The sequence below is a fragment of the Vigna angularis genome, chromosome 4, assembly GCF_016808095.1.
Source record: "Vigna angularis cultivar LongXiaoDou No.4 chromosome 4, ASM1680809v1, whole genome shotgun sequence".
NCBI lineage: Eukaryota > Viridiplantae > Streptophyta > Magnoliopsida > Fabales > Fabaceae > Vigna > Vigna angularis.
The window spans coordinates 30,867,872-31,012,050 of record NC_068973.1 but is presented as its reverse complement, the minus strand read 5'-3'; the positions used below and the strand labels follow the sequence as shown (position 1 = coordinate 31,012,050).

The 144,179-nt window shown below is 34.1% G+C and overlaps 11 protein-coding genes, 1 long non-coding RNA gene and 2 pseudogenes across 35 annotated transcripts; 7 read left to right on the top strand and 7 right to left on the bottom strand.

Moving 5' to 3' along the window:
• Positions 1-8,175: 8,175 nt before the first annotated feature.
• LOC108329899 (uncharacterized) lies at positions 8,176-10,535 on the top strand. The gene is made up of 3 exons (XM_017564275.2): positions 8,176-9,274; positions 9,842-10,070; positions 10,187-10,535. The coding sequence occupies exons 1-3, from the start codon at positions 8,364-8,366 to the stop codon at positions 10,349-10,351; spliced, it is 1,305 nt and encodes a 434-aa protein (XP_017419764.1). The 5' UTR covers positions 8,176-8,363; the 3' UTR covers positions 10,352-10,535.
• Positions 10,536-32,945: 22,410 nt separating this feature from the next.
• Positions 32,946-35,882, top strand: LOC108330917 (E3 ubiquitin-protein ligase RZF1). Of its 6 annotated transcripts, none has more exons than XM_017565518.2 (4): positions 32,946-34,206; positions 34,975-35,010; positions 35,199-35,318; positions 35,676-35,882. In XM_017565518.2, the coding sequence occupies exons 1-3, from the start codon at positions 33,339-33,341 to the stop codon at positions 35,228-35,230; spliced, it is 936 nt and encodes a 311-aa protein (XP_017421007.1). In that variant the 5' UTR covers positions 32,946-33,338; the 3' UTR covers positions 35,231-35,318; positions 35,676-35,882. The 6 variants fall into 6 exon arrangements, with proteins under 6 accessions (XP_017421007.1, XP_017421006.1, XP_017421003.1 ...); XM_017565517.2 differs by having other exon boundaries at positions 35,196-35,318; XM_017565514.2 differs by having other exon boundaries at positions 32,946-34,326.
• Positions 35,883-36,747: 865 nt separating this feature from the next.
• On the bottom strand, positions 36,748-41,354 carry LOC108330001 (uncharacterized). Its single transcript, XM_017564436.2, has 12 exons — positions 41,197-41,354; positions 41,043-41,102; positions 40,896-40,949; positions 40,721-40,781; positions 40,555-40,631; positions 39,839-39,888; positions 39,264-39,346; positions 38,823-38,893; positions 38,578-38,734; positions 37,295-37,440; positions 37,125-37,223; positions 36,748-37,023 (listed from the first exon to the last, which is right to left on the bottom strand). Exons 1-12 carry the CDS (start codon positions 41,233-41,235, stop codon positions 36,952-36,954), a joined length of 969 nt encoding a protein of 322 aa, XP_017419925.1. The 5' UTR covers positions 41,236-41,354; the 3' UTR covers positions 36,748-36,951.
• A 1,663-nt stretch (positions 41,355-43,017) lies between these two features.
• Positions 43,018-48,701, bottom strand: LOC108332126 (uncharacterized). 9 transcript variants are annotated; one of them, XM_017567254.2, is made up of 11 exons: positions 48,593-48,701; positions 48,402-48,476; positions 48,111-48,292; positions 47,958-48,017; positions 46,963-47,015; positions 45,605-45,875; positions 45,457-45,518; positions 44,681-44,879; positions 44,506-44,602; positions 43,667-43,749; positions 43,018-43,324 (listed from the first exon to the last, which is right to left on the bottom strand). In XM_017567254.2, exons 5-11 carry the CDS (start codon positions 47,008-47,010, stop codon positions 43,317-43,319), a joined length of 768 nt encoding a protein of 255 aa, XP_017422743.1. In that variant the 5' UTR covers positions 47,011-47,015; positions 47,958-48,017; positions 48,111-48,292; positions 48,402-48,476; positions 48,593-48,701; the 3' UTR covers positions 43,018-43,316. The 9 variants fall into 9 exon arrangements, with proteins under 9 accessions (XP_017422743.1, XP_017422744.1, XP_017422745.1 ...); XM_017567255.2 differs by having other exon boundaries at positions 48,111-48,282; XM_017567256.2 differs by having other exon boundaries at positions 48,111-48,226.
• Positions 48,702-53,411: 4,710 nt separating this feature from the next.
• On the bottom strand, positions 53,412-55,549 carry LOC108330694 (transmembrane emp24 domain-containing protein p24delta3). The gene is made up of 4 exons (XM_017565203.2): positions 55,243-55,549; positions 54,771-54,986; positions 54,296-54,372; positions 53,412-54,078 (listed from the first exon to the last, which is right to left on the bottom strand). The coding sequence occupies exons 1-4, from the start codon at positions 55,468-55,470 to the stop codon at positions 53,934-53,936; spliced, it is 666 nt and encodes a 221-aa protein (XP_017420692.1). The 5' UTR covers positions 55,471-55,549; the 3' UTR covers positions 53,412-53,933.
• Positions 55,550-70,157: 14,608 nt separating this feature from the next.
• On the top strand, positions 70,158-71,829 carry LOC108331120 (ethylene-responsive transcription factor ERF014). The gene has a single exon (XM_017565749.2). It carries the CDS (start codon positions 70,384-70,386, stop codon positions 71,089-71,091), a length of 708 nt encoding a protein of 235 aa, XP_017421238.1. The 5' UTR covers positions 70,158-70,383; the 3' UTR covers positions 71,092-71,829.
• Positions 71,830-74,981: 3,152 nt separating this feature from the next.
• Positions 74,982-77,614, top strand: LOC108330870 (uncharacterized). 2 transcript variants are annotated; one of them, XM_017565455.2, is made up of 3 exons: positions 74,982-75,242; positions 75,328-75,417; positions 77,474-77,614. In XM_017565455.2, the coding sequence occupies exons 1-3, from the start codon at positions 75,000-75,002 to the stop codon at positions 77,552-77,554; spliced, it is 414 nt and encodes a 137-aa protein (XP_017420944.1). In that variant the 5' UTR covers positions 74,982-74,999; the 3' UTR covers positions 77,555-77,614. The 2 variants fall into 2 exon arrangements, with proteins under 2 accessions (XP_017420944.1, XP_052733038.1); XM_052877078.1 differs by lacking the exon at positions 77,474-77,614 and adding an exon at positions 75,702-75,844.
• Positions 77,615-79,627: 2,013 nt separating this feature from the next.
• Positions 79,628-91,409, top strand: LOC108331585 (pentatricopeptide repeat-containing protein At1g06710, mitochondrial). 4 transcript variants are annotated; one of them, XM_052875943.1, is made up of 5 exons: positions 79,628-82,595; positions 82,849-82,979; positions 90,457-90,919; positions 90,999-91,120; positions 91,206-91,409. In XM_052875943.1, the coding sequence occupies exons 1-2, from the start codon at positions 79,725-79,727 to the stop codon at positions 82,888-82,890; spliced, it is 2,913 nt and encodes a 970-aa protein (XP_052731903.1). In that variant the 5' UTR covers positions 79,628-79,724; the 3' UTR covers positions 82,891-82,979; positions 90,457-90,919; positions 90,999-91,120; positions 91,206-91,409. The 4 variants fall into 4 exon arrangements, with proteins under 4 accessions (XP_052731903.1, XP_052731902.1, XP_017421862.2 ...); XM_052875942.1 differs by having other exon boundaries at positions 91,267-91,293; XM_017566373.2 differs by having other exon boundaries at positions 82,849-82,953; positions 90,999-91,409.
• A 9,116-nt stretch (positions 91,410-100,525) lies between these two features.
• On the bottom strand, positions 100,526-104,688 carry LOC108331770 (pentatricopeptide repeat-containing protein At1g05670, mitochondrial-like; annotated as a pseudogene).
• A 4,856-nt stretch (positions 104,689-109,544) lies between these two features.
• Positions 109,545-110,332, bottom strand: LOC108331771 (uncharacterized). The gene is made up of 3 exons (XR_001832433.2): positions 110,191-110,332; positions 109,693-109,728; positions 109,545-109,608 (listed from the first exon to the last, which is right to left on the bottom strand). It is a non-coding gene; the product is annotated as an uncharacterized LOC108331771 (long non-coding RNA).
• Positions 110,333-111,320: 988 nt separating this feature from the next.
• On the bottom strand, positions 111,321-113,798 carry LOC128196271 (pentatricopeptide repeat-containing protein At1g05670, mitochondrial-like). Its single transcript, XM_052876524.1, has 5 exons — positions 113,622-113,798; positions 111,991-112,212; positions 111,750-111,897; positions 111,577-111,686; positions 111,321-111,494 (listed from the first exon to the last, which is right to left on the bottom strand). The coding sequence occupies exons 1-5, from the start codon at positions 113,796-113,798 to the stop codon at positions 111,321-111,323; spliced, it is 831 nt and encodes a 276-aa protein (XP_052732484.1).
• An 833-nt stretch (positions 113,799-114,631) lies between these two features.
• Positions 114,632-115,545, bottom strand: LOC108330455 (uncharacterized mitochondrial protein AtMg00810-like; annotated as a pseudogene).
• A 6,530-nt stretch (positions 115,546-122,075) lies between these two features.
• Positions 122,076-126,141, top strand: LOC108330105 (uncharacterized). Of its 7 annotated transcripts, none has more exons than XM_052876575.1 (10): positions 122,144-122,226; positions 122,585-122,637; positions 123,153-123,255; positions 123,387-123,488; positions 123,572-123,842; positions 123,929-123,990; positions 124,529-124,727; positions 124,806-124,902; positions 125,427-125,509; positions 125,851-126,141. In XM_052876575.1, exons 4-10 carry the CDS (start codon positions 123,486-123,488, stop codon positions 125,856-125,858), a joined length of 723 nt encoding a protein of 240 aa, XP_052732535.1. In that variant the 5' UTR covers positions 122,144-122,226; positions 122,585-122,637; positions 123,153-123,255; positions 123,387-123,485; the 3' UTR covers positions 125,859-126,141. The 7 variants fall into 7 exon arrangements, with proteins under 7 accessions (XP_017420086.1, XP_052732532.1, XP_052732535.1 ...); XM_017564599.2 differs by having other exon boundaries at positions 123,153-123,283; XM_052876573.1 differs by lacking the exon at positions 123,153-123,255 and having other exon boundaries at positions 122,149-122,226.
• Positions 126,142-134,075: 7,934 nt separating this feature from the next.
• On the top strand, positions 134,076-136,331 carry LOC108330453 (uncharacterized). Its single transcript, XM_017564935.1, has 2 exons — positions 134,076-134,149; positions 135,572-136,331. The coding sequence occupies exons 1-2, from the start codon at positions 134,076-134,078 to the stop codon at positions 136,329-136,331; spliced, it is 834 nt and encodes a 277-aa protein (XP_017420424.1).
• The last annotated feature ends 7,848 nt before the right edge of the window (positions 136,332-144,179 follow it).

Below are 144,179 nucleotides of genomic sequence, written 5' to 3'. Positions count from 1 at the left end.
TTGAAAAAAAAGTTTCAAAATTTTGTTTTTTTAGTATTAACTACCTTAGATCTAAAACAAAAGAAAAAAAGCTTTATATTTCTTTTAATATTAATTGTTTTAAATCTTTAAAAAAATCTAAAAAAATGTCTCATTTTTAAATTTATTTTAGACCTTTTGAACTGACAATAATGTATGGTCCTCCTCTCATTCATCCGAGAATATTCATGATCTAGATTAAATACAACATGTTGTATCAATTTGTAAAATTTAAAATTTAGCTGTAATGTCTAAGAAACATAGTTTGAGATCCAAAGGGTGACAAAAAAGGAAGTATTACAAGATTACTGGTAGAGTAAGCAAGGCTATATGTAAACAGTATGTAGCTGGTATGAATCAAGTATGAATTATTTGTACTCTGTAACGGAAGACAGGATAAGCATATTTGATAGTTACAACTTACAAACTTGTATCGCAGTATTATTGCACCCTTTTACAGCCACAAATTTTTCGTTTTTCTTTATCCTTTCCTCGTGGCATTCATTACATTACAAAAATTGTATTGATATTTCCTTCTTCTTTTTTCATTTTATTCTTTCATAAAATAACTGAATTTTTGTGTTACTTCACCAATTATTAGTTATTCTCACGGATGTGTTGAGTGGTTATTTGTTTTCCATTTGTTATTTATTAATTTACTACAAATATTATTATATACTTTTTATAATCTAGGAATATCTTAAGTCAAAGTTGCTTTTCTTTTCTTTTATTTTTACACAATCAAATTTAAACATATTTCCAACTTAATTTATTCAATATCTTTGTTTCAAATTCAAGGAGATAAAAATAAAACATATCTTCAATCATATATTACTATACAAACGAACTTCACACTCCATAAGGTTTGCTGTTATAATCACTTCCTAATCGAGGTTTGATCTACAATTATGTATAGTTAGTTAATATTATATAATCTATCAAAATATGAATATATTATCATGTTTGTATTAACATATTAATTTTAATTAAACAAACATTATCTGTAAAAGATAATTTCTTTCTAATTGAAGGTATCTCATAATTTCTTTATCTATACTAACATACACACATAACGCTACATTTTTAAATATCTATAAATTATTTAAATTTTAAAAGTAGAAATTAAAACGATAAAATTGAAAAAAAAAGTATATATAATTATAGATAAAATGAATTTTATGTATTGAAATAAAAGTATTATAAATAATATTGTGTTAATATTTTTTTATTATGAGTAATTATTTAAATTTGAAAAAGTAATTGATAAAAGAGTAAATAATTTTTTTTTGTAATGAGTAAATTATTTGAATTAAAAAATAGTTACAAAAATGATAAAACTAAACAATAGTTTTTTTTATTATGAATTATTATCTAAATTAAAAAAAAAGCAATTATGTGAATAAAATTGAAAAAAGAAAGAACACCAAAATTATACACAAATATATAATTATATTTTTTTATATAGTTATGGATAATAATATATAATTGGAAACTATAAACAAATCATTTATTTATTTATATCTTTAAATATATTTGAAAGCTACAACATCTTGACTCTGATAACAAACTTTCTTATATAAATTATTATCTCAATTATACACAAGAGAGAAAACGACCACCTCATAAATACTCCTTTTAATACAAAAAAAAAAACTCACGTTAAAAAATAACTACCAGTTAACAAAATTTAAATAAATCAAAAGTGAAAAAAAGAGAGAAGGAAATATGTTGAATAATAGTAATGGAAAAATAATGAAGAGAAATTGCAATATCTACCAAAAAGCAACACTGAACATTCTATTTGAAGAAAAATTAGACTCTAAATATATTTTCTTCTAAAAGAATACATAAATGTTAAAGTTTATGTCAGAATAAAAAACATGGAAATATGAAAGGGTAGTATTTATTAATTTGTGAAGTGGAACTTTTATTGAACTAATTAAAATTGTTAAAATTGTTTGTATAATAGAAAGTATTGAGAAAAAGGTTTTGAAGTATTTGATCTGTCAGAAAGGGCCCAACATGCACACATTCTTCATTCGCAAGGGACTTTCACATGGACTCATCAATCATCTTTGTTTCTTCATCATTCCAACCATCCACTTGGATGCAACTTGTTATCATCATGGATAACTACATTCAATTAATTAATCAGTATGATATATTACATATATTATGTTGACCAAATTTCTTAAAACATTCATTTCTGAATATTTTTAACTTAGAGTTTTTTTCCATTCCTTTCAAATGTAAACTTTAGTTCACTCGTATTTGACTTGACCAGAATTCAGAAGCCGAAAAACTTCATCACTGATGTGGAAAGCTACAATGAACTTACAACAGAGTAGAAAAGAGTGAGTAAAAGAACCTCCCAACTATAGGAGTCAGAAATAAATCAGTGATGTTCAATGCACCAAAGCATATGTTGTGATCTTCTACCTTTACCTTCACCTTCGTTTAACACTACAGTGGAAAAGAGAAGATTTCAAATTTGAAAACATAGCACGTATCAAAAGTAGAACTATAAATTACGAATAAAAGTAAAGTGTACATTTCAAATGTGTATACATGTGACATAGCCTCAATGCATTTAAGTTGGTATCTTCTGCTTTATATCTTCTATTACGTCCTTACTTTGGAAAATGCTCAGCTTACGTGCTTATTTTTTGTGCCAATGAAAATTACAGTAGAAGAAACGAAAAAGCTTCATCAGAATGAAAAACCAAAGAAGGGTAAACACTAAGCAACTTTGGTTTTCTCTTTCACTTATTCCATCCATTGCCACTAATGAGAAAAAGGAAAGATAATATTCATGTAGTACCTTGCAAACTCGACTTAATGTAATACTAAAACAAACTTCAAAATAAGATATTTTTATTTACTAATAAAATAATTTATATTAAAATGTATCATAATTTTTTTAAAATTTGTTTTTTGAGTATTTTGTGATGTAAAATTATCATAATTTATTTATTTTAACATTTTTTCAACATATAATAAGATTGTTCTATTTAATTTTTGTTATTGTTGATATTAAATAAATTTTTATTATTTTTAACTTTTAAGAGATACTTGAATTGTTAGCATTATTCTATAAGTTATATATGTATTTTAAAAAAATTATGTAATTAAGAATGTTAAATATTGAATTATTATCACAATTTCCTTTAAGATATTTAATTATGAAAATAAATTCAGTATATTGATTTGTTAGAGAATAAAACTAACTAACTAATCCCTTTTTCCTAAACAAAATTATTATTTATTGAAAAAATTTGTTAGTTTATTAAATATGGTTTTTAAAATTAATAAAAATTAACAATCCCTCATAATATTTTAATTAATTTTTATTCTTAAATATAATTTTACAATTAATTTAATAAAAATATATTAATATTAAAAATAATTGGAGACTTTTTTAAGGAATCTAAAATAAGGATTTTAGATACTTGGATCTTAATTATATGAGATACTATTTAAATGTGGATAGGTGAGAGTCATGAACAAACTAAACAAAATAAATAAATAAATAATGAATAATGGATAGTTCTATTTAAAATTGAACCTAAATTACTCAATATTATTCTTCAATTTACTATAATTTTGCCTCCTAATTACTTTATGTTGTATAACACTAATACACAGATTAAAATGAGTGCATGCATATTAATTCCATCCAGTAAGTAAATATATGAATTTTAAGATCCATTTACTATCTGTAAATCTAAAGCCTACATTAAATTTCAATCATTAATTTTGTTAAATAATGGCTTTTGCTTATGTAATTAACGAGTCAATTAGGTGAACACAAAAATAATATAATATGAAGGAGAACAATCTTAACACGCTTATGTAAATTTAATAAAAGTTAAATTTTATGAATCTTTAGATTCTGTGTAAAAAAATATAAGCTTCTTTCTCTCCCTCTATTTATATATATATATATATATATATATATATATATATATATATATATATATATATATATATATATATATATATATATTAGTGGGAAAGCCTATACGTTACAAAAGGAGAAGAAGAAATAACAGTTGTTAAGTGAAAATAGGAGAGATTTATAATGTATCATTTGAATAGTTAAACGTTCATGTATCCTTTAATGATTTATTTAAGGGTTAATTATAGTTTTGATTTCTTAACATTATATAAAAATTTAAATTAATTTTTCTCAAAATTTTGGACTAATTTAGTTCTTTATTTTTAGAACAACATGAATTTAGTCATTTTAATTAAATTTTGTTAAGTTTATTTAAAATTTAAAATTTTATTAAGTTTATTTAAAATTTCAAACATGAAACATGTTTCTTGTAACATCCCAAAAATACAGTATAAACCATGTACAAGAATAATCACATATTAATAATATGACAGATCAGTCTTACAAAAGATCGGAAACACAGTTATGGAAACACAGTTATGGTAGAACGACCTTACAAAATAATACAGAATTTAAAACTGTACAATGACAACAACTAGACCGAACGGTTTACAAAATAAACTTATAACGAACGGTCCTACAAAAGAAGAGGCCAACAACTAACCAAATGTTCCTAAGGTTCGACCTTCACTTCCACCTCTTCCAGTGCTTCTTCCAGCAACTCTTCTCCTTCTGCTCACATCCACACGGATGATCATTGCAACAGGACAAACAACCGAACGTACAACATAGACAATATAATAAATAGGGTAAACTTATGTAATTTAATTAATCCAATAAAACATACAATTTTCGTGATTAAATCAAACAACAACCAAATCATAATTCGTACATCATGGCATGCAAAGACCGACCACTTGACTCTGACTGTCCGGACTGTATGAATCCTATGTAGCTACGACGTTTGTGCACCCGGGTGATGTACTAACTGGGATACCCTCAACAACTGCCACCCGAGGTTAATCCGTTCCGTCCAAGTTAACCTTATGGACTAGGACCTTCTGTCATTCCCACACATGACTTACTCCTCTCTACGTGAGAATGAGTAATCACAGAATATTAGGATAAACGCCCGCTAAGCTTTGCCCACATTCATACTTTACCATTCAATAACCATTTTCTGAGATATTCCTCCCTGGAATACTCTTTCATAACCAAACTATTTCATTCGCATCACATTTCAAATTCTCTTATACTTCATCATCAATATATTCAACTGAAATAAGATCACACTTTCTCATCATAGCACAAGTCCGAATGGAATAACACTTCTTAGAAACTAATCATGACCGAGCGCTATTTAAGAATTTATCCGCTTCAATGAACTGACCCTTAAGAGTTCAAACCGGGCGCCACGAAGCCTAGGCCGAGTACTAAGACTCTAGGCCAAACACCTTTTAAAGACCAAAACTGTTTGACACCAAATACTAATAACTGATGAGATACTATGAAGAAACGAACGCTATTGAGTTTGGCCGAAGACTCTTATTTAAAAAAAAAACAGTAATAATATATTACTGAAACGAGACCGAGCGCTTGGTTTAAGACCGAGCCCTGTAGAAACCGAACACTATTGAACGAGCCCTGGTCCAAGACCAAGCACTTATCAAGAACGAGCGCTACTGAGACCGAACGCTTGGTACAAGATCGAGCACTACTAAACTTACATAAAACGAATGAATATATATACAATTGCGCCACACTTATTTTTAATGAAAAATAACGATAACATCTACGACTTTAAGTAGTATAGAATACATTAACTAAACTGTTTAGGAAACCTAAAGGAGAACTACACTTAGGCCGAACGCTCATTTATATATATCTAATATTATAAAACGATCTTCATGAACGAAATTCTCTACAGAAGAAGAATTTAGTTTAGACGGACGCTCAAAGAAAAACTAAACGGTCAATACTGGCTCTCGGTTATAGTTTACAAAATTCTGTAGAGTATTACAGATTGACTCTTAGACAATATCCCTAAAGCATGAGAATTCAGTTAAGACCATACACTTCCATGAAGAATCAAACGATCACGAATGACGCTCGACCACAATTACAGAGTTTACTCACAATACTACAGTTTGAATATCAAACCCTATTTCAACTCAGTTCACACCATTTATCAATCATCCATCCACACATCCAAACATGCAGTAACACGCATATTTCATACTCCTCAAATAATCAAACAAAGTATCATACAAACATACAACCATTCAAAACAAGAATCTTAATCAAATTATATAAGCTTCCCTTACCTCTAAACGTAATTGAACGCTCATAGATGCAGAATATAGCTCACCACTACCAAAGACCTTAACGTTCGACAGTCACGCTTTAAGAAACTAAACCAAACAAAAGACCAGAAATACTCAGAATAAGATGATCCGCTCAGGCAACCAGAAATCTGGGTTTGCATGCGAAAAGAAACGAACGTGCTAAGGAGAAAGTAACTCATCGGCTTAGAACCACAACTCGATCGGTTTAAACGAAAGCCCTTGACGCCGGGAGAGTTCAAACGGTGCCTGAGAGGTGATCGGAAGAAGAAAAGATGAGATTTTCTTAGAGAGAAGGTGGAGATGGTAGAGAGAAGGAGGAGATTCAGAAGGTTGAAGATGAATGATGCATGCAGAGAAGTGGCACGAAATTTCAAAGTTTCAGTTTTACTCCTACCGTCAAAATCGTTCGTCCAATCTGCATCACACACATGTCTTCCACTTTCTGAATTTCAGACACCCCTTTCGCTTACACATGTACTCCACTAAGTTGGGATTTTTATGGGTATGACATTTCTCAATTAATATTATAAAAGAAATATATTAAATAGGGTAAACAATTCAAACAATATAAACAAATGTGTTTAAAATATCAATTAAATTTAATAATTTTTTATTAAAAGAAGAAAAATTACTAATTTTTAAAATTGAAGAATTAAATTGTATCAAAGTTTTAAAAGAAACTAATGTCAAATTTTAGAAAAAATTAAAAGACCAAAAACATTTTTAATTCTTTATTTAATAAATATATTTCCAATTTTACCTATTCACAATATCAATAATTAATGGTTTTTATTCAAATATTTTTTTATGATAAAAGGATAAAGGGACTTTTTTTAAGAGAGGAACACCATCAATTATAAATATTTGTCATCGAGTATTGTTTTCTTAATGTATACGTTTTTAATTAAATTAGTAAAATGAAAATTATTTATGAAAAAACTAATTTGATTTAATCTAATATTTTAGAGTGTATCTTATTTGGATTTGTTTAAAAAAGTTAATTTTACTTTTACTCTTGTTCCAAAAGTCAAATTTATTTATATTTGACCTCTAAAGTGATGTAGAATTTATATTTTAAAAAGAAATTTTTGAAATTTCGTTTGGAGATCATAATCTTTTTAATAAATATTTTTGGGCTTAAATAAAAACTGACCTACATAAAAAAAAGTTAGAAAGTAAATTCTGAATAATATTTGCCTGTAATCAATAGATTTCTTCCAACATAACAGATATAAGTAATTAATATTACTAGCTGTATTTATAAGTATTTGCCTGCAATGTTGATCTGATGAGCACATATGACAGAACAGAAAGAATGTTAATTACATATACTATTTAGTACTTTTTAATGGTGAAAAAAATATAGTTTTATTAAGCTTAAATTAATAAAATAAAATGTAGAAAGAAAGTGGAGAAAGTCTCCATCACATTACTCTTTCAAACTTCTCAAAGAATTCCAGGTAAAGGAAAACAGGAATTTGAATTCTTTTTCTTTTAGCTGAAAAAGAACCTAAAACAGAATATTGACTAATTATTTAACATTTTTTGTAGGGTATGCATGGTAGACCAAACAGAGCGCGAAGCATGGGATATAATCCTCAGATATAAAGTGAAAAACCCGAAACCATGATGTGAAACGAAGGGTGATCAAGGGAGGGCCAAAATTAACCTGAAGAGAACGAGTCAGATGGAAAAAAAATTAAATAAATTGTGGCGGCACGTGCCGGCCAGGTACAGTAAAGCGAAAAAGGCACGACCTCGAATCAATCCCGATCCGACGACCATATCTACCCGTCAAGACCGCTATCCCAACCCATCCAACGGCCATAAATGGACTTCTACAATCTCAACATCCAACGGCCAATGTGAAATCTAACTCCTCTTTGCCAATACCCCATAAATACACCAAACCCGGCACCCACTCCACGCTCCCTTCATTTTTACCCTCCGAGCAACAACTCACTACTTTTCCTTCTCTCTTTCAAGAAACTTCCGCGCAGTGCCGTAACGTAACGTGTCGTTTTTCTCCACACTCTAATCCAATGGTTCCCGTATATGTCGCCGGCGGGGACAGTATCCCGGCACCGGAAACGTCGATCTGAATGAAGACAGCGAACATGGAAAATCAGAAGAGTGGGAGCAAGCTTACCAGAACCCACTCATCGCTCCTTAGTTGTTCTTCTCCTGCAATCCGATCCTCCATCCACAGCCTCTCTTCCATCGTCACCAAAGAGGAACACGAATTGCAGGAACAGGAAAAGCTACTCCTCGATGTTGACGACGACAAGAACAACAAGCCCAAGAAACCCCAAGCCCGAACGCGACCTCGAGCCCAAGCCCACAGGTCATCCGCCTATTCCGCCCTTGCGGTCTTTTTCCTCGGCGCGTGTTCGCTCTTGTTCTACTTCTTCTACCTCGAGGTGTCCTCCTCGGAGAACGTTTTACTGGCGCTGATTTTCGTGGCCGTGGCGCTCTACTTTGTGTCCAAGAACAAGGGTCTGATTCAGAGATCCTTTTCCGCGGCGAAGCATTCGTGGGAGGAGAATGTGAAGCGGTTGGGGTTTTCGAAGGCGGTGGCGGCGAGGCCGGTGCAGTGGTTCATCGGAGAGCCGGCTGGGGCGGGAAGGAAGGCGGCGAAGATAGTGAGGGAAGGGGTCGAGTTTTACAGCAATGGGGATTTTTACGAGGGCGAGTTTCACAAGGGGAGGAGCAACGGGAGTGGGGTGTACCATTACTTCGTGAATGGGAGGTACGAAGGGGATTGGGTGGATGGAAGGTACGATGGGTACGGAATTGAAAGCTGGGCGAGGGGGAGTCGCTATAGGGGTCAATATAGACAGGGATTGAGACACGGTTATGGTGTTTATAGGTTCTACACGGGGGACTCTTATTCCGGGGAATGGTGTAACGGTCAGAGCCATGGCGTTGGGCTTCAGACTTGCTCCGATGCTAGCTGTTATATTGGTCAGTTTAAGTATGGGGTCAAGCACGGTCTTGGCTGTTATCATTTTAGGTCAGTTTCTTGCTTTTGATGTTTTTAATGTCTTCTACTCAATTGTGTTAATTGTGTCATTGATTTCTTGTATTTGATCATGGTGTGATTCAATCTTTGCTTTGCTCTGGTCATTGGCTTTCTTTAAAGATCCGGATTTTCAGGCTAGTTTTGTTTCCTTTAGATGTGTGATTAAGGGTTGGTTGGGATGACTTGGTCTGTTCTCCCCCCCTTTAGTTGTTGATTTCTTGGTTCCACTACTACTTTATGAGCTTTCTGTTTTCTTCTTGCATGCCTATGTGGAACTTAAACTACCAAGTTCCAGTTATTTTCTTTTTGAAGTTATTCCCGTGTATTGTTTCTAATGCCTTGGTTGTTGGATAAATGATTGATTGGTTTCTGTTGATGATTTATGTGGCTTGTTCGATGATGATGATGCATGATTTTGTCTACTAATGGCTGGCATTGCAAAGTTCTTTTCTTCAATTAGCATTCATTGTTTCTTGGGAGTTAGAGTAGACAATAGCACCTGAGCTTTCGGATGTTGTTTTTCAAAAATCTTATTTTGGAGGAATTGTTGTGTTGTAGAAATGGTGATAGGTATGCTGGAGAGTATTTTGGAGACAAGATACATGGATTTGGAGTCTACCACTTCGCCAACGGCCACTGTTATGAGGGAGCATGGCACGAGGGTCGTAGGCAAGGTATTGGCTCATACACTTTTCGAAACGGTGACAGAAGATGTGGTGAATGGGATGCTGGCAACCTCAAGCAACCTTTACCACCATTATCCGATGTTGTTCTTCGAGCAGTTCAGGTACTTGTCTTGTACATTTAATTATTGTTGACTATAATGGTTGCCTTATTTTGTAATCCGTTTACAAATGTTGCTTTCTTTTTTCCTCATACCCTTTGATGTGTTATGAATTTCAGGCTGCTAGGAAAACAGCAGAGAGTGCTATGAACCTTAAACGAGTGGATGACCAGGTTAACAAAGCGGTAATTGCTGCAAGCAAGGCTGCCACAGCTGCTAGAGTTGCTGCTGTGAAAGCTGTTCAGAACAGGATGGATGGAAAATTTTGCGTTACTGAAGTCTGATAATTAGTTAGATGCTAGTTTTTTTCTGGAATTGTAATTGTAAATTTTACTAATTTTTAGTCCTTGGAAGATGTCACCCCGGTGAGCAAAAGCTTATTGGAGGTTGAAGAGAGAGTATGTTTATTTCACCACACTGTAATTTGTATATAAGCCATGTATATCAATGAAAGATGAATTTGCCCAAGTTATTTCTTGTTGATCAGTTATTTTTAATTTTACACGCCACTGGGATTTTAAGTAGCTTCACTGTAAGGAGTGGGGGCACAAGTTAAACTTGAACATTGGGATGCTTAATACGGCCAGAAAAGGCTATTTATCCTATCGTCTCTTTTTGGTCTTTCAGAATATTTGTTTATCGGCTGAGGTGACATTCTAAAATTGATTAACTCGAGAGGATTGGTTCAACTTTTTGGCAATTATACGGCGTTCACTAAGATCCTTGTTTAGGAGACAGCCCCCAAGGGTTACAACGTTAAAGATTTGTGTTTAACGTTTTCAGTGTTAATCAAACAGGAAACTAAGATTATGTAAAAAAACAGTAGATGGTGGTCTTATGCACAGAATAATGGTTTATATCTCATACCCATATTACAGCGAACAGGTGATGTTGATAAGTCTCAGTTGAGAGTCTAGAATTAGGCCAGCAACTCTCCCGCGAAGGGTCAAAGCCAGGCATCACCGAAAATTCTGTCTGCTTGTTTTAATGTCAAGCTGGTTGCATGTTGTTGACGATATTAATATTATTATCTTCATCAGAAACGCCATTACTTAGATTAAGATACTATTATTTTGAGAAGCAGCCATTGCCTAGAAGGAATAAAATTTCAAGAGAAGGAAACAAATAGATGACACTATAATAGTATCATATTTTTGTAATAAGAATCCATGTGACACTCTCCTATGTAGGACAATGACAGGAATTCTCTTTCCATTATTATTATTATTATCACTATTATTTTGTTTAAACTGTGGGCACATGATATGGTGGTGGGTAAGATCTTTATCACTTTTTTACAAAAATATAAAAGGGAAAAGAGTGTGACTTTTCTAGCATGCTGGATCTACAATCTTAAGTTCTTCCTTCTAAAAAAAGAATTCTTTTCTGTCAATAAAAAAAAACATACATCTTACCTTTTTCAATTTCTTTTAGTTTTTCGACTACTTTTCGTTCATTTCTATTTCATATGTTTCAAAAATTAAAATAAAATTAACAATTGATAATTTTGAATAATGAAATACATTTATAACAAAATATAAAAATGATCTCAATGTGAATAGTTAAATGACTATCGTATATTTTTTATCTTGTAAAATGCACTCTTCTCACTTTAAAAAGGCAAATCTTTTCATGTTACTAGTTCCTCTTAGTATTTTATCTAACCCTGGATTCAAATATCTCCTTCTTTAAGCTTTCTTGTTCAACCACTCACATGCATCTCGAAAAAATCCAACCAGGAAAGGGTAGATACACAGTACAGGGCATTAACACCATACTGAGGTGAACTTTAATATCACTTGACTTGCCAAATAACGAGGAAAAAAAAAACTTACCAACTACGAGGGAAAAATAAATAACTTTCCATGGGTAAAGTTTGATAATTTTAAATTTTATTTTATTTGAGAGGATAACAATGTAAAATTGTAATTATTAATTAAAAATAATAAAATAAATTCGAATGATTTCACGATTTACTTTATGTGTAAATATATATTTTGTTATAATTAATCTACTCCGCTAACTTTCTATCAAAAACTAAAATATATTGTTTTAATTAACATTGTATATTTAGATTTTATTCTTTTTAAAGTACAGCTTTACTTTAGTAGGTGCTGGTGAAAGTATCTTAACATGCACCCAAGTGAGTATGAGTCGCAAGTAAAATGAGTGGAGAGTTTCAAAAAGAATATACCATCATGTTCAAACCCAACAATTTATAATGTGAAACTGATTATTATGTTGAAGACTCTGCAATGTAACTTTTACCATTGTCCAGTAATCCAACATCTCATTTAAAAAACGGAAACACGAAATCAGCATACGAATAGTCTATGAACAAATATTATTATTTTATTAAAAATATCAAATGAAAAGTTAAATATAAGAAATGTCTGTTCTTGATTTAATGGTTAAGAAAAGTGTTGTGTGAAAACAATTATTAAGAGAATGTCTTAATGAAATTCAGAATTATATTACCATTTAGGAGCATGATTAGAGGTATATTGGGTATCATAATTTGATGGAATCTGGTTTAAATAAGTAGTTTTATTGGTTTGGTCACCTAAGGCAGGGTCAATTTCTGAGCAGTGGCCAACTGCTTGAATTAATAAGATTTTGGAGGGTTTTTGATTACTTGGGTGTTCATGAACCTTTTGTAGCGGTCAAAGTTTCTTGAAGAATCCCCATAAAATATATCTGCCAAGAACATGCGGCGCTGCAGTATCATCAGAGCAGGCAAATGAAAATTAATCAATGGAAGCGCATTTAATGCTACGATTCTTCTTCTTTAATTACTTTTAAACAAATTATAAACTAAATTAACCCTTGACATGCATTTAGAGGGAAAATCTGAATTTGCTTTTGTATATATTTTGAATTGGAACTTGTCATAAAATCATTTTTGTCATTGGAACTTGGCAATGAAAGTAATCACTGGACATGGAAGCTCCATTACTTGAAATACTTTTTTAGATAAAAATACTTATTTTTTTTTCATATTTGAGATTCGGTCAATATTTTCTTAGTTTTAAGAAAGTTTTTATAAGTGATAATATTACTAATAATAGTATTATCGATTTCAAATCTATTAATATAATATTAGTATTGAATGAAAGTTTGTATTTGTGACTTTACATACCATATTAATGTTCTAATCTCAATTTTATTAAGATAACATTCTTAAAACTAATTATTACATTTAAAGTATTATTTATTTTTAAGTTTAAAATTTGTCATGATTTTGTTTTTATAAAAGTATTTTAAAATATTACAAAGAGAATATATATTTAAATTTCTCTTATTATTGACTCTTAAATAATTTGATATTATGGACTATGACAATAGGATGTTCAAACATTCATTTTACAAAATAAATAAATTTGAGAGGGTTTGCAAAATTTATTGAAAAATATGAAAACAACAAATTGTAAATCTTATATGAAAGAGAGAGAAAGATGTTCCAAGTGAATTTGAAATAATGTTTCCAAAAATTTAATACATATTGATATATTTTACATTAATGTACATGTCTCAATACACTTTTTCCTATTGATCAAAATTTATTAAAAAATTTAAATTTTAGAAGGTTTTATCTCTTATTTAATATTTTTCTTCCACATGGTATTGTTTTCTATAAATTATAATCAAATGTGAGAAAATACATATTAAAAAAAAATAAAAGAATTAAATGTAATTTTAGTTTCTTAATATATGAAATTTGAATTTATTTATATTTGAAATTTTGATGTATTTTTATTTTTAAACTTTAAAAGTAGATGAATATAATGTTTTTTAAATGTTGTTTTATGTGACATACATTTTTTTAATTAATATTAGAGTAAGAACATGTTGTAAATCACTCAAATGTTAGCATAAAAGATATTTGACATGTAAAAGAACGTAACATAATTGGATTAAAATGATTATATCCTTCCATTTTTAAAGTTTGACTATCAATATGCATCAAAGTTTCATACATGAAAGAATTTTAATTTTGCGTCAAACTTTATAGATTAAAAATATATTTAAAAAAAAATTGGAATTAAGTTTTTTTTCCTACAAAGTTGTAACCGTTTCTTACCTATTACGAAGATGGTAAATCCTAGTGACGTTGTTTGATTTAGTACATCTCTCAAATTATGACAAAAATGACTAATTATTAAGATTTTCTATCCAAATAATTTTTTTAGGAAAGAAATTTTCAAATTAGAGATATATTGATTTCTTTTATATTGGAGATGGAGAGATATAAAACAATTATTACTTCAATAGAAAATATAAAATATTTGTCTACAATTACTTGATTAGGGATGTCAATGTTGGTCAACCCAACCCATTTAGACCCATCTTACACTTGGTCCTCAAAATGCGGGTCGAACATGCCCGCCCCATTTTAAAAATATGGGATCTACAATTTTGCCCATCCTGCATAGATCCTGACTCGCGAGCTCATGGGTCAATCCAATTTTTTTTTGGATAATCCTAATATTCATAATGACATTATTTTATTTTATTTTTTATATTTTCTCAATTATTTGTGCTCAATTATTATTAACATTGTCAACTAATATTAGGATCATTAGTCATTATCCCAACACAAACTATTGCAATAATTTTTTGGGATAACAGTGGTACATTTAGAGTATTTAGGAGTTGTTTAGGATATTATAGAAATTAAAGTTATTAAAGTTTGGTGTTTAACATGGTTGCTTGTTATTAAATAAAAGAAAAAAGTAGGAAAAGGTGGTATGAATGAGTTGTAGGGAGGGTCACACACATAGGTCTTCACACTAGTAAGATATTTTCCGCTTTGAGCCAAACCTTCATGAATTTGCTTTTAGTACCGATCCAAAAAGCCTCTTACCAATTGAGGTATCTTATGTGTATATAAACTCATGTCCATCTCTTATTTTTATACAATGTGAGATTTTGTTTGTATCCTAACAATCCTCCCCTTAAACAAATGACTATGGTTCTCCATCTCCCCTAGAGTAGAAGTCTTTTTTTATCCACGAGTACACATGGTTTGCAGACCCATAGTCACAACATTAAGTGTCTCTTTCTCTCCACCATTCATCATGTACTCTTCTAAGTCGATCACCAAGACTAACCATCAACTCTGATACCAATTTGGGTCTATAAAAAAGGAGGTTCAGTGGTAAAATACAACACCAATGAGAACTGAGCTCAACCACATAAGGGATTGACACCACTCTCTATCCAAAACCTTAAGACAACTGGTTAATGGGTCTTCACCTTTATATGATGCTCTACTTTCTCATTTTTATCCAATGTGGGACTTAGACTTACACTTGAAATTCTAACAATCTCCTTCATAAAGGGTGAGCCCCTTCCACATTGCTACATTCCCCCTCCAGCGGAAGCATTCCCAACCACAAGTATCCCTTTTTGTATTGTCATGCATCTTAAGGGACACACTTACTTATAATTCTTGCTAGGAAGACTTTCGATCAGGGACCATGGTATCCCAACAATTGGTATCAGAGCCAAGTTAGGCTTAGATGAGTACAATGGTTCCTGCATCGAAAGTTTTCCTGCCAAAGGCTTCCAAATAAGTGTGTCCTGCATTTTTTTCTAGCCTTATGGATCAACCCACCTTGCTTTGTCATCTCTAACTTTGACATAAGTGATACATGTCTTGCAAAAAAGGTATTTTGCTTCATACTCATGAAAGTGCTTTCATAGTCAAATAGTATAAAAGAAAAAATAAACACTAGTGAAAAATGATTTTTACAGTGACTTTTTACACAGGTTGTAATTCACTTGGCATAAAAAGTGGTTTAGTGATGTAATTATAAATATTGTGATGACATTTTTTGTAATAAAACAAAAAACTTTATATGCTGGTTCTAGTTATAACTGGTGTACAAAGTAGACATAATAACATTTTTTTAATAAATAAGAAAACTTTTTATACTGGTTCTAATTATAACATGTATAGATAGTAGTCGCGATGACATTTTTTTAATAAATAAGAAAACTTTATATATAGAAAGTGCATTTTTATAATAAATAAGAAGTTTTGTGACATAATTTAGCTCCATCCGCAAATACCACAATCTAGCTCCACAAACAAACATTGGAAAAAAAGTGCCGATGTTCTTCACATTATTCACCACCATTGAATAGTTACTCCTTCATGGCTACTTCATTCTCCTTCTTCATTCTCCCACAACCATAACCACATCCAAATTCATAAGCTTCACTATGGTCGTCGCGGCCACCACTATCACCGTCCCTCCTACCAAAGCGACTCACCATCATCATTGTCGACACCGAAAGAGTGGGGAGGGCTTTGCAAGACATGGGCACTGTCGAATACCTCCTCGTTCACCAAAGGGAGTTTGTACCACTTGATTTTGAAGGCCCAAAATTTGTGTGCATGAAGAACGATGATATCAAGTTTTTGCTTCAATTGATACCACCTTCTAGATGGAAATGTGAGTTCTTTTATTATGATTAGTCATTGGATTGGAGAATGTTGTTGATGATTTATTGATGGTGGCGCACATTTGGTGTTTTTCCAAAACGGAATGATGGAAGCATGGTTTGAGAAGAAAGGGTTGAAAGATGTACACCAAGTGTTTGCTTATTTTGTTATGTCAAAAATTGGAGAAGTCCCTATTGATGAAAGGACTGATATAGTTTTTGGACTATTATGCATACAAGATGAACCAAATAATCGAGTTAAATGTCAATGCATAAAGGTTGTTTGAAAGATTGGGAAAGAAGGGTTTCACTATTTTAAATATTTTCTTTATACCAGTTGTGTGTTTAACCAATATAAAAAGTAGACTCTTTATATCGGTTCTGAAATCGATATAAAAGTTGAATACTTTCTATATTCCCTACTTCTATACCAATTTTAGAACTGATATAAAAAACTTTTTTAACCGATATAAACAGACTTTTTTGGTATAGTGAAACCAAAGTAATAATACACATGTTTTTCCATCTTGACCTTATTAAGAAAAAAAAATCACCAATATAACAAGTGTTAGTGGAGGCTAGATGCAAAATGCAAAAAATGTGATTAGTTGGAACTTATGAAAAATATATGTAAACCTCAATACCTCAAGAAAATGTCAAGATTATAAGGAATGAATCAAAGGAGGGACTACTTATTGCAACATTATATGTTATACTTATTGCAACATTATATGTTATAATCAACAAATTTACAAAAAGTTTGACTTATATATAGATAATGATTGTACAAATCATTAACACACGATCAATTTTTTTTTCAAAAGGCTCAACAAATCAAATATTTCAAAAGTAAGAATTGGGAATTGAGGACAACTTGTTGAGCAAAGTGTATGAACAATTGCAAATAAAACTCACTTAGGTGTCAAATTAATTTTTTATGCATGATATGTTCTTAAGATTACTCAAAATTTGGTAAGTGTTAGTCAACTCCTACAAAAAAGTTACAGTCAAAGTGTCTTTTGAAAAACAAATTGTGTGTGATTAAAATGCAAACAACTAAGATATATTCAAAATTCATATGAAAGACATAAGTTTTACTTTAAATTTGATAAAGAGAAGTTGGTTACAAATGAAAAAAAAAATATAAATGAATGATCAAGATCAAAAGAAGATAAATATTTCTTAAAAAAGATTAATGTCAAAGTAAAGAAAGTAGTTAAAGATTCACATTCTAACAATAAACAAAGAAAATAGTATTAAGAAGAAGAAATATATTGAAGAATGTCAAATTGAATAAAGATGTGATCCAGAAAAGAAAGAGAAACACAAGAATTATAAAAAAAAGAAAGAAATCAAATAAAAAAAAAGGAGAATTAAATTTGAAATTTGAAATTCAAACAAACATATAAAAATTATTTACTTAATATTTTGTTATTTAAATTAGTTTTTAAGAAAATTTTCAATTTTAAACACATATTTCATATAAAAGAATATATATTTAATTATTATTTAAATTTAGAAAATCATGAAAATATTATCGATATTTAATATTTTATCATATTTTATTTACATGAATAAAATAAAATAATTTTCTTTTTATATAATATATCTCTTATATTTGTCATATATCCAAAATCCTAAAATCAATTATTATTATTATTGTAATTAAATATATTATCAATTTTATGCATGATTTATCTTCATACAAAATTATGGAGCATTTCATTATATTGTTTATTTAAATTATTATTATTTCTTTACAATATTCAAACCTAAATGGAATATTTAAACAGTCGAACTTAATTCCACTCACACCAACAATTTATGAATTAAAAATGAATAAGTATTTGTTTTTGTTTTGCAATTTCTCCTGTGTTTTCCACTTCTTTTTTTAGAGGGGTTGTTAGTTCAAATTTCTAGGAGAAAAGTTAACGAATTTTTTCTTATTTAATTTCACATGTGGTGGTTTGATCTATTTGACTATACAGAAATAATGTAAGTTTCAACGGGGTAAGTACGATTTTATCTCTCTACTTTAAATTTGATCAAAGTACACTCATGGCATTGATTTTTGGAAGAAAAAAGAAGAAGAAGGGATCTCTTAGATCTATTTTAATGTGTGAATAATCTTTTTTGTTTTTCTCCCATGCAAAAACCTCAATGCTCTTAATTTGTAAAAGAGTTAGAAATATACCCTTTTACCACATTTTAATTTCTTAATATTTTTATATTTCCTGGTAAGAAAAACACATTTTAAATTAATGGCATATTTCATTAATGAAATCATAATTTAACAGGCTATCGCTGCTGTTTTTTCAAACTGCTAATAGATATATCCCATTTTTAAAATCAAACAAATTTATATTTTATGAGCGGGAAGCAAGCATGTCTGGTTCTTGCATTCATTATGCATAATCGTTTGAACATTTCCCTCGTGTCATTGTCCCATTAATGTTCCCACTTTACCTTTTGATATATTAAAAATATTCACCTTACCCAAGACCAAAATAATGCTACTATAATCATATACAACTAAGTCCCACCAAATTTTGAACGGATAAGTCAATCATCTCTTGATTGATTTATTTAATTTTGTGAAATAATTCATTTTTTTAATGTTAATATGGGAATCATTTATATATAATGTGACTACGTGGCAAGCTACGATTGCTTCTGGATATTATTGTAAGACTTTAAAAAAACATAATTATAGAAGAACCAACTCTCGGTGTTCTTTTAGTTTGCTTCAAATTTAATCAAAAGGCATTATTATAACGTGAACAGGGTTTTCCGTTTTACAAGAGGATGAGTTAATGATGTAGTTACGACTGTAAACAGTGCATTTGCAACGAATCCGTGTTGTTAACGGAGGTGTAATTAGCATAATCAAGATCTAACGAACATATATTGTACTTGCATGGACGGTTTAGTTTAAAAAATTGAAATTTGGAAAGTAGCTCCTCCACCATCGTCTACTTAGGGGTTGCTTTATTAGAAATCTAAAATTGAATTATTCCCTGCCAGTTTTACTCATTTAGTACAAGACACATGACATTACCCTCTTTGAGTAAGGGTTAAATTCACCAGCATCAACTACTATCTTCCTATATTTGTAAGTTATATAAATGAAAACATATACCTTAACTCATCAACTTTTATCTCAATTATATTATCAGATTACATCATATTCTTTATTAAAAGACAAAACTTTACATAATAGTATATCATATGAGCAATTTAATAATTTTTATTATTAAATGCGGAATAAGATTTCATGTACTTTCATTCAATTTACTTGCCTTCTATCTATGATTTTTTATTTTATTTCTGAACTTATAACAGTTGAGCCCTTCTTTCTCTTCATCATTAAGAGCAATTTATGATAATAGTCACTTCTACTCGAATTAAGAGTATACGTTCTTGAAATCATTCTATAAATCGTGTATTCATATCTTATTACTCTTTTATCTTACTTATGTTGATTGATTAATACATAGGTTACAATCATATTAATATTATTGATTATTGGTATAATCATATAATGTCATAGGAATTAGACTGATGTGAATTATATAAATGTAGACATGATTGTATTAGTGTCTGGTTACTTTTATTGAGTCTCTTCACATAATATGTTTAGACTATGTATTAAACCGATCTGAATTATATAGATATGAAAACGATTGTGTTGTCATTGTTTGATTATTTTTATTCAGTCTCTTAGCGTCATATTTTAGATGGGATGTATCACCATAGTATTATATCTATTTGAATATTAAGGGTTTATAGTAGGTTATTTAAGGGCTACATGAATAGAAAGTAGTATTCTTCTGATTGAGGATTTTTTTTTTCTCAATTATTTAAATTGTCATACCACTATAAAAAGACGAAGACAAAGTGTAAATGACAACTAATTCTAAATATTTTAACTAAGATTATTGAATAAATCCTAGAGAAATATTGAGAAGGTTTTTCCTCAATTTTAATTATCATACCGTAATCATAATAATAAAAGTGGAGGAAAAGTAAAAATGATTCTTAAATAAAACCTAAAAACCGACTAAAACAAGTATATATTTATTTTATTACAGCCCATGTAAATTGATTAAAAATTATGTCACATAAATCTATATAATAGTATGATCATAACAAGAAAAGTAACATGAGTTTCAACCTACTTATAATGCTCTTATTTATGTTTGCGTTGTGTTTAATCCTTATCATAACTCACATCTTAGCTTATGTAGCAAGGTATATATATAACCTTATAAAAAGTTCAATCAAAATACATTAAATTTAATTTTAAAAAAACAATTGTAACTTGTTACGATCAATCTCTCCTTTTTCTAAATCTTGTTCCATTTGACAGGCTTTGCGTTTTTTGTCAATTTGGTTCTTCCTAATGAGGAGAAAGTGAAGGGTAGCTTTGAAAGTCACCGAAAGCTTGTTATAAGAAAGCGGCAAGTAAAAGCCGAATAAATACCAATCAACCCAATGTGAAACTACACAACGTTTGTCTTTCTTTTTTGCATTAACGTATTCCACTTCTTATGCTGGTAAATAAAGAAAAATCTAACGTTTACTTGCTTTGAGAAATGCTATTTCATAGACACATGATGTGTTTCTTTTTGCACCCTTTTGAGCCAAATTATAGAGACCCTTTACATATACTTTTATAATCAAGACATATATAGCATGTCCTACAAGAATTTTTATTACCCATGCATTTTCAAATACGATGTATACAATAGGAGATTATGAGTGGTCTTTTAGATGGTCTCAGTCACATCAAAAGCCAAAAAAACAGGTAGCTAGCCATTTGGTCTGAATTATTGAATTCCAATACTCCAAAACGGAAATGATATTCTCTTCTGATTTACCTTCCTAAAACAGCAAAAGGAAGAAATCGACAACTTCATATACAACTCAACTTCCAGAGAGTGACGAAGAAGTAGCTTATAGTTCTCAATTTTAATAAAATGGTCAATAATTTTGCTCTAGCCCAATAGAAGTAATCAATTAATTAATATGTAAATTGTGCACATATCTATGTACATGGATATGTTCAGTTGAAAGAAGGAAGCTGTCAGGCTTGACCTAGTGGTAATAAGGGAGATTTTAATATAATGAACTGAAAAAAGTGTTACGTATATAGTGACGTTTGAGGCTTTGAAAAAGAAAGGAAAAAAGAGTTTGTCCTTAGTTCAAAGAAGCAGGGCGCGGGATGAGAAAGTAAGATGAAAACTCAAAATGCTTCAAACGTTGTTATGCTTCATTTTCTCTGGTATTATAATAGTCCTGTCTTAGTTTAATAGTGACTAATCATAGTCATCAACGTGGAAAGATTATGAACCACATTTCTATGATGTGACTGTGAATATATGTGAGTGCACACGACAATTCACACAATTAATTTAATGTCAATAGTCTTTCTTGACTATCATATAGATTCACCAATTTTATTGTTTTATGTTCAGTTGAAATTAATGTTATTTTTTTATAAAGTTACATACTTATACACTTATTATCTTAGGTTTTCTAAAGTAAAAGCAATCTAATATTTTAAAATTTTGTGATGGGTTAGTTGATATGATTACCTTAAAGAAATTAATCACCCGCAGAGACATTGACCAAGTGAAAGTCTTTAATTTCACCTATTATTTAATCTGTAGATTAAAGTCCTCTTTATCTATTTTCTGTCTTTTTATTTGTTTTTTTATAACTTTTTGTTATCACATCAATAATATTATTAATTTCAATTAATAATTAATGATTGTGTGTTTGTTATATTAATTGATATGATAAAAAAAGTATTGAAAAATTAGGAAAAGAGAAACAAAATAAAGAAAAATTATAGCTATAGGATATATGTATTACTAACAAGTCACGTAATTGATTGTCTCCTATGATAACTTAACTCAAATATATTATATTATTATTTAATATTTCATAAAATATATTTTAACCCAAACAAAATTTTGAGTGCATATATAATTTCGAAATTTTTATCTGGTAAAGTTATAATAAATACAATACTTAATAATACTTTATAAATTACACATATAGATTCGAAAAGGCATTTCTTATAAAACTTAATTTTTCAAGTGGTGTTTTAATATACAGATGGGTTTAAATCTGCATTTCCATGATGAATAAGTGTTTTCAAAGTAATAACTAAATAAATATCTCTCTAGTTTGAATATAGTGATAATAATCTCAATATGATGTTCACATCTTACTATGCAATTCCGAGTTTCTTATGCATTTCTTCTCATTTTATAACTATTTATATATATATATATATATATATATATATATATATATATATATATATATATATATATATATATATATATATATATATATATATATATATATATATATTTATATTGGTTTAGAAAAATGATTCTTTAATACACCTAAACTTTTTACATTCATTTATGTGTCAAATAGATGTAAAAGTGTATCATGATATCATTACTCTTTGGTTTATGGGATCGAGGTTAAATCTTCAGTCTTTTATCTATCGTTCAGTCAAATCGGGTACTACTTACAGAAAACACTTCGATATTAAAGTTACTTCAGTCAAATTGAGTGTTACTTGTAAAAAACACTTTGATGCTAAAGTTAGGATTTATAAGTATTTATTCGAATGCTCTGACAATAAATGCATAGTAAATGTAATGAACTACTATATATAAATATTATTTACAGATTTTGGTATGAGCTTCTGATTAATGCTGACCTAATTATGGTCCAGTAATAATCTCTCTTAAGGTTGAAGTAATTATTCTTATTATTAACTGTCAATAGTCTAACTAATTGTTTTATGTGAAACCAAAAGACTTGTTGACAGCTCGGTTCATGATGGACTGTTATACTATATAATAAATATATATATATATATATATATATATATATATATATATATATATATATATATATATATTTTATTTTTTGTTTTGAAATGATTCAATTCATTTGAAGAGGTGATTGTGCTATAAACCAACTTGGTGTTCACGATCCTTCATTAGCCGCGTGCATCATGATTCAAATGATATTTCAAATCAGCTGGGTGATTCACCGGCAAAACAGACATCATTAATTTTAGCTCTACCTATAAAAATCAGCACTACCTAATGTGCATGGAATAGCAAGAAGAACATGTAAACAGAATATTTTGTTAAAATGTTTTTGAGTAGAGTTAGAAAAATGTCAAAGAATTGCGGCAACTCTCATTGAAGTTTGATGAATTCAGAACCTTGTTTGTGGCTTGAACTGAAAAGAATGTCACCATCAATATTGATGAAATAGTTTCATGTGTAATTTTATCATACCTTCATTTAAGAAGTTTGTCTTTAGGTCAAAAAATGTAGACATGGTCGGTTAGTTGGAAAGATATTTCCTTTTCTTGAGAGAGAAGGTAGATGAATGTTGCCACTATCGTTCAATTCAATGATAATACTTTTGATATAGTCATAAATTTCAAAATATTCCAAAGTGGAACATTTCTCACGAAACGTCACCAAACACATATCTTCACATAACCCATATATATAATTTATCAAAGTCAATCACCAACACATTTTTACGTCTGCAACCAACATAATACTTGCTTGATTTCTGTCAACAAAACAAATTCTTTCAACAATCTGGACTTTTATGTATGTATATTAACATATGTTCAGAAAAAAAAAATTTAGATCATAGTAACATATGCAAACTGTTATTACGATATACAAACTATGTTTAAAAGAATATATATATTTAAAATTATAGTTTAATTGCGTTTCTTAAAATCAGAAAAAAAAAAGTATGGTTTCTAAGTTTGAGGGCTCTTTTATTATGGGTGTCACGTGAATTATGAAAAAGATAAATTCACCGAAACTTTGTATAGTACAAGTTAATAAGAATTTAAAGCGATAATAATTATAAATAAATAAGTAAACATTTTTTTATTATTAATATACATTCATAGTATTTTAAGTTTTGATATTAAAAAACAAAAAGATGTATTCAATTTATTAAATAAAATTTAGTAGTAACTTTTTGTTTTAAGTTTAACCTGATTATTGAATTATTAAATTTCAAATTATTATATTCAATTTCAATATTGGTAATCAATAAAATAAACTCTACATCTAAAATGTTCGAAGGTGGATAAATGTATAAATCATCATATTCAAAATATTAGTAGTTATTTATTTTGAATAAGCAAGAGGATGTTAGTTCTCCATTTTAAGGATGAATGAGTTTTAGGAAATTAACTAATTATGATAATTTTTATCAAAGGCAAAGCTTTTAAGACCATTTTATTGAGACCATTTTTTTACAACCACTTAGTTTTGCCCTACGAGTGATCCTAGGAAGTAATGTTTTAAAAGAAAAAGGTGTCATTTTACATGAAACACATTCCCCTTATTTTTAAAGGATTTTTTTTTCACCATTTTAGTTCTTACAATAAGTTTTCACTCAGTTTTTAATAAGTTTTTCTTTATTTTGCCACATCTTATTTTTTCACCGTGTTCTTTCACTTGTTTATTCTATTTTTTTATTCTTCCTATGATCATAGAGGAAGTTGTTAGTAGTGGAGAAGAATCCTGAAAAGAGTCATATGACTACTTTTCTATATAAGCAAATCCTCCCTTAGCAAAAATATTATATGCGCGTGTTAACAATTAGTCCGCACACAAAAGCAATCTCTTGTCAACGAGAAGTTATTAGACGGTTTTTGTAGTAGTTGAAAAGTTGGGTTTTCGACAGATTAAAATAGTTTTATGAAATGTAACCAGAGACTAAGATAGGTTCAAGCACTTCGTTTTCCTTGGTCTATTCAATTCTTTTTATCCATTTTTTAGTTCTAATTGTGCAAGTGTAGCTAAAGTCTATATTCATTAACTAAAGTTTCTATTCACTAAGACTGGATATAATATATTTAAACTATATGTAGATTTTTCATATAAAATATAATTTCTTTAATTACTCTTGTATTTTTTTTTTAATTTTCATGTGCATAATTAGATATTTATGCTATTTTTTTTACATTTAATCATTGAAAGAGATTTTGAAATTTAGATAAGAATAGAACAACTTAGAAGCTTGGTTTTAGACATAGACTATAATCTTATTATAAACAATTCTTCTTAATCAAATTTTGTGTTAACTAAGGGATTAATCTTTTCACATAGATCTAAGGAATTAGAATGTTTAAATTTATGATGTGAATGCTTGAGTATATTAAAGATATATTGTGTAAATTACATTGAGTTTATTTCATGAAATCAAATCTTATTGAATATTTGACCTTATCCTTTATATAACTTTAATTTAGTAACTTTCTATATACTTTTAATTTAATTTAATCTGTAATTAAATTTGAATCAATAAATATTTATGTTCATAACCAGAATGAGTAAATAAAAATGTCAGAACCATTAAAAACGCACCCAAAACCCCTCTGAACAGATGCCAGGTGTCAAGCTGAGGAGAGTCAGAATCAGATAGTGGAATGTAGGTGTCAGCAGAGGAGCGGACGTTCGTTTTAAACAAAACTGAGTTTTTGGAAAATTACGCCACACTCTCTACATGCATCTTCTTCTCCAAACTCTGATTTTCTCAAATTCTCCTCCTTCTCTCTAAAAGCTCTCCTTTCTCTCTACCAAATCTCACCTTTTCTCTTCTTCGATCACCATTCAGGCACCGTAGAAGCACTTCCGGCGTCCAGAGCTTCAGTTTGAACCGATCAGTTTCGAGTTCTGAACTGGTAAGTTCTTTTCTAGTTAGTCGTTCGTTATCTGGTACATGCAAACCAAGTTCTGGTTGCATGAGTTCATAGTTTCTTTCTGAACCATTTTTGGTCTGTTGTTCAGTTAGTTGAAGAATTGTTGAGCGTAAGGGTAGAAGAAATTGTAGTCAGGCAAACCATATTTTGTCTCTAGGACGATCGTTCACTTTATAAGGTAAGGGAAGCTTATTTAATTTAATTTGTATGTTTACTGTGCTGTATGAACTTTCATTAATTGACTGAATGAATATGATGCATGATGGTTGATATGCTTGGATTGTCTGAACGTTCGTTAGTTGACTGAATGAATATGATGCATGATGGTTGATATGCTTGGATTGTATGAACGTTCGTTAGTTGACTGAATGAATATGATGCATGATGGTTGATATGCTTGGATTGTATGAAGTATGAAAAGTGATTATCAGATGAATGTATAAAGTTATGAAACTATATGTTAAGAAATGAATTGGAATATAAATGATTCTGATATGAAATTTCTCTATGAAAGAGTATGTTCGTCACTGAATGGTCATCGACCGTTCGGTATTTCATAGTAAACTTGGTTAGACTGGATTCTTTCATTTGGGAAGAATCCTAGTTTAGGAGGATCGTCTTCTTTTCGAAATACTATGCATGAACGATCGTCTGAATGGTGCTTGGTCTTTCACCAAGCGATCGTTCTGAGTAGTGCTTGGTCTTACACCAAGTGATCGTTTGAATGGTGCTTGGTCTTACACCAAGCGATCGTCTGAATGGTGCTTGGTCTTACACCAAGCGATCATCTCATTCCTTTTATAATATATATCTTGATGAAAATAGCGTTCGGTTTCTTTATGTGAATTCTTCTAAGTATGATTCTTTAAATGTCTTGACGTGTCTACCTTTATTGATTCCGGCCTAGAGCCTTAGTACTTGATATTGTCTTTTCAGTGTTCGGTTGGAACTCGCAAGAATCAGTTCATCTAATTGGCTCATTCCTTTTAAGTAACGATCGTTCGTTCTAGTCGTTCATGTTTATATGATTGAACTCGGTTTCTTTCTCAAATCGTTAGTAATCCTCTCGGTCTTAATCTATTATGGAACTGGAGATCCCTCGGTCTCGCTCCAAGTGTTAGTTCTTGTTCTGAGTTAGCATTTAACGTTCGGTATTTGGTGTCCTTAATGACCTTTGAACAAAGAAGAAATTTAGATGTTTGATAAATGAAAGATGAAATTGAGAATGATTCTGAATGAAATATGAAGAGAATGTGATGTGGATTGAAATGTTTGGATTTTGAACGAGCGTTCCGGGGAGGAACGACTCATGGATGAATATTGGAATTGGTAAAGTATGACTGTGGTAATGTTAAGCTGTCGATTCATCCTGATGTTCCGTGAGTACTCGTCCTCACGTAGAGGAGGGTAGGTCATGTGTGGGAGCGGCAGGAGGTCCTAGTCCTTAGGGGTACTTTGGACAGATAGGACTAACCTCGGGTGGCAGCTGTTGAGGGTATCCCAGTTACTACATCACCCGGGTGCACGAACGTCGTAGCTACACAAATGTCATACAGTCCGGACAGTCAGTCTAGTATTATGATTTATATGAAGTGTATGATGAAATATATCTTGTGTGTTTGATTGATTGAAATGTATGTTTATACATGAATTAAATTACATAAGCTTATCCTGTGTTTCTTGTCATGTCTTGTTTTGTACGTCCGTCTTTGTCATTGCAATGATCACCCGTTGTGGATGTGAGCAGAAGGAGACGTACTTCTGGAAGAGACGCTGGAGGAAGATAACCTGGTCGAGGTTGAAGTCAAGACCGAAGAGTAGGACGTTCGGCCAGTAGTCTAGTTATTGTAAGGTGGTCGTGTGATCATCTTCCCTTTTTGTTTTAACATGACCATTCGGTATCTTCTTTTGTGAACCGATCGGTCAGAAGTGTACCTATGTACAGCTTTGTTTAATAGTAATGCTTAGTAAGGTCGTTCGGCCGTAATTGTACGTTCTCTTCTTAGTGTAAGACTGATCTGCATTATTATTAAATGTAATTATTCTATTATATAGTTTATACTGTATTTTTGGGATGTTACAAAAAACATTTGACTAAATAAATTTAAATCATTTTGAAAAATAATATTTAGATTTTATTTTATTATTTGTACAATTAGATACACTTGTGAAATTGAATTTAATTTAATTGACAAAATGGATTCAATATATATTTAATCTAATTTACAGATTGAATAAAATCCAAATTTTATTTATCTAATTAAAATAAATATAAATTATAAATCCTATATATTTTATTGGATCAAGATTGGAACTGAAATTTGAAAAATGCAATCCCTTAAATATAATTGTAGGAAAATTATTATAAAAATCAGAATAATTTTATTATATATACGACACTTTTAAATTACATGGTACTCTAGAAAAGATTATATTGTGAATGAATTTAACTTAAAAGTAATAAATAAATGTACCGTCCTAAACTGTGGTGGAACGTAGTTGTTCTGAGATGTATAGGTCGCACATTGATTGTATTATAATTTGATGATTAATGGTCGGAAGTTCGAACTTGAATTATGCGCACTAACGAAAGCTTTCTCACTTGCATCATGTGCGAGAGCAAAAGGCAAGTGCATGATTATCATTTTGATGTCCCAAATTTTCATCATTGTGTTCCCAATTTGGGTTGAAAAACCCTATGAACATAACAACACCTATAGCTGCCCCAGCCACTAAAAAATCTCAGGTCCATTTCCAAAGGTTTTACTTTTTCTTAACTTGATTTTTTGTCCTCTCTTCAAAGAGTCCAATTGTACCTGTAGATTAATGAATCCCTGGCCCAGTTCAATCTTCACAAATATTTGCTTAATAAACAAGGAAGAACAAGAAGACGAGTTGCACAACAGTATCATATCAAAAATCTTGCATTTCACTTTTCTTAGTTTTTTCAATTGTCATTTCCTTCATAAAATTGTTAATATTCTATTGCAGAGGTAATTAAGTCATTTGTACAGTACTGTGTCCAAATATTTTAATTCCAAGCTCTAATTAACAATAACAATAATAAAAAAATAAGGGATAAGTAATTGAAATGATTCAGAGTTTGTCAGTGACAGAATATGTAGTCCCAGTAGAAGATGGACGGACCCTTGTGTTACAATCATCCATATATTTTATAGCATAGCATGCATGATCTATGAGCATTGAGCAATGATAGCTATTTATGTGCCATCTTCATCAAGTTTAAAATACTTGATGGGGTTATTTAAACAATTTCCTTAAAATCATAGAAAATACTTGTGGAATCTTAATCCTATTGTAATGAGGTTTTGTCTTTTAAAAGATGTTTGAGGATCTTATATTTAAGAAAAATAATTGACTAATTCTATTATAATTTTGTCCTTAAAAAAATACATTATAAAATAAAAAAATTATATTTAAATTATCTTAAATTTTGATTTTTAAATAATTATAAAATAATGAAAAAAAATTAAATTATTTTAAATCTTAACTCTTAGATGGTGTAAACATATTAGAAACAATTATATTTTCCAGTAATTGGATGAAAAAAATATAAAACGATAAATGAATTACAATAGTAAGAATATATTAATAATAAAATATTCGTAATTAGAGGATGCCATGTATTGTTGTTAGGACAGTATATATACATCTTTCTCTCATCGTCATGGTTTCGGACAAAGTTGTAAGCTTGTAATTGAAGGATGTCCATGTGTGTGTATATATATAATTGCTGGGACACTAAAGATCTGTCTCTGATTCTCATGGTTTTGGATTACTTTTTATATACAATGACATTGCTGAATGCTGAAGCAAATAAGCTCCTTCCTCAAAGGACTTGCCCAATAATCATTTCTGATAGCTAATTTAACTCTCACATAATTATCTGATAATAACGGTAAAGCTGATTTGAGAAATAAATCCTTGTGTCCACAGAATCATTTTAATGTTTGTCAATAGCACATCCTACGAATTTAGGTCAAACTATGCCCCTTTTGACTTCCTCATCATCTTAACATAATAAATTAAGATAATTGAATTTGCCACCTGAATCAAGGTATGACAGTGTGAACTGAAGGAGTAGTTGAATAAATATACTATAATGTAAGGCTGTTCTATATAAATTATTATTGTTATTATTATTTTGGGTAGGTTAAGAAAAGAAGAAACACCAACGCAAATCAATTGCAATTTAGGAGTTTAAAATAAAAAAGGTATATGTCATGCATGCTATTAATTATCCAAAGATTAAAATCAGCATTGCCAGTACATGTAGGTTTACAAACTCCAAATTAATTCTGAAAGATAAATGATTAGTAATGCACAAGATTTAACTTAAAAGTTATTTAAAATAATTAATTCTAAATAATAATAATTCGATATTATTTAATATTTAAATGTTTAATTAAAACGATTTTTCAAAAAATACAAAAAGACTTGTGATCCTTAATGCAACTTTATTGAAAGTATCTTAAAATTAAGAAAAATGCATAATTTAAAATTTGTAGACGTTTGATCGTGTTTACCTAATGTTATGATTATATTAAAATTAAGATAACTGATACGCCGGTATTTTTTTAAGAAAATTAAATATGAATAAAAAGTGTGAGTTGATTAAGAAAAAGTTATGTATAAATATGGCGTGAAATTATAAGAGTTGTTCAAATTAATTTAATAGAAGATAGAAATCAAAGTGATCTTAAATTGATGACTTCTATCTGCTTATAAACTGGTATCTAATTAATTTTTTTTTAATAGTTTAACACACACACACACAAAATTAGTGGTGTTGATACCAAATAAAGCAGGCCTTGGACCAAAGCCCACTAGGCCTTATCCATTGGAACTTTCTTTCTGTACCTTCAAGTTTTTTCCTTGCATTTCCAAATTTCATTATCATATGACAAATTTAACCTTCAAAATACATGTAAAATATAAACTAAATTAGGTAAACAATAATTATTGTTTATCAGTCTATATTTACTGAATGACCATATACTCAAGTCACTTTTGAACGCGTTTACTCTCGTCTTTCATCTTCTTTAGCTTTCTTTTTCATTAAACAGCAACGTAACTTTTCTTTGGTCTCGCTTATTTTGTCTTCATCTCATCTCGTTTATTTTTATTTTCGTTCATCTTCCAAATACACATTTTTTTTCTTATTTAAGTTTCATTTGATATTTTATATTTATTTTGTTTAAGTTTTATATTCATTTTTATTATATTTTGCATGTATCAAAATTTGAAATTCCAAAATCCAGTTTAAGAAACTTATCGAATTTCGAAATTTTGTGAAGTTTTTTCTTGGATTTCAAAATCCGATGAAGTTTTTTTCAGAACTTTGAAATCTGACGAACATAAATGAAATGTGTGAGAGAGATTACACAAATAATTTTACAATTGATCATATTTTTCTCACACGTAATGAGTTAATTGAGTGAGTTCGATAAATTGTTTTTTATCTTAGTTTTGTTGTTGTTATTATAAAATCTGACAAAGCTAATGGTTAACTTGGGAGAAAAACATTTGTATTGATAGGATGTAAAATAGGTGGAAAGTATAGAAAATACAAATATAATGTTCATCCTAGTATATCATGCACACAAAAAATGTGATTGTCCTTATAAATTGATAGACAAATCAATTTCTAATGGAGAGGGATGAGTATTAAAGGTAATGTGTGGACATTATAACCATGATTTGGTATAAACTTTAGTTGGTCAATCTTTTGGTGGGAGGTTAAAATCCATTGAATAATCATTGTTTGTTGCTATGACTAAAAGGCAAGTGAAACCTACAAAAATTCTCCTTACCCTTAAAGAAAATAATGAGTGTAACGTGACAACAATTAAAAAAGTATATAATGTAAGATACACTTAAAAAAGACCATTGAGAGGTTTGAGAACTGAACTACAGCTACTGATTATGATGTTCGAATGCGATAAATGCATCCACTAGAATATATGTATCGACAAATTTAAGGTGATAATAGACATCTTTTGAACGCATCTTGATACAATAAAATTGTTGAATACATTTAATAATTTTTTTTCTCAATGAATAACACATAGAAAACAAAAAAGATATTGATTTCCATTAGTTGGAGTCACATCAATAGGTTGACTTTCTTAAGTGCTTTTGCATTAAGTGAAGGACAAAATAATTTCATTTAGGCCCTATAAAGGCTAAGACATTTTATTTTTTTGACATCTCAGGATGATCCACAAGTTATTGTTAGTGACAAACCTAATTTTGATGAATGTCATAGGTAGTGTATTCCCTTAATGTTATTATCTCCTATGTAGTTTTCACATTCAGAAAAAATGTACATGCCAAGTGTAAATGTTAGTCAATTTTGTAAATATCATCATGGAAGTATGGAAAATAAACATGAATTAATATTTACTAATTGTGTTGATCGCTTTAATAATGTATTTATTGGCCTTTATTCCTTAAATATCTCACTAATTAAATAATTTTTTGAAAAATTGAAAATATGTTTTAATAACATTTTATTAAGTTACAAATAGCGGTTTCTTTTAACAACTCTAAGAAAATATAAAAGTATGTTTTAAAAAATATTAAACATGTATAGTCTTCATAATTGAATGAAGAAAGGCCGTTAAACCTTTTTAGCTTAGGGTTAAGTGTAAGGTTAGCATAAGATTGGTCGAAAGCTGATCCTAACAGTACCTAGGCCAGGCCTATAGAGGAAGTAATAGCAGAATGAAGCGACGATGATAAAGAACCAAAACAACATGGAAAATCCAATAAGAGAAGAAAACATATTTGTAATGGTATGTTTTTGTTTGAGCACTCATCCTTTTCCTACCCATGCAAGGAACAGTGGAAAGCAAAACCTGAACTCAAAGCTTATCCTAACTAAAAAGAATCACTTCATGGAAACCATTAAGTCATCCTTCCCTCTTCTCCTATATAACATTCTTTTACTTCCACTAACCAATCTCATACGTCAATTCAAAACCGATAATAAACTTTAACAACAAAAACAACCCACGATGTCGTTGAGTCCTCCGAGAGAGAGAAACAACGTGAATGGCAGAAGGCGAGAGAGGCCAACGTTCCAGATGTACTGGTGCTTCCAGTGCAACCGCATGGTCCGCGTCGCAGTGGATAACAATAACCCCTCAGAGGTCACGTGTCCGCGCTGCTTCGGCCAATTCATATGCGAAGTAAACGTGCCGCGCCCAAGACTCGTTGTCGATTTCACTACCCCAGACCCCTCCCCAGAAGCGCGTTTGCTCGAAGCGCTTTCCCTCATGATGGACCCACCCATACGCCGTTTCCCGGGTCTCCTCCAACCCGAACCCGAAGAGGTCCCGGTTCATCACCACCGCCGCCGTCGCTTACGCCGCCACGAACCCGAATCCGAACCCGTCCCTGAACCCCCACAACCCCGCCCGCGCACGTGGATCGTATTCCAGCCCATGGACTCACCCAACCCCTTCCTGTCCATTAACAACATTCCTAACCGCCCCGGCCCAGGCCCACTCCCATTCCCGCTACCGCGCGCCGTGGACACTCGCGACTATTTCTTTGGACCTGGACTCAACGAACTCATCGAACAGATAACCGAAAACGACAGACAGGGTCCCGCGCCGGCGCCGGAGAGGGCCATCAAATCGATTCCGACAGTGAAAATTGTGAGCGCGCATCTGAAGGAGAATTCTCAGTGTCCAGTTTGTCAGGAGGAATTCGAAGTTGGCGGGGAAGCGAGGGAACTTGCGTGCAAACACATATATCACTCGGATTGCATTGTTCCGTGGCTGAGGCTTCACAATTCTTGTCCAGTGTGCCGTCAAGAGGTTTCTGTGCCGTCTTCTTCGTCGGAGGAGGATGAGTGTGTTGATGTAAGCGGAGATGAAGGTAGGTTGCGGAGGTGCTTGAGGTGGACCCGTCGTTTTACTTCGGTTTGGCCTTTCAACTCAAGGTATCGACGGGTTCACCCTCAAGGAAATAATAATGTTGCTGCTGCTTCTTCCAGGGGTGAATCATAATTAATTTTATTCAATTCACTGCTTATTATTCTATCTTCATCACTCTTTAAAATTAGTGTTTCATACTTGTGTTACTGTCATCACTGTGTGATGTGCTGGTGCTGCTGCATTCAGTTCAATTAAATCATTCTTTGTTTGCTTATGCTATCTTATGAATTATTAAATTATCACCTATGGTGAAAGAGTTGGGTTGTTATTATTGTTCTCTTACGAAATTCAAATTCTCTCTTCGTAATCCATTTCTTTCGTTGAGACACTGGTTAAAATACATTATCAGAGCTATTTCTTAATTGAGGTGCAATTTATGTGTGCTATTTCTGAATTGAACAGCAAATTCTGTGTGTTATTTCTGAATCGGGAGCAATTTTTGTGTGTTAATTCTGAATTGAGGAGCAAAATTTAAAATGATGTTAAGATAGCTATATAATGTTAACTTGGATACTGGTTTAAATATATTTTGGGGGTTTTATTGATTGTTACTACAGATATTATGCTTGTCTATAAATGTTCTCAAATTGAGATGTATTTTGATTATACGAACTCGGTTGGAACATGATGCAGTTTAGGAGATTTTGTGCATGAGTGTGTAAAGTGTTATTAGCTGATTTGGCTCACCATTTATTTATTTATTGGCCAGGATATTTTGCATCTGACAGTCCGACACTCTCTGGCGGTACGAACCAAAATCTAACACTTCTAGGATTCTCCCAATGAATTTTGAAACCTAAGGAGAAAAGAAATATAAGTACCACAAATGAGACAAAATAAAACTGCATGTTGATCAGGTGTTAGATTGTAGTGATTGAATACAGGCACCAAATACTGAAAAGTAACCATCATATTTGCTTTCATTTGCAGCAGTTAGGAGGCAACCCTCTTGCTGCATTCTTTAAGCTCTCCAATTATTTACATCCAAGGCTGATGAACTGGTTAGGTTGCAGCTTGTCTAAAAGGGCACTACTCAACATGTCATGATCCCCAGTAAGTTAATTTCAAGCCTCTTTTCAACTTTTATTCCATCTTAAAACTAAATAAATAAATAATAGTTTAATTAACTTTTTAATCCCCTAATTAAGATATACCTCTATCGTTTTTTGTCTCTTGAAGAAAAAACTTGTCACTTAGTCCCTCAAAAAAGGTTTTAGTTATTGTCCTTCTTCAATAATAACGTGACTAATGGATTAACCATGTGACCAAAATCTACTATTGATAATTTTTAGAGATTAAAATTAAAAGAGGTGTGTAAACTGTCAATTAAAACCATACATAAATAAATTGTGTTCCGAAGCAAAAGCCTGCTTCTGAATAAAGTTTCAACGGATGAAATGCGTTTTGCAGGGGTAACATGGGCTTACGATTCAAAAATAAAGTGAAATGGCCCTCCTCAAGTTCCACTCAAATTGAAAAATGGATTCATCACCACATACTACGACATTCGAGATCCGTATGATATTGCCACTGTAAATATTATCTGTTATTGGCAAAGACAATTATCACAACACTACTGGCACACATTTTTTATAAAAAATAATATTACAAAGGCTACCTATCTATTAACTTTATGGTTATCTGATATTTTGCCAGACATTTTTTAGTAAAATTTCTTCCTGATAATTTTTTTTACGGTTGATATCTATGATTGGGTATGTTATGTGAATAAAATAATAATAATCATGAAGATGTCCTTAAGTAAAATAACAATAATCAACCAAGAAACCCTTTGTAATCGAATACAATACCTAAATCAAATATGGTTGTTATCCTTAAGTAACAATGTCCTTCTTCCCTACATCTTCAGCGAACTGGTCGAACGCACAATTAGCGTTTAGTAGTAACAATATTTTATCGAATAAATAACACGTATAATGGTAGTGTAAAAATATATTATCCAATTACAAATAATTTTATATAATGAGTTTATTAACTTTTATAATAAGTAGCTTTAAATTAAATAAAATATTATTAGTTTTTATTGTGTCATTACATTTCTATTAAATTTATTTTGATAAGATTCATAAAATCCCATTTGAGTTCATAAAATCCCATTTGAGTTCATAAAATTCTTTTTTATAGAATATATCAACTTTCTATTCGTGAACCCCAAACAAAATTAAAACGCCTACTGATTCATAAAAAAATCTAGTAATTAAAATTGTAGTCCAATTGTTATAAAAAAACATGGCAAACATTTTAGACAATAGTTAATATAGAGTGAATAGTTGAGGATCATAAAGAGAAAAGATTTAGATCGTAAATCATCCAAATTTAGATCTACTATTTTTGTCTATTTAAAGTAATATTCCTAATTCAGTCTATACTTCAAGACAAGTTAAGTTGACTTCCATGAGATCCGAGTATACTCCACTTAAATTCTTTAAACAAGCTTTCGATTTTGACTATATCATTGTGAAGGTTATAAAAAAAAATTACCACTTTAATGTGCCTCTTTTTTTGGCTGATCAAATTGTTTCAGAATCATCTATTCTGTAACATTTACCAGTATATGTGAATATCCAAACAATGCATGGTGTCATCACAAACTAAACATTGACCAACTAGAGATAAAAACTTCGGGGCCCTCTTACTTTCATACCAGCAAATCCTAAATCATCCTTCACATGGGCGGGGGCCGATAATGAGTACCAGCATGAAACCCTTCTGTATATGCTGTGTTCTTGAATATCATCTGTAATAAAGAATTGAATGATAAGAGGCATACTTGCATAACATGGAGGGTCTGATTTCCTGAAAAAAAGGAAAAGCTCACTAGCATGTTCATATACTTACAGCAAGGTTCTTAAACTCTGAAGTAAGGTTTTTCTGTAATCTGTCAGATACCACTGTACCCAGCTGCTCCCCGTGTAACTTTATATTCTCTTCCTTGACCTGCATGACCATTCTTCAGCCTGATGCAGGATGTATAGCTTAAGTTCGAACTAAGAAATATTTTTGTTTACCTCCGAAAGCAATAACTGTGACGTTTTTTGCAATATCTCTTCAACGAATTGACCAACATCTGCAACATAGCCTGATGAATTAACATTTTTTACCGGTGTTGGTGATCCCTTCGTACTTTTCCAATCAGAAGACTTGACAACTTTGGCTGCACCAGAAAAAAACTATCATTAATTTTAGCAGTAGGATATTTCGGCCATAAACAAGCTTGTTCTGCTATCATTATTTACAAAGTTAACTAATGTACTGAAATCGAAATATATTTAACGCTAAACATGTAGCAGTCCAATAGGGACTCAAGTATTATGAAGTGACTAAGTCTCACATCGAATAGTATACGATACTCGATTGGGCGTTTCATTGGTAGATTCTCACTTCTTATTAAGCAGCTTTTTAAGTAGTGGTGTGCAAAAAATTCAAATATTCAAATTCAATCCAGAACCATTGGGATCCAAATAACTTTAAGTCCATTTTAATGAATCGTTTCAAATTCAAGTTGGCCTCCTCCATAGCATCATCGTTACGATCTCAGTGGGGGCTGCTTCAGTTTCATTAACACAAGAGGCTGATGCTCCGCTCAAAAGACTATTATGTCACCAGAAAACGATTTGATGCTAAACGAAATCTTTCAAATCGCATCTCAAATTAAGGATATAAAATCATAGGTATGTGTAGAAATTTAGTGAGACCAGCTACAACAAGCCGAAAAAACCACATATATGCTGAATGGTACATAGAAAATGTCCCATGTTACCAGAACCAGCGAAACATTTAGTCTTGACTCACTGGTTAGGTGAATTTGTGCGACGTGGGTGGGTATGGACAGCAACCGAACCCCAGTTAATATAAAAGTTCGTAAGTTGTTTCACAATGATTTGTTTGCAGCCCGCATTCTAAAAACTGGAGTTTGGGATAGACAAGGCATGGGTGGGTCAATAATGGATAAGGCGTGGGTTAAAAATGGGAAATCCTACGGAGTTTCAAACATAAAGTGTTTAAAACCTGTTATCCCAGACGTATGGGGTACTTCATATCTCTATCCCAGATTGATGGCTCAACCTGGACTAGAGCATCATCGACCCAGCCTCAACCAAAGCATCGTAGAAATGAAAGCAAAAACATGAGTGCTATCATACTAAAAGATTAACGTACAGGTGCAAATTACTCTGAGGACTAACCAAATAATAGAAATGAAAGCAACAGAAACATAAAGTAGATGCTGTTTCAATGCAAATAATGATAAATGAAAACATTGAATAGTGCTGTTAATAGTTTTTTTTTTTACCTGAAACTGCACTGGTTCCATTACCAACAGAAACATGATTTGCATCCTTAGGAACCTGTGAAGACTGCTTTTGTGGTTGATCGGGTAAAACTACTGAACCGGATGGAACTAGAGCAGCTAGATCAGGGGGTTGATCTTTCCCCACTGTAGGATTGGCCTGGAGAGGAATAAGGCAGATATATGATGATCGACAATGAAACAATTAAAGATTTTTCTTTTAAATGATGTGCCTCGAATTGACTCACCTCCATATCAACATATGAGGGATTTCTTCCAATTGATTTAAGAAACTTGTCAAGATCGCATGCTTTTATAGCTGCATTTGTAAAGACAGGACTATATTAACTGAACTTTTAGTGCATCAAAGCATAATAGATCTGACATGAGCATCAAACCTTGTCTTACATCAACATAGATGCATAGATGAGGTAAAAGATGTCATTCGAAAACAAAATACGACCACTATTTAACATTTAATTTCCGAACTGTCAAATAGTAAGTAAGCATGAAAGGAAATCCTGTTTGGACTTCAGATATCAATTGATGGACCCATGGTGTTAGAAAATGCAAGTAAAAGAATTCCCTAGGGGGAGTATTGCATCTATATAATATTCATCAACTTTAAAAGTGTTATGTAAAATGCGCAAACATATTTATTTCCTTTTCACAAGAATCTACTTGCTTACATATAGACATGTCATTCGACAGTGGATGGAAGAAGCAGTGCTCCTGAGTTTTGAAACCTTGATCCAATAGCAATGAAACATCTCTTCAGAAAGGAGATGATGTGACATGAAAGAAAAATACATTAGTTCCTTATAAATATATTAACTGAGTGGATCAGAAAAATGTTCACAAATAGTTAGTCAAGCAAACATATAAAAATCAACAAAACAGTACAAGCAAGTATGGTTAAGGTCAAGACATTATTAATAATTCACAGATTTAATTCAGCATTCAAGAGAAGATCATTTTATATTTGATGGCAGGAAAGAAGCAACAAACACATTCAAAACTAGTAGGAACTTCATAAATAAACAAAGTAACTTGATGAGAAAACTAGAAGAAAAATAGAAGAATATGGTTTAAGCCTAAAATAGCAGCAACAACAAGGAAATCATTGATGGATGGATTTCGAATTGCAACATCTTAATAGTGCAAAATGGGACAGTATTGCCGTAAACATGGCTATGTAACCGAACAATTCCCATGAAAAATATTAAATATCTCATAACCAAACAAAGAAATAAAAACAGCATACCGTGCTGATTCATTCACTAGTGCAAACGGAGTGACACAACCCAGGGGTACCTGGCGAAATAAGGAAAACAACGGCATCAAGTAAGACAATAATTTCAATCATGACAACACAATCTTGATTTTCTTCTTAAATTTTATAATAATTAATTTCTTGCCAAGCATAATACCAGTTATCATCATACAACTGAAACTTATGGTATCGGCAGTATCAACATGCAACAAAAATAGACTACAAGGAACGTTTTACATTGATTGATAAAAAGGTTCTAAATATATAGATTAGGAATCGCTAAACAAGGAAAATAGCGGAAAATCCATAAGGATGATGAATATGCTACATAAAAAAGCTATGAAACGGTTTCCATGACAAATTGGATAAATCCTTGGTCCGGAGCAAGTTTGACTGCATTTATCAATTTCCGCCATCAACTCAATCAGTAATTTGTGAATGCTTTAATATGAATTGTTTAACTTATACATTATATAATGCAGAAAAATATCAAGGTAACTGGCCAAATTTTACACTTCATGAGTAGAAAAAAAAATCCATAATTTTTATGCAAAGACTGTCAAGAAGCCAAGACAAATTCCAGAGCAAAAGCCTCTAAAGATTTTTGGTAGTCACTTAGATAGACACAGCTACTAATAAAAGGGAAGAATGAAAGAGAGAAATGACTGTTCCAACTACAAAATGATAGAACAGAGGCATAGACAGACCTGAAGTACTTCACCTAGAGCCTCCTCAGGTGCCATTCTGAGACCACCTTTTCCCAAACCAAGCCGCTGAGATAATACTGCTCAGCTTTGAAGCAACAAAGAAATTCATTGATACACATTGAAGTAAAATAATACAAACTCTCAATGTTCACAAAATCATGCATACCTTTAAGATCTACTTTGGTAGCAGCTAAAGCAGAAACAACATACAGTCTGTTTTTCTTATCCTGTTTAAATTAAAAAGATGCCCGTAATCAGGGCATACCCATAACATAACGATTTATAAACAAAGAACAACAGAGGTGTATGGACTTTGATTTTCCTCTTTAATTATACTACACCTTGAGAAACAAATTCTTACTGAGCCCGCCCCCCAAATGTCCAACATACTGAGCCTGAAGGTAAGATAAAGGACACTCAATCAGATGTAATATTACAATAAAATGAACAAGAAAGGGAAAATCTAGTATTGTATTAACGGGTTTTACCTGAGCGTCAACGGTCAACACAACTGGATGTTCGTATTGGGAAAATGGAATCTGAAGCTCCTGTGAATGGTAACGTTCCAAGATGGATTATGATTGAGGCATTTCGTGATTGCGGATAGGTAAGAAAAGTGATTAAATAGGAAAAAAAACGAACCTTCAAGCGCGCAAGAAGGTTTTCTTTGGAGAAACCCATGAACGGAGACGAAATGGTGGAGAGGCTAGTGCAGTGGAAACGATTGTTATGGCAGAGGAAACACAAGTGCCAATGCTCTGATCCAAACCCCAAAAAACAATCAGATATGGGTGGGTCTGCTTTTCTTATAACACTGGATCACACTGTTAATTCTTATTAGGGTTTTACTATTTTCAGCCTGTTTTTTCTAAAGTTCACACCTGATCTAGATAAAAAAAATTAAAGAACTAAAAATAAAGACCTCAGAATGGATAGATCTACTTAATTCTGATTAGTTCATCAAGATACCATAATATCTTTATCGTCAATAAAGAAATTTATTTTCTATACACAATTTTTTAGTTTTTAATAATTTTTTTTTTAAAATTTTATTATATTTGACAATTACAATGAGTTTAAATTGAAAAAGTTGAGAGTGAACTTATCAAACAAAAGTGGGGATAGCAAAGCATTTATGTATATTCCACCTTCAAATTCTACAAAAAGGAGTTACTATTTACACTCCTTTTGAGTACTCCTAAACTCCCTTTAATAAATTCTTTTCCAACATACATCTCAGAATTTGCACTCGTGTTTTTATAAATAAAAAACTTAAATATTTGTTCATATTTTCATTGACTACGTCAGGGATTCTTTTTTTATAATATTTAATATGGTTTTAATTTTAATAAATTATGTTGGATGTGGTCATTTTTTATCACGTTGTTTAAATTGTTAACGAGATACACATTAATAACATTTGAATAAATTGTTCCGTTTTTGTTTACATGGCTCGTCTTATGCAAGGTGAGAATTGGATTTAATTTATTTTATTGTATTTTGAAACCAAAATTGGCCATAAAAAGGAAACTAGGATTTCCGAACTACATGTGGGTTTCCGAAATTTATGTGGGTTTCATGCATTATATAAATATTTTGAGTTAAAATTTGATATATATTAAACCAATTAGAAATTATTCTAAATTTTGTTAAAATAATTATTACAAAAAATAAACATTTCACTATATGTGAGAACATGATTGGAAAAAATAGAAGGAAAACTCATTAAGAGGATGCAACACTTTTTATTAAAAAAATAAAACTGATATCATTACAAAAGGCATATTTCAACTTTCAAGGAATAAGCTCTATTTTCTTTTTCCTTACAATGCAAGACTGAAAAATGTCAAGTTTTATTTATTTATTTTATTGAAAAATATATATATATATTAGAATGCGGGTAAGGTACCTAGTTTATTTTATTCTCTTCTAATCTGTTTATCATGTTCTTCAATTTAAATTTGTTATGACATTTTCATTTTATTGTCTATGTGAAAAAATAAAATGTATATATATATATATATATATATATATATATATATACACATATACGTGTGTGTAACGGTATTTTATCATGTTTTGGACTTTAGAGGAAAAGGATGCATTCATTCAGCAAAAGTGGTTTGTAGTAAATATGTATATATCATGCATATTTCCAGCTTTAGAGTTGATTTAGTTTTGCTTAACACCAAAATGGAATAGCTTATGAAATATTAGTTTGATCTATATTTATGGGACTGTTTAAAAAAACAAAAGAAGATTCTTTTTATAATAACAAAAAAAAAATTGCTAATTTAATTGGAACTAAAAAGTTTGCTAATTTATCTTATAAAACACATAACTTAATAGTTTCTATTCATTTGTCATTACCTATATATAAATTTCTTATTTTATTCCTTAAAACATTATACATTAGTCAAAATATTAATTTAATATGCAGTTAAACTAATATCGTGTTAATGGTTTTGATATACCTGTGAGGAATTTATTGGTTTGTTATAATGAATAAAATTATTCACTTCACTTACACCATGTTAATGGTTTTGATATACCTGTGAGGAATTTATCCACTATAACAGTATCCATGGTGGCATCAAATTAAAATACACCAGTTTGCTCAGACCTTTTTTTACTCGCCATGACTTGCAATGGTATCTCTCCAGCAGGATCAGAAAGCACTTTTTCCTCAAAGATATCTTAGCTAGCTACTTTTCTAATCTTCAAGCCAACGCTTTGTGGTGCTTGTGCAGTTAATTCCATCTCTACTTACCTGTTACAATCCCGGAAAAAAAAATTAATGACGACATGAAAACAAGATTTTAATGATCTATGGACCATGCATAACTTTATTTAATACTAATTCCGCTCATTGTCCAAACGCAACATCATCCATAGAAGTGCAGAAATATCTTCTGATATACTGTACTATTTGTTAGTAATTATTTCTCCTTGAAAACTGGGATCCGTTTTTGGCTAATCTCACATGATTTACTAATGGAGATCCAAACAGTAAAATGGAGTTAATGGTAAAAATAACTGCAGAACATTTACTAATTTATTGGGGATCAAATCATGGTTGACCAGTAAATGACTGACTAAAGAGAATACCTACCATAATTTTGGTGCACTCTCGTGAAGTTATAAATGGCTTTGATTAAGGAACCATATGTCATGAATTTCAATGATCCCATGTGTCTGTAATAAACACAAAATTCAGTCAGAAGAATCTATCAAAGAAAACAAATTGTCAAAACTAAATCAGCGTACGCATGATCCAAGCCTTGCCCAAGACCAGCTTACTACTGTCACCACTTTTAGAATTCTATAGTCTTTGTCTTGTACTGAGTATTTATTACCTATTATTGATTTTTTTTATGCAATATTCTTCTTATTTTTTAGAAGATTTGTACAGAAATGAAAATTAGAACTTTTCAGTCTTTCTTTATCATTGTGGTTCGCCATTTAGGTCCCTAAATATCCAAATCTTCTGAAAAAAGTTGTGTTGTACTCGAGGCCGTGGGTTCTCAGTTTTCTAACAAAAAAAGATACATGTGTATAGCTTTCTTAAGCGATCATGAGATCACTAACTTTTAATATTAAGTTTTCACGTATAGTTGTATGGCCAACATTCATCAAAAATTATAAACAAGTTCTCACATCACCTACAGAGCAGAGCCTATGCATGGCAAGGAACTTTACGTTAAACTTTCAATGTTATAATGTCTCTACAATAGAATTATGGAGTTCAGTTCGAGTTTTAAACTAATTTCATTTACGAGGACTTTTACTTTAGTTAAATCATCACCATACTATTCCAAGTTGATAACTAATTCAGAACAGAACGGCAATGTAACAGAACTACCGCTTTTAGTTTCCTTTCTGTGAAAAAAACAAACATTTTATCACTGCACTGATATAATAAACAATAATAGTTTCCTCTAAAGAACTTACACGATCTCTGTGTAGCGAAGTCTCCATGCAGGAAAACCAAGATGGCTCCTCACAGGTCCATAAACCAGTAAAAGGTCAGGCTCAGGGCCTTTGCTACCTGATCATAGTGATAGCTACTTTTCTGAACAAGGCAATCAACTCTGAAACTATTACTAGGTCTAGAAAGCAAACATACCAACAATTTGCAATGCTTCATTCAAGTGAGATTCTAACGATCTTTGAGCATCTAGTTCTCCAGCCAAGCAATGCTGTTTCAAGTTCTCCACAAAAACCAAGTTAGCTGCTTTCGCCACTGCCTCCTTCCCATCCACATAAGAAAGAAACTCCAGAGTCATGTGATCATGAGCATGGTGTGTAACAACTTGACTAACTTCCTGCACTGAGTTAATGCTAGATCAGATCAAACAAGTGACATAACAGCAACGTTACTATTCATGCTTGACAGCAATGGCAGCTGAATGAGCCATTTATAATCCATATTTTCTACTAATGCATCTTTTGGAGGCAGAGGGAAAATACAAAGAGAACATATGATAAGAATCATGTATTTCATCTTCTAATGAATAATTTCTTAGACAATGCTCCAAAAATAATCAAATACTGCAAGTAAACCCCATTGTCTATGAACATTTTAAGCCAATGACAACGGAAATGAAATCAGATGTACCCAACAAATTTCATGTGTAAAACCAATTTAATCTAGGACGCATGATCTACCACAATCTAAAAAAGGGTTTGGTTACATATCTTTCCTCATCACCTAATTGAATAGTAGAAAGAAGTCAAAGAATCAAACAGAATTAAATGAGGAAAAGGTGGGATCCAAAATTGATTAACATGGGAAAAATATAGGACACACCCAGTCACATGCAGGTTAAAATCATAACTCGATGCCAAACTTATCAATACATTAACAAAGAATCAATCTGCAAGGAAACAATTATATGGTACCTGAATGGATTTTGCATTCTTCAAATTTTGAAGTATGGTTTCCTTAGACTTCTTCAGTACTCCTAGAATGAAGAGTTCAAGGAAAACACTATTATATGGCCTGAGTAAAAGAAACTTTATAATCACTGGTTCTCCAAACCTTTCATACCATTCATGTCATAGAGGCACACATTCTTCACACCAATAGAGTCTAGCCACTTCAACAGTTTAACAAGTTCCGAAATCTGACGAGCTTCTTCACTTTCTATGACAATGGCAAGGTACTGAACCTTTTCTGAATGAAGAGACTTGTATTTCTCTAGTACTCCAAGAGAGATGAAGTAGCTCTCCAACAAATTAACCACGACTACTATGGAATACCATGCGCTGACAATTATTTGCAGGAAGTGCCATAGCAGTCGAAGCCAGAGATCTCCAATCTGTAGAAGCCTTAAAACCCACAGTGAATGGACTTAAAGTTTAGGTTGAATGGAAAAGGATATGGTCAGTTGCATAGGCTAACCATTTACGTTAAATATCATTGTGTTCAACAATACATAGATCAAAGATGACGCAAAGCAACATGTATTTAGATTGCAATCTTTCTACACTAGCGTGGACTCTGTTAACAAAATTGACTTATGTTGGAAAATGTAGCAGGAATAATTCGTTTATCTTATAGAATAAGTAATTTATTGATTTAAAATTGCCAGTTTTGTACGCACCTTTAGACATAGATTACCGGTTTCTTACGGTCTACACGTCTGTTAATTCAGGATCTAGATAGTTATCATTTTTCTCTTGTATTGGTCTATTTTTTTATTCAGTGCTTGGATTACAGCGCTTGGAGATGTGTCTATGACAGCATGATATTTGAAAGAAATAAAGTGCTTGAAATTTAAAGAATTAACTGAAACATCACAGGGTCTCTAAACAACTTTTAATTAGAGCTTGTTAGGATATTTATCCTATTTTATCATCATTATAGTGTGTCAAGGGTTACCCTATTTATCATGATTATATTATGTCTAGGATTACCCTATTTATCATGATTATATTGTGTCTAGGGTTACCCTATTTATCATGTATTTGTGTATCAATTTATTCTTATAAATAGAAGATTGTGAGAGGGATCAATCAAGCCCTCTAGAATTATTTTACAGTTTCAATCTTAAGTGAGCTCAAGTTAATAAATAATAATTGGTTATTAAATTGAATGAATATTTCGTTTCTACTAAAAAACATTAATATGACATAGATATCTCACAGAATATTATTAAGTACTGTTGTTATTGCAACTACAGCAGAGAAAAGCTCTTCAAAATTAAAATTAGTATTCCTATATGTCTAAAAAAAGATTGAACAATTTAGCTATTTTATCAATTAAGAAAATTTGAACACCTAACTTTGATTATATACAAATTTAATAGCGGGTGCAAGAAAAATATTTCTTTGAAATATAGTGTGCAGAGAGTTGCAGTACTGATGGAAGATTGGGCAGAAGGATATGAAGTGATGAAGACTTACAGTAACAATACACCAAGAAAACTTGTGAGCTCCATCTCTAAAATCCATGGATCCTAAAAGTACGAAAAACATCAATTAGATCAATTTCAAAAGGAGAAAGAGGGTAATAAAAGAAGCGAGCATGTAAACATATATACACGAGTAACAGTTAAACTGGAAATAATAATTAATAATTGGTGCAATCAAAGTGGGAAACTGAAGAAGATGAATCCATAAAGCAAGAAACCAAAACATGAAGGCAGCAAGCAATAGACTAACACAGACGTGAATGCAAAATTGCAACGAAAAACATACAAGAGGCACCCGCTAACTAAAAGCGGGTTACGATTCAGCAAACACTTAAGAGAATAGGGAAAATCACAACATGAATAAAGAGCGAAAGGAGAAAACGGAATGGCACCTAAAAGAGAAACCCAACGAAACAAAATCGTTTAATTTGCGGCGCCAAGCGAATAACAACAGAGAAGAAAGTGATGATGAAAATTATTTAAATTATTGTATTTAACCAGTCGTGCGCAGATCAAATTATTTTGATTGGTGAGGAAAAAAAAGCAAAGTATTATTTGTCTCGGAAAATAAATTATTGTTGACTACTACAATCTTTAAACTATAGATTTATTTTAATAAATTATTTTTTATGCTCATCTTCGTTTATTTTCATTTATTTTATTATAATTTTTTATTTATCTTTTGCATCTTTGAAATTCAATAATAGTGAGAGCGAAAAATAGTATTACTGACTTGACGATATTTTTTAATTAATTTTTCAATTCTTTCGTATTTGATCTATTATTTCATTGACTATAAAATTCCCGTTTATTTGTTTCTTCCTACTTATTTGATTCGAAATGTCATGCAAAAACATGAGTGCTGTCATACTAAAAGATTAACGTACAGGTGCAATAACATGAGTGCTATCATATTACAATCAGATATAATATTACAATAAAATGAACAAGAAACGGAAAATCTAGTATTGTATTAACGGGTTTTACCTGAGCGTCAACGGTCAACACAACTGGATGTTCTTATTGGGAAAATGGAATCTGATGCTCCTGTGAATGGTAACGTTCCAAGGTGGATTAGGATTGAGGCATTTTGTGATTGTGGATAGGTAACAAAACTGATGAAATAGGAAGAGAACGAACCTTCAACTGCGCAAGATGGTTTTCTTTGGAGAAACCCATGAACGGCGACAAAATGGTGGAGAGGCTAGTGCGGTGAAAACGATTGTGATAGCAGAGGAAACACAATTGCCAATGCTCTGATCCAAACCCCAAATAACCATCAAATATGGGTGGGTCTGCTTTTCTTATATCACTGCTTTACACTGTCCATTCTTATTAGGGTTTTACTATTCCCAACCTGTTTTTTCTAAAGTTCACGCCCAACATATATCCCAGAATTTGCACTCATCTTTCTATAAATAAAACCATTACCTCCATTGAATTGAAGGCAACCATTGACCAAAGAGCACGGGTTCTTAGCTGGTCTTTTGAATCAAATGAAAATTCCTAAATCAATGAAAACAAAAACGCAAAGCATGCTCGTTCTCACTTGACCAGTGAATAAATCAGAACCCAAACCACAGATAAAAATTGAAACAGAGAGGGAGAGGGAGAAGAGAGACCTTGTCCGCGGTGGCGTCGCTGAAAAATGGCAACAGTGGCAGCAGGGCGAGGTGAACAGATAGGCTCAGAGTATCTTTCTATCGTTCTCTTTTTCTTTTTTACAAACCACGTTTTATTTTAAGGAGATTTTCGCAATTCCAATTTTTAATTTTCTGATTGTTCTAATAAATTTTTATTTTTAAAAGAAAATTGTTAGTCAATTAGTTTTTTAACAATTTAATTTTGTTTTAATTTTAAATAAAATAAAATAAAAGACTAATTAATCTTTTTTGAAAAAAAATTCATTTCATTTTTTTATTTGTTATTTTTAGGATTAATGGAATACTAATTTTTTTAGGTTCGCTAAAATAAATTTCATTCACCCAAATGAAATCAGTTTGTGTTAACAGTATGAAGCCAGTGAATGTGGATAGTTTTCTCATTAACTTGATGAAAGCACGATGAAATTGTCAAATATTTTATTTAAATAAAATAAAATAGGTTTTTGAGAGAGTTAGGAATATATGATTTTCATTTGTAACGTTAAGAGGGAGTTGAGACGAATAGATTTATTAGTTAAATTATAACGCAATATAATATATTATATAATTAAAAAAATTAATTTAATTTTTGTATTATTTGTCTTTTTAGCTCAACTTTTGGATTGTGTATTTTCGGTTTAACTTTTTGTATTATGGACACAATGTTAATTTAATCGTTAAAATATATTTGCAGATACCTTCATCACCTAAGACCAACAATTACTTGAGATCAACAACGAATACTGAAAATTGAAGAGAAAATTGTAACTTATTGGTTTTGTGAGATCCATTTGATCTCATAAGAACAATCTTAATTTGTAGAAATAAAATGTTATACTAATAAAGTATCTATATACAAAAATATATAAATAAAAATTATATAATAAATTCTATGAAACGTGTGAATGTTGATAGTTTTTTCTTTAAGAAAAAACTTGATGAAAATACGATGAAATTGTGAAATATTCAATTTAAAAACCAATTTGTAAATATTTTTATCAAAGTTATGACAAACTAAGTTTTTGAGAAATTATTGGAATTAGAAATATATCACATTCATTTATTATCTTAAGAGGAAGATGGAAAGGAAGAAATTTTATTAGTTAAATTATACATATGGGTATAAAATAATACAATATAATATATAATCAAAACTTTTTTAATTTCATCTTTGTACTAGTTTTTTCAGTCCAATTTATTTACTATACATTGGCGGTCTAACTTCTCGTTATTGTCTTATTGACATAACTTGTTGGTCTTGTATTTTTGGGTCAACTTTTAGATTTTCTTTATTTGTATCAACTTCTCGACTTTGTCTTCTCTATCCAATTTCTCAACATTCTCAGCTTATTTATCCTTCGATTGAGAAACAACATAACTAAATAGAGATTAAACACAAGCAAAGTCTAATCATGGTTAAACTGTGATTAAGTCCTCCTTAATCGCCTGGGCAAAAACCCAAAAAAATGTTACAAATAAATAAATGCTTAAGGTAAAACGAAATGTTTTCTTTAAATTATATTTGTCTGTCAGAGAACAAACTATGGACATAACATTAACTTGATTGTCGAAGTATCTTTTCAAATATTTTCACCATCTCAAGCTAACAATTATCCTAAAATCAACAACCAAATAGTGAAAATTGAAAAGAAAACTACAACTAAGTCGGTCTTACAAGAAAAATCTTAATTTATAAAAATAAAATGTTATAATAATACAATATCTATATACAGAAGTATACAAATAAAGATCATATAATAAATTACAATTTTCAATTACATTATGTTTGAAGAAGAGGAAAATCATTGGTTTAAGAACTGAAGGGAGTGAAAATTTTGGGCACTTAGAAAAAAAAAGGTTTAATACCTATTTTGGTTCCTAGGTTTGGTCAAAGTGTTCAAAGTGGTCCTACCTTTTTTTCATATGTTCACAATTATCCCATATTTTGTAAAACATGGTTCAAATTAGTCCTTTCTGCTTACGCTGTTAAAAACGCTACAATGTAATTGTCCCCTGGCCAATGTTGAGTGACCTGTGCACTTTTGCAATACGTGAAGACAATCCGTCCAATTAATGTGGCAAGGTTAAAAATTAAAGTTAAATTTAAGCTGAGGAGGGTTAGGGTTTTGAGTTTCTTATACTTCTCACGATGAAGAATCAAGTTGTCTCGAGGTGTAGAAGACGAACATGGTGGAGTGATGGTGCAATTTGGATTTTTTGCATATTAGGGGTTTTCTAATTTGGGATTTTAGGGTTTTCTAATTTGGGATTTTAGGGTGATATTATTGTGGCTTGGTTGTTGTTCGCGAAAAAAGGTGATTGCGATTATGGTTTTGCGTTCTCAATTTGGGGTTTTGTGGTGGTTTCTGGCAACAAGTTGAATCGTGACCATGGAGGTTTGAACGAATGTTTCTCTCGTTCTTACAAATCCTTAGGAGAAGGAAAATCGTGATGGTAGTTTTGGAACGAGGTTAGTGCTGGTTGTGATTTGAGTATGGTTTGTTGTTTCAGATTCGTGATTGCAAAAGAGAGAGGAACAAGGAAGCTTTTGCAGTGACCAGCGTGGTGGTAGTCCAAGGGAAATAGTGGTTGCTGCATTGGTAGTGGTGGCCCGAACGAAGAAGAAGATGAGAATCTATTAAAATAAAATAAAAAAATTAAAAATATAAAAAGATTAATAATTGTGTCATGCAATTAATAATTAGACAATTCATTTACTTTTAGTCAAGAGATAATTATATCATTAGTATTTTTAATCCGATAAATAAAAGAACCAACTTGAATCGTTTTTATAAAATATAGAAATAATTATAAATATCTAAAAAAGATAGAACCACTTCAAACAATTAATAATTAGACAATTCATTTACTTCTAGTCAAGAGATAATTATATTATTAGTATTTTTAATCCATAAATAAAAAAACCAACTTGAATCGTTTTTATAAAATATAGAAATAATTATAAATATCTAAAAAAGATAGAACCACTTCAAACAATTTAACCAAAGAAACCAAAATAGTTATTAAAAAAAATCGATACTAAAGAGTGTGTAAGAAATAAAGGGAATGAAAATAGTAAACCCTTACACGGAGTTAACCGACAAATCATATTGATCATTAAGAAATATTGACCACTAATGTAGTCTTCAGATATTGTCATCTGTGAAGTTTTACACTGTCGATACGTACATTATTATTTGGCCATGAAACAGGTTGGAATTAAAATTTTGTTAAACTTTTTTTTTCAGAAACTTGAAGTTTTGTAAAGTTACGCAAAAGTAATTTCTGACTATTTAAAATCTTTTACACTGACTTGTTTACTAAACTCCTGTTTTACATTATTCAGTTTCATGCACTATATAAATATTTTGAGTTAAATTTTGATATATATTAAACCAATTAGAAATTATTCTAAATTTTGTTAAAATAATTATTACAAAAAATAAACATTTCACTGTGTATGACAACATGATTGGAAAAAATAGAAGGAAATCTAATTAAGAAGAGTAAAAGACTTAATTCTAATTGAGGATGCAACCATTTTTATTAAAAAAACCTGATATCATTACAGAAAGGTATGTTTCAACTTTCAAGGAATAATCTCTATTTTCTTTTTCCTTACAATGCAAGACTGAAAAATGTCAAGTTTTACTTATTTATTTTTTGAAAAAAAAAATATAATATAAGGCTGGTGGTTAAGGTACCTGGTTTACTTTATTATCTTCAAATCTGTTTATCATATTCTTCAATTTAAAGTTGTTATGACATTTCCATTTTGTTGTCTGTGTGAAACAATAAATAAACAATAAAATATAACTAATATAATTCAAATATATGAATATATATATATATATATATCCAGTAAATCATATCTACAAACCTGAACTTAATGAATATCATTAATTTCATATTCACATAGTTAAAAGAGAATTTATGCAATATTGCAACTACTTTTTAAATTAAAAATCAATATATTTAATTTTATTGAAAACCAATGTTTTCTTATACCTATGAGACACTTAATATATATATATATATATATATATATATATATATATATATATATATATATATATATATATTTTAATTTTGTAGTTAATTATTCTCAAATAAGTTTATATTTTAAAATAAAAATATGATATGATTGATATTGATAAGTGTTTCCTAAAATATGAAATGTTTCTCCATCATATGTTGAGTTTGTTACACACTAATGTGTTTCAGAGATTACCTTTAATAATAAATAAGTAATGTTCCTGATTGTAATGTGTTTTTTTATCACAAATAGTAAACATAATTAACCTCTTGTTTACTTGAATGGATTTAGGAGAGAGTAATTGAATGAATTTGAAGGTAAATCTTTTGTTGTTTATTTGAGTAGATTTTGGAAATAAGTGTAAGTAGATTTAAAAGTAAATTTTTTTAATCTGTCACATCAATCAAATTCTACACTAATTCTCACAAACTTTACTTCCAAATCCACTCTTATTTACTTCCAAAATCCACTTAAATAAACAATAAAAAATTTAACTTCAAATTCATTCAATCACTCTCTTTCAAATCTATTCAAGTGAACAGGGACTAAATGTCGATTTTTAATAAAGATGAGCATCTCCTGAATGGAAACTTCTAATAGGAATTTCGGAGACTTCTAATAGGAATTTCTTACAATAATAGTAATTTTTTAATCTGAGTTCCAGTCACATTCCAGTCACATGTTTCAAGTATCTCTCATAGATATGTTTCAAGTATCTCTCATAGATATGTTTCAAGTTAATAAAGATGAGCATCTCCAAAATGGAAACTTCTACAATATAAATACTCAATTAAATCACCTTAAACTTCGTACAATTAATATCTTCAAAAAGGAAAATTAGTACAACTAAGGCATCAAACATTTGTGCACAACAAACATTTCACCCACAGCTCTACACATTTGTTTCGTTTCATCAATATCATAAGCTTTACTCAAAACATTTGCTTAGATTGAAGTCTATCCCTTCTAGAAAAACAGGGCATATCAGTCCCTTTCAGGGGAAATCATTTGCAGCAAATGCTAACTGTGAATGCCTTTTCCAATTGACAAAATACTGAAGGAACTCTTATATATAATAGCTGCTCAATAATCAAAACCAGTTACCACCATTCGATTAGCTCCAAGAAAGAAAGAATCAAACTCTCCAATTTCCGCATAGCCCTTGCAGGGTCAACCCACAAACCCCAAAAGGATTCCCAAGAAGAAAAACTATACAATGTTTGAGTCATCTCCAAAACTTGAGAAAACAATCTGCTGTGGGTAAGTGTCACAATAAAGCAATATCTATATGAGCTTCTTCTTACGAAAGAAGCGCTTCAGATACCATAGCTGCAACACCGAAACACAGATGCAGATGCCAAGAGATAAGATACTGAACCAAGCCACTCTAGCATTTGTTGTTTCACTAACTTCCCTCATCTCCTCTTCCCTGTATCATTGTCCAAGAGAAAAGGAAGTTTTGAAATGTTTTAATAAACATAATGGATGCTTCGCAATAATTTTATAGCAGTTATGTTACTCAGTCACACATCACCACCACTGTTACGTAATGCAGCTATTTCGAAGAACCTATCATAAGGCCTCATACAAATAGATAGCATCCTACTAAATACAGATGAAATCAAGCATGAATAGAGGAGATTTACCTATTCTTCAAATAAATTAGATTGTCCCGGATGGCTTCCACGGCCCCTTCAAGTTTCCTTAGCTCAAGTTCAACACCCTAAAACCAATGCCCGAAAAGAATGCGTATGAAATTTAAATTAAACACACACTTCAGTACAGATAAACATGCATTGTACATATTACAAAGGCAATGATACAGAACGAATGATACCTTGAATGATACCTTAAATTTATTTAGGCTAAACTATTCAATTAGTCTCCAGAGTTATTTCTATTTTTAGTCTTTCCATGAGAAACATGTAAGTTTTACATACACACACACACACACACTTAAAAGTTAAGTTTTGGTCCTTAAAGCTAATATCATAAAACCAGTGATAAACCAGTACAAAAATTTGTGAGGACTCAAATGTACAATTTGTTCCTGTACAGACTTAAACCTCAAATGGAATTAAGGGGGAAAATTGAATAGTTTAACCCGCATTTATTTATCACCTCTATCTTTTCCTTTCTTGCAACGGAGTCCCAATCTTTGGCAGCGATTCCAGTTTTCCATTCAAGGCTGATTGTGGTCTCTACTCCACCTTCTTGATGTTTGGTATCCATCCAAAAGCACGCCACATAGTTCCCACTCTCCGAAGTTGTAAATGCAAACTGACCATGGGTAACATTTTCATTCTGGTGAAGATTATTTCCATAAGGGGATGTCACCTGAACAAAAAAAAAAAGAGTCATCATCAAAATCGAGTTGATCATATGAACTCTACGAGTATACTATCTTATTGTACTATGAGTTAATTAAAACCGTAGTTCACAACATTCAATTTCAATAGCAAGGAAGAAATCTACCATTACTAATACAGCCCTAAACTTGCCAAGGAACTACAACTGGGTATGAGAATAGTAACAAATCCGTGACAAAAACATAAATAAACGGAGTCTTGAACAGCTTAATCAGGTATATAACCTTGACAGAAACTGTTTGAGGTTGGTGACCCTTGCCATCCTCGGCTACAACGTAGTAATCTGCTAAAACGACGACGTGTGCCTGGATTTCCTCAGACATGCACTTAGTTCCCTTACTTGGGATGGTTAACCATACAGCCTCGGTTCGAAGGAGCATGAGAGTGGTGAAACATAAGAACAAGAGTAGAGGATTTGGGGTTCCAGAGCTTAGGTTGGTGTTCTTCGCCATTGCTCAGTTGTTGACCTTTGGATCCAAATCAGATACCCTACAACTTAGGGACTCAGATCTAAATTTGTCAATTATCCACGACACAGTACAAACTAAATTGATTGCGGTAATAATAATTTATAAAATTCATTGTTTAATGTTTTCTTGCAGAGGTTAATGTTATTCCAAGCGGACAAATGCGCGTAGTATTGGATTACGGTGACGCGTTTTCAAGTTCACGTGGCAAGCCATGCACCAATCAAAACCGTGATGTCAATACTCGGTCAGGAAGTGTTGCATTAACATAACCCTTAAACCACACGCTTGGTTCGCGTCTGAACTCAGTGGTTGTGGTTAGTGCTATTATTGGATTTGGTTAAAATCCCTTTTCATCCTTTAATTATTATTAAAAATTTAATTAGAGTCTTAATTTTTTATTTGGTCTAATTTAATATTTAAATGACTTATTTAGATTGTTTTCTAATTGACATTAAATTTTTAAATTTATAAAAACTTAAATATTTAAATTAATTTTATTTTATAGGTAAAATAATTTGATGTATAAATTTTAACAGAAATACAATGTGAACCTAAAGAAAATGATTTAATTGGATTATTTTAAAAAGTTAAAATATTAAATTGAATTAAATAAAAATTAGGAATCTAATTAAATTTTTTATAAAAATTAAAGGATGAAAATAGAATTTTAACATGTTGAATTATTATAAATTTATTATTTTGTTTTTTTCTATCAAGAATAAAATTGTGTTTGTTTCGAAAATAAAAATTGAGTAAAAGTAATTTCATACTTTTTAACAATAATAGATAAAATGTTTAGTATTTAAACTGCATTTGACTTTAACTCCTAAGTGATGTATGACTATTATTTGTCATGATTTTGTCTTTCAAAAGTGTCTCAGTGGATGAAAAAGAAGAAAAAATATTTAATTTGTCTTTGACTTCAACTTCTAAATGATGTAAGACGAGTATGGTAGGAACAATAATTATACACCATTTTTTTTTGTTTCACCTTACAAGAGAAATAAATAACAAATTAAAGAGATATTTATTAACGAAAAAAGTACACATCATTATTTTTTACATAAACATTTAAATATGAGTTTTCTCCTATGAGTAAAAAAGAAAAGAAAAAGGAAGAAATATACAATTAGTATAAGAATCTAAAAAATAACTCAATAGTAGAAGTAATTAATTAATTGAGTTTTATTTTATAAAAGTTATCATTTCTCTAGAAATTTATTCTCTTCCCTTTCTATATATTCTCTCTAAATTCTCGACTCTTTCTTTTCATCTTTATTAATATCAAATGTTACTATAACAAGCCTAACTCATAGCACATGTATGTCAACAAAATAGATCATGTGTGAGTTGTATATTGGACTTAAGAGATGACTTCAATAGGAAGAAACAACGCCTAAGTCCAACTTACATAAAGGATTAACACTGCTTACAATCCAAAACTCTAAGACAATGAGTTTATGGGTTTTAATCCTTATATGATACTTAATTTTTAATTTTTTATCCATTGTGAGACTTAGACTCACATTTCCCAACAATCTCCTTTTCAACAGTGAGTCTTTTTCACATTGGTATACCTCCCCTTAAGCAAAAACATTCATAACCAGGAGAACCACTCAATACAATAACTATATTGTACTCATATGAGTTAGTCACCAAAATTAATCATGACTCTAATATCATTGACGAGTCTTTAAAGAGAGGGTTCATTAGGAGACTGAAACACCAATGAGACTTGAGTTCAACCCACAATAAGATATTAACACCATCTCCAACCAAAAACCTTGAGGTTTATGGATCTTCATTCTCATATGATACTTAACTTTCTCATTTTTACTCAATGTGAGATTTAAACTCATACTTAAATTCCCAACAGTTGTGATAAAAATTGTTTATGAATTTGATATTTAATATTTTGAATTAAGATATTATTATGATTGAGGAGAAAATTTAGAACATGTATATTAGTTTGCTTTTATTGGCTTTTTGTACCATAATTTATAACTAAGGAGATAAAAGATAAAACACTAGTTGGAGCTAACGAACCAAACTAATATAGCTAATAGAGCTAATAGATTTGAGTTATGTAGACAACACACTTATTGAGTAAGTTAGTGAGTTGTTGGTCGAGAGTGTAAAATTGAAATTCTAGAAAGAGCTTTGGAATATACATAGTATACTACTAAGTGAGAGAGAAAAATTAAAATTCCTAATAGAGCTTTGGATATTTCACTCGTTGGGGGAGTTTATTAAAAATGACTCCTAGAGGTTTGAGTTAAGAAAATGTAGCGAGCTCAAAAGGAACGGGTAAGAGCTTGTGTACCCGCTGAGTGAGAATGAATCATTTCAAGCATAAAATAAAATGTTTTTAAATGTGTGTATGGTCTAATATAGCTTGAGATTTTACTAAAAATCTACCGAGTGTGTGTTTAGTCCAGTAGAACTTGGGATTATACTTAAAATCTACTATGGAGTGTTATTTGATGCGCAAAACCAATTGATATGAATGTAGTTATTTCTAAGAAGAAATAGTATATAGAGTGATTTTAAGATGTGTTTTGAATGATAATTTCAAGAATGAGGCTATCCAAATTCTATGAATATTGGACTCGCATGAGAATATATTATGTGGTAAAGGTTGATGGAGGATTTTATGGTCTTGAGGGGTGTGAAAAAGGATTATGTAGATGGAAGGAATTTATTCTATCATATAAGGAGGTCTTAGTTCTAGAGATGTGATTTTGTGAAGTAGGAGGTCACATGACAAATCCATAATTTCTAAATTTATTTATGTGAAAAGTCTTTCAAAAAAGATTAAATATCTATTTAATATAATATCATTGATGAAGTGTAAAATGAGAATAATAAACCAAGTGGACTCATAAACTTAGATGCTTAATTATAATGATTATAAAGTTAAATATTTGATTGTGATAAATGAGATTTGTTTTTATGATGTCATATAAAAATCACTAATTTATTCTATTTACGTAGATTAAGGTTTTCACATGATCATGTATCACAAATAAATTATGTTTTAAGTGAGAAAGCTAAAATTATATATATATATATATATATATATATAATATTTACTTAACTATTTTTATATTTAAATAGTTTTATTTTAAAAATTAAAAAAACGATATATCATGTATTATACTGTTTTTCAGCATTATAATGTTAAAATAAAGTAATATAAATATTTATATAAGATAAAAAATAATAATGATGACATATTTTTTTAGAGTACCACTATTATAAAAACAGCGTATAACGTCACGCGTTCAACGTCAAACCATTGAATAATTAACTTTAAAAATGAGCGGTGACATTTTTGTAAGCAAATGCAATTATCTTAGCGCGCGATACCCTCTTCTCTTCTCAAACTTTTATCGAAATGAAGTTTGATGATCATCACATGATCTTTCTTTCATTTGATATAAATGCATGTTAATTAATTAGTTTATGTGTGATTTTTGTTTGTTTTAACCGATTATTTTAGTGCTTTTGTCCTTCATAGGTTCATTCTGTTTTTTCTCTCACTGTGACGCAACTTTATTCGGACGAATCCACCTAAGAACTTATTTGTTGAACTTGTTTGTTGTTTTTTTGTTGAACTTGTTTGATGTTGTTTAGTTGAACTTGTTTGTTGTTGTTTGATTGAACTTGTTTGTTGTTGGTTATTATTGTTTGTTGTTGATACTACACTACACGTTCATAGTTTATGCTTTATAAAATACCAAAAACTGAAATTTGTTGTTTTTTTGCTTTTCAGGTCTCATAGAGTTGTAAAAAAGATCACAATTAATTAAAAAAATAATTGATTAACTTCGAATATTGACAAAATTTGACGTTAAGTTAATGTTGTATATTAACAAAATTCGATGTTAATTTAATGTCGAATTTTTTAAATTCGACGTAATGTCTCCTGATATATGACGTCATTCGCCGTTAAAAGTCCAAAATAGTTGACGTTGTACGCGATTGTTGTAGTAGTGTATGGAGATGATTTTATATTATTGTTAGTATATTTTAGTTGCTTTTATTTTCTTTTTATAACAAGCTCCCGATTTGAATTATCTGTTAATATTCACTCTAACATCTCCTAAATTTTAAATTTGTTATAATTCAATGATTAATTTGGTGGAAATTGAATATCTTTACAAAATGAGAATTTAATAGTCAGAATAGATAGAAAAAATCTTCTAATTCTGGATGGAAAAGGGTAATTTTGATTAAAGAGAAACTGAAATATTCAAAACAATGTGATTTGTTCTTTTAAAAAAAATAGGCGTTAAAGAAGAAATTATGAGTTCAAGAATATTTGTAATATTTTATTTATAAATTTAAAATAGAAAAAAGTAAGTTAAATAGTGATTTAATATTTTACCGTGTTAAAGTTATAAAGGTTGTGTATAATATAAAATAAATTCAGTTTTTATCGACAGAAATTTTATTTTTCATATTACACTTTTATATATTCTGTTTAGCCTTTTTATTAAATCATATAAATTAGATACGACAAAGTATAAGACAATCTAATTCGTTTAAATTTTTCTTGTTTTTTTTGTAAGTTTTTATATTTTCTCTAGATCTTATGTTTTTTATTTTTACATTTTGTATGTTGGGACTTTGTCAATAGTTTGGATTAAATAATATATATGAACCTATATTAAACTATGTTTCTATTGATATATTTAGTTTATATATATATATATATATATATATATATATATTATTTTATTTATTTTTTATTTTTTTCATAATACATCTCGATACCATCTTCTTGCAATCGAAGATTTTTAACACATTACCGGAAGATTTTCGATGAAAATTTTAGAAGTTATATTGCCTTAAATTATGGGCCTTAACTAATAATTTGCGTTTTAGTTAAGGTTTAATTCTCTTTTAATTTTAAATATTTTTAATTAAGTTTTTATTAAAACAATATTAAACTAAGTATCCTATTTTATTTTGTATTTTTTAATCAAATGTGTCTCATATAACTTTGTTTTTGTTATTTTTAATTACTTACATCGTTTTATACAGATAATTAAAGTATAATTTTTAATTAAATTATAAAAAAATATAAATTTGAGTATTTTAATTTTATTAAGTGTTTAAACTATTTATACTTTTAAATTCAGTATTTAGTATTAATTAGAGTTTGTAATCAATTTGAGTGACATGACAAATTAATTTTACAATTTTAAATAAAACACCACATTTTTTTATGATAGAAAAATAAGATTCTAGAATTTTAATTATTTTTACAAAAAAAATTATATTATTTCATTTTATAAATTAAACATTAAAATAAAAATTAAATCAACTACGTAAAAAAACAAAATAATAAATGTTTGGTCATATTACCTGATAACTGATGTTAAAATTTCAGTTTTAAAATATAAAAATTTAATAAATTAAATATTAAAATTAATAAAGAATTCAATTAAAAAAACTTAATTTTGTAAAAACAAAAACTCAATTAACTTTGTGTTTTTTCAAATAAACATACTTAATATAAAGCAACAAGTAGGATAGTCTTGTTAATAACAAAATTAAACATAAAAATTCAAATAAAAAGAATGGAAATTTTAAGAACTATTGAATTTTGAAAATAGCTAAATTTATAACCCCCTTAAAAACTTAATTAAGAGATAATAACCTAACAAATACTGTCAAAATTAAACACACTATGAGTAACTTCCATCACTTAATGGTTAATTACTCATTATCCTCCACAAATCACATGCAAATATACTGAGGAATCAATCTAAATATATGAAATGACTTTCCTTCTATTACAATGAAATAACTTATTATCCTCAACTAATTAGATCAATTGTTTAGGAATCAATTAATATACACGTGTGAGTGTTACAAAGTTGTTACCACAATCAAGCTTAATAATGTAAAATATATATACTTTTTTTTAATAGTGAGATTTTTTAAGTGCCATAAAATTTAAATAATAATAATTACTCTTACTCATAAAACATATAATTATTTTTTGACTAAAAAAAAGATATAATTATCCTTGAAAATTTCAACCCACGAATATTGAAAACTAGGAGCTTACAAAATTTAGCAGTTGGTGTTGGTCCTCCAAAATATTTATCCAATTTGATGACTATAAAAATATAAAAACAGCTATGAAGCACTGAGTTATGAATGCGGATACGATTTGTTGATTTGACTATATCCAACCACAATTATTTTCAAGAAGTTTCACAATACATTTTTTATCTTATCTGTGGAAGAATATAGTATATATTTAATTTATTCAATAATAATAATTCTAAAAATATCTCGTCAAATCCACGTCCACATGGATCTTGCCTCTTTTCGTATCTCAAAAAGCTTCAAATTTTAAATCCTTGACTGCACTTTTGCCCATCCCCCCACACCCATATTCCTTCTCGTCAAATTTCTGGCCGAATGTTTGTAATCTTCATTTTAAGTTATCTTTATTTTATAAATTTTATTTTAGTTAAAAGTAAAATTAAAAAATAAAGTAAGCTGTGTTTGAAATATTTTTTAGTATATGATAAAATTTAAGACGTTTTTTTATTACTTTAAGATAAATATATATTAAATAGACTAATGTACAGAACTTCAAAGTCGTTGGGACACACACACATGATATTGTTAAGTGTGTATTTGAGTGAGTTTAGCTATAGTTTCATGTACGTATGAAGTTCAGTGTTATTTCAGGCATTTTTTTTTCTTTTTACTTTTCTTTTATCTTGTTTAATGGTTAAGTAAAATTCATATTTAAACTGTTTAAAAATTATTGTTGTAATAATTGTATTATAAAAAGTTTCAACAATTATATTTTGATTTGTATTTAGAGGGTTTTTTTGAGCTTTTGATCAAGATCGACCTAATTATGATCTAATTCTATTAAACATAATTATTGGTCGGTTTAGTTTAGCTAGATTAGCTGAATCTGATCGACACTGATCAATTTTCTTCTACTTTAGACAATCAATTTGGGGAGTTCAATCGGTACATATACAATACATATATTGTATAAGTCTTGAATTTGGACTTAAGTCAACAAATATAAAGGGTTTGTTTATATGACTGTTGGGTCATAGGTTTGATCGTTGGTGATGAAGGGTTGCATTGCTTCGTTAAATGCATTCTGGTTTGACGCCGAATACAAAGCGTCACACCCCTTTACCGTTGGATGGTGTAAGATCCGACAGTTGTGAGAGCGCTACGTCTCTCGAGAATTTTTATAAATATAGGTTTGGTGGTTCTGTCATTTTCATCATTTTCGCTCTCACGCTTATCTCTACATCGTTTGACATCCAATTCTTTTTGCTCAAGGTAATAAAATATATGTCATCAACATCTCTTCAGAAGGCTCTTTTGGTTGGGAGGGTAAATGGTACGTCGATGATGTGTTCATGTCTTTGTTGTCACTCAAGTCATCAAGCAATAGATGGTCAATCAAGAAAAGTTTGACATCTTTAAATAGTGTCACAACACCAATTCAACCTGCTTAAAAAGGTTCGGTTGAGGAAGAGGGATAAATTGGGAGTAAGGTTCGTAAGAGTAGGTTTTGAGGGAGAGAAACTACGACACTGCTTGAGAAATCCAAGTGAACGTTGTTGCTGAGGGGGATGAATAAAACATGCCTTAGGTCCCTAGGTATGCATGGGCCTAACACAAGGTGTGTGAGTATGCCACTCACTTTAGGTGAGGTAATAATCTAGTGGTGAGGTAATAATCTATTTAATAGTTTAATAATTGGAATGAATTTGCATATAGAGAGTTGTACAATAATTTTGGTATTATACATCAAACTAGTTGCATTGAAACCCCCACAATAAAATTCCATTGTGGAAAGAAAACATGAGTACATTCTAAATGTAATTAGAAGCATGTTTTTTCAAAGTAAAATTCTTAAAAATTACTGATCTTTCATTGTTATGCATGTTATGTATTTGATTAACAATTTTTGTTTTGTTGTTTTGAACAAAAAATCCCCTTATAAATTATTCTATGACAAATTACTTGATTTGTATGATTTAAAAGTTTCATGATTTAAAAGTTTCTTATTCACTCTATTTTACTTGTACTATCAAGAGAAATTGATCCAAACTTGACCTTAAAGCCAAGAAATGTGTGTTTTTTGGATATTAATACCAAAGATTACATAGTTTGGATATAATACCAATGAGATCTTTATTACTATAAACACTAGTTTTGAAGAGGATATGTTTTCCCCTTCCGGATAATGAAACAAAATGTTGAGAAAAGATTAATAGAAAATAAGTTTGATTTGTTACTTGAACCTATTTAAGTATAGACATTATTGTTGAAAAAAATCATGATGGTACAAACATTAATCAAAATTATCAAAATATAAGACGTTCTACTAGAAATAGAAGGGCGCCTAATTTCTTGAAGGATTATCATTATCAAATTAACAATCATGTTGATATTAAAGTTATAAAAATGTTGTTCATTACATATCTTCCATTATTAGCTATGTCAAATTGTCTGCCAACCAACTTTGCTATACTCATATCCACCACCAATGTCTAGTATATCCTCGCGTCTAGTATATCCTCGTAACAAGCTGTATATAAATTTACAAAGCCACTTGAACCTTCCAATTTCAACATCATTTTGTCTAAGCTTGGATTAATCAACTTTATCATGCAACTTGAAGAGGGCTATTGAGTTCCTTTTTTCTATGTAGTTTCCTATTTTCCCTTTTCTCCGATTTTTAAGTTTGTAGTTTTTCCTATATAAATGACTTTCGTTTTCTCTTTTCAATACGTGACAAAAAGTGAAATAAAGTTACTTTAGTTTTTTCTCTTCCTTACGTGTGTTTCTCTTTTTTGTTGTCTTCTTTCTTGCATGCACATAAAGGGTTCTTGGTTTGTTTATCCTTCTTTTTACAAAAGTTATTACATAGTCAACAACTTTTTGACAATAGACTATGTATATTTTATTAGTCTGTATGTTTGAAACAGACCAATCACAAACTACCACATGAGTTATTATAAAAATGTTATCAAAAAAAGTTGTTAAAAAAACATTTTCCTACTACATAACCTTTTCAGTGTCTAGTGCTTCAACTTCTTCATCATAATCAATCAGCATGGTTGAAATCAAATACAACCTCCACTAAAATCAAATACGGATAAAAGAAAGTCAAATAAAAAAAAAGTACAAATAAATGCTTATAATAAATCAATTTATCAAAACAATAATGTTCTCAAATATGAAAAGTAAACAAAGATAAACCAAAACATAGGAGCAATGTGAAACTGATTTTTCTAACCACAAACCTCTAATTCATGATTCCAACTATATTATTGAAGAATCTTATGTCACTAACCTTTTATCAAAGTTTCAGCCTAATTCAACAATGAAAATATGAATCACAATTTTACTCAAATGACTCAATGAAAATGCCAATAAATTTTCTCTCTCTTTTTTCTCTTCTAAGGACTTCTGAAAAAACACTATCATGATCTAAACTATCATTCTCCATTTAGATTAAATAGTAAGACAAAATAAACTTAATTAGTTTGTACTTTTTAAATACAGAATTAGATCTATCCCAACAAAATCAATAACTCAAAATCTTAAAAAACAGTAAATTTATATTCTTTTACTCGTTTGAAATGAAAGTGATAAAAAAAACTAAAATTTAACAAAGATTGAAATTTTTTTCTTTGTTTTACCATCATATATAAGATATTCGCAATAAAGGTGGATAAAGTTTATTTTTAAATAAAGTTAATTTTTAATATTAATAATAGAAATAATATAATATAATACTAATAATGATATAAATAATATTAATAATAAATATAAATGATAATGATTTTTCATTTTTTAATTTATCAACTATATCACATTTTCATTAATTTTTATAAACTTTCATCTCAAATATTTTTCTTTATCATCATTTTTCTCTTAATTCAAATAATATTACATTATTAATTTCTTTTTCCCCTAAATTCACTCTCTTAAATTCGTCTTAAAATCCAAACAAAATAATGAACTAATTTGAATGAGTATACTAATATGAATGAGAGTATACAGTGTAGTAATAACAAACCTGTATCCTATTTTTGAAGGGACCTCCAACATCAATCTTACACAGATTCCAAAGATAGGGCAAGTCTGAGATACAAGAAAGCATGGCCCTAGAGCTTAGGGTGGGTGTGAGGTCATTTAGTGGATAGTAGTATTTGTGACAACTGGCAAACGATGGATATGTAATCTAATTGACCCTACAGATTACAAATGTTATTGCCTGCATTATTTAGCAGTACTGTCCTTTACATGGGTGTCTTGGTCTGTGAAAGGGGTACGGATGTCCTATAGTTGGTACGGGCCACCAAGGACAGATAGAGTACAGGTGTAGTACCTTATCGAAAGGCCCTCACCCATGCATCATGCATGCATCTACTACATTTTGTGGTCATCAAGTAGTTCGCCACCTGCACTACTGTTATTTCTCAATCTTCATGGCAACTTCAAGCATGAATAGATATATGTAGGCCAATATGTTTAGCATAGGTAACAAAAAACATTAAATCATTATATCGTTTTAAGTTAAAACCCTTTCATCTGTCATGTCTTCTTCTGTCTGCTAAATGTAATTTCTTTCAAGCTTCAAATCCACCCAACAGTATATTGATCCTTTTTAGATGCAGTGTCATCGTGAACTATTCACCCACTTTGTTAGCATAATCACACCATTTATCACTCTAATTATAGAAGTTTTAAACTAAGGCTTAACCAAATTTGTTTTTATTTTATAAGTATTCAGAGAAGTTTTCCTTTAAATTAGATGTCTAATCAATTAACAAGTGTTTTTTTTTTCTGTATTTAGTTTTATTGTTTATGTGTTTGTTAACTTGTTCTATACATAATCCTAAGTGTTGAACAATAATTAGTAATAAGTTTTTCCGTAAACCATGTTGACTTAATATACTTTATTAAATGATATAAAATACATTTGTTTTATGATAAACAAATAATGAGGAAAAAGAAAAATTCTAAAACATTTAAAAGACCTAAACTAAAATAAATAAAAATAAAAATATCATCTAAGAACATAACATGAATTAATTTAAGTACAAAAATATCGAATACTCAAAATAGATTCAATTATATATTTGTAAACTACCATTCAAGTGGAATCATCCCTTAATCCATTTGCTCTTATTTAATATATTATTGTTTCATGATAAAGTAAACCTTGATTTATTTTAAAACAAAATTATATTTTAATGATAAAATAATACCATGAAACAACAAATTGGTAATTGTTGGATTATTATTCATGGACTCAATAAATAATTTATTTTCTTAAGAAAATGAATAGGCAGTGTTTCGTACATTTAAAGATCAAATTTATAATTTATCCCATATTTTTATAAATTTATATAAAGTTCCTATAATATTTACTAAATGTAAGACAGTATCTTACAAAGGCAGAACATAACACAGCAAGCTTTTGCGAGATTTGAGCAAAAATTGTAAACACTTATTAATGTAAGTACATTGCAGCATAGAATAATCCGCGAGACTAATAAATTTATTAACATAAACATCACCATCATCATCATTATTAACATAAACATTATGTAACCAAAGAATTGTGTTTTTATTTAAAGAAACTTCAAAAATATTTTTAGCCATGTTTTAATAAATGGTTCTGAACAGTGTTGGAGAGTCTTCTTTTGATCCCTGTGAATACTCCAAGTTTCAACTTTCAGAATTTAAGTATTGGTAATTCCACACATGATGATGATGTTAGCGTTCACAACTATACTTTGTGTGAAACGAAGTAAACCAATTCGAGAAGGTCCAGCTAATCCAATGGATAAAACCCATTTGCGAATGAAGTTTCCTTCAAACTTCCAACAACGAGAGTTTTCCTCGCTCAGAATATTTGATGAGAAAATACGAAATCAAATTGAGCGTGGCAAGAACATGTGCGCATCATTAATGTGAAATCAATGGCATGTCAAAGACCGTACTCTTAGCTGCCACGCCCAATTATAAATCGATTCTGAAGCCATTTTCTTGGGTTGTTAATTTAAAAAGCTGTGATGGAGAGGGCTATAGTTGTCTTCAATTTTTATCTATATTCTCTGTGTTCTCTACAGCTACCAACCATGTAACAAAGGAAGGAAGCAGGAAAGAAGGAGAGGACACGTACGGATTGACGACACTATTCTCTTCACACATGCATGATCATTGGGGACTGCAATTCTCACTGCTAAGTTCTTTTTATTAACCAATTTAACTCTCATTAATTCTTCACTCTCAATTCAAAATAAAGGCATTTTAATATACTTGGTATCTGATTATTGTACCTAATGATTGTTGCATACCCGAACCTGATTAAAACTGCCCAGTTAATACTTAAAACCGTGTTAAAAAGATTGATCATCTAAGTTAGTTTTTTTTTAATCCATGCACATCAGAAGGTCATTGCTAGCGCAGACAATAGCAAAACCTTTGCTGTAAAGTTGACAAAACTCATGCTCATGATTTTTTTTTTCATTCAGTTTGATTATCTATGTATTTCTTCAATGAGAATATTTAAAAGAGCAGAGAAAACCTTTGAAGTTTGAACCAGAGAAAATCAACTTTGACCCAAGTTAGAAAGAGTCATTTGTTTCTAAAAAGCGTTTTCTTTTCCTCACATATCCTCCAGCATGTGATCTGAGCTGGCATTTTCTCAAAGTAAAAAAAGAACAGTTTGCTTTTGTATGGGAAAAATCATTATATAAGTATTTATGTCTTTGTTGGACCAATTTTCATGACATGTTTCATTCATAATTTGATCAAAAATATAAACTTAACGAAAAAGGGGATCCTAATGAACTGAGAAAACTGAAAATGCTTCTTGTATTGGTTGACCATTTGGTTTTGTTTGTTAAGCAAAGGTGAACAGTTAGATTAGATATGTGTTTAAGTTTGACAAGATTAATTAATAATTAGATTGCAATGATATGATAAAAGTTAGGAAAATAAGAGTGAAAGCATAGATAATTAATAAAGTGGGAAGGAAAAAGGAGAGCAAAAGTCAAGTTATGCAGGCGTTAGCAATAGCAAGCAAAGTAAGTAAGCATGGTTATAGTACCGTTGAGGAGAGAGAGGGTATGATTTATTATATTGTTTCCGTAGTTTAGAGAGAGAAAAGGATAAGAGACATAAGCCACAGTTGATGAGGAAAGGAGGGTCCATGACGCGGTTTTGCAGCTGAGTACAGAGAAGCAACAGCTGTTCGATTGGCTACACTGTTGAACTGCGCGTCGAGTGTTGTGTGTTAATATATTTTACCTTCCAACCTTTTGTGCTCACCAGCTTTAGTTCAAATCCCTGTCAAAGCATCAGCACCTGGAAGCTACCTCTTAACCCTAGAGAGAATCCAATGTCTCTCTCCATCTCTACGTACATTATTAATTTATGTAAAAACCAATATAAAAATATTACTACAAGATACCATATAATAACACATCATATATATAACAATATTGCCTTCCTGATATATATAGTATAACAACTTAAGATAACATATAATAATCTGAAGTTTTTTTTTTCAATGGCAAAACTATGTCAGAGTATATTTATTTATCCATGAAAAATTCACAGGGTCTGGTCTATTACATCATTAGGGTATACAAATTTTCCCTTACTTTTAGAGCTCAATCTAAGATTAATAAAATGGGGAAGTCATGAGGGAAAGATGAAGACTTATTCCCAAGTCAGACCAAAAACAAAAATGAAGATTCATGAGCCTTTTTTATTTTCGGTTTCTGATTGGTCCATAGCATCGAGTTTAATGCATCGCTCAACTTCAACCATAAGTCGTGGTGTTTGAAATTTTGTGCAGTTGCTATGTATGCTGTCCTTAGTCATTTGTGTTGTATTATGACCACACTGAGAAGTTAATATTATTAACCAAAAAGTCGTACCACATTTTATTTTGTACCGCCATAGAATAAATCCTCCTTTGACCTTTGGCATCCAAAAGATAGCATTCTGATATGACTAAATCAAAACTCTCCCAGAAGAACATTACTCTTTAATGCACTCGTAAGCAGTCTCATTCGTGCCATGTTATCAAAAATTCAAAATGTGCTGAAAGAACAAGCCACACATATATATCTTTTGGTTCTCCTATGATGTGTAGACGAGTTTATATCTGGTCCTTCTAGCAAAGGTGGATGATATGCAACATGATTTCAAATTTAGAATATGGACGTAGTGTAGTATTAGAGTGAGTTTAGTTCAGTTTGTATCTGAATTTTTTTCTTCTTTTTCTAGAGAGTTTTTTTTTTTAAAAAAAAAATATTTCTCCAGAAAAAAAAGTATTAGCAAAAACATGTAAATTAAGGAACAAGTTAGTTTGTTATGATACTTGTTGAGTATTGAAGTAATTTCCTCAAAAGCTTATATCATGTGTTAAGTGGAATGAGGATATCTTACATATGAGGGAAGCTTCAGTAAGAAAGGACAGAAAAGTCATTTTAAGAACTAAGTTGTCCGTATTAAATTGAAATAAACTAAAAACAATCTGGCAACGATGTCGTATATTGACTACCAAGGATTTGCTAGTTGCTACCTTGAGACGCAAGCCTCTGTGTGGCTGTATCAGTCTACTATAAATAGTGGATTTCTTCTTCCCACATTCACTTCTGATCTGATTCTTTTCCCCACTTTCAGAACAGTAAGAAGGTTGATAGAGTGAGAGAGAAGAAAGACTGCCACTCAACAAAAAGAGCAAGAAAAACCTCTTAGACACGTATACACCCTTACTTTCTACCTCAGAAATAACCATTCTTCAATCGTTTTCCATTAACTGAAGAAGGATCTTCGCAGTTGCAGCCATCTACCATGGTTAAGTCAGAGCACAAGATCAAAACAGAACCATCAACAAAGGCAATGCGGTCTATATCCTCGTTATCAGCATCATCACCAGCACCAGTTCCAGCACCAGATAGCAAGAAGAAGAAGTACAAGGGAGTGAGAATGAGGAGCTGGGGGTCTTGGGTTTCAGAGATCAGAGCACCAAACCAGAAAACAAGAATATGGTTAGGCTCTTATTCAACCCCAGAGGCTGCAGCTAGAGCCTATGATGCTGCACTTCTGTGCCTCAAAGGCTCCTCTGCTAATTTTAATTTCCCTTTAAGCTCTTCACAATATATTCCTGGAGATGCTGTCATGTCCCCCAAATCAATCCAAAGAGTTGCTGCAGCTGCTGCAAATAGTTTCATTGACAATGCCACCATTCCCCCTTCTGCATCTCCAGCTTCAACCTCATCATCATCGTTGGTCTCATCCCCCTCGATGGCCTATTCTCCTTCGGATCAAGTCGATGATGATGCCTCACTGATATCGTCTCTGGAAACCTACACCAGTTATGGTCAAGCAAATGAATCAATGGCTATGAATGAGATGGAACCTTGGTACACTTTAGATGATCTTCAATCCCCCAAATATGTTGATCAGATGTTAAGTGGTGCTTTCTTTGATGTTGATTCGTCCCATCTGCTCGATGATCTATACGAAGAAAGCGACATCCGTTTGTGGAGCTTCTGCTGAGAAAAACTCCAGCCAACTCCAATATTTCTCTTTCCCAAAAATTCAATTCGTTTGTCTTCAGTGGTACAACTTGAAGATGTTACTGACTGTGACCAAATTAATTTTTTTTACCCTATGCTACATAATAGTTCATATTAGATGAAATTCATATAGAGATAAGAATTTTTGGTCTCTCTTATGTGGATTTCTAAGAGTTTGAAATTATGTATCATTGATGAAAAGCTTGTATGTCAATGTCATGAATGGTTTCCCATGTGTCACAGAATAAAGGGAGAATTAAAAAACATGCAGTAGTCATCAATATCCTTAGTTATAAGCAATTCCTTTCACTGTTATGGGAGAAGACTTTTGCTATTGAGTATTATTACAAGGAATTTGGCAGGGCCTTTGTTGCATGGGAAGGTATCAGAGATGCTTATTTCCAATTCAGTGAGAATAGGAAACCATGTACAGAGCGTGGTAACTTGAAACCATTGGAAAAAGCGTCTTTTCTAAGCAGTGTCAGCAGCTCTCCTGCGTGCCCAAAGAACAAAGACTGTTCCCTTGTTTTGATGTCTAAGTTTGGTATTTTATACCTTATTCTTCTCATAGAAGAGAATAAGTTCAGTTTAGTTTCCAATTCGTGTATAGTGCATAGTGATAAATCTTGGGTTAGAATTTGGGAATGCTTTTAATAATTGAGTTGGTGAAGGCAAAAAAATAAATAATAATAATTGAATATCAAAGCTGATTTGATTGAACGATGATTCCTCAGCAGTTTTTGTTATTGAATTGGGCCAACTTTGTTTGCTTTAGTAGCATATGATATCTAGCGAAAAAGAAAATTTGCAGTCATAACTGTTGATGCAAGCAACACTTTATCTTGTACTTCATGGAAGTGTAACATGTTGAGAATATTATATGCAATATGATATTCTTTACACAAGGAGAAGGGTAGACAAACTATGACGCTTTTCGGCAACTTTTCAACCCCATCATGTGTCCGAACCAGACACGACCTGTCCTATAGTGAAATGGGCTAAGGCATGGGATGCCATTCTCTCTTGCTCTCTTTACATTGCATCTAACTAGTCTCAACTCAACAAAGGCAAAGTGGCTTCCATATGATATTCTCATAATGTGAGGATGCAACAAAGCTTTTGCTTTTGGTGTTACTTGTTCATGTATTCGCAGGAAGAAGGGCAGGGGATCAACCCTTTCCTTTCACACCTTTGTTGTTCTGCAATCTATATGCACATACTAATGGCCCTACATAACATTGTGTCCCTAAGGAATCCATTTAATTTAGCTTATTCTCTATTTTATGCACATGAAAATGATATAACTAAATGACAATTTAAGTGTTGCGTTTTGAGACACAGCATGTGAGTGTCCTTATTTTGGCCACCAGCATGTGAGCTCAATGTGTCATTCAACACGCCATTATAATAAATTTTGTAAATTATTGGTGCTTCTGTTTGATATTAACAAAGGATTGCCTTGCTCGATGCAGTATCCGGCTAAATTTGTGATATTTTGTTTAGGTAAAATGCATTTTACTCTCTTTCTGATCAGTTCCTTTTGGAATTATGTCTGAAGTGTACTGCTAAGTAAACCAGTTTGTGCTCATACAACTACCACGTGCTATAGAATTTGACAAGTCATGGTTATTAGGCTAGTCATTACTAATTTTAAGTACAGTGATATCCCATATGAAGAAGCCATTTATTGAAATAAATATACACATTTTGCTGGGTATTTCATGTGGGATCAGTGGCTTCTGATATAATGATTGAGAAACAGAATAATTGGGCAGGCACAAAGAAAAGGTAGGGGTAGGGTGGTGGAGATCCAACATTAAGCATGATTTAAATGATCCATGCTTCGCCATATTAAGACATAATTTTAGTGAAATGTTGATTAATCAAGAACCCGGGCAGATTTCAATCAATGATTTGTTTCACATGGAGCCTTTTCCAACAATGCAAATTAATGCAACTTAGTATCTTGAATTACCAAATGAAAAATGATACTTTTGATACATATAATTTTTTTTACGTTCATTTCATATTATTTTTTTTAGAAAATTACAAAAGTTAACTCTTATGTGACTGTATTATTCTTGTTAGATGTGTTAAATGAATGCAAATGTATGCCTATGACTCTTAATAAATAACTTGATTTTTAAGCCATGAAGGTGTTCTTTCTCGGTACACTCACTGTGCTGCCCACAGTATTTAACTAAAATGGGAGAATTTGGTCTAAATCGTGTGAGTGAAAGTTTGAAACTATTGTCTGCTAACAGTGGGCATTTGGAATTCTATGCGCTACAGTGCTAGTTGGCAAACAGGACCTCAGGGATTACAATTATGTATACAAACTCTGATTACAGCCAGAAAAAAAAACAATATTTCAACAACAAAAAATGCTGAATAAAATTCATTAATAAGAGTTGCCCTGATAATTTCTTTCATTTTTTTTTCATCATTGACTAATTAGAAACATGATGAATAAGAATTTTATCTTATAAAATATTTATTATATTACTTTTGTGTTTTATAATGAAAAATTAGTTTTAATAAAATAATGATGAAAATAATAAAAGAATAAGATATTATTCATAAAGTCTTTATAGTGTATATGTAAAATTTTCCTAACAATTATGGATCGACTAGTTTTGTTAAACGAACATTGCATACGCATCCTAGTCATATTTGGAATTGAAAATGATGCGGGTATTGCTCCCTTTACCACCACTCCTTCTCCCTCCACCATCCCATTCTTGTTTTACTCCTCTCTTTATTTTTTCATTCCTATTTTATCCATAGTAAAATTTTAGGCTTAATATTTTTTAACTTCTACCCACTCCAATCCTTTACATGTATGTAGCGGCAACTCTTCTTTCTCTTTATCGTTCGTCCCCTCATTGTTTCATTGCACTCTTCTTCCTCTTTTTCATGTTCCACTTCTTCCTCTCATTCTTTATGATAGAATTGTGGTCTCAGAGTCTGGTGGACTTTCATTAGCTGGTGTGCTTAGTGAGAGATTGCAAGTGGTGGTGGAAGCAATTGATCAACTGTGCCAAGATCGGTGTGTGGTGGTGGTGCTTGAAGGATTCGTCGTGAAGGCGCACATCCGTTTAAGGGAAAACGGATGTGGATATCCGTTTTGCCTTAAACGAATGTTGACATCGGATGCTCACATTTGTTTAAAGTTACATGTTTATTTTCCAGTTTATTTTTATTAGTTTACTTTTTTATATTAATTTTGGAGATATTTTAATAATGTAATTTATATGTTTTGATGTATTATTTTTGAATATATTTTTGATGTATTTTAATAGTGTATTTTTGAAGATCTTTATTGTTATTAGTTTATATTTATATTTTTTTGTATTTTGCAGTTATATATAATTAATTTTTTTTAATGTTTTTGTATAATATATATTTTTTATATATGATTTTTGTATTCTTTAACAATTTTATAATTATATAAAAAATTATTTATTAATTTAATTATATGAAATATATAATTTTATTATATTAATATTTTTGTAATTAAAACAAAGGGATGTGGTGGAGTTTGGAGGGTGAGAATCTGAAAAGAGAGAGGAGAGTTGGGAGGTGGGGCTGAGTAAAAAGTAAAAATGGGTAAAATGATAAGATTTGAGTTTAAAATAAATAAATAGAGTTAAAAGTAAAAAAAGTTATATTTGTAATTAATTTTTTTTTGTAAAAGATTGGGGAGGTGGAGGGAGAAATGGTGGTGGTGGAGGGAGCAACACCCAAATTATGCTTGGCTGTTTAATGACGATAAAAAGGCCCAAAAGCCCAAAAGAATGTAAAATGGGCTTTTGCAACAAAGCCTATGGTGTATATGTAAAGTTGGGCATAAGCTGAGAGAAAATTTGAGTTGTGTGGAAGAGAAGCATGGTAGTGGGAAGTGCTTTAGGAGCTTTTGCAGTAGCAAGGCCATCGCCACTTTTGTTGTTTAGAGGACAAAAGGCTTTCAAATTCAGACCTCTGTCGTCTTCATCTTCGTCTGCCGAACCTTCTAGAAAGCTTGTTCTCTACTCTAAACCAGGTTGCTGTTTGTGCGATGGCCTTAAAGAAAAGCTTCATGCTGCATTCTTACTGGCCGGTCCCGATTCACTTAACGACGTTGATTTGCAGGCATATCTCTTTCTCTCACGTTGGTTGTTTTATTGGTGACAATGGGTACGAGGTTTTTATTTGATTTTTGCTTTTGTTTCGTCAGATAAGGGATATAACCAGCAATCCCGAGTGGGAAAATGCTTATCAATACGAGATACCTGTGTTGGCTAAGGTGCTTTCCGATGGCACCGAGGTTTGTTCCCTTACGCACACTACTCTTCTTCATTCATTGATGATTATGAAGCTCTTTAATTCAACACAGTGGGGGCTACTACTCGCATTGACGAGTGTGTAACTAGAAAATTTTAGACGGGAATGAAAATTGAAAGGGTGGGACTTGCTTAAAAAAATTAGGCTAAAAGAGGTTGTTTTGGGACACTTTCTGCCCCGGAGACCTAGGTGATTGCATCTGATTTTCATTGGTGAAGGGTTACAAGGTAGGCAAGTGCCTAATTTCTTTGAATCGTGATTTAGCAGGGATTCATGTTTCTCGTAGAAGTGTGTTAGCAAGCAAACTATAAGTCATCCAAATAATGCAAGGCCCAAAAGGATTACTACCACACCAGCCCATTTGAAGGATTATGTTCCATAAAAAACCTCTTTGTTTCTAGAAGTGCCAGGTCATGTTTTTTCACTGCATCAGAATAATTCAGTTATGCATTTTGGAAGATTTGCTTTCGATCTTTGTAGATTTCCTTACCCACCAAATCAGGAATACCCTTTGATTGTAACCAACTGTGATATGAATATTCCTTGTAATGGTTTTATATAGATTTTGTATGAATGAAAAGGGGAGGAAAAATTCTATCATCTCTGTCTCTTCCCTTATTCTGTTTCAGGGGCTCCCTTAGCCATTAATTAAGGAAGTGAAACCTAACAAAGTGTGTGTCCCCCACTAGGTTTTCATAATGTCTTTAAATAGTTAAAGTTTGATGCTTGTATTTGTATGCAAACCTGCAATCAGTAGTAGGACAAAGAATTTTCCTGGAGATTTGAATATCATCTTTGAATGACTGATATCTTTTGCAGTTTTTTCTACTCAAACTAAAAACAAACATTAGGAAACCTCTCCTACTTTTTTGGTTTTATTAAGTCCTGAATTACTTGACTCTTGGAAGATTTTTATCTCCTTCAAGTATTCCCTATTTGCAAACCTACCAGAATTCGTTTTTGAATTTGATATCACAATTATTCATCCTTGCTTTCCCCAACATAACATGCAGCCATCTAGTTTGAACTCAGCTTATTGTTGATCACTATTGACGAACTTCTAACTTTTTCATTTGAGTCTTCGTTGTGTCTTTTTATTTGAAGATGAATAATTGGTCCAATTTGTTAGCATAGTTGTTTGACTCCTTATTAAGCTCATTCCCCTTCTAGTTTTCACTATTATGTCATGGTTTTGGTTATAGTACTTAGTTTGCGGTATATTGGTGTTTGCATATCATTCGGACCTTAACTGTTGGATAGTCAGGTCTTACATTCATACTTAGTCTGAATTTTGTTTAATATTTAGATGTAATTTATTGCACACGGTGATTATAGTACGCCATTGTGCCGGTAGATACTGAACTGTGGGCTTATGAAATATATTTGATATAACCCCAAAATGAACACAACTAAAGCCTAAACAAATAGGGCATAGAGTGTTAGCAAAGAAGTACTAAGAGATACCATCTTTGAAAAGAAAAAGAAGAGTGTTTCGTTTTAAGACTCTTTATAATTGTCTATAATTTATTTGAAATTTACAAATTCTGGTGACCCTCCAAAATGAGAAATGGGGATCCTCCAAAATTTATGATTTTCAATTACTTTCAACGAAATGGTAGATTGAATGTTGGAGGGTGTTGCTAACATTCCTCGAAGAAAAGTCCAAAGAAACAACTTACTAATCTTAATCTATCAAAGCTTTTCCCTTTCCTTCTTAATCATAATCCTCATTGAAAACACAATTTGTAACTTTGGCCATCTTAAGCCTGAAGAACTACCCATATAAGTCTGTCTTTCTCATTTCGAAGTTGCATCGCAATTTGCTCAACCATCTTTATGAAGATGGACCTCATGGAAGCAAACCAGTTCATTAGAAGTTTTTTAGTCCTATTAGTTTCTGATTTTATGGTCCAACTCCAACTAATTGATACTGTGTTCTCCCTTTCTTGCAATATTCATGACAACCAAGTAATAATAAAATAAGATTCAACATAGAGATGGAATGATTCTGTCTGAGTAAACTTTGTTCTGTTTTCTAGGTGGCTTTACCACGATTGTCCCCACGTCTAGGAGTGGAGCTCCTCCATAAGAAGATAGCGGCTGCTCTGAAACAACAATAAAGGTGTCTCAGTTTTTGTTTTGTAACTTTACATTTACCATTTAAAAACCATTTTTGTAAATTATATTTGCTGTTTTTCATTATTCTTTTAAGTTTTCTGTGAAGTATAGTGTATGAATAAATCAAATACATAAAGCCGCCTCTGATGTGTGGAAGTTGCACAAACATATACTCACTAACACCGAAGAAGTTCCTTACATATTAAAAATTAGAGGAAAGTTTAATGCATTTTCTTACGTCTCTGAAACACTGTATAACAATGATCTTTCTTAGGGTTTGAAGTTCTGTTTACTTACTATTGCTGCGTCTAACCCTAATCATAGAAGAGTGCATGTTTTCCTGCATAAGTATATAGTTCTTTGTATGCATATTTTTAAAAATAGATTATATATATTTACGGTCATTTAATCATATATAGCATTGTGTGTAATAGTATTGTTAATTATTAAAATAACTACTTAAAAATCATTACAACGATAGTTTGAGACTGATTAAATAAAGGTATACATACATGGTCATCTTACGCCTTTTTTTGGGTCCACTTTTCCTTGTGTTTTTAAGTAACCATTTAGCAACCGTTTCCTCTCTTGAAAAATTCTATCTTGCAGCATAAAATAGAACAACAATTGGCTTTAACATTCTTTATTTTTTCTAATCTAACATTTCTGATATATATAATAATAATAATAATTTACAGAATAAAAATAAAATATAATAATATAAATAAATTTATATAATTGATAAAAATAAATTTATAAAATAATAAAAAATAATTAATAATATTAATAAACAACAATAATTATAACTATAATTTTTACTTCAAGAAAAAAATTATTCATCTTACAATTTCAGCTTTTAAAACAATTTTTTTATATCTACATCAATTAAATTCTGTACAAACTTTCTTCTTATTTTCCTACATTTTTTATTATCTTTTTCTTTATCCATACAACATAATTTTCATTTACCTTTGTTTTTCATATCTTTCACTTCCTCAAATCTATCATTCAATCCAAAGAGACCGTGATGCAAATTTGGTATTTGATCCAGGGACGCTTAGACATAATCTTAGGACAAGAACAGGACATGAATTATATTTGCCTCTAGATATTGGGCTTGAGGTCTATTTAGGATAAAAGAATTAATTTTATTTCATCTTACTTAATAAAATTTGCTGTCCTACTACTCCTAAACAATAAAATGGATAGCAATTGTTTAAAAGTCTATAAATATACACTTACACCGTCATTATAAAATAGGAATATACATTGAATATCTTTGAGTTAACCCTTTTTCAGCTTTGTCACAGAGCTATTGCATCCTCGAAATAAAATTGTGATTAACTTTATTTTTTTGTGAAATAGTATTTTTACTTTTGTAAAATTTAAATTGGAAATTTTGTTTGTAAGATTCATTGTTAAAAAATTTAAATATATAACTCAAAAATAGTATTTTTTTTAATCTATATAAAAAATCTATTTATTTTTTATTATAGAATTGAAAATCACTACATTCAATCTAATATTATGTGACGGGAACAAATGACTAATTGGCCATTTCCAACCACGTCTATGATATGTTATCAATATTTGTCATTTTAAAATAATATAATATATAGAATAAACTTCATTTATTCATCTTAAAATTGATAGTAAAGACAAAAAGTAGTAATTTAAAATGTTGAGGAAAAAATATTTTATATGAATAAAAACTAAAATTCCCTCATTTTATAAATACTAAAAATAAGGATTACAAATCTTACCATGTAAGGAGAAAGAATAATAAAGAATTAATCATGATCCACTCACAGATTAAAAATATATTTAAAAACTGTATAATAAGAAATTCCAAATAAATCTCTAAAGTTTTTAAAATCAAATTATTATATATACGTTAGGTACATCTTATATGTAATCATAGTGCGAATGTAACGTGTGAATCGTAGTTTTAAAATTTATTGTTATCTTTCTTAATATCGATTAAGAAGATGAAACCATAATTAAGAATTTTAACCTTATACAGTAGAAATAAAAAATTGAAATCATCATGAGTTGGTTTGAAAATGAAATGGAGTTATCTTTCGTTACTCCAAGGGCTTTGTCTTGTTTGGTTCTCTCTCTTAAACCCTAAATCAAAGGGTTGGTTGGTTCGTGTGTCGTTGATTTTGATTGATGATTATGAAGAAGAGAGAGTTGAACAATCTTCTCTCTCGCTCTATGCAATTTTTACACCCAAAACAACACTGCTCCAATTCCTCACACCACCCTCTCCCAGGTCTTCTTCCCTCCGACGATGAAACTTCTTTGCACGATTCTTCCCTCCAGTTGTCGCAACACTACGCATTCCTCCGCAACTCTTTGCTCAATTCCTCCACCCCCTCCGGTGACTCCTCTAACGACGCCGTATCCATCTCCAACGCAATCAGAACCGGGTTTGGCTCCGAAACCCAAAATTTCTTGAGGCAGTTTCGGGGTAAGCTAAGCGAGTCTCTGGTTGTTGAGGTGATGAATCTCGTTAAACACCCTCAGCTGTGCGTCGAGTTTTTTCTGTGGGCGAGTCGTCAAATCGGTTACACCCACACTCCTGTGGTGTACAATGCGCTGATTGAGTTACTGTGTTGCAATGACGTTAATGAAAGAGTGTCTGACATGTTTCTGATGCAAATTAGGGATGATGACAGGATGCTTCTTCGGAAGTTGCTCAATTTTCTCATTCAAAAGTGTTGCAGGAATGGGATGTGGAATGTGGCGTTGGAAGAGTTGGGGAGGCTTAAGGATTTCGGGTACAAGGCTTCTCCTACCACTTATAATGCTTTGATTCAGGTTTTTCTTCGGGCTGATAAGTTAGATACTGCTTACTTGGTTCAGAAAGAGATGTCCAACTCTGGGTTTTTCATGGATGGATATACCCTCAGTTGTTTTGCCTATTCCCTTTGCAAAGCGGGGAGGTGTGAGGATGCGCTGAGTTTGATTGAGAAGGAAGACTTTGTGCCGGACACAGTTTTCTATAATAGGATGCTTTCCGGGTTGTGCGAAGCTTCGCGTTTTGAAGAAGCTATGCAAATTTTGGATCGAATGCGGTTGAATTCCTGCATTCCCAATGTTATTACATATAGAACTTTGGTTTCTGGTTGTTTGGGGAAAGGGCAGCTGGGCAGGTGTAAGAGAATTCTTAGCCTGATGATGACAGAAGGCTGTTATCCTAATCGGGAAATGTTTAATTCTCTTGTACATGCCTTTTGTAAATTCAGGGATTACTCTTATGCCTATAAGTTGTTTAGGAAAATGGATAACTGTGGGTGCCAACCCAGCTATCTGCTTTATAATATATTCATTGGTAGTATATGCAGCAATGAGGAGCTGCCCGACTCAGATTTGCTGGAATTGGCGGAAAAGGCTTACAGTGAAATGTTAGATTCAGGGGTTGTGTTAAATAAGGTAAATGTCAGCAATTTTGCACGGTGTCTTTGTAGAGCTGGAAAGTTTGATAAAGCCTTTAAGATTATATGCGAAATGATGAGCAAGGGTTTCATTCCTGATGATAGTACATATTCTAAAGTTATTGGTTTTCTTTGTGATGCCTCCAAGGTAGAGAAGGCTTTTTTGTTGTTTGAAGAAATGAAAAAGAACGGCATTGTTCCCAGTGTTTATACGTATACTATTTTAATTGATAGCTTTTGCAAAGCTGGTCTTATTCAACAGGCTCACAAGTGGTTTGATGAAATGCTAAGAGACGGATGCATCCCAAATGTAGTGACTTATACTGCTCTTATTCATGCATACCTGAAAGCAAGAAAGGTGTTTGATGCAAATAAACTATTTCAGATGATGTTGGTGGAAGGTTGCAAGCCTAATGTTATTACGTATACAGCTTTAATTGATGGTCATTGCAAGGCTGGGCAGATTGATAAAGCTTGCCAGATCTATGCCAGAATGCAAGGTGACATGGAATGCTCTGACATGGACATGTATTTTAAGCTAGATAACAATGACTGTGAAACAGCAAATATTATTACATATGGGGCTTTGGTGGATGGTTTATGCAAAGCAAACAGGGTTAAAGAAGCCCGTGAATTATTGGATACCATGTCAATTAATGGTTGTGAACCTAACCAAATAGTGTATGATGCTCTCATAGATGGGTTTTGCAAGACTGGAGATCTTGAAAGTGCACGGGAGGTGTTTGTAAAGATGTCAGAGCGTGGATATAGTCCGAATTTGTACACTTACAGTTCTTTAATTAATGGTCTGTTTAAAGAGAAACGATTGGATCTTGTTTTGAAAGTGTTGTCCAAGATGTTAGAAAATTCTTGCACTCCAAATGTTGTTATTTACACAGAGATGATTGATGGCCTCTGTAAAGTTGGAAAGGCGGATGAAGCATACAAGCTCATACTTAAAATGGAAGAAGTGGGTTGTTATCCAAATGTCGTAACTTATACTGCAATGATTGATGGCTTGGGGAAATTGGGAAAAATTGAACAGTGTCTTGAGCTATATACTAGTATGTGCTCAAAGGGCTGTGCACCAAACTTTATAACCTATAGGGTCTTGATAAATCATTGTTGTTCCGCTGGCCTTCTTGATGAAGCACACAGACTTCTAGATGAAATGACACAGACGTATTGGCCAAGGCATTTGTCAAGTTACCGGAAAATTATTGAGGGCTTTAATCGAGAGTTTGTAATCTCAATTGGGCTTTTGAATGAGCTGAATGAGAATGAATTAGCACCAGTCGAGTCTTTATACAGAATTTTGGTTGATAGATTTATCAAGGCTGGAAGACTGGAAGTTGCGCTGAATCTACTTGAGGAGATTTCATCATCTCCAAGTCTTGCAAATGCCAACAAATATCTATATACTTCCTTAATTGAGAGTCTGTCCCTTGCAAATAAGGTTGATAACGCTTTTGAGCTTTATGCAAGCATGACAAATAAGAGTGTTGTTCCAGAGCTTAGCACATTTGTCTATCTCATCAAAGGCCTTACCAGGGTTGGTAGGTGGCAAGAAGCACTACAATTATCAGACAGCATATGCAAAATGGTTTGTTGCACTTTCTCTAACTTTGTTAAGTACAAAACAACACAAGGATAAACTTCCCATGACATTTTACTGAATTATTTTAAACATGTTAACATTAAGTGCTTCCTTTATGCATTTAGTGGTAAAAGTATTCGTCAAACTTGCCGTGACATTTCTTACAAAACCACTCTGTAAATCTACTAGATCCTTAAGTTATTATTTATGTTTGTTTGTTCTGATCCTTTTTATTTTGCACTTTCTTTTGACATTGCAGGATATTTGCTGGCTTCATGAAGAGATAACCGTTGTGGATTAAATTTATGATGTACAGAACTGCTGATTGAATGCGAGTTATGTAACTTAAAGAAAATGAATATAGGTAGGATAGAAGAAATGGTTAATCTGGTAAGTGATTGCTGTTTCATAATCTCTAATATCTTATGACACCTTTCATTACTATTGATCTTCAACTGCAAATGTTGATTTTTGAGGAAAAATGTTTTAAAGTGTTAGAAGTCTCACATCTAAAGTGGGCAAAGGCTTCCTTTCTTCATTTGCATATATATAGAAGTGTAAGTGAAGGTTTAAGATGCACCAACATTTCTTGTATCCTCCTTGTATTCAAAGAGAGGATGTTGTAATTTCTTCCATTTAGTGAATATTTTTCTTGTGAGAGCTTATTTTCATTACTCTGATACCTAACAGTGGTATCAGAGCCTATTGGTTATTGATATTATTCCGCTGCATGTATACTGGTATAGTGTCACAGAAAATTCTAGTATGCTCTGTGGTTGCACTAAAATCTGATCTGCCACATCAGAAAGAATTATTCTTGCTACTAGAAGCATAGTGCGAGATTGTGAAAGTGCATGTCTAGGGAAGGTTCTGGCTAAGGAAAAACTTGGTATTATTTAAGCGTGTCTATCCGAGACCCACCTCTCTTTCTTAGGAACTTACCTAGTGTACTGGTTCATAAATTATAATCACTATTCCAGTAGGCGGTATGTTAGGGAACTAATTGTATATAAGAGGAGAAGAAAAGCCACATAGCCTAACTGCCAAGGCAGTTAGGAAAAGGGGGGTTGGGTTCTGTTAGTTTCTGTTAGAAGTCTGTATAAAAGGGGGAAAGAGTTGTATAGACTTTAGTTTTTGAGTCTTATTCGTTGCCAGGAACACTTTGGTCCTGTAGGGGGAGGTTAAGCTATCTTTTAACCCATTGTATCCAGTATTCTTGATTGTTTGGTAATACAAAGAGGTTATACAGTCTGAGTTGTGAGTTCTGTGGTGTAAAACTGGGTTTCCTATAGGTTCTTGATTAAAGAACCTATCATTTGGTCCGACCTGTCGGATAAGGAGGAGAAGAATCAGTGATGGGAAGCGAGACGGAGGGGAGATTAGACAACTTGGAGATCACAGTGGAGGGAATTAAAGAGGAGACCGCCGCAATCAGACGCGATTTACAGCAATTGATGAGGTTGATGAGTGGAGGTCCGAACCATCAAGAGGGTGGTCCAGAGGGAAGTAGCAGTTTAGTAAATGAAAACCGCAAAAGGGGAGATACTGGGGGAATACCGCACAATTGGAGGAAGAGGGTGGAATTGCCATCGTTTGAAGGCGTGGACCCGCATAGCTGGATTAACTAAGCCGAAACGTTTTTCGACATCCAGAGGGTGGCTGAGGAGGATAAAGTCGAACTCGCCTACATTAGCATGGAAGGGAGTGCGAGTTATTGGTTCAAGTATTGGAGGGAGAAAACCAAGAACCGTACTTGGTTGGGTTTGAAGGCTGGGTTGATTAATCGTTTTGGCGGTGGGTTCAGGGGAACGGTCTATGAACATATGGCCACGTTGAGGCAAGATGGGACGTTGGAGGAGTTTGTGAGGAAGTTCGAGATACTACTGGGCCAAACCCAGGGCCTGTCGGAGGAGTTGATTCTGAGATTTTTCTTAGCGGGGTTGCGAGAAGAAATAAAGGGGCAAGTCAGAATTTAAGATCCCCAAGACTTGATGGTAGCGATTAGGGTGGCGAGAGACGTTGAAGATGCGATAAACCGGGCATGCAGAGGAGTATGGAACGGGGGTAAGGTGAATCACACGGGGACACGAGCTTCGGCATCGATCGTGAGGAGCGATGGGGATCGCAGTTTCGCGACGCGGACAGGGGGGACAGATGGAGTTGTTCAGGCCAGGAGAGTAGGGTCGACGATGGCGAACGACACTGACACGAGGGGTAATAACCCAGCCGGAGGAGAAAACAAGGGTCGGATGGTCAGAAACTTACCTTATCCAAAGTTTCTGAAAAGGCGGGAGGAAGGAAGGTGTTTCCGATGCGGCGGACCATTCGCTCCGGGTCATCGATGTGCGGAGAAGAACTTAAGGGTCCTGTTACTAGCGGAGGACGAGGAGGAGGAATTGGAGGAAAGCTCGAACCTGGAAGTGAAACCTCTGGAGCTGTCGGCATGTTCGGCGGAGGGGCTGACGCCTCCCAAGACCATGAAGTTGACAGGGTTGATAGGGGAGAAAAGGGTGGTAGTCCTGATCGACAGTGGGGCTAGCCACAATTTCATTAGCCAGAGGAGCATGGTGGAGGAACTGGGTCTACGTGTGGTTGAAACACCTACCTACGCCGTGAGCTTGGGTGACGGTTGTAAGAAGTGGACAAGTGGACGCTGCGAGAAGGTGGGATTGAAGCTGGGAGACGTTGTGGTGGAGGAAGACATGTATGTGTTTGAATTGGGGGGAGTCGATCTGATATTGGGCATTGCTTGGTTGGCGAAATTGGGGGAGGTGGTTATTAATTGGAGAGATATGTCCATGCAGTACGTCGTGGCAGGTGAGAAGATGATGATCAAAGGAGATCCAGTGCTGTCAAGACAGCTGGTAGACCCAAACGCACTTGCAAAGATAATGGATGCTGAGTCATGGTTTCTGGTTTGGGAAATGTGCGTAGTGGAGCAGGGGACATGCGGTGACGTGTTGGGCGAATTGACCGAAGAGCAGCAGGTGGAGATCAGAGTAGTTCTGCATGCCCACTTCCGGGTGTTTCAGAAGAGAGAAGGGTTACCCCCTTCACCTGATGCACAACACCGAATAGTGCTCAAAGAGGGAATAAATCCTATAAATGTCCGACCTTATAGGTATCCTTATCTCATGAAAGAGGAGATTGAGAAATAATTCTCTGATATGCTGCTTGCAGGAATCATAAGGCCAAGCCAAAGTCCTTTCTCCAGCCCCGTGATTTTGGTAAAGAAAGACGGAAACTGGAGATTCTGCGTGGATTACAGGGCCTTGAATAAGGCTACCGTCCCAGATAAATTTCCAATCCCGATTATTGAGGAACTATTGGATGAGCTCAGGGGTGCAAGGTTCTTCTCTAAGCTGGATTTGAAAGCGGTTGCATGGGGGAGGAAGATGTCCACAAGACTGCTTTCAGAACACATCAGGGCTTGTTTGAATTTTTGGTGATGCCCTTTGGATTAACGAATGCACCAACGACATTCCAAAGTGCCATGAACAGATTAATGACGCCTTACTTGAGGAAATGGGTGCTCGTTTTTTTTGATGACATCTTGGTGTACAGCCCCTCATGGGAAGAGCATCTTCACCATTTAAAACTGGTGTTGCAGCTGCTGGAACAAAACAGCTGGGTGGCAAATAAAAAAAAATGCGAGTTTGGGAAACAAAGAATTCAATACTTGGGACACCAGATATCGGAGAAAGGGGTGGAGATGGACCAAGATAAAATTAAGGCCGTGTTGGAGTGGGAAGAACCCAGAAATCTGAAAGCACTAAGGGGATTCCTGGGCTTAACTGGGTATTATAGGAGATTTGTGCAGAGATATGGAGAATTAGCAAAGCTCCTCACGGAATTGTTGAAAAAGGGAAGTTTGAATGGTCGGAGCGAGCCAAGACAGCCATGGCTACTCTGAAGGCTGTGATGACATCTGCACCGGTTCTGGCGTTGCCCGATTTTACGCAAGAATTTCACGTGGAGTGTGATGCTTCAGGGTGTGGAGTGGGGGCTGTGTTGATGCAAAATAAGAAGCCCATTGCTTTCTTCAGCAAGGCGCTATCGGAGGGGTCTAGAAGTAAGTCTATATACGAGAAGGAGTTGATGGCAGTGGTGATGACCATCCAGCATTGGCGACCCTATCTATTAGGGAGGAGGTTCGTGGTTCATACCGATCAGCGCAACCTCAAATACTTGCTGGAACAGAGGATAACCACGCACAACCAGCAAAATTGGATAGCAAAGTTGATGGGTTATGATTTTGAAATCGTTTATAAGATAGGCAGTTCGAACAAGGTCGCAGACGCATTATCACGGAAAGGAGAAGGTGGTATGGAGGAGGGTGAGCTGCGAGCTATCTCCAGGCCCTACTGGCACAATTTTCAGGAGGTTTTGAAAGAAGTGGAAAAGGATGACACGCTTCGAAAGATAATGGAGGATATTAGGGGGGACCCAAATAGCCATGAAGCCTATACGTTGGAGAATGACCGCCTTCACTACAAAGGAAGGCTGGTTTTGTCAGCGAAATCGAGTTGGATTCCCAAGCTCTTCTCAAAGTTTCACGTGACAAGCACTGGCGGCCATTCTGGAGTGTTTCGTACTTACAGAAAAATAGCCCAATCACTATATTGGCCAGGAATGAAGAAAACGATAACGGAGTTGGTGGCGGCCTGTGTGATTTGTCAACAGCATAAGTATTTAGCTGCTTCTCCCCAGGGTCTTTTGCAACCACTACCGATTCCACAGGCCATTTGGGAAGAGATAAGTCTTGATTTTATTGTGAAGCTACCCAAATCCCACGGGTTTGACGCAATCTTGGTAGTAGTTGACAGGTTGAGTAAATACAGTCACTTCATAGCGCTGAAGCACCCTTATTCAGCCCGCACTGTGGTAGAGGTTTTCATCCAAGACATCGTTAGATTGCACGGGATTCCTACGTCAATAGTCAGTGATAGAGATCCTCTATTTTTGAGCGTTTTCTGGAAAGAGCTTTTCAAGATGCAGGGTACCCAGCTCAACATGAGCACGGCATACCATCCTGAAACGGATGGCCAAACAGAGGTTGTGAACCGAATTTTGGAGGGGTATTTGCGGTGTTTTTGCTCAGAACAGCCTAGGAGTTGGAAGACGATGCTTTCATGGGCTGAATACTAGTATAATACCAGTTATCAAAGTGCAGCAAGGTGCTCCCCTTTTGAAATAGTTTATGGACGAGCTCCACCAGCTTTGAGTCGTTTTATTCCCGGTGAGACATCGGTGGAGTCGGTGGCACAAGATTTGTTAACAAGGGATGAGGCTTTAAAATAGCTGAAGGTACATTTAAGGCAAGCTCAGGAGGCAATGATTACTCAAGCAAATAGAAGAAGGAAAGAAGCATATATTTTCAGGTGGGAGATTGGGTCTATTTAAAGATTAGACCCCATAGACAGTCGTCCATGCCTACTAGGTTGCACCCGAAGCTCTCTGCACGGTATTACGGACCTTTTGAGGTGTTACAGCAAGTGGGGAAAGTAGCTTTTCGGTTACAATTACCCGAGGCAACAAGAATACATCCAATATTTCACGTTTCCCAACTGAAGAAGGCGGTGGGTGAGAAGAGGGTTGAGAAGGAACTTCCGGCTGAGTTACAAGCAGACGGACCCATGTTTTGGCCGGTCAGGATTTTAGACAGAAGAACAAGGCTGCTGGCGTCAGAAGAAATACCTCAGGTGTTGATAGAGTGGCAAGAAGGTGGTCAAGAGGGTGCCACTTGGGAAGACGTGGCGACTATACAGGAGCAGTATCCCGAATTCAACCTTGGGGTCAAGGTTGTTGGAGGGGAGGGGAGTAATGTTAGGGAACTAATTATATATAAGAGGAGAAGAAAAGCCACATAGCCTAACTGCCAAGGCAGTTAGGAAAAGGGGGTTGGGTTCTGTTAGTTTCTGTTAGAAGTCTGTATAAAAGGGGGAAAGGAGTTGTATAGACTTTAGTTTTTGAGTCTTATTCGTTGCCAGGAACACTTTGGTCCTGTAGGGGGAGGTTAAGCTCTCTTTTAGCCCATTGTATCCAGTATTCTTGATTGTTTGGTAATACAAAGAGGTTATACAGTCTGAGTTGTGAGTTCTGTGGTGTAAAACTGGGTTTCCTATAGGTTCTTGATTAAAGAACCTATCACGGTACTATACATAGTAGAAATTGTGTAAGTCGATTCAAGAGTGAAACCATGACAGCAAAATTTGAGATAGAAAAGTTTTTCAACAGGAATAATTTTGCCTTGTGGAAATTGAAGATAAGGGCAGTTTTGAGAAAAGACAATTGTCTAGATGCAATTGAAGGCAGTCGTGCAGAAATTTCTGATGAAAAGTGGAAAGAGATGGATGACAATGTTGTTGCCAATTTGCACTTAGCAATGGCAAATTCAGTTTTGTCTAGTATAGTATAGAAAAAGACTGCAAAAGAGATTTGGGATACTCATTAAATTGTACGAGGTCAAGTCACTTCACACAAGAATATTCTTAAAGAAAAAACTCTATACTCTTCGAATAAGTGAGTTAATGCCAGCGACGGAACACATCAACAATTTGAATACATTGTTTGCACAGCTCACAACATCAGATTTCAACATAGTAGAAAATGAACGTGCAAAGCTTCTACTTTAGAATTGTACGAGGTCAAGTCACTTCGCACAAGAATATTCTTAAAGAAAAAACTCTATACTCTTCGAATAAGTGAGTTAACGCCAGTGATGGAACACATCAACAATCAGAATACATTGTTTGCTCAGCTCACAACGTTAGATTTCAACATAGTAGAAAATGAACGTGCAGAGCTTCTACTTCAGAGTTTACCATATTCGTATGATCAACTCTTCATCAACATTACAAATAAAACCATTATCGGTCGTCTCTCCTTTGATGATGTTGCTGGAGCTATTCTTGAAGAAGAGTTCAGGCGGAAGAATAAGGAAGATAGGTCAGAAAGTTCGAAGCAAGCAGAAGCTTTAACAATGATGAGAGGAAGATCAAATGAACGTAGCTCTAGTGGGAGTCAAAATCATGGTAGATCAAAGTCTCGAGGTAGGAAGAATTTAAATGCTACAATTTTGACATGAGAAGGCATTTGAAAAAGGATTGTTGGTACAAGAAGAGTGGAGGGAAGAACTTTGAAGCATCAAGCTCTCAAGGTTGCGTTGCAAAAACTTCTGACGATGGAGAAATCCTATATAGTAAAGCAGAAGCTAGTTCTAAAGGCAGAAAACAACTTTTTGATGTCTGGAGTATAGATTCAGGCGCAACATGGCATTTGACTTCACACCGAGACTGGTTTCACACTTATGAACCTATCTAAGAAGGATCTGTGTTCATGGGGAACGATCATGCCTTAGAAATTGCAGGAATTGGTACTATCAAATTCAAAATATATGATGGTATATTACGCTCGCTTCAAGGGGTTCGACATGTGAAGGGATTGAAAAAGAACCTCTTGTCTGTTTGGCAATTGGATAACCTTGGGTGCAAGATTCACATTGAAGGTGGAATCCTAAAAGTGATGAAAGGTAACCTCATTGTGATGAAAGCAAAGAAGATCACAGTCAATCTATACATGCTTCCCCTTGAACTCGGTGTAGTATCCCTAATTTAAATAATACAAATGCAGATAGATGGCTCTTCACGGGTTAACTAGTAAAAGGGGGAATGTGGATTTTATTATTATTGTGTCTCTTGATTAACCATCTCTTTGATTATGACACCATTGTGAAAACATATGGGTACATCCTTTTTCTCTCAAGAAGATTATTCCTGTTTTTTTGTATTCTTTTCAAAATTTTAAGCCTATGATAGTATCTATGATTCATTCTGTCTTATTATTACAACCTTCTGCATGTGTATAGGTACTTGAGCGAATACAAGTGGAAAATTGAAGATAAAGCTGCTAGAAAAATTTAGATTCCAGAAAGTAAAGTGTGGGTCAGAACAATGCGTCATACATGACCGGGATGATCTTTTTGGTTCAAAATTTTATGTATTGGATGATGTCTATGATGATGATATTCTTCCATTTTTTTCCTTTGCCTTGGAAGTCCGCAGCATGCCCTCCCTTGATGATTACATCAATATTTGGAATGATTGGGAGAGTTCCCAGAATATGAATGCCGTGAACGCACATCAGCGCCCAGGCCTCAACGGATGTGATACATCCGTTTGGCCATCGAATGTCGATATCTGTGTACAGATGTTAACATCCGTTTAAGAATCCAACGAATATTCATATCCGTTTAAATATTACTGAAAGGCAAAAATAGAATAGAGAGGTGTATGAAGCAGTGGTGGTGGAGGAAGTAACTCTCCTACACGGTTAGTACTGGGCCCAAAGTATTATTTTTGTCTGACTTTCACTGCAAGTTTCTCGTAATGATCGATTTCAAAATTACAGGGAATTGTTACCTCTGGAATAACGTATTATGCGCAAGGGTTGGTGTTGCAAAGCAGGGGTCCGGTATTTTTAACCTGTGCTTTAGGCTCCTTCCTTTTTGCAGAGCAACTTCACTTGGGCAGGTAAACAATGCTTCTTACCTCTTCATTATTATTCTTTCGTCACACTTCAAAGTTTGATTATTATTTTAATTCTAAGTATTCATAGTGTTGATGCAACTTTCTCGACCATGTTCTTCCTCTGTCTTTCTCTGTTACACTGATTTCAGTATCATCGGAGTTGTCATTATCGCATTGGGTCTGTACTTTGTGGTGTGGGGCAAAGGCAAAGACCATTCATACCCCACGCCATCATCTCCTGCAGCAAAGCAAATGGAGACACAAAAATTGCCAATTTCATCATCTGACATCTAACACAGAATTCCAAAGGAATTTGTGAATAGTGCACTTTTGCTGCCTTCAAAAATGGCAATAGTTATGTATGCCAATTTCTTGCTTTCGGTCTCCACATTTTGAAGGATAATCTCAGATTGCTGCTACAAGCAATGCCATTTTCTTTGCTTTATTTTATCATCCAAAAAGAAATCATAGCATCGTTTCATGCGAAGGTAAGCTTTTAACCACCTTGTCTTCGGTGGTTCATTTGCTCTTCTCCAACAATGAATAAACTTATATCTCTCAATTCATATCTTTTTAAAGTAATTTATAATTATTTTCAAGTGTTTTTTGATCTTGACGCTTGTTATGAATGATCAATCTATTCTGATATTGTCATGTCACAAAAAAATCAGAAAGTACATTAAAAATAGACCGGATAATGTCTGATAATCAACTGCAATTTGAGTTATCAAGTAATGTGATGGATAAACGTATAAACAACATAGCATTGCAAACAAATTAAATCTAAAGAAGTCTGGTTTAAACATTTGTTTTAGGTGATAAAAAATGGATTATATATGAATGACTAGTCTTTAATTATATATATATATATATATATATATATATATATGATTTAATATACCTCGATCGTGTCAGTATAATCATTATGTTTGTTCAAGTACATCTCGGTCAAATGAGTTGACATGTATGTGGTTTAAACATATGTGATCATGATGAAACTATACTAACCAGACTAATTGAGATTGGTAAATTATGATTAAACTAAGAATAAAGGGTTAAAACGAGGTTAAAAGGATGTGATCCAATCTCATCCAGGTAAGGATATATGAACATTAGTATAAATAACACATTCTACGAGATACACTAATTATGTTCTAATTACCATATTTATTATTATCTAATGCACTTAGTTGACTTGAGCGTCAAAATATCTTTTACAGGCATAATTCCCATTCAAATTTGATAGGACAAGTACATTAAAATTGGAGTTAGGAGTGATTGGAGTTGGAATCTTTTTGCGGAAAATGTTCGACTCTAAGAATAATTAGCGCCTATCGTGAGACTGACATATTTTATTAAGAAGAATTGTTATATGGTGTCTACAAGAAGCAAGATGGTTGAAACGAAGGAAGTGAGACTTAGACCCTCCTCGATTGACATAAATGAAAATGCAACAAGAGTTTGAAGAATTTAACAAGAGAAACGTCGAAAAGATATATGCCCTGAAGCAAGACAATGTCAGGTTAAGAAGGAAGGTAGAGGTTGAGGGAGTAATCGGCAAAGGAAAGGAGAAGGAAATCCATGATACAATAATTTAGTGCACTGAATTGTATCTCGTGTTAGCACTATCAACGAAACTGAAGAGGAAATTGGGTATAACCCTACCCCCAAAATCGGAGGAACAACGAACAACTCCTTGACTGCATGGGGAATTTATCAGCCCCCCTTGGTTGATGATATCATGGCCCTAAGTAGTGGAAGTCCATTATACTGGATCAATATGATAATAACATTGATCCATATGAGCATGTCGCTGTATACATCACCTAAGTCAGCCTGTATTCAATCAATGATGTTGTTATGTGTCAAGCCTTTCCAACCACCCTAAAAGGGACTGTCCTAGAGTAGTTTACCCACATACCCCCTACTTCTAGTACCTTTAGAAGGAAGATGATGCATCCTATCACCTTCACAAACACTAACTTTCAAGGGGTGGACCCGAAGCAAGATGACCCCATGGTCATCATAGTAGAGATCAAGAACTTTGTTGTAAAAAAAATCTTAGTGGATTAGGATAGTTTAGTATATATGCTTTACTGGAAGATGTACAGGAAGTTACAACTCCCAAAATAAGCTTTGACACTGTATAACAAACCCATATTCGACTTCTTTGGGAAGAAAATCAACATCAAAGGGAGTATTGATTTTCACACCACCTTTGGGGAGGGGCCTGATGAAGACCATACTTATTTGGTACTTAATCATAGACGTAAATACGTTTTATCTTGAGGTTGGCTAGATACATCAAGCCTATACTAAAGATTATGAAGAAGAGCATGACGAAGAAGTGGGATGACAATAGCCACCTTTATGGAAATTAAAGGAATTTTGGCCAATCCGTTCGTGATGGCTCGACCCGCTCTAAGACACGAGCTACAACTTCTTTTAGTTGTGTCTAATACCATGATTAGTGTAGCACTTGTCCAAGAAGCTCCTGAATTCAAACTTATATATTTTATTCGCAAGGTATTGTAGGGTTCGAAACATGCTACACCCAGATTGAAAAGGTGGCACTGGCACTGTTAACAGCCATGCGTCGTTTGTAGCCATATTTTCAGAGACACCAAGTTGTTGTCCGTACCGACCACCTTGTCGCGAAGATTCTTAAGAAACCCGATCTAACGGGGGTGATTGTAGCATGGTCGATAGAGTTATCAAAGTTTGATCTTCGCTTCGAGCCGTGTGGATCAGTACATGGCCAACACTTGGCCGATTTCGCGACGGAGCTATCGCTTGCAAAAGATGACCCTCCACAACCTTGGCTATTATACGTTGACGACTTGTCAGATAAGAAAGGAGGTGAAGTCGGAGTGTTCCTCGAAGGACCGCACAACCTATTAATTTAACAATCTCTAATATTCTAGTTCAAAATTAGCAATAATTAGGTTGAGTACGAGACACTCATCGCCAACCTCGCTCTGGCCAATGATCTAGAGGCATCGACTATAAAATGTCGGACAAATTCTAAATTGGTGGTAGGGCAAATAAATGACGATTTCTAGATCATAGACGATTTCCACAAAGCCCAACAGTTGCTGAAAAGCTTTAACAAGGATAGCGTAAAACATATACCTAGGGAAGAAAACTTGTGAGTAGACCCCTTGTTTAAACTAGCACACAACAAGGAAAAGTGAAAACTTTCTTCTGTGATCAGGTAGATCACGACGAAACCCACCATCGAAACCTTGTCGTTCACGACAATAACCGATCAAGCAGACTGAAGGAAGGAAATACGAGATCTCATGAAGAAACTGGAAGAGAGAGAAAGGATAAGCCCGACTAACACTAAGAGGATCACTCGATATGTTGTTATCGGTGACGAACTCTACAAACGGGGCATTTTTCTACCCCTCTACTGAAGTGCATCTCAGGGGAAGAGACAAACTACGTCTTAAGGGAACTCCTCAACGAACTTTGTGATCTTCACACAAGGACCCTCAAAGCCCGCACTCTCTGAGTCGGGTACTACTGGCCAACGCTTGAAGAAGACTGTAGTATGTTCGTCAAGAGATGTCAGAGCTGTCAAGAACATGGTAATAACATTGGTGTTCCTGCCACAGAGCTGCACGGTACTGTCTCCCCTTGGTTGTTTGCATAATAGGGAATGAACATTGCAGGACCTTTCTCAGTCGACTAAAAGTAGAAGAAGTTCCTCCTTGTTGTCATTGACTACTTCACTAAATGGATGAAAGCCGAACCACTCGCTACAATAACCGCTTAACAAGTCCAAAGGTTCGTATGGAAGATCATCTGTAGTTTCGGCCTCCCCCACACGATTGTCATTGATAATGGATGACAATTCATTGACAAGAGGTTAACATAATTTTATCAAAACTTGAGGATTAAACATATCACCAGTTTCGTAGAACACCCCCAAACAAACGTCCAGGCTGAGGCAGTCAACAAAACTCTCATAGCCGAGTTAAGACGACTCTTGGGTGAAGTGAAATACACCTTTTCATATTTCTCCAAAATGCAATTGTTTGTGGTGAGAGCAAAAAGGACAATGTTACAATCGTAATAATCAATGACTATAGCTTTAAAGTAAGCTTTGACACTTTTCATGTATCTCTAAAATGCAATTATATGTAATGAGAAAGAGAAATACAATGTTATAAGGCAAGCATAACTTTTTTGACAGATACAAATGGTTTAAGATATAAATATGATCAAATGCTGGTATATATTAATTGATCTACATTTTATTTTGATCTTGCTCCTCTCTTTATCTCACTCCGTATAAATATATTATTTTATCTTTATTTATAACTTCTTGGGAATGTATATCCATTTTTTCAATCTAGATTTCTAAATATGGAAAATTGAAATTTTCGGTTGGATCAGGCTAGAGGTTGAGATGGACCGACCTACAAAGAAGGTTGAACAGATTGGTCCGGCTCGAAGATTGAGAATGACTGACATTTTCGAGCGAGTCCCAAAAGTCGCTTTAGCGAGTTGACTTTTTCAGAACTCATTAAAATGGCTCAAAAACACGAACAAAAGGAGATTTTGACAGTGAGAACGCTGCAGAACCTCTCCAACTCGAGTTCAAGTGCCTCCAGGGTGCAAGGCCTCCATCTTTCACCATCCAATCCATCAAAATCACTTCTTCTTGCTTCCTTGATGTTTATGTGTAGTTAAAACTCCATTCTCTAGTTAATGCATGATTCTTGATGAATTTTGTGTTCTATCCTTATTATTTACGCATATGATGGAAATCTGATTATTTGAACGGTTGAATATTTGGAAAATGCATAGAAACCGTGGACATAGGTAGAACAACTTAAGGAGTTCAATTTTAGACATAGATTGAATGCTTTTTGTCATTTGTAGCGTGATTAATGCGAATCTGATTTCTGAATTTGCTAGGGATTACTAATTTTTAGTCTGATGGTTCATAACTTGTTGTATGAGGAACTAGATGCTTGTATACTTGTGATGTTGATGCTTAGTTCATAGAAATTGTGTTAGTAGAAAAGAGTACTGATTTCGGAACTTGAATTTTAACCCAGTGAATATGAACTCGAACTTTTTTTACAAACTGTAAAGCTGAAATTTAAATTAAAATTTGACCATAAAACTTTGTGATATCCATTATTGTTGCTAAGTTGGTAAATTTTCATAATTAGAAAAGTTAGAACAAATCCCTTGGAAAAAAGATATCCGGACTTACCGGTTTATTACTTGATGCGATTCGGTACGCTTGTCGAGGTCATAACAAACTTCTTCATCATAGGTTCTAAAACAAACTCTTATTCTTCCTTTCCCTCTCTTTGGTCCCACATCACTCAACCACGACCACTGCTTCCCCTTGAACTCCGTGTAGTATCCCTAATTTAAATAATACAAATACAGATAGATGGCTCTTCACGGGTTAACTAGCAAAAGGGGAAATGTGGATTTGATTATTATTGTGTCTCTTGATTATCTTCTAGATAAAATTGCGAGGCTTGTAAAAGCTATCTATATTTTTTGCCTCCGTAGGAAGAATTTGGTTGTTCTGTCACGAGCGAACCCAGCTCCAACGTGAGGAATCTAATGACTCTTAGCTTTACAATTAACACTGCTTCAAGTGGTCCACACTAGAATTTCTCAACCGGAAGAATCCTTTACAAAGGCATCCAATCTGTAGGGGCTTCTAATGTTTCTCTTTCCTTATCAGAATCCTTTGAATAGATTTTGAAGAATCCACAAGAAGCCAATCATCATCAAACATTTACAAAGGCATCCAATCTGCAGGGGCTTGTCATGTTTCTAGGAAATCCAAGAAGAAAAAGTCCAAACCAACTTCTATTGACAAAAATATGAAAATGTTGTGCTTTTACTACTTAAAAATAATAACCCAACAAAGTTGAGTATATAAGAACTAGTTGGAGTGGACCGTGATGGTGCATCTATCGTTCCTGATGAGCGTTGCAGAGATTGAAAAAGGAAGGAAGAAACCCTAACACCGGTGGATTCCCCAACGACAACAAGCGTCGCCGGCAACAATCTCGGTGGCGACAACCTGTCTTAGTGGAGGTGCATTGGTGTTCGTGTGACCAGCAGAAGAAAAGATGTTTAGGACACCGATGTAGGAGTCTAAGTTGAAGAAGATAGGTGGAAGGGACGAGAAGAAACCCAGATAGTTTGCTAATCTGAACAAAAAGTAAGAAATTTGAAAATTTTCAATATATCTAACGTGGCATGAAACGTGGCACACCGTTAGCCACCTTAGCCTAATTTTAACAGTGTTAGGTTTCGAGGACTAAATATTACAGTTTCATTAAGGAGAGGGATGAAAATGATGCAAACTTTGGAAGAGGGACTAAACCCAAAAATGCATGATAGTTGAAGGACTAAAAACATATTTAACCCCTTAAAAAACATGAAACCCAAACCTTTAAAGCTCAACCCCTAATCGCTCTCAACCCCATTCAATGTATCTCAATGAAAAATCAGTGTAATTTCCCATTCAATTCTTTGACCAAAAGTTATGAGAAAAGTTACAGTTAGTCGAAGAAGAAAATAAGACACCTCACTTAAAAGGTTCCAACAATACTCAAGGCTTAGTTACAAAAGGTGTTGAACTTGGATACAACTATATACAAACATAAACACATAGATTTGTACATCTAACTTAACACACAATTTCTTTATAAGGACATGCTTAATTTGTCCATAATTAATAAAATTATACTTACACTGCACAAGCCAAAGAAAGTGTGAAAAATGTGAAACCCATAAACATTATTGGGTTTAAAATGATGAAAAACTATGCCCTGCTTAAAAATGAGTTAATATAATAGGCCATCAATGCTTTTCATACGTCGTCAGTGCTTTTCATACCTTCATATAAAATCTCCCTTGGGACTGAGAGAGTCATATATAATTAATTTAGGCATTTATTGTTTGTCCTTGGCCTCTTTATTTTCTTCAATTATTAATCCAAGGGACATAACTAAAAATATTTCACTTAAAATCCATCTTTTTGTTGTCAAATCACGCTTTCTTGAATTCTGACTTGTTTTCCTCCACCAGAATTACCTCCTATTTTCTTATTTAACACTCAAAGAGATATTAAAAGTAAAACAAAGATATATTAACTAAAACATAAGATAACATGAAAACACACTAAACTTGGGGATAAAACAAGGTAAAAGCCATGAAGGAGTTGATTTATTCACCAAAATATATACACAAAAACACGTAAAATCAATTGTTATCAAAGTACAATTCCCTCCCACGCTTCCCGATTCCGCCGCTTCATCTACTCGATCCCTCCTCCAAACACCACCCTTTCCGCTTCTGGTACGTTCCTTTGTTTTTCTCCTTTAATTCCAATTCCCCTTTCTGAAACTCCGATTCTAATTTTCCTTCTTTACTTTAGTTCATCAGTCATATTCCATTTCACACAATCTTCAACCCTACGACAACAACTACACTGCCAACACCGCATTCTAATTTTCCTTAATGGTTTGAAGTTACTCCTATTGTTGATCGGCAACCCTTTCAAAAAGAAAAACCCAAATCTCACTATATTGCAAAGAAGAATCCTAATTTCAGTACATATGGCATGAAACATGTCACACCGTTAGCCAAATCTTTCAAAAATTAACAACGTTGATTTTCGAAGACTAAATATTATAGTTTCATTAAGTAGAGGGATGAAAATGAAACAAACATTGAAAGAGGAACTAAATCCAAAAATGTTTGATAGTTGAAGAACTAAAACATATTTAACCTTTTTTTAAGTTATGAGTTTTGTTTTAGTTTTAGGTTTCCGATTTATCTAGTTTCATGTTTTTAAGGTGGGGGCTTCTTTTTTAACCTCCCTATTTTTCTGTTCACACTCGTATAAAAGTTATATTTCAAAAATACCCTCGTTAAGAAAATAATAAAATTCTTACACCTTGTTAACATTTTTTGGATTGCATATTTTGGAAGGTATAACCAAATGCGAAAAATGTATGATATTTTCAAAATGGCTTGCACCGTCTTGTCTTCCTTTAGTCCCTCCTTGCCAATCTTAACCTTTGATCCGTCTCAACTTTCAACTCTACCTATTTCGACATTTGATCTGAATCGACTTCTCTCGACTTTTGACCCAAGCTTCTTCGACCTAAACTTATTTGTCTTAACTTTCAGATGATTTTGTTTAGACATTTATCTGTATCAATCCATTTCAAACTTTGACTCTTGTTACCCTGTCTTAACCTTGGCTCGTTAGATATACTCATCACTATGTTGCACTTTTACAAATATATTTATGATGGGACAACTCAAAATATCTATATAAAACTTGCATAGTGAAATAGAAAAACCAAAGTGCAATTCTGGACAACTCAATAGTTCCATTTAGGGTGTACCTCAAGTTATAAAGCTTTCAAAATTGCAACCACAATATTAACCCAGATTTATAAAGTGACTAGAACAATATATCTATAAACTGTCAAGTTCATACAAAGCTTAAAAGCAATGAAACTACCATTATTTTTTGTGATAATTAAAAATTGTCAACACAAAAAACGATTCAAAGTGTTAACTCATATACTTATCCACTATCTTGCAATTGGAGAAATCTATTTATGATGAGACAACTCAAAATATACCATATGAAATTTGCACAATGAAACAAGAAAATCAAAGTGCAATTCAAGAATTCCATGTGGGACAACTCAAAATATAGTATAGGAACTTGCATTGTGACCAAAAAAATCAAAATGCTATTCGACAATTTGATTTAAGGTATATGCCTACCTCAAGTTATAAGGCTTTCAAAATTGCCACAACACAGAGTGAATAAAACAACATATCAACATGATGTAAAATTCATTCGAAGCTCAAGCAATTTTTGTTACCCATAATTCAATATAAAACACAATTGTAACCCGTTAATTCCACATACTCAAACCACCATTGTTTCTTATGATAATTAAAAAATTTCATCGCAAAAAATATTCAAAGTGTTAACTTGGATATACTCATTCATTATCTTGACTATGATTAACTATGATTAAATATGTCAAATTGTGCTCCCTTAAGTCTTAATATGGACGCACACAAATGTTACACAACTATCATTTCACATGCATCCTCTTAATATATGTTTTGGGCTCACAAAATAAAGCATTCATCTTGCAACTGTATTATAAACAACTCAAATGTAAGCATCTAAAATTTGCACTCTGAATAAAATGAATTTTATATGGCTTTCAAAATTTGAGGCACAATATTAACTCAAATTTAAAATTGTAGGGACACTCGTATGATGAGGCAAACAAAAGATTAGACTCTTAATTTCGGACTCTAATGTGATAAGACTTAAATTCTAATCTCTTTTAGCCCAGATCACTCCTAAGCATGGAATCAAACATCAATCAATATAAACTTTTACTCGTATGATGAGGCTTGTAGCTTTGGCTAACAAAACACACCAATCTAGCTATGCCAATTTTAAATCAAACAATAAAGAAAAGTTGTCAAGTTGAAAGAGCACCAAGGACTCTTTCAAACCACTTCGACTTTTAATGGCCTTTTACAAATTAAAATAAAACCAAACAGAAAAACACAAGGCTAACACAAGCCTATTACAAATCAAATTGAATTAAAACAATTACAAAACAATCAATCCTATGCTACGGTCCTGGTCATCCTTTTTGCAGAAAGATCCACGTTCCCATTTCTTGTGTAAGAATTCTCGTGCTACATTTGTTGCTGGTGGATAGCATTGGTCATTCTAGCTTCGGGCAAATCCTACAATACAGAATACAAAGTGTGGATCAGTGTATATGCCCTTAGTATAGACTGCACAAGGTGATAAATATGGCATCGCTTCGGTCATTCTAGCTTCTGGCTAATCCTACAATACAGACTACAAAGTGCGGATAAGTGTATATGCCCTTAGTTAAACAGACTGCACAAGGTGATATATATATGGCATCAAAGACTTCCCTTTCTCGGTCTTGTACAATAGCTGCAACTAAAAGATCCTAGTTGCTCTCAATTAATTGCCTCAAACTGATACTGCATAGATAAATCCATCCATAATCAGCAGGACATCACTATCAATTTCAAGCTAAGATAAAGAAACATAAATGTGCTTTAAAAATAAACTTACCTGAAGAACATAAATGTTTATTCCACATCTCAATCCTTTTTATTCTTTCCAACACAATGGTTCTTCTCAATAAACCCAATCCTAAGATCAATAATTGATAACTAAGTCATAAATATCAAGGCACACTACTAACTCAGATTTAGACACGTAATAAAATTCAACCCACTTTTGTTTCCTTTTTATTTATTGCTTCACACCACACCTGCAGCCAAATCCAATAGAATTTCTAAATTGAAAGAAGTTTAGACACGTAATAGAATGAAATAGAAGTGCAAGAAAATAAAGTAGAAGTCTAAACTACAATAACCTAAAGTAATAAACTCAAGATTTGCAAGAAAATGCATAAATTAAAATAAATAAATTAGGAAGGCCGGGGAGAAAAGAAAAATAAATTAGATCTGTGAAAGAAGAGTAACGGGGGAGATAAATTCTGAGGAAAAGATGAAAATAAAGAAGGGTATTTGTGGATTTGAACGTAAATTATGGTTTGTTAACTATTCTACGCACCTTGGGTTTTTCCTTTACTCGCTTTCCATTTCTCTTTGTTTAGTCTTCCAGCAATTAGAGAGAACACCTTTTAACAAAAAAGTTTAAAGTTTATACAACCAAGAGGGTAAAGAGAAAAAGAAACGGTTAATAAATTCTTGAAAAAGAATAATAACCAGAAAAAGATATACTCAAAGTTTCTTTGAATTTAATTCCAGGGAATTAACAAGAACCAATCCTGAAAATATAGCTCTTAACTTCAGTCTCAAGAAATATAAAAACGAATAAATATATAAACAATTCATTAAATAAAATATAGTTCTACCTTATCAAGTCACAAACCATCACTAGCATCTCCCCACCTATTTCCACTCACTTGCTGGTTGATCTATTCTTACATCAATGATAGTAGTATGTGAGAGTGAGTGAAGACGAAGGAGGTAAACAAAAAGAATGGATTGTGTAAGAATCCCAAGAATTTCAAGAGAGAAATGAAAAATGTTGAGGATGAAATGAAAAAGAAATCTTTTATAGTGAACAGTGTAATGGATATCTTTCGATTGGCTACGGGTGTTAAAAATAAATTTTACATAAAACTGGTTAAATAGGTTTAAATAATATTTAAAAGGAAAATAAGAAACACACACACACATATATAGAGAGAGAGAGAGAGGTAATACCTCTTTACGAAAACAAGTCTTAGCACTTCATGATTATTAACGATTCCTATGAAGGAATTTCAAATTTTAGCAGATGAGTAACTTTGAAGTAAATCATCATTTTTTGATTATTCATCGCAGCTCTCTACAACAGGTCTTGAAGGATGGGAAGGCTACAACAGGAATATAGAAAACTGCAAGATTTACTTCTATTTAAAATCTCTATTTACATTCTTCAACTAAAATATCTCTATCACATTCGAAGGAATCTCTATTAAATTAGTTCCGTAAACTTACTGGGGCAAAGGGATTTGGGCCTATGCACAATCCTAATATTACCCTAAAATATCTTGAATTTTCTATGCTATTTGAGGATGTAAAACTCCCTCGTGTTTTCTTGTGCTACTAAGATGTCCTGTTATAGTAATTTGGAACTGGAAAATACATAGAAGTCCCATGTCCCACCTGTAATCATGAGAGCAACTGCTGTCATCATACACAAGTTACTTTCAATGGAACTACCAAGAAAGAAGGAACAACACAATTACTGCCCTGATAATTGCATCATAAAGTGGTATATGCAAAAGTCAACTAAGTTCTCTTAAGAAGACATTTCACTCTTGCTTCATCACAAAGCTCAAGAGTATTTTCCCATTTCCTTTCTTCATAGTTTGCATCAACAAAAATATCATATATCTTTTTTCTACAACAAAGCCTTGAGTTGTCATCTCAAATACCTTCTTAGCCTCCACAAATTTCTTTTTCTTACAGAAAGCCTTCATAAGAGCATTATAGGAAGCAAAAGTTAGACTAAATCCCGTTTCAACCATTTCTTTATGCAAAAACCATGCATCTTTCATATTTCTACCTTTACAACGCCCTTTAATCAAAATATTATAGGAATTATTGTCAGGTATCACTCCTTCAGAATACATCCTCTTACAAATCTCTGTTGTAGCACATATGTTATTTCTAATACAGTACTGCTTCAAGAGAAAATTGAATGCTGTGGCATTGGGCCTTATAACGTTTTCCAAAATCCATTTAATTAACCTTTAACCATCTTCAACCGTCCCTGACATGCAAAACACATTTATTAGCACATTGAATGTAACAATTGTACGCTAAAGTCTTTATTCAAGCGTAACCCACAGCATTTCAAGTGCCTTGGTCATTTCACCCATCTAACAATAAGCGTCCATTAGCGTGGTATATGTAATAGTGTCAGGATAAAACCCTGCTAGATCCATTTCTTACATAATTTCTATGGCTTGCTCTATATTTCCTACCATACAAAGACCATTGAACAATGCATTATATGTGCAGACATTTGGTTGAAGGCCCTTCTCAAACATTTCAAGAAGAAGTTCATTTGCTATATCTATCTCACCATGTTTACACAGGCAACCAACCAATGTTGTATAAGTGACAATATTAGGAGTCAAACACTTCTCAACCATTTGGTTATGAAAAGAGAATGCATCTTTCATTTCTCCGGCCTTGCAATACCCATCTATTAGAGTAGTATAAGTAACTTCATCTAGTTCCAACCTTTTTCAAATCATTTCACTATACAGTTGTAGTGCCTCCACAAACTTTCCAGCTTCACCGAGCCCATTAAGAATGGAAGTAAGAGTCACAAAATCAGGAACTGTTTTCTTATGTCTCATTTCATCAAACAGTTTGTATTCAGGTGAAACATTCCCAAACTTGCCGAACACACTTATGAGAGTTGTATACACCACTTTATGAGGAAAAATCCTCTGGTTTATCATCTCCCTCAGCACTTGTGAAGCATTAACTATTCTACAAGTCTTACAAAGAAGAGAAATTACGCTATTGTATGTGTATTGATTTGGCTTACACACCTTGCCCTAAAACTCTTCCAGGAGCTTCAAGACATTTTCTATCTATTCAACCTAACAGTATTCATTAATTATAACACTATAAGTTACAACATCAGGAAAGCTCCCCCTAAACTCCATTTGTAAAAGCATATTATGCACTCCTTTTAACCTACCCAATTGACAAAGTGAATAGAGAATAATATAATATGAAATGGTGTTCCAAAAAACACCCACTTCTAGATACTCTCTGAACACCTTAATTGCCATCTTTTTCCCATCAAAACTGTTAGATAGCCTAGCTAGAAACAAGAACGCGTAATTTACTAACTTATCAAACAGTTTCCGAGCCAATAGAAGCCACCCTGCTTCAACCAGAACTTGGAAGAACACATCAAACAAAGGGATGTGCACCCCGGTCCTTTAACTATAAATGAACCTTTCAGTAAATTCAGCAAATGAGTTACCAACATCCAAATCAGGATTTTCCCAGATCTCAAAATATTCAACTTGTGAGCCAGTCTCAAGTACTTAGAAGCCATAACATCTGAACAAATGCAAAGGACTTCCAAACAAGGGTCCCATCGTAGGCACATCTAGTTAAAGAAATCCAACACCAGTTTATAATCATCCTCCATGTTCAAAAGGATGCACCACCAACTCATATTTACAAAAATAAATAAATATGAAGTCAAATCATAATCCGGAATTCTTCCACTTTGACCCAACAAACCATCAAAACACACAAAGAATTCAGCAACTGTCCGAATAACAAGGGGCAACACAAAATTTTCTATTGTGAACAAAGAAAGTCAAACTGCACTTCACAACTTTATTTATGATGGAACAACTAAAAAAATATACTCATGGAATTTTCTTAGTGAATCAAGAAAATCAAAGTGCAATTCAAGAATTCCAGGAGGGAAAACTCAAAATAAAATGTTATTGAACTTGCACTGTGAACCAAAAAAATCAAATTGTTATTCGACTGTTCCATTTAGGGTGTATGCCCGTGTATGCCCACCTCAAGTTATAGGGTTTTCAAGATTGAAGTCACACCATTAGCTTAGATTTATAAAGTGAATAGAACAATATATCTGCATGTTGTCAAATTCATACAAAGCTCAAAACCAATCTTTGTCCCCTATAAATTCAATATAAAACCCACTTGCAATCCGTCAATTCCAAACAAAATGAGGTTCATAAACCGTCATGTTTTCCTGTGATAATTAAAGAATCTCATCTCACAAATTGATTCAAAGTATTAACTCAGATATATTCATTCAATATCTTGACTATGGTTAAATAATTCAAATTGTGCTCCCATAGTCTGAATGTGGTGCACACCCATGTCACACAACCAATATTCCACTTGTAATCAAATATCATTCGGGATCAAGAAATAGTCACACGTATAATAAAGCATTCATCTTGCAAACTGCTCATATAATCATTTGAAATTATAATTGGGAATAGAACTAATTTTATAGGGCTTCCAAAAATTGGAGGCACGATATCAAATTAAGTTGTAGGACTTCCAAAATTGGAGGAACAATATGAACTCAAATTATACGACTTTTAAAATTGGAGGCACAATATCAAAACCAAGGTTTAAAATTGGAGGAACATTATTATCTCATGTTTATAGTTTGCAAAAAACAATATATTTGTAGGCTGTCAAATTCATACAAGGCGCAGAAATAATCTGTTACAAGTGATTAATACAAAAAGCTTCAAGATATTATTCAACAGGAAAAATTTGGCAAATGGATGTGCAATATTTATAAAGAAAAAAAAATCTTAAACCACACTCAATTTAGGATAACCATTTAACCCAATTTCATTTGGGCTTTTCAACCAACACCAGATAACAAAATTTGAAGTACAACCACTAAAATAAATTTGAATTTCATAAATTCAATAAAGGGCTGAAAAATGACCATTTAATCCTGCATTGGATAAAAAGAGCATATTCCAACAGGATTATAAGGGACAACATAGATATAGACATTCAAAAATTTTAAAAATAGTCAAAAGTTGTAAACTAAATTTATAATGCACACCCAACTCATATTTACAAAATGAATAAATATGAAGTCAAATTATAATCCAGGATTCATCAACGGTCTCAATAACAACGGGCTACTCAAAATTTTCTACTATGAACAAATAAATTTATGACAGGACAACTCAAAATATACTCACATCGAATTTGCACAGTGAAACAAGAAAATCAAAGTGCAATTCGAGAATTCCAAGTGGGACCACTCAAAATATACTATTATTGAACTTGCACTATGAATTATAAAATCAAAGTGTTATTCGACCGTTTCATTTAGGGTGTATGTCCACTTATAGCTATAAGACTCTCCAAATTGTAGCCACACCATCAACTCAGACTTGTAGAGCAAATAAAACAAAATATCTATAAGCTGTCAGTTTCATACAAAACTCAAAAGCAATCTTTGTTACCCATAAATTCAATATAAAACCCAATTATAATCCGTCAATTCTACACAAAATAAGGCTCACAAACCGTCTTTGTTTCCTGTGAAAATTAAAATTTTCATCGCAGAAAACGATTCAAAGTAAGAGCTCAGATATACTCATCCACTATGTTGCACTGTAACAAATCTATTTATGATGGGACAACTCAAAATATACCCATATGGAATTTGCACAGTGATACAAGAAAATCAAAGTGCAATTCGAGAATTCCATTTGGGACAACTCAAAATATACCCTTATAGAACTTGCACTATGAACCGAAAAAATCAAAGTGCAATTTGACAGTTCTATTTAGGGTGTATGCCCACCTTATGTTATAGGGAGTTCAAAATTGCAGCCACACCATCAACTCAGATATATAGAGTGAATAAAACAATATATTTGTATACTGTCAAATTCAAACAAAGCTCAAAAGCAATCTTTGTTACCCATAAATTCAATATAAAGCCAAATTATAATCCGTCAATTTCACACAAAATGAGGCCACAAACTGCCATTTTTTCCAGTGATAATTAAAAATTGTCATCGCAGAAAACGACTCAAAGTGTTAACTCATCCACTATCTTGCAATTGGACAAATCTATTTATGATGGGACAACTCAAAGTATACCATATCGAATTTGCATAGTGAAACAAGAAAATCAAAGTGCAATTCGAGAATTCCAAATGGACCTCGAGTCATTGTAACTATAAATCGACCTCTCAGTAAATTGAGCAAACTAGTTACCAACATACAAATCAGGATGTTCCCAAAACTCAAAATATTCAGCCTGTGAGCCAGTCTCAAGTACTTAGAAGCCATAACAATCTGAACAAATGCAAAGGACTTCCAAACAAGGGTCCCATCGTAGGCACATCTAGTTAAAGAAATCCAACACCAGTTTATAATCATCCTCCATGTTCAAAAGGATGCACAACCAACTCATATTTACAAAAATAAATAAATATGAAGTCAAATCATAATCCGGAATTCTTCCACTTTGACCCAACAAACCATCAAAACACACACAAAGAATTCAGCAACTGTCCGAATAACAAGGGGCAACACAAAATTTTCTATTGTGAACAAAGAAAGTCAAAGTGCACTTCACAACTTTATTTATGATGGAACAACTAAAAAATATAGTCATGGAATTTGCACAGTGAATCAAGAAAATCAAAGTGCAATTCAAGAATTCCAGGAGGGACAACTCAAAATAAAATGTTATTGAACTCGCACTATGAACCAAAAAAATTAAAGTGTTATTTGAACGTTCCATTTAGGGTGTATGCCCACCTCAGGTTATAGGGTTTTCAAAATTGAAGTCACACCATCAGCTTAGATTTATTGAGTGCATAGACAAATATATCTGCAAGTTGTCAAATTCATTCAAAGCTCAAAACCAATCTTTGTCCCCTATAAATTCAATATAAAACCCACTTGCAATCCGTCAATTCCAAACAAAATGAGGCTCACAAACTGTCATTTGTGATAATTAAAAAATCTCATCTGACAAATTGATTCAAAGTATTAACTCTTATATATTCATTCAATATCTTGACTATGGTTAAATAATTCAAATCGTGCTCCCATAGTCTGAAGGTGGACGCACACCGTTACACAACCAATATTCTACAGGTAATCTAATATCATTCGGACGCAAGAAATAGTCACACGTATAATAAAGCATTCATCTTTCAAACAGCTCATATATAAGCATTTGAAATTTTCATTGGGAATAGAACTAATTTTTTAGGGCTTCCAAAATTGGAGGCACGATATCAAATTAAGTTGTAGGACTTTCAAAATTGAAGGGACAATATGAACTCAATTCATATGACTTTTAAAATTGGAGGCACAATATCAAACCCAAGGTTTAAAATTGGAGGAGATTTATTATCTCATGTTTATAGTTTGCAAAAAACAATATATTTGTAGGCTATCAAATCCATACAAGCTCAGAAATAATCTTTGTTACTCGTGATCAATACATAAGGCTTCAAGATATACTTTAACAGGACAAATTTGGCAAATGGATGTGCAATATTTACAAAGGACAAAAATCTTAAACCGCACTCAATCAACTCAATTTAGGATAACAAAATTTCATTTGGGCTTTTCGACCAACAGCAGATAACAAAATTTGAAGTACAATATTTACTCGGATTCAGATTTAAAACTTGAGGGACATTATCATCCCAGTTTTATAGTGTGCATAAAACAATATATCTGTAGGCTGTCAACTCTATGCAAGGCTCAAAAACATATTTGTAAGCAATAACTCATATAAGCATCATAAATTTTCATTGTGAATAAAAGGAATCTTAAGAGATACCAAAATTTGTAACCAAGCTCACTCCCTGAAAGCTTATTGTAATAAAAAAGGAAAAACTTTCAATCAAATCTAACATTACAAAAAGGTATGTCGTTGAAAAGGATTGTGGCAAAAGAGTCAATGTTACCTGGCTTGAAGATGGTACAACACAGAGAAGAAGGCTAAACCAAAGGGACTGCACATGAAAGGAGGTTGGAACTGCAAAGAGGCAACATCATCAAAAAGGCTGTAGCGGCACAATAAACAACTAAAATTTCAACATGCTAATGTTATAAACAGATAAAAATAAACCAAAATAGACAGTTAAAAAGTCATTTAATTAGAATGAATAATCCGAAATTTCTAACACATGTAATACATATTTGTCATATCTTAGGAATTAAACTGACGCGAGCAACATAATATAAACAGCAAACAGTTATAAAGAAAAATAAATGTGCTTTAAAAATAAACTTGCCTGAAGAACATAAATATTTATTCCACTTCTCATTCCCGATTTATTCTTTTCAACAATCCAATCCTAAGATCAAGAATTGATAACTAGTCATAAAATTCAAGGCACACTACTAACTCGAATTTACACACGTAATAAAATTCAACCCACTTTTGTTTGCTTTTTATTTATTGCTCCTCACCGCACCTGCAGCCAAATCCAATAGAATTTCTAAATTGCAAGAAGTTTAGACACGTAATAGAATGAAATAGAAGTGCAAGAAAATAAATTAGAAGTCTAAACTGCAAAAACCTAAAGTAATAAACTCAAGATTTCCAAGAAAATGCATAAATTAAAAGAAATAAATTAGGAAAGGAGACGAGGAGAAGAGAAAAATAAATTAGAAGTGTGAAATAAGAGTAACTGGAGATAAGTTGTGAAGGAAAGATAAAAATAAAGAAGTGTATTTATGAATTTGCACGTAAATTAGGGTTTGTTAAAGAGAAAAAGAAAAGGTTAATAAATTCTTGATAAAGAATAATAACCAGAAAAAGATATACTCAAAGTTTATTTGAATTTAATTCCAGGAATTAACATAGAACAATCTTAAAAACATAATACGAATAATTATATAAACAATTACTTAAATAAAATGTAGCTGTATCTTACCCATTTTGAAATCATCACTTGCTGGTTGATCATCGACTTCCACTACACTAATGATAGTTGTCTGTGAGAGTGAGTAAATATGAGAGGGAAGAGAAGAGAGAGAATGGACTTTGTGAGGATCCGAAGAATTTGAAGAGAGAAATGAAAACTTAACAGTTTTAAGTGTTTGAATTTTAAAAAAAAATTATATAAAACTAAATAAATACGGCAAAATATATATATATATATATCCTTTTTACCGTTTAAATTATTTAATCCTATTTAATTAGTTTTATATATAGCCCTTTTACCGTTTAAATTATTTAATCCTATTTAATTAGTTTTATATATAGCCTTTTTACCGTTTAAATTATTTAAACCTATTTAATTAGTTTTATATATATATATATATATACATATATATATATATATATATATATATATATATATATAGAAGTAATGATTTTTCATGAAAACAAGTCTTAGCAATAAATGATTATTAACAATTCCTTTGAAAGAATTTCAAATTTTAGCAGTACATCAATTCTGAGGTAAATCATCAATTTATCATTATTCATCACAGTTCTCTATAATAGGTCTTAAAGGATAGGAAAGCTATAATAGGAATATAGAAAGCTGCAAGAATTACTTCTATTTAAAATCTCTATTTACATTCTTCTACTAAAAAATTTCTATCACATTCGAAGAAATCTCTATTACATTTGTTGCATAAACTTATTAGGGTAAAGGGATTTGGGCCTATGCACAATCCCAATATTACCCTAAAAAATCTTGAAGTTTTCTATGGAATTTGAGAATGTAAAACTCCCTCGTGTATGTGTGCGCTATTGTATTGTTCTGTTTCAATATTTTGGAATTGGAAAATATCTGGAAGTCCCATGCCACTCCTCTAATCATGAGAGTAATTGGTGTCATCATACGAAAGTTACTTTCAGTGGAACTACCAAAAAAGAAGGAGCAACACATAATTACTGCCCTGATAATTCCATCTTAAAGTGGCATATGCAAAAGTCAACTAAGTTCTCTTAACAAGACATTTCTCTATTTGTTCGTCACAAATCTCAAGAGTATTTTCCCAGTTCCGCTCTTCATAGTTTACATCAAGAAAAATATCATATATATCTCTTTTTCTACAACAAAGCCTTGAGTTTCATCTCAAATAGCTTCTTAGCCTGCACAAATTTCCTCTTACAGAAACCCTTTATAAGAGCATTATAGGAAGCAGCAGTTAGACTAAATCGCTCTTCAACCATTTCATTATGCAAAAACCATGCCTCTTTCCTATTTCTAGCTTTACAGTGCCCCTTAATCAAAATATTATAGGTATTATTGTCAGGCATCACTCCTTGAGCATACATCCTCTTATAAATCTTTGTTGTAGCACACATGTTTTCTAATACAGTACTGCTTCAAGAGAAAATTGAATGTTGTGGCATTCGGCCTTATACCTTTTTCGAACATCCATTTAATTAGTCTTTCACCATCTTCCAACATCCCTGACATTCAAAACCCATTCATTAGCACATTGAATGTAACAATTGTAGGCTTAAGTCTTTTACCAAGCATAACCCACAACATTTCATGAGCCTTGGCCATTTCACCCATCTTACAATAAGCGTCTATGAGTGTATATGTAATAGTGTCAGGATAAAACCCCGTCAGATCCATTTCTTCCATAATTTTTATGGCTTGCTCTATATTTCCTACCTTACAAAGACCATTGATTAGTGCAATATATGTGCAGACATTTGGTTGAAGGCCCTTCTAAGACATTTCAAGAAGTTCATTTGCTATATCTACCTCACCACGTTTACACAGGCCATCAACCAATGTTGTATAAGTGACAACATTAGGAGTCAAACCTTTCTCAACCATTCCAGCTTGTATAAGTGACACATTAAATATAAGCATCTTGTTCCAACTAAACATTTCACTAAACAGTTGGCGTGCTTCCACAACGTTTCCAGCTTCACCGAGCCCGTTAATCATGGAAGTATAAGTCAGGAAATCAGGAACTATTTTCTTATGTTTCACAACACACATAAGTAACACACACATAAGTATAACACACACAAGTAACACAAGTAACACAAGTAACACGCACAAGTAACACATACACACATAAGTAACACACAAGTAAAAGAAAAAATGTTTCTTTTGTAAAATTGAAAATGGTTCTTGATCGAAACTTTAATGCCATTGTATTTTTAAAATTAGTTTTGGTTCTTGTTGTTTAACAGCGTTAGTAAATTTAATTTATGCAAGTTTGATTAGGCTGATTATATGCTTTCATTAAATGCAATTTTATAGCTAAATTTTGTGATGAATTCAATTCTAAAAACATTTTAAATTTATATATAAATTGTGTAATAAAAAACATTCTTGCAACTAATAACATGTTCAATTGGAACAAATTGTAAGATCCATTTTCTCATTTTTCATTCTCTTATTTGTATGTAAACCTTCTCTTTCTCTATGTTTTCGCTCTAGTTTCTTCCTGCTTTCATCAATTTGAACTTCATCTTTTTCAAAAATTCGTGATGCTTCGCAGTAGCCTAATCATCTCAGTTGATTTGTACTTTTGTATACATGTGCATGATGAATAAAGATGCTGGACTAAGTGAGTTTGTGAATTTTATTGTTGAGCACGTTTAAATTTAGAATTTAAGAATTTCTTTTGTTAGGATATTTATCCTATTTTATCATCATCATTATAGTGTGTCAAAGGTTATCCTATTTATTATGATTATATTGTGTCTAGGATTACCCTATTTATCATGATTATATTATGTCTAGGGTTACCCTATTTATCATGTACTTGTGTATCAATTTATTCTTATAAATAGAAGATTGTGAGAGGGATCAATTAAGCCCTCTAGAATTATTTTACAGTTTCAATCTTAAGTTGATATCAGAGCGGATCGATCCCGCTCTGGTTTCTGTCTCGTAATATATATCTGTCCGGCGCCACAGTTCTTCGTCGCCCGCCACCGTCCGCCGCTGCCCGCCGCCGGCCACCGTCCATCGCCGGCCACCGTCGTTGGTAGAACGAATCCAGTATCAAACCTGCAGGTAGAGCAGAGATTTGTTTAAGTGAATTTAGAAGGGCGTGGGCCTCAAAAATTAACACGTTGAATTCTGTTTCATTGAAAGTTAGAAACACAAAAAAAAAATGGAAAGAGAGGTAATTAACCTCATCGCGAAGTACAGAAGCCTCACGCTGATGTTTTGAATCTTTTGGTAGAACGAATCCAGTATCAAACGGAAACCTGTAAATTTAATGGAATCCCGAATTGTAATTGTAGTTTAGGGGGTGGACAGGCAGGCATTATTATACATATACACACTCACATAAAAGGAAGCAGCAGTATGAAAGGAAGTCAGTTAATGATGGATGGGATAAATGTGGAGTGGAATGGGAAGAATCGGACCGCGACAGGAGATGGCGATCTGAGAGCGGCATTGGACTTAGTAGAGTTCCTAGAGAGAGATAGAGGCGGGGGAGCATTGTAGTGAAAACCTAGATCTTTGTCGTCGTCGCCGTCGTCGTCGTCTTCGTCGTCTTCGTCGTCGTCGTCTTCGTCGTCGTCGGCAGTCTGAGAAGCCATGACTTGAGCGAGACGCTGAGCAGCGGCTTTGGCAGCAACATACTGAGTCCTTTTGACGGTTGAAATTCCAGTTGCAGTTAGGGTGAGGGAGGAAGAACGAGAATGGCCATTACATAAGTGTCAAATTCTTATTGGCCAGATAAAAAAAAAGTAACTTGGCAGAGAGTGAAGAGGCAAACTGGCATAAGAGGTGGCCTCGTCGTTTGCCACATCTACTAAAAATTAACGTCGTCCAATTCTAAGGACTAATAATAAGAGTTTAAAAACTATGAGGACTAAAAACCATCAAAGTTTCGAGTAGGGACTAAACCCAAAATCGTGTGATAATTAAGGGACGAAAAACATATTTAACCCATAAGTTTATTGTCGTAAATAGTATTTGAGTTCATTTCAGCTTTGATAAACAATTTTTACATTCAAATACAGATATAAATAAATACTACTCGATTTCTTTCCACATATATATGTTTTCATTTTAAATTACTAAAACATATTTTATTTAATAAGTAATTTAAAAATTTTATATTAACTTTTATTTAGTTTACACATTATCTAAAAGTCGAATATGTAATATTTTCTATATTTATTTGATTTTTACCTAAATATCATTTAATATTAGAAAGTCAATATCTCATTAAATATGTTAGAAATCATCTTTATCATTTTCATTTATATCATAATATATACATCAAAGAGGAATAGTATATGATTATGGATCCTATGATTGTGAATCCCTAGATTGTGAATCCCTATGATTATGGATTCTATTCAGATGATTGATTTCTAATAATTATTTACAAGAGAAATATATGTTATTAATTTATTTATGTTATCTAACACACCCTCGCAGTCAAAGCGGGAGGTGTTCGTACGTTGAGACTGTCTCTAAAATCTTCAAAAGATATGCGCGGAAGCCCTTTAGTGAAGATGTCATCAATTTGAAAACGTGACGGAACATGAATGACACGAACCTGTCCTAGCCACTTTCTCACGAACGAATTGTATATCTATCTCAATGTGTTTGGTGCGCTAATGTTGAACATGATTACCTGAGAGATAGATTGCACTGATATTGTCACAATAGACTAGTGTGACTTTTATGAATTGGATGATGTAGTTCGAAGAGGTAATTCTGTATCCAACAAGATTCAGAGACCACATTAGCTACTCCTTTGTATTCTGCTTCAGCACTAGATCGAGATAAGGTTGGCTGACGCTTTGAGGACCATGAGATGAGGTTGTCTCCAAAGAAAACACAATATCCAGTGGTGGAACGTCTAGTATCTAGGCATCCACCCCAATCAACGTCAATGTAGGAGAGAAGATCGGAGAGTAAAGATGGGTGAAGATGTAAACCATGATCAAGAGTGCCTTGAATGTAGCGCACAATTCTTTTAAGAGCATGCATGTGTTCATCTTTTTGCGCATGCATATGTAGACAAACTTGTTGTACAACATATGATATATCAGGTATTGTGAATGTGAGATATTGCAAAGCTCCTACTAAACTGCGATAGTGTGTAGGATCAGAAAAGGGGGGTCCCGAAGATGCACTGAGTTTAGGCTCAGTGTCGACCGACGTGGTGGATGGCTTACAGGAGCTCGTGCCAGCTTGCTCAATAATGTCTTGTGCATATTTACATTGGGAAAGAAACAACCCACCTGCATTTCGTGTAACAACAATACCTAGGAAATAGCTTAAAGGACCCAAGTCTTTCATAGCAAATTCAGAAGCAAGGAGTGACATAATGGAATTATGAAGAGCACTAGAGGATGTTGTGAGAATGTTGTCATCAACATAAAATAGAATATATGTCGTGTCAACTCCTTTATGATTAGAGTTGTCAAAACGGGTAATTCGGCCCGACCCAGCCCGACCCACCACGGGTTGATCACTTAGTGAGTCAATCCAACCCGGCTCATTTATTAGTAAGTTGGAAAAATTTGAACCCGATTCGACCTATCACGGATTGATGGGTTAAACAGGTTGGTTCACAGGCTCACTCAATTATAAGTTTTTTTTAAATAAAATAAAAAATTAATTCAAATCTAAATAAATTTTACTCTAAAATGATTTCACTTCCAAAGACAATTCAATATATATATATATATATATATATATATATATATATATATATATATCATACAATCTAAGTGTAATCCAAAAACAAGCACAAAAGACGAACAAATAAGTTTTTAAGATTGATAATTTTTGTATCATATGTCCATTTATAATATTTGGTCTTGAATAGATAAATCTATAATATTTTTCTCTCTTGAAACATCTTCTTTCTTTTGCCCATCTACAATATAATAAAAAAATGCTAACTAATAATATTGAAACACAAAATAATAAATAATTAAATTAAATTAGGTGGGTTGGCTCACCAACCCAGCTCACCACGAGTTCAACCCGGGTGAGTCGGGTTCTAAGTAAGTCGAGTTAGAAACTAGCCCACATAAAAAAATGGTTTAATATCTCTCTAGGACCCTATTTTTTTCAGAATCTCAAATAGGTCCCTTTCTTTTTCGGCGTCTCAATTGGGTCCTTATTTTTCTAAAATTGAATCAAATAGAGATTTTCCGTCAAATTGAGAAGACGTCGTTAAGGAGGATGTTATGTGGCATGCTGATAGTATAGTTTTAAATGACGTGGCCATTAACACCCTTGACACATCATCATCTCCTCCAAATAGTAGAAACCCTAATTTTCGTCAATATGGTGCAGTAACTGGTTATACCTTGAGCAATATGTGGTTATGAATTAAACTAGTTCTGTACTTTTGACGAAATCATTAATAAAAAATAAGCGATCATCCAATCTTGCACTTGAATAAGACTTAAATCATATCACAGCAAAGTAGAATGACTAAAGCAAATTACACAAGTGTAGGTCAAAAACTGATTTCACAAGTTTTGGTGCAGTAACTGGTTATGTCTTAAGTCCTATGTGGTTATTTCCAAAGCTAGTTATGTTCGAATAAAAAAAATGCTTAAGTTCAATATAAATGATCATATTACTTTTGATGTAGTAAGTGGTTATCCAATCAAGGGTATGTGTAGTATGGAAGTCGTTATATACAACAAATGTAGTTGTTCTTGACGATATATTTCACCATATTTATCGGTGCAGTAACTGGTTATTTACTCAATTCTATGTGGTTATTTCTAAAGCTGATTATGTACATCTACAAAAATGCTTAAGTTGAATATGAAGGATCATATTAGTTAGTCAAGTAAATGGTTATCCAAATCAAGGGTTTATGGTCTAGTATGAAACTCGTTATGTAGAACAAATATAGTGGTTCTTGAGGATAAATTTCATCGCATTTATTGGTGCAGTAACTGGTTATGTGCTTATTCCTATGTAGTTATTTCTGAAGTTGGTTTTGTACAACTAAAAAACTCTTAAGTTCAATATGAAGGATCAAATGAGTTTGGTGCAGTAAGTGGTTATCCAATAAAGGGTATGTGGTGAGGTATCAAACTCCTTATGTAGAAAAAATCTAGGGGTTCTTAAGGATAAATTTCATCACATTTATTGGTACAGTAACTGATTATGTACTCATTTGTATGTGGTTATTTCTAAAGCTGGTTTTGTAGAGCTAAAAAACTGCTTAAGTTCAATATGAAGGATGAAATGAGTTTGGTGTAGTTAGTGGTTATCCAATCAAGGATATGTGGTGTAGTATCAAACTCCTTATGTAGAACAAATCTAGGGGTTCTTGAGGATAAATTTCACCACATTTATTGGTGCAATTACTGGTTATATACTCATTCATATGTGGTTATTTTTTAAGCTGGTTTTGAACAACTAAAAAACTGCTTAAGTTCAATATGAAGGATCAAATGAGTTTGATGCAGTAACTGGTTATCCAATCAAGGGTATGTGGTGTAGTATGAAAGTCATTATATACAACAAATCTACTACTTCTTGAAGATAAATTTTATCATATTTATTGGTGTAGTAAGTGGTTATATACTCAATTGTATGTGGTTATTTCTTAAGTTGTTTATATACATCTACAAAAATGCTTAAATTGAATATGAAGGATCATATTAGTTAGTCCAATAAGTGATTATCCAATCACGGGTTTGTGGTCTAGTATGAAACTCATTATGTAAAACAAATATAGTGGTTCTTGAGGATAAATTTCATCACATTTATTGGTGCAGTAACTGGTTATGTACTCATTCATATGTGGTTATTTATGAAGCTGGTTCTATACAACTAAAATCGTTATGTAGAACAAATCTAGTGGTTCTTGAAGATAAATTTTATCACATTTATTGGTGCAGTAACTAATTATGTACTCATTCTGATGTGATTATTTCTGAAGCTGGTTTTGTACAACTAGAAAAAATGCTTATGTTCAATATGAATGATGATATTAGTTTGGTACATCAAGGATGATATGTTCAAGAATATATGGTTTTTTATGCTTACAACTACATCAAGGACTCTTCCAAACACTTGGTTTGAAATGACCTTTTACAAGAAAAATAAAAGAAAATTAAATCTAACACAAATTACAAATTTAGAATTCCAAAGCTACACTACATTGTTGCTCCATGTATGCACTACTTTGAAACTTGTTGAGTTGCTTCCATGCTTGTTTGGATCCTTCACCCCTTATACATTGTTGTTTCACATTTTTGTAGACCAAAACTGGCTAGTGCAAGACATGTTTTCTACTCTGGAACAACTTAGATATAACAATTGAGATGCAATCAAAAAGAGATTTGATGATCTCCACATTCCCTATATCAAGGATCAACTCAAAGTCTTCCTTTAAGACTTCACAGACCTGCACTGTTATAGCCACCAAATATTCCAGACTAAACAGAACTAAATTAGCTAGTACAAAAAAAGCAAAATTATCTAATCAAGACTTGGTGAAACTGTTTTGATCAACTTCAGGAAGTTAAAATCTGCACCTTAAGTTGTAAACCTGATCAAACAATTTAATTCAAAACCCTTTTTATCACTTCAAATTCTTTTCAAATTAGAAACTGTAAAAGTCTCACTAAAAAAGGCACAATTCAGATTTGGCAAAATGGATTTTTCAGCACTTGGAATCTCAAACAAAATTCTCTCGGTCAAGACAATTTTGCTTTAGGTGTAACCTCACAAACACTCTTTCTAATTTGTTTTAGGCGTTTTATCTCCAGTAACAACTTTCTTTTGGGTGATAAATACTCAATCTCACCATCACTTGGCTATTTGGCTTGTCTTTCCAAATTTGGCTATAGGAGTTGTCAAATTTCAATGTTTTATGCTGGTGGAAAGTGCAAATTCAGCTTGTTGGACAACCCCTTTAAACTCATAATTTTGCTCCCTCTCCACTTCCTAAGATGCTACCTTGGTAGGGGAAGGGTTTTGCAACTTGGATGGTCCAATTGGACTTCACAGCACCATTAAAATCATTCAAAACAGTCACCAAACAGATTAGCAATTTGCAGCAGTTTCAAGACCAAAATTTGACTTCAATTGGACAACTTAAGAGGCCAAAAAGCTTAAAAGCAATAAAAATGGGTGTAGAACAGAAGTAGGCACTCAAATGGATCCTAAGAAAGGTGCTAGAACATATTAAGAAAGCAAAGAAATTAAAATGCAGGTTGAAATGGCTTTAACTTGAAACTGTTTGATAAAAAACAAAGGTGTTTGATGAAATGCCTCAAAGAAAACTAGTTTTGATGTTTTTGGTTTTTGACTGGGTTGCATGGTTCTTCATCCTTTTTAGCACTTTGCTTTTCTTCTTTTAATCATTTAGTTCCGTTTTAAATCACTGAACCATGTCTTGCTGCAATCCAAATCAAATTTAAAAGCAAATTCATCAAAACAACACCTAATTTTAAACTCTACACCAAGAAAATGACTCTAAGTTTGATAGTTTGTGACTCAAATGATGCAACAATGGTTCTGCATTAAATCTGACCACTTAAGCAACTTTATTTAATTATTTTAAACATGTTTCAACTTTGAATTGACACAAAACCAGACTGCTACTCAAAATCACCGTTTTACTTCCCAAAATTGACCCAAAATGAATGGTTTTAGAAGTGATTTTGTGCACAAGTTTACTAACCATTTGAACAGTTTCAAATCATCAAAATACACTTGTATAAACTCAATTTTGGCTCAAAACAGAACTGGAAGTGAAATTCACTTTGCAAGTTCCCTAAATCACTCAAAATGAAGGTTTCAACACACTAAATTGCACACAGGTCAATCTGACTTTAATTGAATTGTTCTAACAGTTTTAAGACATCAAATTGGACTTGTTTAAACTCTCTAACATCACAAAATCACTGCAGCACGAAAAATGACCTGTAATGACTCAACTATGCAGATTTTTCATCAAACACACCACGAAAATCAAGTTTAACAGATTCAAAGACTATAACAGCACTAAAATTGACTCAAGGAAGTTTAATTATACTGAACTAAGCTAGAACAATGAAGCTTAGCATGATTCAAACTCAGATTACACAATTCAAACATTTAAGCACGGTCAAAAGCTTGGAATGAAACTGAAACAGCACAATGCTAATGGTTTTGAGCAACCAAGCTATGCATATTGCATTTCATTGCTTGTTATGGTTTGCTACACCTTTTGCAACCTTCAACAACATCAAACAAAGTTGTACAAAGCTCTATAATCAAAGAAATTCAACTGAAAAACAGATTCACAATTTAAAATAGAATTTAAACTACAATTGATTTCTAGTGCGTCAGCTTGTATCACCAAGGCTAGAACATGTTCTCATTGCCTTATTTGGTTTATTCAAAGCTTTTCAAACACTCAGAGATCAATCAAACGAAAGAAACACAACACAACAGAATAACTAAAACAAGACGAGATTTAAAATTGCATCAGGATGCACATGACTTATGATAACTTGGAATTAAAAAAATAAGGCTGCACAACTAGGAGTATTCATTTGCACTAAGGCTCATTGCGTGATTATCTTGACTATCATCGTACATACCCATTTTACTTCCCAACAAAACAGAAGTGATTGTATCTCTGCAATAACTTTGGTGTGTACCGAGAGGTATGGTCAAAGAATAAAATACTATACTTAGAAAGCTTATGGTGAATAAAAAGCAAACTTAAGTTTCTTCTCCAATTTAGGCCTAGATCCAAGCCCAATAATATCCACTAATCTAAGTGCCGATTTCTTAGACCCAGACTTGTACCTGTTATCTTCAAAAGTTTCTACCATAGTCCCTACCACACAACATAAATCAATCTTATTTCAAAATAAGGTAACCTTTCAATTAAGGCATAGACTCTATTTAGATAAACTTGCACTTATAAGAACACAAAATAAAAAAGCAAAACAAACAAAGCTTCTTGTGTTAACTAGAAGATTCAAGGAAAGAATCTGTTTCAAAGGTACTCAGATAAAAAATGACCAAGGTATTTGTACTTTCATGTGCAAAACATTTGCCTGAAGTCCTCACTTATTTTGCCTTTGCTACCACTGTAGTTTCTGAACCATGAGTTTTACAAAAAATGGTCCCTTGGACATGGAATTGTATATAAATGGCATAATGATTGTGTCGAAAGAACTAAACCAGTAAATGGTCAAAAAAATTAGAAAAAAACTTCATACTTTCCACCCAGAAACACCATCAACCACTAAATTTTCTACACAACTTCAATCCACACTAAACCATACCTTGAAAAATTCCCAAAAAACACAACAACACATAAATTCCCTAACAAATTTAAACAAACTAAACCAACATTTAATGAACAAAGACAGTCCGACAACACTTTAATGAACACCAACGCCTCTAGGTGGGTGGCACGAAGCAAGATGGGTGGGTGGATAAACGTCGACGGCGACACTCTGACGAATAAAGGACCGCGGCGCTCTAAGGAAGACGAACCACAATGACTAGGTATATGTGAGTAGACGTAAACGACGGTAGCTCAAAACGTGTCTTTGTCGGTGGCGGTTCCAATCAAAACTTCCAACGCTGTCGGTCACCGGAACGGACACCACTTCATCACGCGAAACTCCGGTGGACCACGCTTGCACCGACACGTTTATGAGAAGAGGCGAGTTGGCTGGGTATGAGGGGGGAACTCACTCTAGGGTTCGCTTTGTCTCTCTAAACTTGAGTTCTCTCTCACCTTACCTTATATTCAAATTCTTAAGAGAGAAAATGAACCTCTTCACTTTCAAACCCTTCCCCCAATTTTCTTTCCACGTCATTCTCATCTTAAAAAAAAATTTCACGTGGAACACTCATATTTTGACAAATGTCCCGTGTAAAAAAATGTTAGTCAAAACTTGTTGTTAAAATACCATTACCCTAATTGAAATAACTTTCATTATCACTTTCTTCTCTCTCGTTATTCGCTTGGCGCTGCAAATTAAACGATTTTGTTTCGCTGAGTTTCTCTTTTAGGTGCCATTCCGTTTTCTCATTCCGCTCTTTATTCATGTTGTGATTTTCCCTATTCTCTTTGGTGTTTGCTTAATCGTAACCTGGTTTTAGTTCGTGTCTTCCTCTTATTCTTCTTCCTCTTTTGTATGTTTTTCGTTGCAATTATGCATTCACGTCTGTATTAGTCTATTGCTTGCTGCCTTCATGTTTTGGTTTCTTGCTTTATGAATTCATCTCCGTTTCACACTTTGATTGCACCAATTATTAATAATTATTTCCAGTTTAACTGTTACTCGTGTATTTGTTTACATGCTCGCTTCTTTTATTGCCCTCTTTCTCCTTTTGAAATGGATCTAATTGATGTTTTTCGTACTTTTAGGATCCATGGATTTTAGAGATGGAGCTCACAAGTTTTCTTGGTGTATTGTTACTGTAAGTCTTCATCACTTCATATCCTTCAGCCCAATCTTCCATCAGTACTGCAACTCTCTGCACAATATATTTCAAAGAAATATTTTTCTTGCACCCGCTATTAAAATTGTATATAATCAAAGTTAGGTGTTCAATTTTTCTTAGTTGATAAAATAGCTAAATTGTTCAATCTATTTTTTGGCATATGGGAATACTAATTTTAATTTTGAAGAGCTTTTCTCCGCTGTAGTTGCAATAACAAGAATACTTAATATTATGTGAGATTTCTATGACATATATTAATGTTTTTTAGTAGAAACGAAATATTCATTCAATTTAATAACCAATTATTAGTTATTAACTTGAGTTCTAATTAAAAGTTGTTTAGAGATCCTGAGATGTTTCAGTTAATTCTTTGAATTTCAAGCACTTTATTTCTTTCAATATCATGCTGTCATAGACAGATCTTTAACCCCAGTAGAAATTGACCAATACAAGAGCAAAATGACTGAATACCAAATATCATGCTGTCATAGACACATCTCCAAGCGCTGTAATGCAAGCACTGAATAAAAAAATAGACCAATACAAGGGAAAAATGACAACTATCTAGATCCTGAATCAACAGATGTGTAGACGGTAAGAAACTGGTAATCTATATCTAAAGGTTCGTACAAAACTGGCAATATTAAATCAATAAATTACTTATTCTATAAGATAAACAAATTATGCTTGTTACGTTTTCCAACATAAGTCTATTTTGTTAACAGAGTCCACGCTCGTGTAGAAAGATTCCAATCTAAATACATGTTGTTGCGTTGCGTCATCTTTCATCTACGTATTGTTGAACACAATCATATTTAACGTAAATGGTTAGTCTATGCAACTGAGCATATCCTTTTCCATTCAACCTAAAATTTAAGTCCATTCATTGTGAGTTTTAAGGCTTCTACAGATTGGAGATCTCTGGCTTCGACTGCTATGGTACTTTCTGCAAATAATTGTCAGCGCATGGTATTCCATAGTAGTCGTGGGTAATTTGTTGGAGAGCTACTTCATCTCTCTTGGAGTACTGGAAAAACACAAGTCTCTTCATCCAGAAAAGGTTCAGTACCTTGCCATTGTCATAGAAAGTGAAGAAGCTTGTCAGATTTCTGAACTTGTTAAACTGTTGAAGTGGCTGGACTCTATTGGTGTGAAGAATGTGTGCCTCTATGACATGAATGGTATGAAAGGTTTGGAGAACCAATGATTGTAAGGTTTCTTTTACTCGGGCCATATAATAGTGTTTTCCTTGAACTCTTCATTCTAGGAGTATTGAAGAAGTCTAAGGAAACCATACTTCAAAATTTGAAGAATGCAAAATCCATTCAGGTACCATATAATTGTTTTCTTGCAGATTGATCCTTTGTTAAGCTATAGATAAGTTTGGCACCGGGTTATGATTTTAACTTGCATGTGATTGGTGTGTCTTATATTTTTCCTCATTTAATTTTGTTTGATTCTTTGACTTCTTTCTACTATTCAATTAGGTGATGGGGAAGGATATGTAACCAAACCTTTTGTTAGATTCTGGTAGATCATATGTCCCAGATTAAATTGGTTTTACGCATGAAATTTGTTGGGTACATCTGATCTCATTTCCGTTGTCATTGGCTTAAAATGTTCATAGATGATGGGACTTACTTGCAGTATTTGATTATTTTTGGGTCATTGTCTAAGAAATTATTTATAAGATGAAATACATGATTCTTATCACGTGTTCTCTTTGTATTTTCCCTCTGCCTCCAAAAAATGCATTAGTAGAAAATATGATAAATGGCTCATTCAGCTGCCATTGCTGTCAAGCATGAATAGTAACGTTTGCGGTTATGTCACTTGTTTGATCTGATCTAGCATTAATTCAGTGCAGGAAGTTAGTCAAATTGTTACACGCCATGCTCATGATCACATGACTCTGGAGTTTCTTTCTTATGTGGATGGGAAGGAGGCAGTGGCGAAAGCAGCTAACTTGGTTTTTGTGGAGAACTTGAAACAGCGTTCCTTGGGTGAAGAACTAGATGCTCAAATATCTTTAGAACCTCAATTGAATGAAGCATTGCAAATTGTCGGTATGTTTGCTTTCTAGACCTATTAATAGTTTAAGAGTTGACTGCCTTGTTCAGAAAAGTAGCTGTCATTATGATCAGGTAGCAAAGGCCCTGAGCCTGACCTTTTACTGGTTTATGGACCTGTGAGGAGCCATCTTGGTTTTCCTGCATGGAGACTTCGCTACACAGAGATCGTGTAAGTTCTTAAGAGGAAACTATTATTTTTTATTATATCAGTGCAGTGATAAAATGTTTGTTTTTTTCACAGAAATGAAACTAAAAGCGGTAGTTCTGTTACATTGCCGTTCTGTTCTGAATTAGTTATCAACTTGGAATAGTATACTGATGATTTAACTGAAATAGAAGTCCTCGTAAATGAAATTAGTTTAAAAGTCGAACTGAACTCCATAATTCTATTGCAGAGACATTATAACATTGAAAGTTTAACGTAAAGTTCCTTGCCATGCATAAACTCTGCTCTGTAGGTGATGTGAGAACTTGTTTATAATTTTTTATGAATGTTGGCCATACAACTATAAGTGAAAACTTAATGTTAAAAGTTAGTGATCTCATGATAAATTCGTACGCTGATTTATTTTTGATATTTTTTTTATCTCATGATCTCATGATAAAACTTGGATCATTCGTACGCTGATTTATTTTTGGTATTTTTTTCTTTCTTTTTGATAGATTCTTCTGACTGAATTGTGTTTATTACAGACACATGGGATCATTGAAATTCATGACATATGGTTCCTTAATCAAAGCCATTTATAACTTCACGAGAGTGCACCAAAATTATGGTAGGTATTCTCTTTAGTCAGTCATTTACTGGTCAACCATGATTTGATCCCCAATAAATTAGTAAATGTTCTGCAGTTATTTTTCCCATTAACTCCATTTTACTGTTTGGATCTCCATTAGTAAATCATGTGAGATTAGCCAAAAAAGATCCCAGTTTTCAAGGAGAAATGATTACTAACAAATAGTACAGTATATCAGAAGATATCTCCGCACTTTTATGGATGATGTTGCATTTGGACTATGAGCGGAATTAGTATTAAATAAAGTTATGCATGGTCCATAGAGCATTAAAATCTTGTTTTCATGTCGCTATTCATTTTTTTTTTCGGGATCATAACAGGTAAGTAGAGATGGATTTTACTGCACAAGCACCACAAAGATATCTTTGTGGAAAAAGTGCTTTCTCATCCTGCTGGAGAGATACCATTGCAAGTCATGGCGAGTAAAGAAAGGTCTGAGCAAAAACTAAGGTGTATTTTAATTTGATGCCACCACGGATACTGTTATGGTGGATATAAATTCCTCACAGGTATATCAAAACCATTAACATAATGTAAGTGAAGTGGATTATTTATTTATTGGATACGCATTGCGTTTGATGAGAGTTATATACAAAACCAGATTTTGTCTAAACATGATCTTAGTTTAAAAGCATATATAGAACGTGTAGTTATTAAATTTATATTTTGAGTAATGTATAATGTTTTAAGGAATAAAATAAGAAATTTATATATAGGTAATTACAAATCAATGGAAACCATTAAGTTATGTGTTTTATATGATAATTTTTTTTGAAGATAATAGTTTAATATTGTTTTAGTTACAATAAAATTAGCGGTTTTCTTTTGGTTATTATAAAAATAATCTTCTTTTGTTTATGAAACAGCCCCATAAATATAGATCAAACTAATATTTCATAAGCTATTCCATTTTGGTATTAAGAAAAACTTAATTAACTCTAAAACAGGAAACATGCATGAAAATACAATTGAATAATTTAAATTGAATATGTTAACTGTATTTCCAAACGGTTAACATATTTTTTTTAAGTTTTTCTTTAATTTTATAATATTATTTATTTATTTTAATAAATAATATTTTATAAATTATAATATTAATACATATTTAATTATATTAAAAATGTTAAATTAATTAAATATTTATTATATTAAAAAAGATGTTTATGAAATGTAAATAAATAATTTTTTTAATTTAGTTTTTAATTTAAAATATTAAATTTTTAATATTTTTTATTATTATTAGTAGTATTAATAAATAAAAGTTAGAAAAAACCTTAACGTCGTTCGAATGCCGGTAAGTAAATTTTTTAACCGATTTTCGAATGCCGATAAAATATTTTTGCCATTTTGGAGGTACAGGATGAAAAGTGAGAGATGTAGGAGAAACTGTTCTTTGGAAAGATCTTGATACTTAACCATTTATATATTTTTTATTCTTTTACATTTGAAAATACATATTTAGCATAAATCTATTCTTTATTGTGTATCGTATAGAATTTGGTTAGACAGAGATTGACATCTTCATTTGGATCTGTAAGTGAGCCATCATCAAAACCGAATAGTTAAAGAAGTGAACCGATTAGTGATTGGTCAAGATAATTAATATTAATATTGACCAACTTAGATATAAAGTGTGATCATTCATAATTGTAATTAGATTGATGTTAATCAAAAATCCACTTTATAATTTATAATTATAGGTTTGAGGTAACGAGGTAAGTGATATGAATTGATTGTATCATTAATACCTGAATTGTCAACGTCGAGCTGACTTTGATATCAGAACACTTCTGTAGGTAGATACCTTCTGAATGTTTTGGATGATCGGTTACTTAAGATTAGACTATTGATCTCGATTCTACATTTGAAACATTAATATTATTTCCTCAATAAAAATGTAGACACAATGTTTCCCACATGCATACAATGCTACAATCAAACTATCCCTTTCTTTAACCTTGGTCGTACACAATGTCTTAATAAGAGAACATGTGGTCGGCGTGAATAGTCGCTTAAGTGGTCGGCTTGATGGTCAGCATGTTGGTGTCCGATCCTTTTGGGTACACGAGCCCCAAGCCTAAGCAGAGTTCACCGAGTTCACTCGCGAGTCTACCGAATCTACACTCCAATTTAACTCGAGTTTCACAACCATTTATGTTCCAGCACTGTATGTTCCAGCACTGTATGTTCCAGCAACTTACAGGGAATATTGACTGCCCCCACACATCACCACGATTACTTCAAGCTAAGCACGCTTAACCATGGAGTTCTTATGGGTTAGGCTACCCAAAAGCAAATGCATTTTTGGTGATATGAGTAGCCAAATCAATCCCTTTAAGTTATCTTTCAACTGTATAGTCTCATACCTATACAGTCTCTAGATCCCTCTCATTCTGGTGTATGTTCGATTCATCCATGTGTCCCTTCCACTGGAAGCCTGCCAGGAGTCGCTCCTTGTCAGTGCCCCTTGCACTTCGTGTCTCTTGCACCGGCGATCACTCCCCGCCCTCGTCAGTGCCCGGGTGTCACACAATTGGTCATCGGAGAAGAACCCAATGTTTGAACGCATCAAACTCACCTTCGACGCCAGCACATATGACTAGTCACAACTGAATGGATCAGACCTGGGCTGCTCTATGATCAGGGATGTGCCAACTCAAGTTTTTAAGGTTCCTCTATCCTACCAACAAAGTGTTCTCAACAAGTCGCAATTAGTTTATCTAAGTCATTTTAACTGTCCTATGGTGTTCTAGACTCCAGTTGCCCAATTTCACTAACTCACTATCTCAATTCTCCTAAAGTGACTTAGACCTCTACCAATTTACTCAAACAGTGTATACTTACCTTATCTTCCATTAGATCACCCATTTAACAGAATACATACATCAAACATGCCTAATTTCAGATATCCACTTCATACAAACAACTACACAGTCATTACTTCAAACATCACATGTTATACAGTTAGGTTCACATAACGCATCATACCCAAGCAAGTGAAATATCACTCCAAACAGCATACCAAGTCAGAGTATAGCCTACATATGTCTCATACAAGCAATGAAAAATATTTATAGCTCCCTTTACCTTCTTCTTTTGGGTTGCTCAATTCAATTCACAGTAGATGCCCTAACAGTACCCTCCACACAGAGCGAAACTTGACAGAACCTACAGATCACCAAATTGGTGATAGAACATAGCTCTTAAAGCTCGAATAGACAGAGAATGGAAGGAAAAACGTACAAGGCACGTGAACCCAGCAAAGTTGCATGCCCTAGGTTCTAGAACAGTGAAAGAGAAGGGGAAAAGGGAACTTACCGGTCGGAAGAGGAAATTGTTCGGTTCAAAATGAAGCTCTTGCCATCGCGATCGTTTAGGCACCTTCAAATTAAAATTTAAACGGTTCAGTGTTTGGATCTTTTAGAGAGAAGGCAGAGCAATCATTTAGGAAAAAGGGTTTCTGTTTAGAGAGAGAAAGGAAAAAACAGAAATGAAGACTCTGGCTTTTGGGGAAGGACCCTTGCTAAGGTCAGGTTCCCTTAGTCTGGGCCTAACTGCCTCCAACTAGGGCCCAATAGCCCTTTTTATTTATTTAGGCTCTTACAAATTGGGCAAGTTGGGCTAGTCTAGATGAGTAAATTAGAACGGGTTAGGGTCAGAAAACTTAGGTAGAATTGAAATTGGGTCCTTAGTTTAATAACATTAGAGTTTTAATGAAAAGTTTGGTAGTGATTACTTTAGAATCATGTTAATGTCACTTTAGGAACGCCTAGACAAGTTTAACTAGGTATGAAATATGAGTTAGGGGCATTAGAAGTTGGAAGAAAGGTCTAGAACTGGTAAGGAATGGTTGAGTATATAATTCTGCAGAAATTTCGTTCTACTGATTATGCAGAGTCGCTATGCGAGTTGTCTCGCATAGCGAGACCTTGTAGAGGGTGCTCACTGTCTGGGAAATTCGTTGTGCGAGCTGTGCGCTGTGCGAATTACCAGAGGGTGATGCTCTCTGTTTATGGACTCGCCATGGCGAATCCTGTCGCTATGCGACTGATGGTGGTCTGGGATCACTGCCCATTTAATTCGAAGGGCGAGTGGGGCGCGTAACGAGAGCTTTGGGGAGGTTGGTCTCTGTCTGGGTTCTCGCATAACGACCTGGGTGCGCTATGCGAGAGGTTTGAAGTCTGATGTATGCTGCGACTTAATTCGCTATGCGAATTAAGGTGTGCGCTGTGAGATATCCGCTTGTCTCGCCTTGTGAATGGGATGCGCTGTGCGAATTCTTTTGGGTTAAGTCTCTTCTTTTGCTCTCTCCATCTCTTGAATTATTCTAGTGTGTGCATTGTTTGGGATGCATAAAATGATATGATCATGTGATTTATGTGGGAAGTATGTGAATGTAAGGGATGTGTATGGATTCACTGTGATAATATGATGGTATCTGGATATTCATGTCTGGAGTTAAGTTTCAAAGTGACAGTATGGTCCAAGGACGTAATTCCATGATCCTCAAGGAGATGATACATGGTGGTGCCCTGGTGGTGTGTAGAATGATTGCATGGTAGCTCAGTCATGGGGGTTTTCCTAACGCTCCAATGGTCTTTCATTTTCAAGTAGAGAGGATTGATCCATGTGGTGAGGAGTAGCAGGAGGTCCTAGTCTTGGAGGCTTCCAGTATGCTCCAAGGCGCGGAACAGACTAACCTCGTGAGTGTGGTAGGGTGGAACCCATTGGCAACGGCTTTGCAAAGCAGTAGAGGCCACCACGAGTGCATAACCCGCCATAGCTCGGTAATCATTCTAGTCCGGACGAGTCAAGTTTAAGTGCAACAAGTCATGTGTGTGTAGTGTACTGTATTTGTCCTTATTTGCATGTTGCCTGTGATTGTTATAACATGATTTTATAACTAGCTCACCCTTGCTTGCTTGTGTTTGTGCATGTTGTATGTGTTTCCTTTTGCGATGATCATCCACTTGGGTGGGAGCAGATGGCGAGGAGGATACTTTGGAAACAGCTCTTGAAGGGGACGGCAGTGCTGCAGCTTAGATTTGCTAGCTTTTATTCCATGAACTCATATTATTTTGAAGAACTTTAGTGCATTTAAAGTTTTAAATTCTCTGTAATTTCCAGGGAGAAACTCTAATACTCTAGTTTTCAATTCCATACTATTCTAAGGATGACTGTAATCCTAATTACTCTTGACTGATTTCATATATTATGCATGATGACGTCTTTATTATATGTATGCCTTTTCTATATATTTTGGGACATCACACTGTTCAGTTTCAATTCATGTTGCTTAATTTTGATTTTGATCATCTGACCAAGTCTAGCAGACTCCATAAGTATTGTTTTATGGTTTAGTGCTGGTTTTACATTGAGTTCCTTATTTTTGTTTGCTTAATTCAGTATTGTACCCATTTTCATGTTTAATTTCTAATTTAAAATTGTATACTCCTGTTTCAATTGAGTTTCAATCATTTTAAATCAGTTTCACATTTCCATCTCATAATGCTTAGTTCAATTTCCAGTTTTATATGTTTTCCACTGTTTTAGCACTAGTTTGCATTTTTGGTTTTGTCCCTTTGATTTAAGTTTGTCGTTTTAGTTTATTTTCTAGTTTTAGATTTAACTTTTACATTGTTCCTTTGATATAATCTCATTCCAATGGTTACTATAATAGTTAGTGTAGCGTGCTTCATAAGTTTGTTTGACTTAAGTATTTCATCGCACACTTTTATGCATTTTCATCTAGAAGTTTGTTTGACATAAGCATTTCATCGAACACCTTCATGCATTTTCATATAGACATTTCATCGAACACCTTTATGCATTTTCATCTAACATTTTCGTTTCTCACTGTTTTGAATTCATTGTTTTCAATGCTGTAACATGTTTCAATTCATTGTTTAGTCCTTCTTTTGGTTCCATTACATGATTTTCATCCTTTTAATACATTTTTACTTTGCAATCCACTCTTGCCTTTGTTTTTTTAGTTCTTTCATCCTTTATACATTTTTAGCATACAATATAACATATATTTTTTATAAATAAAAGATTTTTTTCAAATTCAATTATGTCATATGTAGATTGAAGGAAATTGTAGTAATGAATCATGTGATAAATGGGAGAAATTCACGAGATCATTTTTTACAATCGAATGACCCACAATTCTTCCAAAGGCAAAGACAATTGTGTTTGTTGTAGAGGCAAAACTATATTCTGGGCCTCTGAATTCTTAAAAAGAACTTACTATCAATTACTAATAGACTAGTTCTGTGCTTAATGTTTATTTCATTGTTCTGTTCATTATGATTTTATTTTATTTTGTCATTTTTTAGACAAATTTTGATACTTGGATCATGTATAAATGAAGATTAATATTGCTTCAAGAGACGTGAAAATCTTATGCAAACTAAAAAAATTGAGTAAATATCATTTTAAGACATCCCTAAGAAAGATCAGTACAACTTGTCATTATAAATGAAAACATAATATTGGCAAAAGCATATTAAATGTATTTCTAAATAATAATAATATGTACTTCACCAGAGAAATGATAGCACTCACGTTTTTACATGACATTTCGAATCGAATAAGTACGAAAAAACAAATCAACGGGAATTGTATAGTCAATGAAATAGATCGAAAGAATTGAAAAATTAATTAAAAACTATCGTCAATTCAGTAATACAATTTTTCTCTCTCACTATTATTGAATTTCAAAGATGCAAAAGATAAATAAAAATTATAATAAAATAAATGGAAATAAACAAAGATGTGCATAAAAAATAATTTATTAAAATAAGTCTATATTTAAATATTATAGTAGTCAAGATGTAGGAGAAACTGTTCTTTGGAAAGATCTTGATACTTAACCAATTATATTTTTTTTATTCTTTTACATTTAGAAATACATATTTAGCATAGATCTATTCTTTATTATATCGTATAGAATTTGGTTAGACAGAGAGCAGATGGTCAATCTTCATTTGGATCTGTAAGTGAGTCATCATCAAAGATATATTTGTGGAAAAAGTGCTTTCTCAAAGATATCTTTGTGGCAAGTCATGGCGAGTAAAGAAAGGTCTGAGCAAAAACTAAGGTGTATTTTAATTTGATGCCACCACGGATACTGTTATGGTGGATATAAATTCCTCACAGGTATATCAAAACCATTAACATAATGTAAGTGAAGTGGATTATTTATTTATTGGATACGCATTGCGTTTGATGAGAGTTATATACAAAACCAGATTTTGTCTAAACATGATCTTAGTTTAAAAGCATATATAGAACGTGTAGTTATTAAATTTATATTTTGAGTAATGTATAATGTTTTAAGGAATAAAATAAGAAATTTATATATAGGTAATTACAAATCAACAGAAACCATTAAGTTATGTGTTTTATATGATAATTTTTTTTGAAGATAATAGTTTAATATTGTTTTAGTTACAATAAAATTAGCGGTTTTCTTTTGGTTATTATAAAAATAACACTAGTACAATTAAGGGAAATGGCAGCGGTTATTTTTACTGATAGGCACTGGTTCCTAAACCGAGGCATATTCAGGCGAGGTAAAAAGCGGTGGACTTTATGCCTCGGTTTTGAAACGGGACATATAATGATACGATTAGGCCTCGGTTCTAATATCCGAAATCGTTTCACTCCCTTTACTGCCTCGGTTGGAGCCTGAACCGAGGCAGTAGGGTCCTTTTTTTTATTTTTTTTTCTTCTTCACCAGCCACTCATTTCATTTTGGTGCCTCAAGCTTCTTTTATGTCTTTGCTCAAGCTTCTTGACAAAAAAATTTCAAAAACAAACCAGACCAAACACGCTTAAATCAAGCTTCAATGGCAGACGAAAACAAATTTTTTGGTACAAAGCATCCTTCTCAGATTCAATTCAACAAATCAATTTAACAAGTAAAGTCAAATTCAATTTAACAAAGGAACCAAACAAATCAAATCTTCGGTGTGAACTCAGATTCAATTCAAAACAAAAAGAAATGAAATCAGGAGAAAAAAGCTTCTGGATTCGCCTCCGCCACCTCAATCGCCGCATCCGCCTCCGCCTCCGCCATCACCGCTGCCTCTGTCGCTTCTCCTCCTCCTCCGCCACATCCTCTGCATTCGCCTCCGCGCCCTCCGCGCCCTCCGCGCCCTCCGCATCCGCCTCCGCCACAAGGCCCCCATCCCCGCGCCGTTCTTCTCCGTTACAGAGCCTCAATCCCAGCATTCTCATCATTGTCGCTTCCTCCTCCGCCACCTCAATCATCGCTGCCTCCGTCGCTTCTCCTCCTCCTCCGCCGTGCCCTCCGCATCCGCCACTGCCATGCCGATATTCTCCTCCAGCCGCCGCATCTCATCGGAGATTGTCCACTCCTCTGTCGCGCGCTGCTCTTCCTTCGCCGCCGCCGACTGCGCGATGCCTCTCCTTCCTCTTCATCGCGTGCTCTTTACGGAAACGGTGGCAGATCTGGGGCTGGCAGTGCCGTGGTGTGGTTTAGTTGTGGGAGGTTCGTGGGGGTAAGGAAGAAGCGGCAATGGAACGGAGGGAGAGAAGAATCCAAGAGCGAGAGGAGGCGAGAGCCTGGGAGGGAGGCGAGAGCCAGGGGAGGTGAGAGCGAGGGGAGGGGAGGGGAGGCAAGAGCCAGGGGAGGGAGGGAGGGAGAGCCAGGGGAGGGAAGGAGGGAGGGAGGGAGGGAGAACCAAGGGAGGCGAGAGTGCGGAGGGAGCTAGGTTAACTTGGGGAAAATTTTGGGGAAAAAAAGAGAGGCTTATATGCCTCGGGTCTGAGCAGTAGAGGCTTATGCCTCGGTCCTTCCTACCAACCGATGCCGTATAGTTCTTTCACCTCGGGTTTCTCTTAACCGCGTCAGAAACTGCGTCAGACACTGATAATTAGGCACCGGTTGCCTTCACAACCGAAGTGATATCTCTTTTTGACACCGGTCTCGTCTGAACCGAGGCCTATAAGGTCTCGTTAATTACGAAACTGCCACCGTGTCTGAATAGGCAGCGGTTTTGTATAAAAAGAAGTCTATTGTGCGAGTTTAAAAGTATATTTTGTACTAGTGTAATCTTCTTTTGTTTATGAAACAGCCCCATAAATATAGATCAAACTAATATTTCATAAGCTATTCCATTTTGGTATTAAGAAAAACTTAATTAACTCTAAAACAGGAAACATGCATGATATATATATATATATTTATTGTAATTCCAGCATTTACTACAAAACATTTTCCAAATGAATGCATCCTTTGGCTCTAAAGTTCAAAACATGATGATAAAGCACCGTTACGTATAAACATAACTACAATAACGTGAAACTATATGATTTAAATCTCTAGATCAGAGTAAGCCAACACTCTTATGGCCTATTATCTTCACCATATGCAGCACCAATCAATTCAAAGAAGGAAAGCTAATAATAACTGTACCAGCAGGGACCGGACGTCGTACGGAAGGACATCCACGTCATTGGATTGCCAAACGGACTGGCCGCCCACAATACCGTATGAGACCCAAGGACCGGCTGCCGTACGGAAGGACATCCACGTCATCGGACTACCAAACAGACCGGCCGCCCACATTACCGTATGAGACCCAGGAAACTACCCTTCCACTTACTATTGGGAAGGGTCAGGTATCGAAGGGCGGACGCCCATGTGCCCGTGATCACTCACTATTATGAAAGGTTATGTATGGCAGGGCGGACACCCGTGCACCCATACCCAAGACTCACCCGAAGCCGGCCGCCCAGGCCGCGGACCCGTTAGGACCGGCCGGTCTTGAGGATAAGACCCGCGAGGACGGCCGGTCTTGAGGATAAGACCCGCGAGGACGGCTGACCGTGTTACTAATCATCTTAGTTTAAGGTAAGTAGGGTTTAAAAGCTATTTGGGCTGAATTGGGCCGTGATTAACTTTTCACTAATCCCAAGCCCATAGCGAAAACTATAAATACAGATCCAGGGTGAGTGGTAGATAGGTTGCATTTACTGCACATTCATTACTGTCTGAGAAAAACGCCTTAGCTCTCAACTGACTTTGGAAGACGAGGCCCTTGAATGGTTCAACAACCTGCCTCCCAATTCCATAGAAAATTTCGTCGGACTGAAGCAGCTATTTATCCGGCAATTCGCGGCTAATAGCACACAAGACTTGACTGTGTTTGAGTTGGTCACCCTGAAGCAGGGAAAGGAAGAAACGCTGAGAGCGTTCATGGACCGGTACCAGAAAACCGTCCGACGGGTGAAGGCGTTAAGCCCGGAGCTCGCCCTCCATTACATCCTACCCGCCCTCAAGCCCGAACCATTCAAAGACAGCGTCTGTCGGCGAGCCCTTAAGACTATGGAGGAGCTGAGGGAACGCGCGACAGACGAGATAAGGGTTGAGGAGATGAAGTTATCCTACAACAAGGAGAGTCAGGAGCTGAGGAGCGAGAAGGCGGACGAGGGAAAACTCGGTAATTCGGTAGGAAAACCGGGCGACAGCATGCAGAAGGAGCCGTGCCGAGGGCCGCGTTTCCATCAATACACCCCTCTGAACGCCTCCCGAGAAAAGATCCTTCGGGAGGCGCTCAGCGCGGATCTGCTCCCAGAACCTATGAAGCGCCCCACACCATCCGGTGCGGATGGAAGTAAACACTGCGCCTACCACAAGAATATGGGTCATACCACCGAGGAGTGTGTGACCCTGAAGGACAAAATTGAAGAGCTGATCCAGGCGGGAAAGCTAAAGAAGTATATACGGGACGACCGTCCTCACGCGCCCGCCGAGAGGACTGCCAGGTGACCAACATATAGGTCCGACAGACATAGGAACGACCGGACCGAATATCCTCGCTCCGAGCGGAGACGAAGCCGAAGCCGCAACAGAAGTCGCGAACGTCCACTAAGGGGGCACATCAACACGATTTTAGGAGGGTTTGCCGGGGGAGGATCATCGTCGTCCGCCCGAAAGTGCCACCTACGAGCACTACATTCTGTGCACTCGGTAGATAGGCCCCGGCGCACTATGCCCCCCATCACGTTCTCGGATGAAGACTTCCACGCGCCCGACCCCGACCAGGACGGCCCGATTGTGATAACGGCCGAGATCGCCTGCTACGGCGTCAGCAAGGTCTTGGTAGATCAAGGGAGCTTAGTGAATATCCTCTACTAGAAAACTTTCCAGCAGATGGACATCTCGGAGGATCTCATCGTTCCTTACAATGGCCAGATCGTAGGATTTGCGGGAGAGAGGGTGGACACCCGTGGTTATCTGGAGTTAAGGACGAGGCTAGGAACCGGACGATCCAGCGAAGAAAAAAGAGTCTGGTATCTGCTGGTCGAAGCCAACACCTCGTACAATGTGTTGCTCGGCCAGCCGTGCCTAAACGCGTTCGGGGCAATCGTGTCCACACCCCACCTCACGATGAAGTATCCCTCCGAAAAGGGAACCATATGCACGGTCTGGGCGGATCAAAAGACGGCCCGGGAATGCTATGCCGCTGGTCTGAAGCTGCACACCCACCAAGGGAAGAGGAGGGCGATCGGCTCCGAAGTCGCCATGGCCGACCTCGACCCGAGGACGAACACTGAAGACCGGCTGGAGCCTACGGGAGAAACCCAGCCGGTCCTAATAGGGAAGGAGCCTGCCCAGACGACCACCATGGCGAGGGGATTGGACCCTGAGATGGAAAAAGAGCTTAGATCGCTCTTATGGAAGAATAGGGACCTATTCGCATGGACGGCGGCCAACATGCCGGGGATTCACCCATAGGTCATGTCTCACAAGCTGGCCCTGTTTAAAGAGGCCCATCCGGTGGCACAAAAGAAGCGGAGACTGGGAGATGAGAAAAGAAAAGCTGTCGAGGAGAAGGTAGGGAAATTAAAGGCGGCCGACTTTATCAGAGAGGTCACTTATACCACTTGGCTCGCCAACGTGTTAATGGTAAAAAAGGCCAGTGGGAAGTGGCGAATGTGCACGGACTACACTGATCTGAACAAAGCCTGCCCGAAAGACTCTCATCCCCTGCCTAGCATTGACGTGTTGGTAGACGGTGCGTCCGGACACCGGATACTTAGCTTCCTGGACGCATATTCTGGGTATAACCAGATACCCATGTACGGGCCTGATCGGGAGAAGACGACCTTCATGACGGAGCGGGCAAACTTCTGCTACGAGGTGATGCCCTTTGGCCTGAAGAACGCAGGGGCCACTTACCAGCGATTAATGGACCGGATCTTCCAAGAGCAAATTGGCAGATGCATTGCACGCTACCTGCTAGTAGGGGACAGTTTGTACAGGAGGGGGTTCTCCACCCCCCTTCTTAAGTGCCTAGGGGACCAAGAGGCGCGCTATGTGATGGACGACTCCACAATGGCATATGTGGTTTTCACACTGGTTGGCGGATGCTAAAAGCCCGAGTTACAAGAGCCGGCTACTATTGGCCGACCATGGAAGCTGATACAGGGACGTTCGTCCAAAAATGCCTCAGTTGCCAAGCGCACGCCAACAACACTCACCTGTACCCTCACACTTTGCATACGATCGTGTCGCCCTGGCCGTTCGCCCAATGGGGGATGGATATCGTAGGACCGTTCCCCATCGGCCGGGCCCAGAAGAAATTCCTGTTGGTAGAGGCCGAACCCCTAACGACTATAACGGCCGCCCAGGTCCAAAAATTCTGCTGGAAATTGATATGCCGCTTTGGCCTCCCGCGCACTGTCATCACGGATAACGGCCGACAGTTCATCGATAGAAAGCTGGCCGAGTTCTTTGAGGGGTTGGGGATTAGACATGTCACCAGTTCGGTAGAACACCCCCAGACGAACGGTCAGGTGGAAGCGATGAACAAGATTGTAGTCGCTGAGCTGAAACGGTGGTTAGGAGAGCGAAAGGGAGCGTGGGTCGACGAGCTACCCGAAGTCCTGTGGGCCTATCGATGCACGCCTCATGGAACAATCGGGGAGACCCCCTTCAACTTGACATACGGCACTGATGCCATGTTGCCGGTTGAGCTAGGAGAGCCATCATTGCGGCGGCAGGTCGAGGACTTGCAGCTGAATAGCCAGGAACTAAGGATCGAGCTGGACTCCTTAGACGAACGTCGAGACCGGGCGGCCTTAAGAGCCGAAGCATGCAAACGCATGGTGGAAAGAAAATACAACTCCAAGTGCGGCCTAGAAGCTTCCAGGAAGGCGACTTAGTATAGAGAAAGGCTGGAGAAGCTCGCCGAGTAGCTGCGCATGGCAAGTTGGCAGCAAAATGGGAGGGACCTTTCCAGGTAGTCCAAGCGCTCGGAAATGGAGCGTACAGACTACAAAACTCGGACGGACGACCTATCCCAAACACTTAGAACGCCACACATTTGAAATTTTATTTCAGTTGAATTATGACTTGTATTTTCATTATTCAATTATTAATTCAATGACAAGACGCCCGTTTTCTCTCAAGATTAAGTCTCAGATTAAAGCAAAAGTCCCCAGGAACCACTGTCAACTTGGTCGGACGGTGAACGGAGAGTTCTTTCCGAAGAACCACTACCGTCCGCGCCCTTAAAGTCCAAGTTGATGAACGGAGAGTTCCCCAGGAACCATTGTCAACCTGCCCGGACGGTGAACGGAGAGTTCTTTCCGAAGAACCATTGTCGTCCGCGCCCTAAAAGTCCAAGTTGATGAACGGAGAGTTCCCCAGGAACCACTGTCAACTTGGCCGGACGGTGAACGGAGAGTTCTTTCCGAAGAACCACTACCGTCCGCGCCCTAAAAAAGTCCAAGTTGATGAACGGAGAGTTCCCCAGGAACCACTGTCAACTTGGCCGGACGGTGAACGAAGAGTTCTTTCCGAAGAACCATTGCCGTCCGCGCCTTAGAAGTCCGAGTTGATGAATGAAGAGTTCCCCAGGAACCACTGTCAACTTGGCCGGACGGTCAGCAAAGATTTCTTTTCCGAAGAGCCATTGACCGTCCGCGCCTCAAAAGCCCAAGTCGATTTGGGCGGGCGGTTAACGAAAGAATAACGTTTAGTTTGGTTTAGTTTACCTCAAACAAAAAATATGTGTACATCGAAAAAACTTAAAAGAAGCAAAGAAAATGAAGTTATGTATTGATCGGCAAAAGCACCAAAACATGCCAGTATTTACAAAAGGACCGCTCGGCCAACATCTCGACAACCCAAGATGTTGGGCGGGCGGCCACAAGAATACACGTTACAAAAAGTTGAAAGAAAAAATCTAATTATCCCTAACGACCTCCTCTTCAGCCCGCCCGGCTTCGACGGCTTCCACAGCTCCGAAAGGCCCCTCGACCGCTGGATCTTCGTCGTCCATGGTGTTGAGATCCACGAGGATGCCATCAAAAACGTCCTTCTCAATGTCGAAACCCAGGGCGTACAGTTCCTGAATACCGGCCAGAAGGGACGCTTGCCGAAGGGCTTTGTTAAAACCCTCCTCGTGCTAGAAAACAATGGTTGCCTTGAGCTCGGCGATCTTCTCGTTGGCTTTCGCCAGATCGGCGGATAGAGCCCGGTTCGCCTTTTGGAGTCCAACCTCAGAGTTCTGCTGGCGAGAAACCTTGGCCTTCAATTGGCTGCACTCCTCCAAGAGACGTTCGCGATCGTTCCGGGCAACTGCCAGACGATCGTTGGCTTCAGCGGCCTCCCTCTTTGACTTCTCAAGATCGGCCTCCAGCTGCTCGATCCTCTTGTCATATCCGTCTTGATTCAGGATCAGCTGCTCCATTGCTAATTGGAGGGAGGACGAGTTCTTCTTCTCCGCCAGCAGCTCGGCACACACTTCCTTCACCCCCGGGCGGTCGGCGAACTCCTTCAGGTACCACGCAAGGGAGGCCGCCCGGGTGGACATCTCTAGCATGGCGTTCGTGAGTTCCACCTCAGAAAGAGGCTCAATGAGCGCCCGCTGAGAGGAGCTCATATGGAATTTTGTCCGGTCGCTCATACTGAACGCCGGACTAAATATGCCGCCTGGTAGTGGAACCGTGGGGGTCCTCTCCTTATCCTTCTCTTTCTCTTTGGCCTTGCGGGCTCTCTTTGACGCCGACCGCGACGACGAGCCTTCCTTGTCCTTACGACCTTCGACCGTAGGATCCTTCCTTTTGCGCACCAAAAGGGCCCCAGAAGTAGTGGCAGCCTCGGAAGACAAATCCACAAGAACGGCTACAAGATCAGGAAGGGGATCCGGACCCGACACCCGGCCTCTAGCTGTTGAACCCCCGGCCTTTTCAACTTGGGGGGCTTGTTGTGCCTGCGTGGAGCGCACTGGGGGAAGGTGGCCGCCCGATGATCTCAAGGGCGGAGGACGGGGTGCGTTCGGCGCGACCTTCGGCCGGGCGGAGGATGAGCTGGCTCCACCTCGCTTTCGAGAAGCCATGTAGTTGGATTGACGGGGAGCAGGAGTCGTCATAAGTTCTGAAAGAAACAAACCAATTCAGAAACGTTAAGATCAGTGTACTAGATACAAACAAACTCAACATAGTAATACCATACCGAACGTCTTTTGTCCACAATCCTCAAGACTAAGGCATTCGACCAAGTGACGGGCGGAAATCTGGCGGGGGAGGGCATTGATGGTGCGCACGGCCTCTAAGTCGAATGGACTCAACGCTCCCACAAGGGACGCCTTTATCTTCCGGGGCTCCCTCGTCCAGTAAAAAGGGAACAATGGGTTCCCCTCGCCATCATGGAATTCATGGTGGCCGGCGTCGTCGATGATTATTTTAAAGTAGTGGTGCTTGAAGTTCTTGAATGAATTCGAGAAGGGGCGGAATAGTGTCCTCTCCCGAACGGAGGTGAAGGACACCCAACCGCTGGTGGGAGGCGGACGGACTTCATAATAGTGAAAGAAGACAGGAATCGTGTGAGTGACGCCCACGGCCAAGCACATAGCCAAGAACGCTTGCACGGCCGCCCAAGAATTAGGATGCAGTTGCGCGGAAGCCACATTAACCTCTCGGAGGACGGCCATTTGGAACTTGGTAAAAGGCACCCGGATGAAAAGATGAGTAAAGAAATTCACATACATATAGAAGAAATCGTCCGGGCTCGACCTCTTCTCGTAGAAAACCCTTTCATTTCTCATACTAACTCCCGCCCGGATCAATCTTGAGTCCTCTATATCCCAGACGATATGTGTACGATTGACCCTCCACTCCAGATCCTTGCGGGAGCCATACGCGGAAGCATACAGGCCGGGGACGTAAGGAGCCCAGTCAGATACCACTATCCCATAACCGTCCGGCTCGAATGGAGAACCCTCTACCCGGACGCCGCCCTGGAGCAAGAAGAGAGGCACGCCGTGGAATATCCGATCGCCCGCCGTGTTCGACGCCTTTAGATTCGGCCCCGAGAACTCGATAGCCTCATCCAAGAAGCGAGAAGAAACCGAACTTGGAGAATCGCCGCCGCCCCTTGCCGACCCCCCCCCCCCCCCCCCCCCCTCCCCCCGGACTCCGCCCGACGACTCAGAACCAGAAGACTCAATATGGACAACAACCATTTATTACCTGAGGGAAAAAGAATTTCAAATCTTGAATGAAACGGAGAAAAGTGAAAATGACACCGTTCCCATCCGCTATTTATAGAAAAATTTAGGTGACCGTTGAAGGCATCTGTGTCGTCCAGATCCAACGCAACCAACGCCCCAGATTTGAAGACGTTTCCCCTTCCGCCAGTGTGGATGCACCACGTGTTTTCCCGCCAAAAGTTCAAACTCAAAAGCCCACCAGATTCGGCCCAACTACGGATCGCTAGCCCACGCCGCGCAACACTCGAAGTCCTACGTGCACTAGGGCTTGGGGGGCTTGTGTACCAGTAGGGACCGGACGCCGTACGGAAGGACATCCACGTCATTGGACTGCCAAACGGATCGGCCGCCCACAATACCGTATGAGACCCAAGGACTGGCCGCCGTACCGAAGGACATCCACGTCATCGGACTACCAAACAGACCGGCCGCCCACATTACCGTATGAGACCCAGGAAACTACCCTTCCACTTAGTGTTGGGAAGGGTCAGGTATCGAAGGGCGGACGCCCATGTGCCCATGATCACTCACTATTATGAAAGGTTATGTATGGAAGGGCGGACACCCGTGCACCCATACCCAAGACTCACCCGAAGCCGGCCGCCCAGGCCGCGGACCCGTCAAGACGGCCGGCCGTGTTACTAATCATCTTAGTTTAAGGTAAGTAGGGTTTAAAAGCTATTTGGGCTGAATTGGGCCGTGATTAACTTTTCACTAATCCCAAGCCCATAACGAAAACTATAAATACAGATTCAGGGTGAGTGGTAGATAGGTTGCATTTACTGCACATTCATTACTATCTAAGAAAAATGCCTTAGCTCTCAACTGACTTTGGCATCGGAGAATCTTTTGCAGGTCTCCCACCGACGAACTGAGAAGTGAGTACGGAGGATCCGACATACGGAATACGAGAAGAGAGTGACGTGGAAGACGTGGGACCAGCACAACCCCTCACATCCGAAACAATAACTTTGAGAAATCTTAACATAAATTAAACTTAGGTACAAACATAACATCAAACACAAATTCCACAATCACAATTTATCACAAATAGGAATAAAAATGGGTCATAATTTATTACAAATAAGAATGATAACGGGTCGGATTTACTTGCAACTCGCCTACTACTCGCGCGAATATCTACTTAAAAAATATGTATTTTAAAATCTACGAGTACTCACGAATACTTGCAAAAATATAAAAAAAATATATATTTTATACATTTTTCAAATAAAATTACAAATAATATAATATTAATTTAATTTAATTTTAATTAAATTTAACCTAATAAAATATAAATTAATTTTACTTTTAACTAAATTTAGTTTAAAAAACATAAATTAAATTATTATTATTATTTTTTGCGGGTAACGAGTACATATGGGTTGGATAGTATAATACCCGCACTTGACTCGTTTAGAAGCGGATAATAAAATACACGCTACCTGTTATCCGCGGGTAATAAATATCTAAGGGTAGTAACTATCCACAAAGAATTTTATCCTTGGATACCCACACCCGTAGATTTTTTTACCATCCCTAGTTGTGGTCGTAGAACACTCTGACGCATAAGTCTGCCTCTCACGTTAGCAAATTAATAAATATGTGCTTAATGAGAACGTAAATAAGATACGTCAATAATTGTGTTATTTATAATATTATTTATGGTGTGTGTAGACCTTTACCAGGATGGCCTTGGACATGGGCTTAGGGAATCATTTATCTTAGTGAGAGTGTTTGATCATATCCCAATAACAACTACAAAGTAGTCAATGCTCCATAGGTATTAGTTTTGACAAATCGACAGGTAATCGACCAGGTCGCCTAGTAGAAGTCACATACTATGCAGACTGAACATATTTAGGTGCAAACACTTACGACTTATTCAGTTATAATTTGTGCTGCATCATCCAAGAACGAGACTAATACTAGTATGACCAAAGGATACTTGTTTATACACCGTACAATTTCTTTTATTTCCTTTTATAAGAGTATGAGAATTTTATATATTTCTTTAGAAAAGTTTATAACATGATTATTGTTTAGGTTATTTGAATAAGGGTGGGTGTTGATTTTTATAAATTGAAATGTTAAAATTGATATAAGAATATTTTTGG

Excerpts from the sequence above, each read along its gene's own strand:
- LOC108329899 (XM_017564275.2), top strand. The coding sequence starts at position 8,364 with ATGAAGACAGCGAACATGGAAAATCAGAAGAGTGGGAGCAAGCTTACC. Across the intron at positions 9,275-9,841 it reads CTTGGCTGTTATCATTTTAG|AAATGGTGATAGGTATGCTG; the intron begins GTCAGTTTCTTG and ends GTTGTGTTGTAG. Across the intron at positions 10,071-10,186 it reads TTGTTCTTCGAGCAGTTCAG|GCTGCTAGGAAAACAGCAGA; the intron begins GTACTTGTCTTG and ends TATGAATTTCAG.
- LOC108330917 (XM_017565513.2), top strand. The coding sequence starts at position 33,339 with ATGTCGTTGAGTCCTCCGAGAGAGAGAAACAACGTGAATGGCAGAAGG. Across the intron at positions 34,327-34,974 it reads TGCTGCTGCTTCTTCCAGGG|GATATTTTGCATCTGACAGT; the intron begins GTGAATCATAAT and ends TTTATTGGCCAG. Across the intron at positions 35,011-35,195 it reads CAGTCCGACACTCTCTGGCG|CAGTTAGGAGGCAACCCTCT; the intron begins GTACGAACCAAA and ends TTTCATTTGCAG.
- LOC108330001 (XM_017564436.2), bottom strand. The coding sequence starts at position 41,235 with ATGGGTTTCTCCAAAGAAAACCTTCTTGCGCGCTTGAAG. Across the intron at positions 41,103-41,196 it reads ACCTTCTTGCGCGCTTGAAG|GAGCTTCAGATTCCATTTTC; the intron begins GTTCGTTTTTTT and ends TACCATTCACAG. Across the intron at positions 38,735-38,822 it reads CCTCATATGTTGATATGGAG|GCCAATCCTACAGTGGGGAA; the intron begins GTGAGTCAATTC and ends ATTCCTCTCCAG.
- LOC108332126 (XM_017567252.2), bottom strand. The coding sequence starts at position 47,010 with ATGGATTTTAGAGATGGAGCTCACAAGTTTTCTTGGTGTATTGTTACT. Across the intron at positions 45,876-46,962 it reads TTTCTTGGTGTATTGTTACT|ATTGGAGATCTCTGGCTTCG; the intron begins GTAAGTCTTCAT and ends AGGCTTCTACAG. Across the intron at positions 43,750-44,505 it reads CTTCGCTACACAGAGATCGT|ACACATGGGATCATTGAAAT; the intron begins GTAAGTTCTTTA and ends TGTTTATTACAG.
- LOC108330694 (XM_017565203.2), bottom strand. The coding sequence starts at position 55,470 with ATGGCGAAGAACACCAACCTAAGCTCTGGAACCCCAAATCCTCTACTC. Across the intron at positions 54,373-54,770 it reads CAAGAAAGGAAAAGATAGAG|GGTGTTGAACTTGAGCTAAG; the intron begins GTGATAAATAAA and ends CATTGGTTTTAG. Across the intron at positions 54,079-54,295 it reads CTAATTTATTTGAAGAATAG|GGAAGAGGAGATGAGGGAAG; the intron begins GTAAATCTCCTC and ends ACAATGATACAG.
- LOC108331120 (XM_017565749.2), top strand. The coding sequence starts at position 70,384 with ATGGTTAAGTCAGAGCACAAGATCAAAACAGAACCATCAACAAAGGCA.
- LOC108330870 (XM_017565455.2), top strand. The coding sequence starts at position 75,000 with ATGGTAGTGGGAAGTGCTTTAGGAGCTTTTGCAGTAGCAAGGCCATCG. Across the intron at positions 75,243-75,327 it reads TTAACGACGTTGATTTGCAG|ATAAGGGATATAACCAGCAA; the intron begins GCATATCTCTTT and ends TTGTTTCGTCAG. Across the intron at positions 75,418-77,473 it reads TGCTTTCCGATGGCACCGAG|GTGGCTTTACCACGATTGTC; the intron begins GTTTGTTCCCTT and ends TCTGTTTTCTAG.
- LOC108331585 (XM_017566373.2), top strand. The coding sequence starts at position 79,725 with ATGATTATGAAGAAGAGAGAGTTGAACAATCTTCTCTCTCGCTCTATG. Across the intron at positions 82,596-82,848 it reads CAGACAGCATATGCAAAATG|GATATTTGCTGGCTTCATGA; the intron begins GTTTGTTGCACT and ends TTGACATTGCAG.
- LOC128196271 (XM_052876524.1), bottom strand. The coding sequence starts at position 113,798 with ATGGCTTCTCAGACTGCCGACGACGACGAAGACGACGACGACGAAGAC. Across the intron at positions 111,898-111,990 it reads GCCTGTGTAAACGTGGTGAG|GTAGGAAATATAGAGCAAGC; the intron begins GTAGATATAGCA and ends GGTCTTTGTAAG. Across the intron at positions 111,687-111,749 it reads AATGTTGTGGGTTATGCTTG|GGATGTTGGAAGATGGTGAA; the intron begins GTAAAAGACTTA and ends TTTGAATGTCAG.
- LOC108330105 (XM_017564597.2), top strand. The coding sequence starts at position 122,590 with ATGGATTTTAGAGATGGAGCTCACAAGTTTTCTTGGTGTATTGTTACT. Across the intron at positions 123,843-123,928 it reads GTGCCTCTATGACATGAATG|GAGTATTGAAGAAGTCTAAG; the intron begins GTATGAAAGGTT and ends TCTTCATTCTAG. Across the intron at positions 124,903-125,426 it reads CTTCGCTACACAGAGATCGT|ACACATGGGATCATTGAAAT; the intron begins GTAAGTTCTTAA and ends TGTTTATTACAG.
- LOC108330453 (XM_017564935.1), top strand. The coding sequence starts at position 134,076 with ATGGAACGGAGGGAGAGAAGAATCCAAGAGCGAGAGGAGGCGAGAGCC. Across the intron at positions 134,150-135,571 it reads GGAGGCGAGAGCCAGGGGAG|CTCTCAACTGACTTTGGAAG; the intron begins GTGAGAGCGAGG and ends AAAACGCCTTAG.